We start from the raw sequence: 108,580 nt of genomic DNA, 5'->3' as shown, positions 1-108,580 counted from the left end.
CACTACATCCCAGAAGGATATATTGTACTTTTTACTTACTTTTTACTATATTTGTCTGACAGCTTTAGTGACTTTATAGACGAAAGCGTAAAACACTGGATGTGTTCGATGTTTGTGTTGAATGAACATTTCATTGTTCAGTTCATGTGTTGAGAAAATTCTAAATGAACCCCTTTAAAAGCCTCTTGGATTAGCTGGAAAATGCATCGAGACAAAGCATGCATCGAGACTTATTTAAGCAAATTTTATTCTGACAAAGTTGTAAAATATTTTACTAAGAACGTTTAGTTTTTTTTACTTTTACTACATTTTGCTGATAGTACTTGCCTACTTTTACTTAGGTAAGGCTTCGCATAACTTTTATTTGGTATGGAGTATTTTAAGTGTGGAATTAGTACTTAGTGTAAAGGAACTAAATATACTTCTTCCACCACTGATCATAGACAAATTATGCTGCAGCTACTTTAGAAGGATGAGAGGCTTCGATCACAATAAGAAGTTATTTGGGGTTTCAGTAACTAGTTGAGTTAATTCTTTCTCCTGCACCTGAAACCGATGATTCCAGTCACTTCGGTTTACAGAGGTAAACAGTAGCAGCAGCTCTGGAGGTGAGCGCTGATTCATTCCCCTGAATTTCTAAACCCCAAAAAAACTGTTATCGCAGCTTCACTTGAGATGGAACTGAAATTACGCGCAGTGGATGACTTGTTCCAAGCAGAAATAAGCAAAGAGCAGATACTGGCTCACTTTAATTATTATTTTTAAGTGTTTGTCATAAATTGTGAGTAACGAGCCCGAACGCTGACGAGCGGCTGTGCGTCTTGGAGAGGGCAGGTACTCAGGAGGCGCGCAACGGCAGCATCAACATCAGCGCAGTCTGCTTGGAGCCGCCGGTTGAGGTCCTTCCACACTGTGAGCGCTGCCGGTCTGAGCGGAGAGTGGCACAGCGACGACACCCCGCCTCCCCGAAATCACCCCCCCAAACAAACGATGGCCACCCGCCTCGCAGCACGCAAGAGCCACGAGAGCTGCGGATGAGTGGAGCCGAGGATGCTGCGCACCACGGCCAAAATCCCGGAGCTCCTCTGAACAGGACTGTGGGTGTGTGCGCGCGTCGGGCTCGCTGCTACCTCCGGACTGCACTCGCCAACTTCCCCCGCTCTCCATCAAGTCATGTCTGAAACCGAGCGATGGGCAAGTTTGACGACAACGAGAGGATAATCCTCAACGTCGGGGGCACCAGGCACGAGACCTACAAGACCACCCTGAAGACCCTGCCGGGGACGCGACTGGCGCTGCTCGCCTCCGACTCGGACCTCGACTCCGTGCTGGACCAGCTGCAACAAGTCCCCGGCTTCATCGAGTACAACGCGCGGACCAACGAGTACTTCTTCGACCGCCACCCGGGCGTGTTCGCCTACGTGCTCAACTACTACCGCACCGGGAAGCTCCACTGCCCGGCGGATGTGTGCGGACCGCTGTTCGAGGAGGAGCTCTCCTTCTGGGGCATCGATGAGACGGACGTGGAGCCCTGCTGCTGGATGACTTACCGGCAGCACCGGGACGCGGAGGAGGCGCTGGACGTGTTCGAGCTCAACTGTGACAACGGGGACGAGGACGACGATATAGGGAAGAGGCTCGGCATTGACGAGTTGGATGCCGACGGTAACGTCAACCTGTGGAGGAAGTGGCAGCCGGTGATCTGGAATCTATTCGAGGATCCCTACTCCTCCAGGGCGGCGAGGGTAAGGGCGCACCGCCGCGTCTGGGGCTCACCAACCCAACACAGTAACCCTCCAAGTTCACGCGTCCTCCTTTGAGTGCACAGAAACACCACAGCTCACACTTTACACACATATGTTCAGTTCAACAAGTTATTTACCCCAAATCCTCCATGAAGTGACCAGAAAGTCACTCCAAGTTAAGTCTTGAATTGAGAGGTCTTGAGGTGAGAGGTCCTTGCAGTGGTGTGACATCACTTCTTTTCATTTAGTTTGAATTATATTGACTCCTGGTGAAATAATCTGCCCTAATCTGACTCATTAAAGTCACTTTTTAAGATTTTAGAACAATGTCTTCACTACAAAAATCCTCTTGTTCTTTTGTTCTACAAGCAAACAAGGTGTTAACACTGCAAGGCTGGATATTCATAGCAGAGTTGCATTGTAGGTGTGTGGTCTGTGCCAAAACGGAAGCTACAGCCTACATTTGTTGCAGTCTGATTTATTTTATTTTAACCGTGCTGTCTTCCAGCAGTTTCCCACTCACAGACACTTTGTTTATTGGGTTACAGCCCTGGAAATGTCATTTGCCTCTCAGCTCTGTACTGCAGCGCTCAAGGTCTGATGAACCTTAAAAGAAATGTGTGCGGCTTTATTCTTCTCCTGAATTGGAGCATCACCCTGTGGCATCTGTCGTCTGTTTTTGAACATCTCTGTGTTGTTTATTTCCGGTTGGTTTGCAATTAAAAAAAGCATGCATGATGAGATGTGACATCCCACTTACTTTAGTTTGAGTCTTAAACAACATGATGTTAAAAACATGGGAGAACCAGCAGATGTTCTAAATCCATACTATTTGTTCATCAGAAGGTTTTTTTATGAATAGTTATAATTGTTGAATGACCAGTTAATCAAAGAAAGGAACCGATTGATCACCTTTGGATTCCCCAACTGCCACTTATTAAGGACAGGGGCTCCGCTATACTCGCCTCAGGCTGCTGGGGAGTTCTAGGTTATGGACAGGAAATCATTACCTCATCGGCATGGCTGTCATATTAGAGGAGTGAATGATGTCGTGTTGTTTTAATTTAAAAGGAATGTAAAACAGCTACTTAAACGCCCTCATCATGTCACAGGTAGTGCGTCATGACAACAGCTGATGCCACCACAAATGTTGGAGCTAAAATGTTGATATTTACATCAGGTTTGACTGATGAGAGGTCAATTTAACACCAAGTCCCAAAAGGAAGAAAACGGTAATGGAACTATTAACTATACCACAAAAGAATCAGTAAGAATTTGACATTTGACTTGCGTTTGTACAGGCATATATTTATATATTTAGGTCATGTATCTTAGGTTAATTATTTGATTTTGATTCCCTCAGATTTATTTATATTATTTCCCGTCAAGTAAAAAAGCCTTAAGAGCCTGACAGAACACTGAAACACTTCACTCAAGGTCAGACTGATTATATGACGCGTTTTCAGCACTGACCATGACACTGCTGCTGAAAGGCATGAGCACGGAAGGCTTCAGCAAACAGACACAGGGTGGCGTGACCGAAAAGTTTGGCCCCGGATTAAAATGTTCTACAATACATACCAGTGTTACCTGGCAACGCAATGTGTTAAGTAAGCACACGTATCAGTTAGAATACCTTCCAGTTTGCTCCTTAAGCCTGCAAGCATGTAGGTGAAGGAGAAAAATCCTTGCTGCTTTGGTGAACTTTACAAATTTTAGTCTTGATTAGTTCTTAATATAGTGCCCCATTGATAAATAATAATCATCATTTCCTAGTTTTTCAATAATCAAACCAAACTCTGTGTCGTAGGTGTTAAATAGAGGAGGTTTCAACCAGTTAGGAGATGAAAAGAGAGAAACAGAGCCCGGATTGTTTTTTATTTGTACTGTGATTATATTAGTCTTCCTCCTCATTCCGTCTCCAAGTGATTGTTTGATCGCGATTGCCTCCTTTTAAAATGAGTTTAAAGAAAGGCAGCAGTATCTGTGATTTAATTTAACCCTAAATCCATATAACTGAACTCCAAAGCATAAATAACGATGACCTGCCCTTTAATTGTCCTGTGAACATTCCCCCAATAATTGCTCACTGAAGAAGGCAGAGCTTCAACACCTGTTTTCTTCCACCATGCTCACGTGTTACAACGATATAAATGTAGATATCTAATTAATCACAGTGTGAAAACCCAATAATTATATGTATAATACACACACCAGTTTCCAACAAGATTTTTACCTCTGGTTAAAAGAACCCGATCCCATCAGATACTTTTTAAATATTGTGACATAAGACAAACACATATTTAATAGTAGGATTTATTTCTTGAAGACGTAAGAGTTACCTCATTAAAAAATGTACAGTACATGTATCTCCCCACACCAACTTTCACTCAGACACTGAACCCTTCAAACCTCTGTATGTGAACCTTAGGTCTTACGCTGGTGTCCTCCTTGCCGCCTATTTCCTCTTTTAATAAAGGCTAGCTGGCTTTTAATTTACCTTTCAATACTCAAACCACAGATGGAGAAAGGCTCAGCGAGTAAACGAAACAAAGAAGTTATGGCGTGCGGGTGTGTCTGAAAAGCAGACCCTTGAGGGAACTAATCTGCCCCTGACAAGGCGTCAGGAGGGAATAATGTGGAATTATCCCCCGTGGAAATGAAAGGTGTGATTTCATCGCGTCGGCCCGTTGCTGCAGAAATTGTAGCCCTCGCACTCACCCTTGACCCTGACATCAACGGGCCGACGGCATTAGCTGTTAAGTGCTCTTTAACTGCAGAAATGACATTACCCTTAGTGGTGAATTATAAAGATGGCTGGAGGGATCAGACACAACTCTAAATACTGATCATTATATGAAAATCAATCAGCTTATGCAGAAAGGCTCTAAATCATTATACCACATACATGTGTACTAAAGCATGTGCTGAAGACACCGGGTTGGTTGTGTGAGTCTGATATAAAGTAGCCAACTACTACTACTTGGCTGACTGTATTTGTATAATCAGTTTCATCTTTTTCATCATCAGGTTCCATTAAGATGTGCAATACTTTCAGATACTTTCAAAGTGTAGGTTGCCCTTGCTAGCACGAATTCCAACCCTATCTTTAAACATACAGTGCACTTCAAGTTGGACAAGCAAATACTTCCTCTTTGCAGCATTGCTAACAGGATTCATGGGAAATGTGTACTTGTATCACTCAGATCAGCGTGACAGCGCCGGAGCACCAGTCTTCTCCATCACGGTCTCCTGTGTTCACAGCAATTAAATAACAAACTCATTTGATTATTCTCCACATAGGAGCCTCCTAAACAGCACTGTAATTGACATGAGCTCATTACTCTCTGTCAGCTCAGCTGTCTGAGGCTGTCAGGGAGCTGAAACCCCCAAAGTCTGATCGGTCCCTTTAACCAACTCATCCACGAGTGCTCATGTGCCAGCAGTCAGCGTTAGCAGGCGTGTTTCTCCGGGCTCCCCACGCTATTTCTATTGTTGTAGCCATCCTGTTCTCTCCTCTCTCTCAATGCTGCCTCTCTAATCTGCATGCAGAGTGTTTTTAAAAGCAGCGGAGGGTGTGCTCGTGTGTCTGAGCGAAATAGAACGAGTGAGAATTCCTGATCGACTTTCCTCCGTTTGTGTTTATGTTTCTGAAAAGGAAAAAGTGTGTGTGTGTGTGTGTGTGTGTGTGTGTGTGTGTAGGTTTTTTACTCTGTGTTAATCTGTTTGTTTGTCCCTCTCATGTCTCTGTAGTTGGCCATTGCTGGATTTGGAGGGTAATAAAAAGAAGAGAAGAAATAACACCCACCACCTTCTTTTCATTTCCCATGTCTGTGCTCTGAGGCAGGGGTTTTGACTGATGCCCAACTTTATAACCCCCCCACACCCCACCACCACACCTCACCTTCATCCAATCACCCACGCACCCCCCCCTTCCTCCCATGAACCCATATGAGACTGCAGCTTGCTTTCTGCCACTTAAGAGGTTAAAAACCCAAACCGTCTGGGTGCCGCCTGCCGCACGCCTGAAGATACCAAAGCCAGGCTGCCTGTTGTCATGGCAACATCATCGCTCATCACCACGGCCTGTTTTCATTGAGATCCGTCCGGTCCGTGAAACTGATTGATTTCGAAAAACCTGCTCGACCATGATCCCGTATTGCTCAGTAACCCCTTGTGTGCCAGCTTGTTAGTCTTGAAGCAGCGATGCAAAAAAAAAAAAAAGAAGGGTGTTGGAGCATCACTAACACAACCGATCCACGTGTGCATGTCTCTTTAACTGCTTTCTTACAGCTGTCAGAGGGGATACACGGAGATGTGCTCGAGCATCCTCACTTTTTGTTCCTGTTAGACCGGAGCTACAGGTGCACGAGGGCCTGCCCAGCTCATCAGAGATCACATCGCGCACTGTGGCGTTGCAGGAGGCCAGGAAGTGTGGCAGGTTAGCTGCAAATAGAGGCCAAAGCCATGCTGAGTAGAATAGAGTCTGATGTGTAAACAGCGGCAAACCTGACGCTGGGTAGATGAGCAGGGCAAATGGTTGCCCGAATGTTGGTGGTGACACATTTACCTGCCGCTGTGGTAATTAAGCGAGAGGCTCGTATGGGCAAGTGAGTGCAATATGACCTTTTTCAACATTTGGTGATGTACTGATTGCTTAGCGTTCATCACTGTGATGCTCCTATATCTGCAGTTGTGCTTATCACTTGTCTGTTGTGCAGAGCGGTGACTGACATCTTACTTGGAAGTGCACTTTGATCTCTATGGTTAGTTTCTTAGACAGATAAGATTTAGAAAAATGCACCCTCTGGATGTCTGAGGGGAGTTGGTGGAGTTTCCATTTAGGTTCTCTTATGCATAAATTTAGCTTCAAACTCAGCCTCCAGCCTTCAAGGTACTGAAGGGGGGGTATAGGGAAAAGGGTAAATAAGCAGTGGACACTTCATGCTGACTGATGAGATTTAGACATAAGTTATAAAAGTAACCACTATGATCATAATTGTAGTTCCAGTCATTTCTAGGCAGCAATTAGTTTCCAATTTAAAGATGAACTAAAAAGATCTTCCTCTTAAAAATGATCAGTTGAATTCACAAGCAACATTTTTCAAGTGTTTTAAAATATGATCAACGTGTGCATGCCACATAAAGAGAGTGTTTATGCTTATCATATTTTTTTACATATTTAAGCCATCATTTTCACGTCAGTGATTTTATGCTGCGCTTAAATTGGCAGTACTTAATATAGTCTGTTTAATACGAACATGATAAAATACTCTTTCATCACCTTTCTGTCCTTTAATGGTGGTGACTGAGATGTGGGTGTTTTAAAGGCGTTTCTACATGTTTTTTATGGCTATCTGTGAGAGTGGAAATGAGACTTGTGCTTATTGGCCCTGGCCACAGTCAATGAGATTCATAAAACAGAACCACGCGCATATGTGGCTTTATAAAGCATATATACCTAAAATAATGCATTTACTCTGCATGTGTGCTTTGTGCATACACAGTTTTATTCAATAGTCTAGTTTTATGCATCTGGATCCAGGAAACATGTGGATTCTTTCTTGCTAAATGTCCTGAAGAGAATGTACATTTGCAGTCACTTGATTATTACAAGACACTCACCTATAAAGTTGCTCTTTTCAATGGAATAACAACTTAAAGGATCATTTCCCTTTTTCTAAAACATTTAGTTACGTTGATAGTTTTTGCCTTGATTCAGGAATAAAAATCTCCAAATACAGCAGCAGTACTAAAAATAAGTTACATGTGCTAACCTATTTACCCCAGAAAATCCCACCAGATATTACAAAGTTTAGAAGAATGTCAAAAAATGTATATATATGAAAACTTTTTGTGAATGGGGAAATAAAACCACTTTGTCAGGATTGTATTCTATGAATTGGTGGCATAGATTGGGACAGATAGTAATTCATATGATGATGCAGCTAACATCCAGCACCAACAAAAGCTGATAAAGTGCAGGAAGGTTTTATCGTGTGCATCCGGAGAATCAGAGAGGCCTGTTGGATAGATAATGAAGGAGACTCTCTCAGTATGCATGGTTGGACCTCTTGCCTTGCAGTTGCTTGCTATATACACAATCCCATCAGGCCTTGCTCTCTCTGTCTGTCTGTTGGTCTCACTCTTTCACTCACACACACACACACGCTCACACACACTCACGCACTCCACTGAAATGAAGCACATGCTCACTCTCTCTCTCTCTTGCAGAGGGACTTTTAAATTATTACAGAGTAGATTAAAGTTGCCAGATTTGGCGTACATGATGAGGGTGTTGCTCTGAGACCTTAAACTGGGTCTTGATGGCTGATGTCATTCTTTTGTGTGGCCTCTTAAAGTCTGTGCAATATATAGTTGCAGAATATTCTCAGCATATCTATAAAAAGTGGTCAATCGTTCTCAATTGTTCTACTTTGAAGTGTTTATCTTTCACACAAATTGTCATAGAGGAGGGATAATATAGTGACAATGGATTGCCGGTTATCATATATATGGAGATCTGCTCATTGTTGATGAAAAAGCAAGCAAACGAAGACCAAGAGCAGCTCGGTTTCTTTTTTAAAACACTCAGCAACTCTGAACACCAGTTGGCATGACGTGCATTTGATTATGAATGAAGCATTTTGAAGCATGAGACACAAAGTGCATGTCTAACCTTCCATGGTGGCAGCGCCCCTCTTTGTCCTGTTAACGGTTTCTGCAGGTGTTGATTCAACAGAGCATCTGACAAGAGTGATACATTTATTAACCCACTCCCACCCACCGTCTCTCCACAACAACCTGGCGGGGCTTACCGGTGCACATCTGAAAAAGTTACGGTTAGTCATCATAGCGTGTTAGGTGTTAACATGTATTTGTGTGTGTTTTAGAAATGAGAGCGTTTTTTCTAGGCGTGACAGTCACCTCAAAATGGTGGGTGTTTTTTTCACAAAATGCATGTGACTTAATGTCAGCCAAACTGGAAGAGGTGCACTCCTCACTTTGCAAACAGTGACTGATGTCACCGTGAGCGGAGACGGTGAGGGCTGCCGAAACCGGGACGAATCGAAGAGAAGAAGCCGGATGTCCGTCTCAGCAGCAGAGCACAGAAAGATACTGGATTACAATGGTTAAGCTTCACAGTGAGAATTGCTCTCAGGAGCGGGAGAGATAAGGGTTATGTGTCATGCATTTATAAATGTGACGGCTTGCATGCCAAAGGTGTGCTCCTCCCGTCTTCCCTGCACTTCCTGTCGACCAACAGGAGGAATCCTGGTGTGGCCCATGAGTTCTGGGAGCTGTAACGGATGGGCCATTAGTTTGGGCTGAATGCTGAATAATTAATGCTTCATCCATCCACTCTAAAAGATTGAGCGCTTCCAATTCCAAGGACAATGGATTTACTGAAAGTTCTTTGAGCTGACACTATTTGCACAAGCCCAAGGCTCATGCATTAAAAGGTAATTAATAAATCAGTCTTTGAAGCTGATTTGTGTTTCTTGACTCTCTGCCCCTGTCAGCTGAGTCGCTGTGTTACAGAGTGTGAGGGATGGGAATCAACAATCGGTTCTTAATTGTGAGCCTCATCGGAGTTGCCCCTTTGTCCTAATCAACTGGAAGTTGGGGTCAAATGTCAGGTCAGATATAAATACGCTTTTATTTAATCGCTGAATAGAAGTTCTTGATCTAAATAAGAACTTCATCTTTGTTAAAACAACATTTACTATGTTTGAGCTTTAGTCTTTTTCCATAAAACCCGTTATACATTTTTTGGGTGAACACTAAGATGTTTTCCCCTGATACAGTTGATATAACTAACCCGTTAGCAAACAGTTGTTTCAGATCCATCAAATAAAGGGCAACATTATCATGATTTGAAGTCATGTCAAGTGATCTTGAAGTTCTCTTTTTGGCTCCACCAGCTACTGGCTGACTTTGTAAGTCTGCTGTTTGGTGCTGGCCACCTAGTGTATGATTTATTTTCCCTTTTTGTAGAAAACAGCTGCCTGCTCCTGTCGGGAAATTAAATTGATTGTCCGGGTAAACAAACATTCAAAGTCAAGAAGTTCTTTTTTAAACGAAAAAAAAATAAATCCAGCATATACATTTTTTATCAGCCTTTGTATATGGTTTCATAATGGTCACTAAGCAACTGAATGCTGTTTCAGTCAAATAAGCTTCACAGCCTTCAGACCTTTTGTCCTTTAAGCAGTATTGAAGAAGCACTTTCCCACTGCTTAGATTAACTTGTATTTGGTAGGAACGTATCCTCAGAGCCTGCCAGACTTTAAAGGCTGCGATCAGGCCACGTTTTCATATTATTGTTGTATTATTTATCTGGCAACAGTAACATTTATAGCACAGCGGGCTCTTGGGTGACAGCAGACAGCTCTGCCACCCTCGCAGCTTTGATTTGAAAACCTGATCCCAAATAAACACGGTGAGAAACTATGCTGCCAGACACGGAAGAGGATCCGGCTGCAAAGTGAAAATGTCACATCAGCAAAGAGATGACAGGGGCGTGATGTGCACAGTAGGAGTTGTCATCTTGTAATAATGGTGACTAGCTGCGACCTGACCCTCTGCGACAGCTTTGGCAGCGAAAAATGTGTATTTGTTTTATTTTTTTTCCCTCTCCCTACACAGCGAGGCATAGATATGGACTGGATGTTGCCTTTTTCATGGTATGATGGTTTGATGCTAATTGCGTATTTGTTACTCTGCCGGGTCAACCCCTGCTCTTTCCGCTGACCATTTACTCTGGTTCAAAGAGCGAATCTTAGAAGAAGATCCACTGTTTAATGCAGCCACATCTGAGTGAGCTGGGTTCAATTAGAGGACACGCCGAGCCAATTGAAGAGACCAAGACACAAAGGTGGACAGCTGGAGGGACTAAAAGTGGAAAGGGGGTAAATTCAGTTCAACAAAACTCACTGATGGTCACTATATGATAGTTCAACCACTGTGTCACACAGGAGCATCATAGCAGTGGTTTGATGGGTATTAAGCAGTGCTCTACACACTTTAACATAGTGCTGCTCAATTGGGAAAAAACGAAACAATGCACAAGATACTTAAAGCGCTAACAAATTTGGAACTCCAGAGTAAAATCCTCATCTTTCAAGGTGAACCTGTTGGTTGCTAAGTTATCACACAGGCATTAGATTGGTTTGAATTTTTAGTTTGTCGGAGCTGATTTTGCTGGTAACGGAGTATATCATTTTTAACACCTTCTCACCCCCATAAAAAAATCTTGGTTGTGGTCTGAAATAATGTCGTCTGGGGTGCAGTCATAAACAATGTTTAGGGTGGTTGATTGGCTGAAATTGTTATTATAGTCATGTAGTTGTTTGCTCATTTTAAGCACATTAACACATTGGACTAATGAATGAGCTGATCGGAGATGGCTTGTCAAAGGTGAAGGTCACTGACCTCACAAAACACTAATTAGCTATTTATAGCAAAATTAGCAAACCATCTTATAGGTGAAAATGATAAAGTGCTGCCGAATCATTACTCATGTTCAAATAATGCATTTTGTGTTACAGAGCCCCATTGTTTCCCCAAAAATATTTGCAAGTGATAACCATGATCATCGTTTGGTGACACATTGAGTTTATTTTGACTTAATCCCCAAATTCACTGCTACTGTTTACTTGATCACCAAATATATGGATCAATAAACTATGCAAAATAGTTCTCAACAAATGTATTGTTTTTCCTACTATTCCAGTTTGGGTAACATAAAATCTAACAATCTACATCGACCAGTTGTTTAAAAAAGTAATTGGGCCCATTTTTATTATATGTAAAGATACTGTAACCCTATCATATTGTCTACAAACATATCTATTACACCATCTGATGACATTTAAGTAGGATTGCAGCAACATATATGGCACTACAGGTCTATAACAGTAACTAAGGAAGAACTATCGTTGTCTTTTGGCATAATGTTATATCAGTGCATTTTTGCCGGTGTTGATATTTGAGCATGAGTGACTTTTGTGTTGCACTACGATAACCAACTGTGAGATAACAGGATATTGATCATATCCTCGAGTACAAAGTTACTACATTTCTTTGTTCTCAATTGTTTTTTATACTTGACTTGAGCCAATAACTGCAAGTAGCAGACAGTGGGGATCAGAGAGAAACAACACAACAAACTCAAAGCTCTTTAAATCACCTCAGAGACCAGACTCAAGTACTACAGCGTATTTTCTGTGGAACTGTAATTGTAAATCCCGTTAATGTAACTTCTTTCAGAACTGTCAGGGGTCTTTCTGGATGATGATGATGACATATGGTAATGCAGACTCTGCCAGCATGATATCGACTGCAGCCAGTAACAGAAACCTCCCAGGAGATCGTCTCTTTGAGGAAAAAAAAAAACAGTACTGTAAGAGTCAGTGCATTGCTTCTGCCCTCTGGCAGGAAAACAAAGTCAGCCAGGAAATGGAGCTCTGGACATTGTTTCTGTTTCATTTTAAAATCTTTTTATTAAAGTTTTCAGCTAGAGTTGCCAGATTAGGGCAGATACAGTATATACAGCATTATAAATGATATACCAATGCAGCATCGTTTAAAACAATAAAATGTAGAAGGGCCTCCAAATGCCAAGACTACAATCGTTAGAAGCCCAGTAATAGGGAGCGACACTGGTATAGTTGGAAATAAATAAGTTAAGGTGTGGAATTAGTGCTTTCAAACGATTAAAATATTTAATCGCGATTAATCGCATTTATGTCATAGTTAACTCAAAATTAATCGCGATTAATCGCAAATTTGTATCTATTCTTAATGTCCCTTCATAAATTTTTCTCCATAATTTTTTTGCGCTATCTGGAACCACACACACACACACAGACACACACACACTCGCCCGCTCCTTGTACTTCATGACGGCCTGATACGATGATGTTTTAAAAAATTATTGTGACTTAGTCAACCACCAACATGCAAAAGCGTGTGTCTCACGGCGAAAGCGTGAGAGTTGGCAGCTGCGTTAATCTCGCGATAAAAAAATTTACAGCGTTGAAATGGGTTTGCGTTAACGCCGTTAATAACGTGTTAAACTGACAGCACTAAGTGGAATATGTCAGTAGGCTCAGGTTAAATGCATCATTGTCAATTAGGAAGAATACACTTTTAGGCACCTTTACTGGCAGAGTAGAGAGAATGCTGAACAAATAATCATCTGCAAATGATCCATACAGACCATCTTAATACTGACAGTTAATTCTGTGCTTTTGCAACAGATCAAGAAGAAACTAGTACAGTCATAGAGAAAAGGTCCTGCAGGGAGTGTGTGCTGTGCATACATATAAGCAATACATATCAGATTTATTTGGAATACAAGCGTGACATGCATTCTCTATCCCTAAGAGCCTTCGGAACCTGAGCAGTGGTGCAGGGCTGATTCACAACTGTTTCCTTGGTTTCAACTGGAAGTGAGGACATTTTTTTAGGGAGGACGTCCAATGGACAGAAACAAAACAATGCATTTCTTGTTGAACTTTTGAGCTATTACCCTACCTCTAATGTTAGCTTAAAGGGTCTTAAGTGTTGATTCCACTACAAAACTGTCTAAATATTATTCTAAATAAAAGCGTTCATATTAGCAGACAAGGAATCATATTTCTTAAGAAAAAACAATTAATGTCCTGTTCTCTTGAAATCACTTCATGGATCGACTGACGTGAAAGCTAGCTGACCCCATCCCTCAGTGCAGCGCCGGAGTCTTTGTCTGTCTGAGTCTTCTTCTATGGTTCACTGATACCGACCTGGCAGAACCCATCCTATTAGTAATTCTCTGCTGGATTCAGGCTCATGGGGACCCAGAGGAGCCCTCCACTCTTGCAGCTTCCTCCTCTTCACTGGGCTATAGCAGACAGGAGAGAATATTCATGTCTGGGTGCATTTGCTCTTCTGTAAAAACCACCAGGGGTTTGCTTGTACAAAGAAGGAAGAGGTTAAAGGCCCAACGCCTGAGGAGATTTCTCTCTTCTCACTGCATGCCTGCTTGCAACTCTCAACTTGAGGCAGACAGACATTTTACCTCACGTTTGTATCCACAGTGGTTGATGGCAAAGCTTCATAGAACATGATGTATCATGTCTCCAACCATTTGCATCAGAGAATTTTCAACTCTCACAAACCAAGGATCCAAAATTCATGTGTACACTTCACATCGGTGAGGTGTAAAGTTGAGACCTGGATAAAACCTTGTTCTCTGTAAATAACTGCAGATTTCTCATGATTGATCATAACTTCCCGATTCTATGAGGAGCTAAGAAATGTTTCCTTGAAAATAATATAGGATTTATTTATTGCCATTGTATGTTCAACAAGTTTTCAATCTATCATATAAAGACAAACTGTATGCAGGTCCTGTTGCTCATACTGAGAATTGTTGTGATGCCAACTCCTCGGCTGCACGAGCGGTTGTGTTTTCATGAAATTGAGGGGGAAATCAAAATAGAGCTGTTAGGTGGACAAATATTCTTTTCCATTTTGGTTTGTATTGAATGATTTTACGATGCCTTCAGTGTAAGAGGAGAGTTCCATATTGTTACACATTTTTTGATCAATCTCACATACTGTGCATAAATTCACGGTAGTTCATGCAAATCAGCCAATTATTTTTTCATCCAGTCCCTAAGCAGGCTCCAAATTAGACATCTAATGTGAATCATTTTTGATCATTTGGCTGCAGGTGTCCTCACTGCGTTTAAAAAAATGATGATGTTTCCACAGGACAAGTCAGGTCGAGGAGGATCTAAGACATTATTGTAATGAGCCCTTGATAAAATGACAGCTACAGTTTTGTTTTTATTGCAAATAAAGGATTGCAACTGAAATTTCAAGTCTATACAGCATGGATTTGAATGTTTCCTCGAATCAGGTAATACAAGGTCTCATACTGCACTTCTCAGTGCAGGGATGGAATGGGTCAGACATTAAAAGCCTATGTGCATGTTGAGGGTTTAATCAAGTGGTGTTTTCTTTTTTCTAAAATAAACTATAAATATTGAAGTTGAAAATCAATTCACAAAAATGTGGTAAGATATTTACGATTAGTATGAAAGTGTTTTCAGACAACAATCCTCAGTCTTTCTCCTTTTCCTCTTTTTTCTGTATCTTAATGAAGAAGAGTCTTGACACCCCGGGACTGGCTCAGATAAATGTTAATGTTTCAACATATGGTTGTCTTGGCATCAATGTGTGCCCATAAAAAAGATCCTAAAGGTTTCCTGTGCAAACAGCTTAGTATGATCCATAGTTACGTTTTATTGTTAGGTGGCCTCTAGAGGCTGTAGCTATGACAGGAGCAAAGGAGGAAGTCAGGTGATGTGCTATAGAGAGACAAAGTCTGCATGTGGCGGAGGTTGGGATGGACAAAAGCAAACATGGGAATGTCACACAGGAAACGGCTATTCATTTATCGTGCAAAACTATTAGTCACCCGTTCAGGCACTTATTTTAACCAGGATCTTTACAACCTACCAAATTAGATTTTGGGCCTAAAGTTGGTATTTCCTCTTGCAACAGGAATGATTAACCTTCGTTTCATACATACAGCTTTAAAGGTTATTTACGTTTTGCAGTATAACATTTTTACAGTATAACATGTCTCTTGCTCCCTCAGATTTCTCTTTAGAGCTCTCTTCACCATCACCATTATTAAAAATGGAAAATGAAGGTTAAAACCATATAAAATGGCCCCATATTTTAATGAACCTAAATTAACCTTTAACATTCATTAAAAATACATGTGGCAATGTTCTTTCTACCTCTGATTGTTTTTTGATATATACATTCCATGTGAGTCCTTGTCCACTGTAAGCTAGTGCTGCATGTAGCTACATAATATCTACAATGTCTGTTTGTCTCACATAGCTCACAAACCATTCATCTTATCGGCTTCACACTTCACACTGTATTGTTTTGTGCCCAGGGAGGTGCGGTGTTGCATTTGGTGTGATACGTGACTCAATATCAAAACACTTGAATTAACAGGTGGAGGCTTGGCTTAGCAGTCAGTCAGTGCTCCAAGTTTAACGTCCTTGGAAACCTAGAGCAGTGTTTGGCAGTTGGCAGCCAGGCAGCCATTAGATAATTTTGAGATGTTGTTTATTTTAAGTTCACAATCGGACTGACAACAGACATTCACCGTTGTTGCATGTGCTGATCTCTGCCAACATGAGATGCATGAAAAAAAAATACCAGTCAAGTAAATCATTTGAAATTGTATATAAGTTACACACGTGAACATAAACAATTAAAGTGACAGCATATTAGAACTATAGAACTATTTGAGGAGGACTCGCTAATGACAAGGAATAATTCTGGAGCATAACCACAGGCCAAGTAAAAAGGCATGTTTATAACGGGCACTGCAATTGTAATACTAATTCAACTTTATAATGATGTGAGAGCATTGGGTAGTTTTATTATTTCATTATTATCTTAGTGAATAATGCGTGGAAAATGTGGAGGGACCACTCGGACATCTTTTGCCGCTCACATATTTTACCTATCACATCTGCCCTGGTAATGCACAGAATCTTTTAAATTAATATCATCCTGAATATCATAACATATCATCAGTAAAGTGATCATTTCAAAACATGAGTGGGAGAAACGCAAAGACTGATCTACTTTACTTTATGAGAACTGCTCTCTGAGTGTACCAGTGTCAGCGTAAATATTTTGCAAATTAGATGAGAAGTAGAGAAGAGGTTTTTTCGCATTTGTCAAAGTACAATGCTGATTCACTCCCACACAGGCAATTTTGTCATTGACTCGCAAATCTTCAGTGTTGCCAGAGAGCTGGGATGAGAACATTACCTCAGGCGCTCACTTTAAACGACTCTAAAATTAATCTAATCCGTTTAATGACAATACTGTAAAAGTAATTTAACATAGAAGCCTTCGTCTAACCCAGTGACACCCGACCATCCGGACTGCTGCAGGTTGTTTCACGGCTGATTTGTCTGTCCTGTCTGAAGGTTTTGCTAGAGAAAATATCTGACTGCAGAGAAGTGTTTATTTGTAAATGTATAATTTCTCCCTCTTAATAGAAGTTGTATTGTACCTGCCCGAAGTGGAAGTGAAGATATGATTTGGCTTGTCCACTTATCCACATTTGTCAGGGTATCCTGTAGCATTCTCCCACACATTTCATACTTTTTTTTAGTTTTTTACCACTGCGAGTATCTATATCAACATTTTTTTTTAACTCTTTAAATACACTTACTGCAAAGTCTAAGGTCTAGAGTTATTTTCAACTTCTTGTATTTTCCCAAACAAATATATACTGGGAAGGTCTCCAGCCCCCATCCTCACAACACAGAACATGTTGCTTGTTTTAAATTGAAATAAAAAGGAGTTGAAGATTTATAAAGCTGCATTTTGTTGTTACTTTGCGCAAGAAGGTTATTTAAACACTTAAAATGTGAATGCAAACACATCATAGGTCGTCACACATCGACATGAGGCTCACTTCCAGTCTGAGCTAAACCACCTGTTCCGTGAATATTGTACTGAGACAGTTAACCTGAATACTGTGGGAATGAGATCGGCTCGGTGTAGAGGGTAACTATAAGCATCTGCTCCCACAGGCTGAGGAGCCATTTTAAAAGCTTGAGTTCAGCGCTGCTCAAGCGGGAGGAATGCAGCCTCTCGGTCGAATGCCCGCTGTTATCCGAGAACAACTGTGTTCCTCTAATGCTCCGGAAACTCGTGCATGCGTGAGTCTTCATCTGAGCAGATGCATGCCACTGTCTGCCAGCTACCCCCCCTGTCATGCAGAGGTGTAAAGTAACGAATTACATTTACTCACGTTACTGTAATTGAGTAGTTTTTTTGTGTACTTAGTAATTTTTTGAGTAGTTTTTGAAATGGGTAATTTTACTTTTACTTAAGTAGATTTTGACTGAAGTATTGTAGGCTGGCTGAAGAGCTGCGGGTTCCGACACCTGGCTCCGGAGAAAGAGCGATTTGTTTACTGCTCCGTCGTTAAAGAGATGCGGACATCAAAACATTAGTTCGGCTATAATATTAGTTCCGCCTCGCAATTTCCCCTCCCGGTCGCGCGCCCCACCTGTTATGACTCCGCACCACACAGTTTGAGAATCACTGCGCTACACAGGGCCGGACCTAGCACATTTGGCGCTCTATGCAAGCTTCAACCCCCCCCCCCCCCCCAAACGATTTTCCAGAAAAACGGAACTGCAACATACAGATGGTATTTTCCCCTGTAAGACTGCATTTCTTTAAAAAAAAAAACACAACAAAGATAGCAACGACATGGTGCAAGCATTCGATTAGACACTGTCTCTCCTCAGGAGAAGGAAAACATTCCGTAACGTTTTAGCTAGACCTCAGATAATATGAACGTGTTCACCGTTCAAATTCATTATTTGTCATTAAGTTGCGTTCAATTCAATTTTCTCATAAAAATGAACGTGTTCAATGAACGTGTTCTTTTGAACGTGTTCTTTTGAACTCGTTCATGCACAACACTGCCTGAAACTCAATACTGGCCTACCTGCCTTGGCCGCCTGCAAGCGACTCTTCAGCTGTGCTTGATTGCTGTTGACTGCAAAGCGAGCCCGGATGAGCTCTTCTCACCTTGAAAATCAGCTGCTGCTCAAACTCAACAAGAAGTTTGAAGACTAGTGCTCTAAAGGTGGACCAAAGTATAACCAAAAGTTTAAATATACAGTGGGACAGCGGCATTTTAACTTTTTATTTTAGCTGTCATGGGGTTGATGTCTTGACATGTCCTCCCAAAAGTTCTAAAATGTTGTGTTGACATGTTAAATGTTTAATGTTTGACATGTTTAATGTCATTGTACTTATATTTTTAAAGATTCTCCTTAATTAAAAATAACTGTTTTTGGATTGGATTTATGACCCCTTGTCCTTTCTTGCACTGTATAGGAGCGGACCCCATCAATTTGTTCGAAGTAACTAAGTAACTTTTACTTAAAGTACATTTTAAATTAACTACTTTTTACTTTTACTTGAGTAGATTTTTAGATGGGTACTTTAACTTGTACTTAAGTAAAATTTCATCAAAGTAATTGTACTTTTACTTGAGTACAATATTTCAGTACTTTTTACACCTCTGCTGTCATGTGATATATATTAAATTACCCCTGCTGCTCACTGTCAGAGCGGGGAAGAAGCCGTTTAATCCACCACCCAACTTCAACAACTCAATTCAGCTCAGGATGACTGGCACACCATGTTGCACAGCTGCGGAAGAGTTTCTTGTGGTATAGACTCAATTCAAATTAGAGTAAAGCAACAAATGTAGCAAAAGACCAGTTTGCTACAACATGATATTGTGCAAGTTCTAAATATAAAGTGTGTTCATGTGAAGCTGTATGACAATAGTACGACAGAGTAGGGCCATGTTGAAGAAGACAAATTCAGAGATGAAGTCATAATTTTACTAGAATAAAGTTGTAATTTAACCAGAGTAAAGTCATAATTTTGATGATACGTGTGATTTTACAAGGGATATATTAAAAGTCCCTCCTGTCGCCTACGTTAAAATCTGTTAATATTTTTGGCCCATATGCCTCACGTTATCAGGACTGTGAAAAGTTGTGTAAGATCTATAATGCCAGGAAAGAACCACACCGACCGGGTGGAAATTGCCTTTTTTTGTGTGATATTCAAAGGGGTTTCATAGTTTCACAATAAGATTGATTTAAGATGTGGGATACAGAAAGAGTGAAATTCAAGCAAGCACTGGGACTTCTTACTCCTTATTGTAAAATTACCATTTTCTTCTCATAAAATTACTGCATAAACTTTGGCTGCATCCACATGTTTGGACACACATGCACTTGGCAGCATCTCACTTGTCAAGAATCTTCAGTTTGAGGGCATGGTTGGAGCGTGGAATTTAAGCAATTGAATTTAATCTCTTCTGGCTGAACCATTGCTTTCGTTGACGAATTTGCTGCCGGCTATTTATTTATCATTTTTTTTCACAAGCTCCTCTCTTGAATGCCCCGGTAACTCATTAGAGACAACAAATCAGCTTTTCCTCCATATGATGAAATATGATCTTCCATTTTTCAGAAACCACTGTGGCAACAACATAAATGGAAAAACAACTTCATAACATCAATGAATCAAGCCCTAACAGATTTGACAACAAATTATATGATAAATATAAAAATGCTAGCAGCATTAATTCCAGTTGAAACAATCTTATATAGATATAAAGCAATACTAGCAGCATTCATCCTTCATTACATCGTAAACATTATTGATATCACAAATGAGCATTTTAGTTATAGTCTGTGTGAGAATGATTGATAAAGTTTTAACCTTGATGCAGATATCTGTGTTATCGCAGATCCTCTCTATGGCTGCTGAGCTGATCCATCACCCAGAGGTTTATTCAGAACATATTTCATGAGCTAAGAGGCAATCCAGAGCAGAGGTAGTTTTCAAAAGCACCTCCTTAAAATAACTCTCAATCTGAGAAAGGAAAGGAAGAAAGAGGGAGGGGGTGGAACAGACTGATAGCAGGAAGATGAGCTGATATATAAAGCAAAACAAGCAAAGTCACAGTGAGTCTAGAGTTTTATCTAAATGAACTTGGATATAACATTCACCCAGATGCTACACTGGGTCTGATTTTGAGGTCAACAGTTTGACTTTGGAAGGATTACCTTTAGAGCCTGTGGCAGCAAGAAGCCAGAACTCTAGAAAGAATAAGCCGTGCTTAAGTGTCAGTCACTGAGACTAGTTGTCACGGCTGTTCACATGCTTGCTGCTCAGGGCCAAAACTGTTTTATGTGGACAGAGACGTTTTAGTTTGTAAATACCGTTTTCAAACTAAAACGTTGTTGAATGCATTCAGCCAGAGACCACGGCCTCCATCCTCAATGTGATACTGAATGTGATCACTTAATTCTGTGAAAGGAAATATAAACTACAGTGACACCATAGATGCTACGGGTGACTTTCCATTTAAAAAAAACTTTTTAGATGTATTTGCAGCTGTCAAAGTTTTTTTGTATACTGGCGTCCACCCAGTAAACAAGGTTTAAGATAAAACTTAGCAAACTATGGAAACTACCTGGGAAATGGAGGCAGTTAGCCGAGCTTGCTAACATTAGCACTGATCTCCTTTGTGTTTGTTTAATTCTAACACCTGCTCCTACACGCTCTCTGTGTTTGTTACACATTATGCAAAGAAGCTAATGTTAGCTGTCTCTCTTTAATAATGTTGCAAAATACCAGACGGTCAACACAGCGATGAGTGGTTCTGTAACCTCACACATTTTGCATCTTACCCGTGATCCGAATCACGCCACATTCATACAGAGAAATATAAAGAGGTCTCTTATGATAACAAATGGTAATACGCAAAGCAACTTTAAACAACAGTGGCACTGAGGCAGCTTAAGTCCATTTGAAGTGATAATTTAGATTGTTTTGTGTTTTTAGAGTCAAAGCAAACAACATCAGTTAGAACCTAAAGCCACTGCCTCCTCGAGAACACCAACGTGCAGTTATAGTTGTTTATTTCAAATTTTCTTTTTCTATTTATTATAAGCATACCCAGAATTTGTCTATCAATCTTAATAAAAAAAGATATTCAATTTATTTCATGATGACATCAGATCTCCCTCAGTTAGTCACTGTGAATATTCCACTCCCCAGTCTTCGAACCCTATTCATATTGTAAATGAGTGACAGGTGGCTCCTCCTGTTTTCCTTCTTTCTAATGCGTTAACACCACATGCGAGCGCATGCCACTCAGCACATTTTCTCTCCACTATTTATGCAGCAAGCGTTTATGGAAGTGAAAACAATCAGGCGACGCGTGAGATCTGCGGGTTAAGCGCCGGCTGCTGTGTCAAATTTTAAATGCCGTGGCGTGTCTGCTGGTTCTCACATCCCAGCATGTAAATATAACCTTCTCCTCTGTAGCACCCTCGTACTCCCACCCTCCTCAGACACGGGCAATTATGCTTTTCACTCTCTGCCTAGCTCTGCCTCAAACCATGACTCTCTTCCCATTAGAAGTCACTTAAGCAGCGAGCTGGAGGAGGCCAGTAGAGCCGTGGAGAGGGTCTCGCACACGCAGAGATACACACTTATAGTACTGTGTGTAATTGGCTTTCCAAATGCTGAGGAATCTTAATGCAATCTTCATATCTTGTATCACTCAGCTCCATCCACTTCAGCTTTCAGCACCTGGTAGGATTGCACTCGGGGAAGTGTCAGACCCGTCTGCTTCCTCCAGCTCCTTCCTTTGGTGACCATGTTTTCATTTAATTTAATTTGTTCACATAATTATACACCAGTGCATTTAATGTACACACAGCAAAAGCCCCAGGCCCGACATTCATGAAGGCACATTGGCACGGTGCTTCCCTGTGCTTCACTGATCTAAAAAGGTTGGAATTGGCTACCACAAACATTAGCATCATCTGTAGATAAAGTATTTATTCATTCTGCACTGTCAACGACCAGATCCACCTTGAAAGAGACTGCCTGTCTGCCCTTGAAGAGGCAGACGGACACTGAAGGTGCACCACTGGTGTTGTGTGACTGGCTGCCGCCCGCCTGGAGGACGTTACGTATCGGCGTGTGGTCACCACGGTCCGCAGCACGTCCAGAGGCAGTGTCTGGAGCACTTGGAATTAGCCACCACCAATATTATCGATGGGACAACTCAATACTGGCCTCTTGGTTCTGTAAAACAGCAAAAGTAAAAACTAATGTTGACAAGTAGAAACAAAGCAACCTCTTCTTCCCATGTTTGCCCTTTCAACTCCCGGGGGTCCCTCCACCATTGAACATTACAAAATAATCGTAGTGACCTCAGTTGCTGCTACCATTACCTATTGGAAAAACAGTTTGTCACTCAAGTGCAAGGACTCATTGGGATATTTGGGCCGGGAAGAAGCCACCTTGATGAGGGTCAAGGTTGATAATCCTTATTCTACATAATTCCTCCAAATATGCCTGTTTCTGCATCAGATTGTTAATTCATACTGTGTATTGCCTTTTTTGCCCTTGATATCGAAGACGATCCTAAATCCTGAATGTGTGTCTGAGTTCAGCCGTCGTCTCCATCAAGTGTAGCGCCTAGCTACCCTTTGATCTTCTGCTCCGTGTCCGTGAGCGCAGGCGGCAGGAGGGCTGTGACACTGGAGGAGCCCTGCCTTGACACCATCTGTGCAGCTCTGGCTCCCCGCGCTCGGCCATCACATGACGGCACGAGCGTCACAGTACCGCAACGGCAACAGACAGGCGTGCATATACAGTACACACACAGGCATTTACAGTATATAAAAAGCACATTTATTTCAGATGCCTGTACAAGCCAACACCCTGTTTAAATGTAGACACTGTAGGCATTTCATTACAGAAAAGGTATGGCAAGATTATCTCAGATAAACCTCAACAAAACAAATGCACCTACATAGATGTATTATTCTCCACAACTAGCTGCCAGCTCAACTCAGAATATGCTCCTGAAGACAATGTGATATTGATCAGTTATTTTTAGTTCTGGGAAAACTGCTGGAATCTATCTACTAATTCCAGAAATCTCTTTCTGTCCGTTCATCCTAATCAGCTTCACGCTCATCATGTGTAGCCTCAAGGGCCCAAGGTGTTCTCAAACTTGGTGAGATTTGGACATGTGCTATGATCAGTGTTAATTAACTCTGAATAAACACGTGCCCATCACTATTTAGCAGTCGCGTCTGGGACTCATCAGTGTCAGTGACATTGTCAATCAGGACAACAGCAACTGATTTTCTAGTTGTGCTGCTTATTGAGTCGAGCTTCACAGACCTATGAATAAACAGGTGAGCAGCTCTTTGTGCAGCCGTAGCTCATTTATACAAGGTCACTTTTACAATTCCAGAGAGAAAGCTGCAACCTCTTCATCGGGTCTCTTTTCCTTTTGAAAACGTATTGACCACTCTCAGGTTCAGGCTTTTAGTGGCTCTATTCACAAAGGATTTGAGGACAAGACTTCCCTGAAAGTTTTATTCTAACTGTAGTGAAAATGCTTTTCCATTTTTGACAACAATAAAACTCTGTAGGGAAAACTAACATGAATAAGGCTTTGAGCATCATCAATGAGTTGATGCCCTCTTTGCTCTAGGTATTAGTCCAATCTGCCGTCTGATCTCAGCTCACTTTGCATGACTTTCCAACTGTGACAAACTGTAGGCTGCCACATGTAAACATCTCTCTCCTTGAACCCATAAACCTAGGCATTAGAGGCATTCCTCTGCTTATTCCTGGTACATTGACTCTGGTAAACAAAGATCAACAAGTGGTAGGAATAGATCCAGATCTACATTTAACTAGTGATGTATTTCCCAAAAAATGTCAAATCAGATCGCCACTAATAAAGAGATACATCTACATCTCTTAACCTCTGTCTTCTGAACTGACTGAGTTCACTGTGCTTCTTCAATTACATGAAAAAATGATTTTGTCCGAATAGTGTTTTAAAATACCTAGCCAGTTATCAGTTGGCTGAGAACATTTTCCTTTATGAGCCTTTCACAGACCCTTAATTAAAGTTCTATATTTTTTTTTTCTCTCTCTCTCTCTCTTTCTCTCTCTTTCTCTCTCTCTCTCTCTCTCTCTCTCTCTCTCTCTCTCTCTCTCTATATATATAGTTATTTATAAGGTTAGTGGTTTAACAGCAAAATATCTTGCGTCATTTGCACTTCTTTGTCTTAAGGGTTTGATAACAACATCTTCTCTGCAGTATCGTTAAAAAAGTTGACCATTAATTATTAAACTCTGATCCTGTTGGATGTTGAGATTCCATAAATGTTTTCCATCTGAGATGTGTGAGGCTTCAACTGATGCTCCAAAAAGGACACGGAATTCATCAAAGAAGTCTCATTTCACACTTTCCAGCCCTGCTTCACTCAATTAACCAAAACAGTAGTGTTTAAATTAAGGTCACATTCCCGCACTTGCAAAAGGAACACCAGAATCTAAGTGAGACTTCAGTTGAATTCATCTTTGCATACATATTACTCCTTTTTCCTCCAAGAAACCATGCCATGTACTGTCACACCGGCCATTCAGTTTCTGTTCAAGCTGTCAGTCATAGTGACTGATGGGTGTGCAGTCGTCCGGAGCTGACTTCTAATTTAACACACAACATAACAGGTCATAGCAACCGTTTGTGTGTGTGTGTGTGTGTGTGTGTGTTTGTGTGTGTGTTTGTGAGCTGCAAAACATGTGATGGAAGTTTTCTTCCTCAGGGCATAACGTCCTTCAGACAGTGCAGTAGATGAATGTGTGTTTGATCACAGCGGTGTGTGTGAGTGTGTGCTCGCGTGCGTGTGTTGCTGAGCTGTAAATATAGAACCTATTCTGGGTGTATATCTAAAAGGTGATGGTAAAGTAGTGCGAGAGGAGAACGCTGCTGGGACGAGCGGGAACATCTCTCTAATGTCAGAAAATAGGACCCAAAGACCCAGTTAGGCCTGAGTAGAGGACTCAAGGCAACAGGATCTCCACTTCATCCTCAACTCGTTTTCATCGTTTTGGGGTGCTGAAAGTTCACTAACATTTCAGCACAAAGTGAACAGTGCTTTTGAATGTCAATTTTACATTTCCTCTTCTTCTGTAGCATTTCTCTTTCAAAGGTTTGCAATTTTGCATGAGTGCACAGCTTGTTGAGCAATAGAGCACTAATGCAATTTGATTCAAAAATCGCACCCCATAGACCAAGAGATAAATAGGCTCAAAGGTTCAAACCAACTAAAACGGAAATGTATTGATTTAAGAGCTGACCGTTAATGATAACCTTTTGCATTTTATATTTATACACAAATACAAGATGTAGGTGCATGTGGTCTACAAATGCTAAGTGCAAAGCTTACTGAAGCACATAGTGACGCTAATCAATGTCTAGCCCTCTCAATCCTTCTTGATCCTCCTGATTGTCACTAGGACCATTTGCCGGGACATATTGCCCTTCATCTGTCCTCCCTCCTTTTTCCCACCTCGCTTTGCTAGTCTGTAGTAATGTGTGTAAATAGTCCCTGAATGCAACAATGGTGTCAGAAGGGGCTTGTAAAACTGTCATGTCTGGAATGGAAGGTGCTTGGCCCCGAGGGCAGCGATTAGAGCCCTGGGGAAGGTCATGTTTTATGGGCCCTTCTTTTAACCCCTCCAAATAGAGGTGATTATGGAGAGGGGCGCAAATCCAGTGACCTACTGTCCTACCAAACTGCCTCCTGTTCCCTCTCAGCCTGATGCTCCCATAATGACAGTCACGCAGTCTATACTGCGACGACAGTCAAGGCTTTCACTATGTACCCTCAGTTGAAATGTTGTGCGCTTTAATACGACAGCCCTACAAAAACTCCTTCCTACATGAGGAGTATAATCAGTTTCGGTTAGAGCCTGATCAATTGATCAATTGGCTGATAATATGGGCTGATATGATTCTGCAGACTTATATTTATTTGAATAATTCAAGTTCTATATATTTGGCTGCATTTGTGTATTATTTGTATTATATTTGTATTTATATCTATTTATAATAAAGTTTTGTCGAGAAACTATTTTTTTTTCCGTATTTCTTTGTCATAAGGGTTTAATATTGATAATCATTGCCCATTCTTAAAATATAGATATTGGCAGATATATCAGTATCAGACATATTTTCCTCTATTGCATTGGCATCAGTCCACAAAATCCATATTGATTTAGTTTTTTTCATGAAATTGTTTTAGAGGGAGTTGTTGATTCAAATTCATGTTTTTTTTTAAGTTGGCAGTTTTTGGTGCATTTGAATTGTGTTGTGTTATCTTCAATCATCTGTATAAATACAGATAATTGTTTCAAGGTTGATCAACATCTATTGAAAACAACTCCTTCATTACAGGACTGTTGTATTGGACTGCTTTACCTTTAGTTCGATGACGAGACGTCTGGTGATCAGAGTAACAGTTGACCCAACCTGTTTTTTTTTCATCAGGGATGGGTGGAGGCAGGAACTCAGTGACCATGTGTCTTAGGTGCAGTGCAATGAGTCTGGCATGTCTGTCAGCAAGCAGTGAATATGTTTCCCATCTCTGCAGGAAATTTTAATCTACCATGTTGTTTTTGATTGTCAGCAAATTGGGAGTTAAATCTTGAATATTAGAAAAATTTGCCCTTGTAGAAGAAACAGTTTATGAAAATAAAAATGTTTTTATTTCTACTTTTACTGGACTTATTTATACTTCTGATCATAGTATTTCACCTAGACTTGTAGGATGATATATTTTGACCTTAAGCCGACCCTCTGATCCAATTTAATTAATAATATTCCTTTTAATATCTTCTACCCACTAATTTAAGATTAATTTATTAGTCCCAAACACATGCACAGACATGCAAAGGCACACTCATGCAGGTAGGGAAATTTAATCTCTGCTTTTGACCCATCTGGTGCAGGACACACAGAGCAGTGAGCAACCATGTACGGCGCTCGGGGAGAGCAGATGTTGGGGGAGTAAGGTGCCTTGCTCAGGGGCACTAGACAGGGTAGGGAGACTCTTGGATTTTTGAACAGATCAATCAAGGTTCGTCTTTGTGTTGTCTCTCCGTGGAGTCGAACCAGAGACGAACCAGGGACCTTCTCTGGCCATAGTCCAAGTTTCTGCAACAAGACCACCGCCTCTCCTCAATTTGTTTGGATACCCTACTAATTCCTCAGGTATCAGTTTGTTTCAGTATGTTTCACTTTGAAACCCAACTCCTCTCTCACTGAGAGTTATCTCGAGAGGTCAATTCAGTTCGATTTTCTATTTCCAGGAGGGTAGAGGGGATAACTTTGGAGTTTAAGCCTGTGAAGGGCTGGAGTACAGGAGGTTTCTGTCACTGGGACAGAAAAAGATAGCCACAGGGCTCGGATCTGAACCACATCTGAGCCACTGTTCGATTTGTGCCAAGTACATAGTGCTACCACAAAATAACACTTCTTTCTTCACCCTTATCCCAGGCCTGGAATCCTAGTCTGTCGGCACCTTCTCAATTTGCCCAATGACCTTTCCATTTCTCTCAGGGTCATTTTTATCTTTAATCCCAATCATTGGCAGCATTTACCAATAGTACTTTGTTGGTACTGCAGACACCTCTTTGCCATAGATCAAACAACAGAGGCAATTTAAAATGCTGTTAGGCAATCAATGGTAAATGTATTGGCCTATGTTAACAACTAGAGGTATGGGGGCTTTTTAGATTTTACAATTAGAGGGTTGAACATTGACAAGATGATCCCCCCCCACCCATGATGCTGTGACAGGACAGATGCATTTGTGTCACATTTAGAAGGCTAAGATGCATCCTGATAATTCCAAGGTGTCAACTTCTTGTTTGTGTGTTTTGAAACTGAAGGCTCATCTCATGAAGTCATCTCTGTTTTTGTCCAGTAGATGTTGAGTATCAGCAACACATATAACATGAATTACTCCCATTTGCATTGGTTAATATTAACAAACCTGTCCATCTTTCCAATCGAGCACTCTATGTTATCAGTTTGCAATGATCACAGTTACCACAGAAAGAAAATAGTTATAAGCAGCTAAATTTAGAGAATACAAACATCCTCTAATCCATTTCTGGATTAGATCTGACCAGATCGCTCTACTCATAGACTGCGTCTTCCCTGAATTTGGACACAGGGAAAGTCTTAGTATCATCTTACTACAACCCGATGCATATCTTTTAAGCATAATGATAATAATTTTTTTGTTATTTGTTATTATTGTCAAGCTTTTTATGCTAAGCTATGGTTGGACACTCACAGTTTTGTTAATAGTAAACTGCTGTCAATCTACTTTAGTTCAGTAAGAATCACCTTGCTTGAAACATTTGATCACATACATGCTTTTTGTCTTGATTGTGTTCCGTCATAATTTTTTTTTTTTATTGTTAACTGGTATTTGAACTGAGATCAGTGCCTTTCTGGAGGGTAGACAATCTCTCTCTTAACTTCTGAAGTCTTTTGGAAACCGGATTGCACTGGTGGAAATAAAACCGGTTCTCAAGTTAATGGACTTAAACCTGTAAAACCACCAGCTCAATCTTATAATCTGTACAGACATTAAAAGAGGAAGTTAAAGCAAGTTGTAAATAAATTATAGCAAGCAAGTAAGGCATTAGTACCTCTGTCGCCCAGTGATTTGTCAGAGCTCATCAGGACGAAGGAAGACGGTGGGGCATTAAAGTTCAGGGAGTAAAATGGTTCAAGAGAGGACTCTTCTCCCTCTGGAAGTGTCCCATATCCTTTAGTTCTACTAGTTTGTCATTGTAGGAGTTCTCTTCCTCAGAACTCACTTTACTCCGCAGGTCTGCTGTTGACATGTATTCCCAGTTCAGGTTTTCATGAGAGAAGCAGAAGGCAGTGGTACTTATGGAGCAGACAGTGCTGATCTTATGGAGCAGACAGTGCTGATCAGTGATGACGCAACATGTTGTTTTAACTTCATAGTTGCAGAAGAAGCGACGCCTCGTTTATTCAGAAACATAAATATGAATTCAGCATGTTTTCATAGAAATTATGAGGATCAAAGGGCATCTATTTAATTTAACACTTTTGGTCAATGCATCAGTATATTGCCTTATATGTACTATTTTCATTTAAATAAATGTATTATACTATGCATTTAGTTAAAAGGGTGTGTTTACATTTTGTAGGACAACCGGGCCTTCATCATTTGTGGGTACACATGGTCTGAGGGAGTTAAAAATGGATTTAGGTACGAACATATTGATGAATCTCAGATTTGTGTGTCAAATGTTTGTATAAGGTCTAAGGATTTGGTTTAACCACAGATTTTTTTTTTGGGTGAATGAGGCCCAACGTTAACTTCATCAAAACCTAATTTCAATGAACTTGTCTTTTGGGAAACATGTACACGTTCACTTTATTGGTGCTATCTCCTCTGTCCTTCCTTCTTTCCTCATTACTGTTTCGCCGTGTTCTTTATCCACATATAATCCCCACTGAAATGGGGCATATCCCCTCACCACGTCGGGTAAGTCGAGATAGGTGGCCACATCCCTCCATGTCTGCCTGGCATTGATCCTGCTGGCAGAGTCTGTTCTTTAGTCTACTTTGAAGGATAAGCTTTTGCACACTTTTTTAACGAGACAGCGTGGCTCTGCTTCCCTCCCTGGCCACGCAGACACATGAAACACCAAAGATCCCTGTGAGAACGCCTGTTTGGCTCTGTTTTCCTGTAGCACACAGCAGGAGCCCTGGATGTATATCCAGAAATCCTCTCTTTTTTTCAGGTGTTTGTTGTGCAGTTAAGCTCTTTTGCTCACGTGAATTGTCTGTATTCACACCATCACACCCCTGGAGGTGGTCTGTTGTTCGAATGTGGGTATTTTTGGAACACTAATGAATTCAGTTAAGGTGTAAAATGGCTGCCACAGGAGGTCAGATGCTGGGCATTTGTCATCAAGATGAGTTAAGTGTGCCTGAAAGACGGAAATAGCTTTGTTTGGAGTGCCAAGTCATTTAAAGACAATCTACTGGAACCAGAGGGCCCAGTGTTTTTTCAGGCTCTCCATCTCTTCCAGGGTCTCCTTCATCATTCGCTGTCATGTGTGGCCCTTAGGCATTGTCCGCCAAATGCAATGACATAAATATCCTCCATCAGAAGAACATGCTTCTCCAACTGTCTAATAGTGCCTGTGAGCATTGCACAGTAAAGTGTATATAAAGTACCATCAGTCCCACGGTGCTCAAGGAGCCTCCGGCAAAACATGTTCCCCTTGATGTCCTACTGTCTGCAGGTATTCCACCAGCTCTCTTTTCCTTCCCATAACCTTTAATTCCAGTTTAACTGAAATCTTTAAAGTCCTGTTGAGGACAAAAATTTGGTTAACCTAAAGGTTAGCTTCGCCCAAATTACAAAAATTCAAATCCTCTCTCTTATTTTTCTCTGACGGTTTTTCAGATTGATTTCTCTGAGATTTCTGTATTCATCAAAGCACAGTGGTAGTTAACGCTATTTGTCTTTGAAAATTCAAAAACATTACCTCTCTTTAAAAATGTTCCCCCGTTAGTCAGATGCATGATACATAATTATGTGTACAAATTCTATAAACTGAGCATTGATAGAGGTCTACGGCAGCCAGCTAATTAAACTTCCCTCTGAGGGGCTGACCTGGCTCACTGCATATTTCCCCTGTTAATTTTTAACTCACTGTACCTGACTCAGGGCAAATAACTTACTCCATTGTGTCTATTCTCATCTACACCAATGCAAATATGTTGACTGAGATACACAATATTTGATAAGTTAAACAGGAAGTAAGCCTTAGACACAACTTAGCTATACCTACTTTGTTTCAATGCTCTCCTACTTCATGATTGCTGTTGTCGACCCACAGAACTGTGACGGAAACAAGCATTGTTGTGTCACAAGCATTTGGTTACCTGTTGAAGATTTGTCTATTGCTTGTGTTTATTACATGTTTGTGCAAGTGAGAAAAACAATTGTGTGTCTATTTTATTCATGTGAATGTAGAAATATTCTGCTACAGATTTTAATTGTGACATTTTTCAGTCCAGAAATGTTCGTAAGCATAAACCAAAGATGGACAACCTGTCTCCACTTCCTCCCATTTGAGGAAGCGGGATTTAAGACCTATACTGCATCCAGCCATCAGATGGCAATCAAGACGCTTTGGCTTCACTTTAGATACAGTCAATGGTTGTTGGTATTAATGTGCAGCTAGGTGCATTAACGTGAGCTGAGCGTTATGACAACTCAATTCAAAAAGATCTGCATGCATGCCAGGTGGAGCACTTCTCGGCGGGATGAAATACAGCTTCCCTCACTGACATTTAAGTGCGTCCAAAATGTCTATTACAACGCTTGAACTTTGGTGACAGCTGTCATAGCTTGTGGATGCTATGGTTATCTGACTAATTCTAGGTGACACATGGTCAAATGTCAAAGGGAAGCATAAGAATCTGAGTAATTTAAGAGTCTTACTCTCAAGTGAGAAGTCTTCCTCTTTTGTTTGCCTGCCACTGGGGCAACAAATTGGGAAACTCTCTCTTTGCTCTTAACAACTGAGTGAGAAGGGCAGGTGGAGGTGGAGGGGGTGGTGGTGTGTGAGTTGTTTGGAACTGCAGGTGCACCGCTCCACACTGACCGACAGCCCCATTGGTCTCCACCTACACACAAGAAGGTCCGTTGATCACTGGTGTTTTATCTTGTTGTAAAGTGAAATATGACGGACCTGCCACTTCCTACTCATTACTTCAATTACTGCACTTACTTCTTACTGTCTCCTCAAGTAGTACTTTGATACCCCTACCCCCCCACACACACACACACCTCTGCTCTCCCTCTCTCCTCCAAGAATAGCACTGACCTTGGGCAGAGAATTTGGAAATCTCAAACCTGTTGGAGAGTCGAGGGAGAGATGGATGTCGATGGTTTCTTTGCCAGATCCCAGGCCCTGTTTAGGAATTGGGAGCGAGAACTGGGAGGTGTGTGTTTTCATTACAGAAGGTGATAACCAGGCCCAGTGGCATGAGAGAGTCAGACAGACGGAGGGAGGAAGATGAGAGGGGAGAGAGTCAAAGGCATAAACAACGCTTCAGGAGCCCAGGCGGAGGCTGGGTAATCGGAGAATATTTTGGTTGTTTTGCCATTCTCTTTCTGAATCTCTTTCACTTTTTATTTTTCTAAATTTCTCTTCTTTTTCTTATTAGTGCAGCAGTGATACACAGTCTCCAAGATACTTACAATTAGTACGCATTCATGTAATACACTGTGTACTGTCTGGTGTAGAGTTTTCATCGTGGACTGTAAATAAAAATGAATCATGTGTCCCAACTTCCTCCTGCTGTAGAAAAATAAAACCAAATATCTCAGGTGTGGGCACTGCCATCTGGCACTGGTGATGTCATTTGAAGCCAGACAGTTTTTAAGTCAACACCACATCTGGCATTCTATTGGTTGGACGCACACAAAGGCAGCATTAGTGAGGGAGAAAAGCTTAAGCCTGAGCCCAGGAAATCTGATTGCAAGCGCATTGTTTGAATATGAGCACAGGGTTGAGTGAGTGAAGGCATTATAAAATCTGAACGTGAAATCAGTAAGTTCTCTGCTCTCAAACTGAAATACAATACTCTTGAATAAAGATATGGGGGAAAAAAATCAACCCAGTCTCATCAGAAAACGTTCAGTGGCAACGTTGGTCCACTTGGAACGACGTTACCATCTCACAATCTGGCCTCTCAGAGTGTGAGATGGTAACATTTTGTCAGCCCATTGTTTTGCATTGGCGTGTTCTCACGTCACGTGACTCACAAGCTCCCGTCTGCGGAGAGGAAAACATGGCGGATATTCCTTGTTCTCTCAGATAAAAATATAGTTTTGTAACTTAGTTTGGGCATAAAAATACATTCTGACACCATTTCTAGCGAGAAATGTGCTCTTTGCTTCCACAGTCTTCAGCCAGTTCGTGCTTATGATAAATATTTTAATAGTTATCGCGAATGTTTTTATCGTTGCTATGAGGGTTGCTATGACGCTGCCATGCCAGCACGGCGCAGCGTGCTGTTAAAATCACCGTCCCTGCGTGGTGTCCCTCAGTGATCGTGAATGTTATTCACGTTATATAATATTAATATTTGAGGCTAGATTACACCTCTAATGCGAAGGATCCTGCGAGACCGTTCATCCCGAAGGGGGACCGACTGCGCCACGGACGGACCAGGCGAGCGGAACTGACGTGTGGCTTTTAGTAAACATCCGGTTCTTTAACTCGGGGCTGCGTAGTAACCACCGAGCGCTGGGAAGACAAACGATGTCATCTTCCTTCTGTCAGGTGAGTAGTTTATTGTTTTTAAAGATCGTTACGATCTAGGTTTACAGTCCGAGTGCTGAGACAGCGGTTGCGGAGTCCGTTGATACACACAATGCTAATCTTCAGCTAATACGCCATTGTTAGCCACATGCTACGGCCCACCGTAGCCTGTGCTACCTGGGAGGTGAATACATGGTTGTTGAAACCAGTTCAAGACGCTTAGCTCATCATTGAGGGACGCTACAATATAAATATAAACATGAATTTGATATATGAATGCTTTAGATTAATAAGGAGTGTATTTCTCTACCATTACTCCAAAATATCAGATCAATTTGGTTTAATGTATAGTATGCAATATGACAATAATGTTTCCATGTTATGGAGTTGCAATTCATTTTATAAAACAATTCCTATGTTCTGTTTTTTAATCAAGGACGATCCAAGTGAAGGTACAGGAGTTTCATTAACGTCAATAACTTGGACCGAACACTTTGTTTTGCTTGATGAAGAGCAGGAAGGGCAGCCTGGAGAGAAAGAGAAGCCGGGTTGAGCCCACTACCATCATCCACGTACCACGAGGAAGATGCGGGAGAGAAATGATCCTACCATTAAAGAGGTACTTTTAAGTTACATACCAGAAACACCATTTTATATAATATGCCAAATATACATTTTTATAAAATCCCCAAAGTACGCTTGCTGACATACAAGTTAATATCACACTGAAAGAATTTTGATCAATCATGCTTCCCTGCTGTGATTGTTTAACTGGGAAAACAACTTTTTCCACAGGAAGGCAAGTCAATTTAAGGAATACATGTTCAAAGTTTTCCTCTGTTATGTATAATGATGACCCCCATCAAACATAGTGTTAGCAATCTTTACACCTTTTAATTTATTCTGATTATTTCTGTCTACATGTGTGAATTTGCCTTCATTAGTTTCAGAAAAGAGCGATGATGTATCGGTCACGGGGCGGCAGCACGAGACTCCGCAAACTAGTCTGTAAGCAAAGTAGACAAAGGCATCAAGGTTGCGGCCTGCCATCATTGTTATTTTGCTTAAGGGACTGAATATGTATCATGTAGAAATATTAGCATTTCCCTTATATCTACCAAAACTGCTTGTTTCACAGACTGCAGTTTTGTTTTGGTCCGATGTGGTGTGCAAATACAACCGTATCGGCAATGGGTTGTGGGGCATTAACATTTGTAACTCTAATTTTGTTTTGACAGACTGTGAAAAGAGCGTTGCGAACATCACCAATCTACAGGAAGACACAGTCCAGTAATGGGTGTCAGAAGTTCAGTAGTGAATGACAGGTACTGTGGAAAATGTGTGTCATCGTTGTACAATGTCCTTTGACTCTGTTTACACAAGGTTAACACAAAAAGGTTTGATTGTAAACTGATATTGGTATGAATTCATGTTATTCTCCTCTTCACAAGAAACAAACAATCCAAATTACCTGCAGAACGCCCTTGATGGACGCTTCAGATGCATCGTCAGACTTGCGAGACAGCAAGATGCCAACTTTAATGGCAATTTATTTGTGTAACATTCTGTGACCAAATGTATAGATAACTTTTTGTAGATTGTAAAAAAAGATAACCCATTTATTAAAAAAAAACTACACTAGAATTACCGCACTGCGTTGTATGACTCCGCTAATCATCGCAGTGTCCGTCTACATATTTCTACATATTTTCTCTCGTATAAATGACACTGTGTCTCTTGACAACTGAAACCATAAGATGAGGTCACTGTGGCCTTGACCTTTTGACTTTAACACAAATACACAGTTAGACAATCCGAAAACATACAGTTATGCCAAGATATCTTTGGTTTCACATACTAGATGGCATAAGCAGAGACATCAACTCAGGGAAAATATTTCTGTAGAAAAGAAAGCCCTGTACATGTGAATGTATACATCAATCATGCTTCCCTGGAAGCATACGTGTGTATGTATACATACACACGTACAAACGCACTATTGAGACGTTTTGTTTTTTATCATATATTCTCAGGAAGGACTGATGCATGTACTGAGACGGGACGTGAGGGCCTACTCTGCGTGCTCAGAGTTCAAGCCCAGCAGGGTGCAGCGGGCCTGACATATTCCGGAACAGCAGCACAGTCTTTGGATGACTCCTCTGAAGATGAAAACATGGCGAGGTACTTCTCCACTGATGAAGAACTGTGAGGGCTGTGATTAGCTACACTCTCTTGCTACAAGGCTACTCTTGCTACTCCCTGGCAGCCTTAGGAAGGCATTAGCTTGCTGTTGGGTAGCTGTTAGCTTCAGCATTTTCAGATTTAGCGGCCAGTCTGACGTTTATGTTTAAAAAAAAAAAATCGGAGGAAACCATCTTCATAATTTAACACTATGGTTTGTTTGTGTGTCCTTCAGTTCTTCTCAAGAGAAGCAGTACAGGTGTGCCTCAGCTCCACGGTCCCTCCTGCAGCCTCCGCTCCTGATGCTAACCTCATGTCTCCATCACACCAAGCAGCAGACCTGGAGTGACAGACCTTTCTCCAGAGCTGCTCCCTCCCTCTGAAACCCCCCTCTCCAAAACACTATTTGTGGCGTTTTTAAAGTCTTATTTGCATGAGAATTGTTGATCATAACATTTCCAGCAGATGCCTTAATGTAATGTTTTTGAACAATAAATGACATTTATCATAACATATTGGTATTTCCTTGCACTTCTACACCATGATATTGTCAGATAACATTACATTAAAGCAGTGAATGCTCTGCTTTAAGCAACATAAACACACAATGATTCAATGGATCTGAAGTAGAATGGGCACATAACATTCTGTAGAGAATGCCTCAGTAATTGAAGTCAGAAAATAAATTTCTTTATCTGAGGTTCCAGTCATTTATAGTCACAGGAAAGCACACAGGTCTGGTTGTCTAGGGACAACCCATATCATATTGTTTAAGATGTGTAACATCAAGTTTGTGTATCAGTGCAAAATACATACCGTCATTAGTCAAGAGTTCACTCTTGTTTACACAAAATTTAGGTGACCCAGATGTTTCACAATGCATCTGATAAGGTCTTATGAGAAACATTCTTAACATTAAAGAAATGAACACAGAGGATAACAATATATGTTTGACTCAAATCAGTAGCTGGTAATCAGCAGCCTGACTTATTCAAACACATTAATACTACAATGAATGAGGCAGGGGTTATCTATCAGAAATCAACTATATCGTCACATTAGGTTTCTCTTGAGCTCATTGAAATGACCTTCACATTCAACTCACTGTCACCTGAACCATACTGTTGTTTCTGTATCTACAGTGACTTTTAGGAAAACATGTATAAAGCAATGTATAAACAATAATACATCTTATTTATATAGAGCTTTTCAAGAAGTGCAAGTACTTCACTGAGGGACAGCTCATACAAACAATATATATGTCATAAATCCATGTGATGGGACAGCCTCACACTTGAATGTAAACCAATTGTAAAACACATTTGCTTATACTGGAGATCTTTTAAATGAATGTCCCAGAAATGATTTCTGATAGAAAACCCCTGCCTCATTCATTGTAGTATTAATGTGTTTGAATAAGTCAGGCTGCTGATTACCAGCTACTGATTTGAGTCAAACATATATTGTTATCCTCTGTGTTCATTTCTTTAATGTTAAGAATGTTTCTCATAAGACCTTATCAGATGCATTGTGAAACATCTGGGTCACCTAAATTTTGTGTAAACAAGAGTGAACTCTTGACTAATGACGGTATGTATTTTGCACTGATACACAAACTTGATGTTACACATCTTAAACAATATGATATGGGTTGTCCCTAGACAACCAGACCTGTGTGCTTTCCTGTGACTATAAATGACTGGAACCTCAGATAAAGAAATTTATTTTCTGACTTCAATTACTGAGGCATTCTCTACAGAATGTTATGTGCCCATTCTACTTCAGATCCATTGAATCATTGTGTGTTTATGTTGCTTAAAGCAGAGCATTCACTGCTTTAATGTAATGTTATCTGACAATATCATGGTGTAGAAGTGCAAGGAAATACCAATATGTTATGATAAATGTCATTTATTGTTCAAAAACATTACATTAAGGCATCTGCTGGAAATGTTATGATCAACAATTCTCATGCAAATAAGACTTTAAAAACGCCACAAATAGTGTTTTGGAGAGGGGGGTTTCAGAGGGAGGGAGCAGCTCTGGAGAAAGGTCTGTCACTCCAGGTCTGCTGCTTGGTGTGATGGAGACATGAGGTTAGCATCAGGAGCGGAGGCTGCAGGAGGGACCGTGGAGCTGAGGCACACCTGTACTGCTTCTCTTGAGAAGAACTGAAGGACACACAAACAAACCATAGTGTTAAATTATGAAGATGGTTTCCTCCGATTTTTTTTTTTTAAACATAAACGTCAGACTGGCCGCTAAATCTGAAAATGCTGAAGCTAACAGCTACCCAACAGCAAGCTAATGCCTTCCTAAGGCTGCCAGGGAGTAGCAAGAGTAGCCTTGTAGCAAGAGAGTGTAGCTAATCACAGCCCTCACAGTTCTTCATCAGTGGAGAAGTACCTCGCCATGTTTTCATCTTCAGAGGAGTCATCCAAAGACTGTGCTGCTGTTCCGGAATATGTCAGGCCCGCTGCACCCTGCTGGGCTTGAACTCTGAGCACGCAGAGTAGGCCCTCACGTCCCGTCTCAGTACATGCATCAGTCCTTCCTGAGAATATATGATAAAAAACAAAACGTCTCAATAGTGCGTTTGTACGTGTGTATGTATACATACACACGTATGCTTCCAGGGAAGCATGATTGATGTATACATTCACATGTACAGGGCTTTCTTTTCTACAGAAATATTTTCCCTGAGTTGATGTCTCTGCTTATGCCATCTAGTATGTGAAACCAAAGATATCTTGGCATAACTGTATGTTTTCGGATTGTCTAACTGTGTATTTGTGTTAAAGTCAAAAGGTCAAGGCCACAGTGACCTCATCTTATGGTTTCAGTTGTCAAGAGACACAGTGTCATTTATACGAGAGAAAATATGTAGAAATATGTAGACGGACACTGCGATGATTAGCGGAGTCATACAACGCAGTGCGGTAATTCTAGTGTAGTTTTTTTTTAATAAATGGGTTATCTTTTTTTACAATCTACAAAAAGTTATCTATACATTTGGTCACAGAATGTTACACAAATAAATTGCCATTAAAGTTGGCATCTTGCTGTCTCGCAAGTCTGACGATGCATCTGAAGCGTCCATCAAGGGCGTTCTGCAGGTAATTTGGATTGTTTGTTTCTTGTGAAGAGGAGAATAACATGAATTCATACCAATATCAGTTTACAATCAAACCTTTTTGTGTTAACCTTGTGTAAACAGAGTCAAAGGACATTGTACAACGATGACACACATTTTCCACAGTACCTGTCATTCACTACTGAACTTCTGACACCCATTACTGGACTGTGTCTTCCTGTAGATTGGTGATGTTCGCAACGCTCTTTTCACAGTCTGTCAAAACAAAATTAGAGTTACAAATGTTAATGCCCCACAACCCATTGCCGATACGGTTGTATTTGCACACCACATCGGACCAAAACAAAACTGCAGTCTGTGAAACAAGCAGTTTTGGTAGATATAAGGGAAATGCTAATATTTCTACATGATACATATTCAGTCCCTTAAGCAAAATAACAATGATGGCAGGCCGCAACCTTGATGCCTTTGTCTACTTTGCTTACAGACTAGTTTGCGGAGTCTCGTGCTGCCGCCCCGTGACCGATACATCATCGCTCTTTTCTGAAACTAATGAAGGCAAATTCACACATGTAGACAGAAATAATCAGAATAAATTAAAAGGTGTAAAGATTGCTAACACTATGTTTGATGGGGGTCATCATTATACATAACAGAGGAAAACTTTGAACATGTATTCCTTAAATTGACTTGCCTTCCTGTGGAAAAAGTTGTTTTCCCAGTTAAACAATCACAGCAGGGAAGCATGATTGATCAAAATTCTTTCAGTGTGATATTAACTTGTATGTCAGCAAGCGTACTTTGGGGATTTTATAAAAATGTATATTTGGCATATTATATAAAATGGTGTTTCTGGTATGTAACTTAAAAGTACCTCTTTAATGGTAGGATCATTTCTCTCCCGCATCTTCCTCGTGGTACGTGGATGATGGTAGTGGGCTCAACCCGGCTTCTCTTTCTCTCCAGGCTGCCCTTCCTGCTCTTCATCAAGCAAAACAAAGTGTTCGGTCCAAGTTATTGACGTTAATGAAACTCCTGTACCTTCACTTGGATCGTCCTTGATTAAAAAACAGAACATAGGAATTGTTTTATAAAATGAATTGCAACTCCATAACATGGAAACATTATTGTCATATTGCATACTATACATTAAACCAAATTGATCTGATATTTTGGAGTAATGGTAGAGAAATACACTCCTTATTAATCTAAAGCATTCATATATCAAATTCATGTTTATATTTATATTGTAGCGTCCCTCAATGATGAGCTAAGCGTCTTGAACTGGTTTCAACAACCATGTATTCACCTCCCAGGTAGCACAGGCTACGGTGGGCCGTAGCATGTGGCTAACAATGGCGTATTAGCTGAAGATTAGCATTGTGTGTATCAACGGACTCCGCAACCGCTGTCTCAGCACTCGGACTGTAAACCTAGATCGTAACGATCTTTAAAAACAATAAACTACTCACCTGACAGAAGGAAGATGACATCGTTTGTCTTCCCAGCGCTCGGTGGTTACTACGCAGCCCCGAGTTAAAGAACCGGATGTTTACTAAAAGCCACACGTCAGTTCCGCTCGCCTGGTCCGTCCGTGGCGCAGTCGGTCCCCCTTCGGGATGAACGGTCTCGCAGGATCCTTCGCATTAGAGGTGTAATCTAGCCTCAAATATTAATATTATATAACGTGAATAACATTCACGATCACTGAGGGACACCACGCAGGGACGGTGATTTTAACAGCACGCTGCGCCGTGCTGGCATGGCAGCGTCATAGCAACCCTCATAGCAACGATAAAAACATTCGCGATAACTATTAAAATATTTATCATAAGCACGAACTGGCTGAAGACTGTGGAAGCAAAGAGCACATTTCTCGCTAGAAATGGTGTCAGAATGTATTTTTATGCCCAAACTAAGTTACAAAACTATATTTTTATCTGAGAGAACAAGGAATATCCGCCATGTTTTCCTCTCCGCAGACGGGAGCTTGTGAGTCACGTGACGTGAGAACACGCCAATGCAAAACAATGGGCTGACAAAATGTTACCATCTCACACTCTGAGAGGCCAGATTGTGAGATGGTAACGTCGTTCCAAGTGGACCAACGTTGCCACTGAACGTTTTCTGATGAGACTGGGTTGAAAAAAATATATCCCTGCCCCACCAACTAACATCCAGGAGGCAGGGTTAATGACAGATTGTGCAGCCAGCCACCGTTGTGATTTTTGCTTCACGTTTAATGATTTGTCAACCAGCCTTATATACAATTTTGACAGTGTGTTATTATCTCAAGTCAGACTTGAATGCAAATACTGGAAATTACATGAATTGTATTGAATTGAAAATAATGAATTGTAAATGTCTTTACACTGTCAATGACCTCAAAATAGCTAGTGGGAGTATATAGAAGTATGCAAGCTGAGACACAGCCACAGCCTAATGCTACTGTTAAACCATAAGATGACAGCATGCCACTCATACTGCGAGCTTTTCATTCATGAACAACATGTACCCAAAGACGCGCACACATACAGATGCTGACACACACACCCACAACCTCCATCTCTGCTTGATCTCTTATCTTATCCCAGAACACTATAGAGTTTCCCTCCCCCTGGCAATTCATTTCATGTTAACACAACATCAATCTGCAGGCCTGGCCTCTCACTACACCCATCCGCCCATCGCTGCACTGCTTTATCTCAGTCACCTTCAGCGAAAAACAAATGATGTTTCTGTCCACTCTGTCTCGCCACTTACAGTTGCAATCAGAAATATTCAACCCCCTCACCTCAATAGACATTATAGTGATGTGGATGACAGATAATGACAATAAATGACAAAAAAACCTCATCAAAAAACAAAAGATATTTATTGATGCGTATTTTAGTTATTTGACAACAGAAGTTGACTTAACTTTGAAATTCAAATGAAAAATGTAACTCTTTCAACACATGTGCATGTGCAGTATTATTCAACCCCCCAGCTTCAGTACTTTGTGGCGCATCCTCTAGCTTTTATAACTTCTAAAAAATGTTTTCGGTAAGTGCGGACAAGCTTCTTACACCTCTCGTTTGGAATCTTTGCCCATTTTCAAGTGCAAAAGCCTCTAGATCAGTGATGTTTGATGACTTCCATGCTGCAACTGCCTTCTTTAAATCCCGCCAAAGATTTTCAATCAAATTTGAATCTGGTGACTGTGAATGCAACTCCAGGACGTTCCAGGATCTTTTTCTCAACCAAGCTTTGGTGGACTTGGAGATTTTGCTTTTGATCATTGTCTTGCTGGAAAGTCCAATGATCACCAAAGTTTAATTTGTCAACAGAAGGAATCACATTCCTCTTTAAAATGGCCTGGTATTTCTGTGAATCCATTATGCTATGTACACAATAAAGATTGCTAGTTCCTGCCGCAGAAAAACAGCCCAACATCATCTTTGAACAACCTCCATGTTGGACTATGGGGATGGTATTCTTCTGGTCATAAGCCTGTCCTTTCACACGCCAGACATACCGCTGGTCCATACGTCCAAACAGTTCCAGTTTGGTTTCATCAGTCCATAGAACTGTCACCCAAAACTCTGTAGGCTTATCCAAATTCCTCCTGGCATATTCTAGTCGACTTTTGATGTTGCTTGTGGTCAAGAGCTGAGTGCGTCTTGGAGCCGGCCATTAAGTCCTTTATTATTCAGTGCACGTCTTATAGTTGCCACTGCAGCACTTGTACCAGCCTTCATCAGGTCATCCTGTAGGTGTCTTGCAGTCACACAGGGATTTATCTGAGTTGTTCTGACTAAGTTGCTGAGGGTCCTTGAGGAAATGCTGGGCTTTCTTCCACGGCCAGGCATGTTTGAAGCTGCTCCATCAGTTGTAAACTTCCTTATAATGTTCCCAATTGTGTCTCTTGGAATATAATTTTTTGGGGAATTCTTCTTCTACCCAAGGCCTTTCAGGTGTGATGAAATAATCTCCTCTCTCAGCTTTTGTGTAAGCGCCTTTGTCTTTCCCATGATTGCAACTCACCTTGAATACCTTCATGGGTGGGGTTTATATATGCATCACAGCTGAAGCAAATGAAGGATCAGTATAGAGTTCTCAAAGGCTTAATAATGTTTCAGCTCAACTTTAGGACAAAAAAAACTGTCAGACAGCTTTAAAAACAACAATATTATATAGGGGTTGAATAATTGTGACATGGCTATCTTAACAAAATATACTGCTACACACAAATACTACATCATGCATTTTCCGTGTTGATTTTCTTTATCACTCAACTCATAAAGAAGGCATCCGAAGCAGAATCTTGATCAAAGAACAAGATTCTGTCTACTTTAATTGATAAATCCTTAAAATCTTTGGGGGGTTGAATATTTCTGATTGCAACTGTAGATCACGTCCACCTCACTGTGTTTGTGGAGCCCTGCACGCCGCAGTGACCCGGGGTCGGTTCTGGCTCCAGCACAGTGTGGGCACGAGCTGTCTCCTGCTGGAGGCCTGTTGAGAAAGACACTTTCTGGTGGACTGTCTGGTAGTTTAACATGAAGTCAATTTGAATATATTCACATATACAACTGAAATTTAGAGTTACCACAGACATTCTGAGAAAGCTATGGTAAACAAATCAAACTTTTGGCATTTCCTGGTTACTGTATCTACTTTCTGGGTAATGTCTCCTGTTAAATTTGATGCATGTCTCTCAAAAGCCATACATATATAAGGGTGCAAGGACTTTATGACCAAAAACCCTTTGGAAAATGAAATGCTACCACCATTTGCTATCTGACTGGCAGCCTTCTTCATTAATCATGATTCAAGATTCACGATTTTTATTGTCATATATACGGATAACAGTGCAAACATCATAACCAGTTACGAAATCTTTTCTCTCAGAGCAAACTCAACTCTTTAGTAAATTACAGTTGGCAGGCATATGTTACAGGGGTAATTCACATGTTTTTTATATAAATATTAACTTTTCATATCAAAACATGTCAAAACATAAAACGTTTGACACAACATAAAACCTATCAAATTACAACGTGATACTGTAAAATCAACAGCAATGTTACTGTATAGAGATGCTTTGCGACATTTAATACATACATTAACTCTGATTGTATGAGTCAGCTAATTAACCAATATGAAAATCTTTTCCTGTTTCACAAAACACAAGCTTTGTCGGCCAACAGCGGTTGCTGAACTTCAATAACTAACCAAATAATTTTAGGTTCCAATATCATCATACGATCATTCAAATCAAGCATCAACACATCCTTCTCCGAAATGAGAAAATACTCAAGTCTCATATTCAAACATGTTTCCATTTTATTTCATCCGCCTGCTCCCTTTAAAGGCTGAAAACACCAGGTCTTTAAATCCACCAACCCCATCAAGCCCATCAAATAAAGTGTCTGTATTGAAGCCAGGGATGTTAACACCCTCAGACCACTTAGAAAGCACATCAAGGAAAAGACCGCTGGGTGCTCAGTGGATCCTACACTGCTGACTTTGGTCAGTGCATTTGGAGCTTAAGCTTTTCATCGTGAGTGAAGTGAAATCTCTCTGGTTCTTTAGATCAGGAAAGGTAACGTGATCTGGTTGAATAGCTGCTACATTCGAAGTAAGCAACTGCAAGATAAAAATAGACGTTCACTCTCGCTGTATATGTTACAGAGTGTTTACAGTTTTTTTTCAGCTCAGAAGATCGGCATTTGTATTTGTGGGAGTGTGTCACTGTTCTAATTCCTGCTTCAGGGCGTCTTCAGTGCGCCGGGTGCTGCGGATGGCTCCTCTTACTCCCCACCGGCTAATTGGCCCCTAACTCGATCTAAAATGCCAGATAGATCCACCCATAATGCCTAGCGTTGATATCTATCCACTGGGGGCTGCTCTTCAGTGTTTCCGCAAAAATGGCTCGCTGCCTTTTTGTGTGTGTGTGAGAGAGCGATAGACGTAGACAGAGTGTGTGTTTGGGAAGTGAGGGGGTAAGTGCGGGTGACAGTGGGATGAGTGTTGTCCTGTGTACTGTGTGTGTGCGTGCTTAGTGTTTCTGATGTCCTGTGTGTGTGTGTGTGTCTACAGTTGCGTGCCAGACTGTCTGCATGGTACAGTGCTAATACACTGAATGCCGGCTGCTCCCAAATGTCAGTCTGCGCTTTGCAGGTTGCCTGGCAGCACGTCGAGGTTGAGCGAACACGCTAATTTGATGAAGAAACCCCATTGTAGTTAAACTGATGAAGATTGGCTCACTCTTTATCCAGATTATCATAATTCCAATACCTCATTATGAAAACTTGATATTGGTAACAATACATTCTATTATGTTAATTGCTGTAGTGTGAGGGCTGTTTAGCATGAAAAGGTTTTTGTCAAGAAAGGTTTCTTTTAGATTATCAGGGGGACTTCTGTGATAGTACAGTGACCCTTCACCTGTTTGAATTGTGCTTAACTTTGCTTTTACTGTTTTTTAGTGTGTTGTAAATTAAAGGTAATTGTGTACATTTTGCCCATCAGTATATATTAAATAATCCTGTGGTGGGATAAGTACATTTACGTAGTTGCTGTACTTATTTCAGCAGATATCTGTACTTTCTACCTCAGTATATCTGTGTGTTATGTTCACATTATATTTATAAACATAACAAGAGGGCCATTGGTCCACTAATCCAATCAGAGGGGGCAGGTAACATTAGACTCCACCTCCTGCAGCAGCAGCAGCATCCCTGAAATGGATTTTTGCATAGTAGCGGCTAGACGATGAGTGCATTTACATTTTTCGTTCAACTATCCCTTTAAGTGATGCAATGCATTACTGCTCTGTTGGACTCAAAGTCAAACACCTCGAAGGTTTCTGCCAAATCTTTTACACCATCAGCAGGAACTTCTTCATGTTGAGTTGAATAGCTCCCATCTTTGGAATTTTGAATGACATTGCATTTGCTGCATAGCACTGACTTTTGACCTTTAAAGCACCGGTGGTGGCCGCTGCCATGTCTTTGTTTGGACGGCACAACGGAAAAACAGATTAAAGGTCAAATATCTGATCGAGACCACGACCTCCATGTACAGAGCCTCAGCCTTGTTTCCTCTAATAAAAGGCAGAACTTCAGAACTGCTACAGTGACCCTTGTTTCATCCGTCTCCTCCCCACATCTTGCTCACAGTTTCTCTGTAAATTGGTGTGACGGTAATGGGAGCTGTTTCATGAATCATTAAGCACATTTTTTTTTCCTGCAATAGAGTGCGATTTGGCTAAATGGATGTGGAAGATGAGAGCTTTTCCATCTTATCTGTATTATTTAACGAGGAATGGTTCGGGATGGATGGTCAGGATCATAGCGCTAGAGCCGCAGCGAGCAGCCACATTCATTATCACCGCTCCCTGTCTTTTTCTTTCTCTTCGGCTCTTCCTTCATAATTTCTGTTGTCTTGTTTTTTCCCCATTCTTCCATCTTTATGCCTCTGTTTTCGGAACCACTATTATTCCTTCCTCCATCTCTTTGTCTCCGTCTTACTCCGCCTCTTTCTCCCAGAGGGTTTTTATCTAATCAGCTTTCTGACAGAAATGTAATTATTGTGCTAATGGTATATTTTATTCCTGAGAGCTTTTGGGCACACTGCCATGACACCTAGGCTTAAGAAGGTTGTAACCATGGAGTGTAATTCCCAATTTAGGTCCATTTAAAAAGTCTAAAGCCTCAAAATTGGACATTTAGTCCTTAAGACAGAAGTAACGTGAAGGCTACACTGAAAAGGGTTAATCGTCTGTAACCTGTAACCTGCCCAATAGTGCCAAATAAAAAACTTAAATAATCTGTTGGTAGAAATAAGTAATAGACAAAATTGTTTTTGAATCCTGATCAAACAGAAGAAAAAGGTGTTTATATAACAACTGTTAAGAGGCAGTTTAAAACCGTAAAAGAAAAACTTTGTGTTGTATGTTGTGTCTACAGATTGCATCTACTCAGATGTCATGTGTTACAGTCTGGATGTTGTAGAAACGGCAGACTCTGAAGTAGTTGGGTTTATATTAGACTGCATGCCCAGGCAGATGTGTTACTCATGTCATGCCTATATCAACAGACTGCAAAGAGAGTATGCACCGCACAGAGCAGCGCACTGGAGACCACTTATAACAATGAGTATGTGTGTGTTCACCTTTAAACTTCCATTTCAAAATGATGTCCCAAATTGAAGGTTAGGATCCCACTGATGTGTGAAGTAATCAGTTTGATTGCTAAAAACATATACACTGCGGTGACACTTGTGCTTAATGCTGCATGGTGGATGCACTGGCACCGATATTGGATTATGTGGATAGAAGGATGAGGAGGAAATGAGAGTTCAGTGATGATTTCCTGTCCCATGATAATGACTGAATCATCAGCTGATACAGATTCTGTAGAGCTGTGATCTTGGATCTGGGTGCTGTCTGAGTCAAGTCTTACATAGGCTCACTGGAGTTCAGGAACTGAAGAAGTTTATGTACAGTAGATGGCCCCTGTCCGGGGGGAATTTCAAATCTCTCACCAAGTCTAATAAATTGTTTTACTGGGTCTCCAAGACTCCCTGCGAAAACAAAAAATACAAGTAGAGGCGTAGGGAAGATTTATGTAGATGGTAACAAACAATTCCACTTAAAATGAGACAATGAAATATTAAAGGATGAATAAATCAAACTGCCATTTGAAGGTAAAAGTGCTAGATTATAACTTTTGACATTTAAATGATGAATTTCCAATGATAATTTGATCTTAACTGAACAATGAGGTTGCGTAAGACTTTTAAAAATAAATTCTGAAATACACCTTTACACCTTAACAGTTCAGGAAGAGTTTCAATACGACATTGTTTCCTGAGTGATCAGTCAGGACCAGAATACACTTCTGATATGAATAATTCAGCAGGCAAGCCACAAATAGATTTACTGTAGCGGCAACAGACATGAGGCTTTGATCCTTGTTGGAGAATAAACGTCTTCAAACAGCTCCTGGTTGTTGCATCAGACATCCGACAGCGTTACAGATAAGCCCCACTGTCGAGAGCAGGTCACCTCACCAGGGTAAGCTGATGTGATTTGTGACACTCGTGATAAGTGTTTTCATCACTTTGTTATTTAACTATCCTATTGTATTGAAATTACTGCTTTCTCAACACAAACGTATATATTCAGTCATTTGTTTACTTTGCAACTGTGTGACTTGCCCAAGACGCTGCACTTGAACGGACAAGGTGGTAAACTGGTGAATACTGATGGAACACACAGGCGTACTGATGTTAAAATAATTATATGAACAGTCAGTACATGGCCTTTAGACACCAAGGCAGATACATAATTCATCTCTAGGCCAATTATTTTGCACACAGCTCCCATGGGCGGAGACAAACTGAACGCTATATTTCCCTGTGACACTAGCAATGAGGTGTGTCACATTGAACAGAAGGTGTTTCACATTTAGCCGGGGGGCGCTCATAAGTCACAAGGCCCAGATAGCAGAGCAGCATGGGCTAGATGAAAAACAAAAAAAAACTCACTGCCGTAATCTTCCCCTGCATTAACATTCCAGTTTCCTGTCTGTCCCTTGGCCTGGTGGAGGTGAGATGGTAGTGAGTCATATATATGTATACATTGTTTCGGTTGTCGAGCCCAGGGGACTTGTAGAATAAGCCCAGGTCGTCTCCATTTGGCCAAGACATCAAATTCCAATTTGGAGAAACACAGGATCCATGTCATGGTGATTGACGATCCAAATTTAGATTGTATTACTGGCTTTGTGGTTATAACTACTACATCTGCTTTTAAGCACGGACCTTTAAGCCCTCTGAAAGAAGACCTTTATCACATTAGACACTAACATAGTGGAGTCATTTGATTATGCAAGTTGGTTGAAAGGTAGATATCAGGGTCAGAGGTCAGAAGTCAGAAGAGGCAGCTGGTTTTGTGCAAAGCTGGAGGGTCCATGAATTTCGCCATGACAACAGGATTCCTCATGTTGTTTTCTCTAATGCAGCGACACAAAATGTGTTCTGTCAATGACAGTATATCACACTATATACAGATCTCTGTAATTGACAAGGCTCAAAGAAAATTGACGGTGGGGGGGGGGCTTGTTATGTATGTACAGTACAAACACAAGAAAGTGTGTGCACATTGCTTGTCAAATAGCCGAGGTACAAAAATCATCTTTAAAAAAGTGACAGTTGTGCACTAGCATCTAATCATGAAAATGTGTGTGTTGGTTATTCTGGCTTGTGAGTGGCGTTCTAATTCTGTCATGTAACTGTGTGTGGCACAGGGAGTCACATCAGAAACACACACAGACACTCACACACAAATGTTGGAAGTGGCTCAGAGCAGACCACTGTTTTCTCCCAGGCATCAATATTGAAACTCAAACCCAACATGATACTGTATAGCCTGCATCACATTCTCTGTGACCTTTAGTGGGTCAACAGTAAATCCCACGAATGGTTATATCACTTGGCAGACTACTCTATATGGCACGGTGCTATACTCACTATTTGCCCGTGGGCGCCCTTCTTTTTGAGCTTAACAGCAAAGTGGGACCTGCAATTTCAAGTTGCCTGAGGGGAAGGAGAGGGTTACACACCAGCGAGCTATGACTGTAGAGGACGCCTCTCAGCTGTCCAGCTGGGGACAAATACATTAGGGATGAAGACATGTGATAGATTAGTTCAAAGATATGAGATATATGAAGTCATAAGCTAACTCTTTAGAGTAACCACCACTGGCGATCAGTGTCAAATACCCAGTTCAGACCAAATGGACAGTTAACTGCTCGAGGGGCGTTACTTTATCACAGCACAGGAACCTTAGGGGTGGGGCTTGCAAGCCTGATTGGCAGAGAACTCTAGAATGTTATTTTCGCCAATCAATCTTCTCAATAGCATCATAAATCAGTTTCCTTACTTTTAGTCTGGCTTTGAACCAGTGTTACATTTAGTCATTTTTATCCTTCTTAGTTTTAGTCTAGTTTTAGTCGACTAAAACAATTACATTTTAGTCTAGTTTTATTCGACGAAAACTTATTCCATTTTAGTCTAGTTTTAGTCACATTTAGTCATTTTTAGCCTTCTTAGTTTTAGTCTAGTTTTAGTCACATTTAATAGCCACATTAAACTCCTTTTCTATAAAAACATATAGCTGCAACCTAATAGCTTAAAAATATATATTTAGTTTTAAATGTGAAAACAAAAAGGGAGAGCAGGTCAGACTGGAGCCGGACACAGAAACTGAACATCGGTACAAACCAACTGCAGCTTCTGCTCTGATCAAGAAGCTGCAGCGCTGATCTCTGAGCAGCTGAGACCAGAGAAACTCTGTGTTTTCACTGTTTCCATAGTTAAGAAGCAGTCAGTCACTGAGAGGCTGCTCATAGAGAACGAGCTCTGCTTTCACTGAGTGCGCGGGGCGGTGGGCGGAGCTACGGACCGGAGCGCTATCTGGGGCGCACACACACACAGACACACACAGACACACTCACTCGCCCGCTCCTGATACTTCATGACGGCCTGATACGATGATGTTTTAAAAATTATTGTGACTTAGTCATCCACCAACATTTTCGTCTCGTCTCGTCTCGTCAACGAAAATTAAAATAGATTTCGTCATAGTTTTTATTTTCAAAGATTCGTTTTCGTTACGTCTTCGTCTCGTCTTCGTCATGGAAAAAGGGTCGTTAACGAATATATTTCGTCATGGTCTTCGTCAACGAAATTAACACTGCTTTGAACACACATTGTGACCAGTGCTCTTTTGTGATCAGCAGCAGTAGGATCTGTATTGCCCCCAAGTTTACTATTGTTTTGGTGTTGCTCGATTTAGATGGTATCATGGTTGCTGTAAAGTCTTTTTCATCACCGCCGCCTGGTGGACTGGGTTTGGGTTTGAAGTGCCTAAGGACGTTGATGTTGATACTTCAGCTAATTTGTCAAAGCTCCCCTGGTGTTTAAACTGTGGTGGAAACACAGGCAAACAAAGGTCTACAGAAACCTTTTAGTTGTTTAAAAAGAGCTCCTGAGAATAAGAACTGCAAGAACTAATGATGAAGATATTTAAATCCTTTCTTTTAGTATTTTCATGGTGAAAAATAGTCACTATGGAGACATTCACTATGTAGACATTAGCCTGATATTATGGGCAACCCAAGATAAGATGAGATGAGATAAAATATACTTTACTGATCCCACGGCAGGGAAATTCACTTGTTATAGCAGCAGAGAGTCAGAGAGTCTTTTTCTATGATTTCAATTTTAAGGTATAGTGTTATGTTGCCTTAAAACAAGAAGTCAGGAGTAGACTGAACATGTCTGGCTTTATGAACTGGAGTCTCCAGTACCAGTCAATGAGGATTCTTTTGACCCAACATCTCTCCCAACTTTATATATATAAATATCAAGTAAAGTTGTGATATAGAGGCAGAAGAAAACTTTTTTCTTTACATTTACCTGCAAAGTGATTTTCGCCCCTTTTAGTATTAGGGCGGATGCACATTATGATGGTGTCCTTACACCCTGCCGTCTGATCTCCCCCACACTCCCCCGCTGAACCGCACTCTCTATGCATTAACAATAAGCACAATTACTTATCTGAAGTTGTTAGGACCTGCACAGTACCGAAGTTTTAACTTTTGTTTGTTCGATTCACTCGAGAGTTAATGAGACATGACTTTTAATCAAATAAAACTTACTCTCCATCCTCATCCTTAAAGGCATGAAGAAGCCACAGCAAATAGTGGAATACAAGCTGGGCACAGGCTGAATCTGATTTTTGTTTGACTGAATGTTTGGAATTCATCAAGTGAGCTTAATATTTTCACAATATGTGATGCCGGTATAAAAACTGTCAGAATGTCACGGAATTTCACAGCGGGGAAGGCGGTGGCCTGCAGTTATCCTGACTTATTCAGTGTCTAAATGTCTAAATACTTTCTGTATGTATTACCGCCGCGGCACGCAATCACAGTGAAAAAGTCTCAGGTACGAGTCTGCTGTTGAAAGTCGGCCCGAGATCGTCGTGTTGTCATAACACATCAGCATTCAGCTCGAGGCCGATCCGTCTTTTGTCACAGCGCTTCTCCGTCGCCACCTTCACGTTCCTCATCACCATAGCAACAGTGGCTTTCCCTACCCCGTCTCGCGGTGAGAGCCACGGCCCTGGAGATGGAGAATAACGCTGATCTGCGGTGGGAATTAAAGAAAGGAGCAGCCACAGTGTGACGAGTTTGTCTTGCACACCGAGAGCTCCGCCATTCAAACATAAGAATGTATGAATATGTATTCATCAGAATTTGTTTTAATGATTGGTGGAATGTGATTCAAGTCTATTGTGGTGAAGCTGATGACACATACGTAGATTACACTTCGGGGATGCAAGATGATTAAACTTCACATTGAGAATTAACACGGTAGCTCAGCAGCCTCATGATCACCCAAGGGGGAAAAGTTTTGAACACGTGTAAATCCTGAAACAATGATGCACTAGTAACACTGTAACTTACATTCTCCACCAAGCTGCCTCTCCAGCACCTGACCTCCATCACCACCCTCCTCATCACCTTGCTCTGTTTCTCAGTCAAACTACTCCCTGTTTTCAAGTCTCGCCCCCTGCATGTATAATTTTGCGGACATGGGCAGTGAAAGTTATTTAACTATGTGCTTTCTTTCAATAAAATTCACGAGTCCAAAATACGCCCATGTTCCAGCTCAATCGGCTTTGACCTTGAATCCGTGTGCCAGACATCACACCCCATGCTTTATTTATCAGAGCCTAGAGGTAAACAATACCTTCTCTCTGGACTCGGTTGGCGCCCAACTATGATAATTCATATCCACAGCTCACATTGGGTTGGAATTCCAATAGTCCGTACTACATGGACCGTGACGAGGGCGATCGTTTTACCCAGACTGCTCTTCTTCTCTAAACCCTGTCTACCCGGATTTTTGTGTGTGACCCACTTCACTGCAGCTCTCGGCTAAATTAAGTCGGTGAAATGTGGAAGAGGAAGCTCATCAGAACAAAAATAGTATCACAGGTAGCAGGTTCATTTATTGGTGAAGGCACACATTGTTTTTGTCAGGTTGTGATGGAAGGGGAGGGCTGCAGATCTCACCGGGATAAAGTGTTTGTGTGTGTGTGTGTGTGTGGACTGGATCACACACAAAGCTATAGCTGCTGGACTAGGCTTGTTTCTTTCTTTTCTTCCTACTCTCCATATAATTGCATGTTTGTTTCTTTTAAATGACAATAATGTATTCATGAATTCAGGAAATCTTGGGCGGGCTGAGCAAACGCCTGCCAACTAGGCTTTTAATCACAACAGAAAAAAAAACAGTTACTGACATCAATTTTTACACTCAAGTACAGAGGCATATACGCAAGGGCACACACACACCCACATATACACACACGCACAAAACATATGTTCTTCTCTACTAATCTACAAATAGATGACAGAAGGAGTTCTCTAGTCTGTATTTAACCAGGCTGAATACACAACCTGGCGGTGTTGTTTCCAAGAGACCATTAAATAGACCACGGACTCACAACATGTTGTTGAATAGGCACAAAGTCTTTGCGTGATAGGGTCCAAATCAAGCACACTGTTTTAATCTGTGAGTGCTGCTGTCATTGGTCGAAGTTGTCTGATGTTACTGTTGCTTGTCTTCTACCAGTTCAAGTCACACTTAAATCAAGTCAGTCAAAGTTTGAGTCCAAACCTGGCTGGAAATGTCACGACTTTCAAGAGTTTCGAGAAGACTTTCAACTTCCAACCTGGCTTATACCCATGTCTCTAGTTGCTGGTGCGACTGAGCTGTATAGTGGAATACATTGTCCACGATAGTTGCTCATTCATTTGCTACATTTTATCCAGGCCTCCTTTGAATTTCTTGTTCCTCATGAACTCTTGAGAAATTTGCTGTGATTTCTCAGTGCAGGTTTTGTTTGACTCGCTGGTACTAGGTCGTCAAAATAGTGAGAAATGGGATTTTTTTGCCAAACAATCCCCTTGAATCGACTGTATAGTCTGAGCCGTGTGTTAATATTTTTCTGACAGAAACCGTCAGCGTTGAATCGACTCGAGAATAATGGACATGAGACCATATGAAAACGAACTAAACCAGTCTGCTTCACACATTTACCTTGCTTACATGCTTACCTCACTCCGCCTCGACCAACGCGACAACTCTTGATCCTGTTGTCTACTCAGGCCAAGAGACAGCGCGGCCCTGAGCACTTTGTGCCACACCAGATCAAACGCATTGCGAGCCACTGAAATACCGAGGCTGTTAAGTCAAATGAAGCGACTCTTCATCCACTTGACCCTTGTCTTTCTGATCCTCCTCCGTTTGAAATTATCGTGTCGTACTCTCAGATGTTACCCAGCCTTGAAATGTGATTAATGTCACATTTAGTCTCTGCGGATTTAGGAGCAGGCTGTGAGTGAAGAAACAAAGGAGGGCGTCTTTTATTGGGAAAATTGGTAGTCAGTGTCCTCAGTGGGGAACGGGAGTATGTAATGAAGTCTTGTAGGGCTATTAAGATTAGTGATGATTTGCATGGCGCTAGTAACTTTTTTTGGGAAGATTGGGGTGGTTTGGGGACAGGGGCTAGATGCAACAATCCCTGTGGGACATTTAGGAAAGAAGGGTGAACTATTTAATGTTCGCTCCCATAAAAATGTCTCGACAATATCTTTTTGTTTAATTTAAAGTTACATAACTTTTTCCTATTTTATTAGATCTTTGCTCATATTAACAAATTATTTAGTTAGTTTTCGTCCCTACTTACATTATCTCTATGCATAAATAATGAGATGGGCTGGTCCATGAAAATTCAGATCATGAAAATGAATTATTCTTTAGAAATTTAAACTTTGTGGATAATATATACCACTGCGGTTGACACAAATACATTGTATAGTGACTCCAGTCACCAGTCAGATGAGCGACTGTCGGGCGGTGTTGAGCTGTGGTACTTTAGTGGAAATGTTCTATGGTGATTCAAGTTTTGCGGTTGTGCAGGCGTGGTTTTTACATGCACAATTTTAAACTAAGTCAATTCTGTAGTTCCCTCTTTAATGCAAGACACTTTCCTTCACTCTTTACTCTGTGTACTTGTCACTTTGAGTCTGTTGCGCATGAGAGCTACCTTCATGCACATGCACCCACGCTGCTGCCATAGACTGAATTCATTTTGTGGGAAATGCTGCGAAAGAAGTGAAAAAAATAAACTGGATTGGCCCTTTTATTTAGATTTGGTACAAGATTTTTTGGGTTCTTCAATGTCCCCCCCTTCACAAAACTCATTGGTTTAGTAGTTTTTGCATAATGATGCTAACAAACAAACAAACAAACAATTGACAACATAACCTACTTGGCGAAGGTAATAAAGCCATCTCAATACATGCCTTAACGACATTGGAATTGTGGAAAGAAAATATTGTTAGCAAAGAAAAATGTGCGATGTGCGACCTAAAAGTGGGATAATAACAAAAGTTTAAAAAACGAAATGTTCCTGCAAGAGAGTAAATGAATACAACAAATTAACCTGCAAATGAATAGAGGCTCAACTCAACTTTAGTAATGGATATATTTAGATATATGTAACATTTTGTCAGTTTTACACAATAGTCCTGCTCTTTACAGTCTGAACACAGTCTTGTCCCGGTGATTATGAATAGAGCCTCAATGAATACAGCACCTCAGTCATTGCTAATATTTATGCTCCTATACCACAGACGTGCTTTCATAAACAGTGGCTTTCATGAGTCGACAGCATGTCTGAGATATGGGCAAAGTGTTGCGATATTGATGGGTAGATGAACGGATGACAGAGAGAGGCAGTGAGGGGGAAGCGTGCTGGTTATATTTAGTATCCCAGTCTCCCTGGGACCTTCAAGTCGCACTATTCTTGTCTGACTGGAGAAGATGAATAGAGCCTTTGTTTTTATTTTGAGTGACGTTACAATAAGATTTAATCGTAAATTCTTTCTTTTCCATCAGGCAGTTCTTGGAACAGCTTTTGACAGCTGCGGAGTATTTGAGATACTTAAACCAATTTTCTGGATCTTTATTCGAGTATTGCTCATCTGTGTGGCCCAGTTCACAGCTCACAGCAGGGATGTTCACAGTTGTTTTAAGGGAAGTGACTTAAATTTGAGCTTCCCCAATCCACATCCTTACTTTGGCTTTCACTATCAATGCAGCATGAAGCGGTGTGTCAAATTTTTTAGACTTGCCGTTGGATTTCTTTTTGGAAACGCAACTGTTACTTTTTTACTCCAGATTGCCAAACCTAAAATCAGGTGTTCTGCTCAGAAAGTTCCAAAGCGTTGAGGATCTAGTTTTTTGCCAAGTAACTAATTTCTGTCAGTTTAAGATATAGGGCCACTTAGATGGATGAGACACCTGTTCTCAAGAAATCCTCATGAAGCTGAAACAATTGTCTTTTAATAAATATTATAGTCCAAGCTTCAATTAAAGTATTTTCAATATTTTCTGTACAACCCTGTCTGCCCCTGTCTGCCACATAATATACATTCAGAAAGAAATTAACCCAGTTCAAATGTTTTACTTTTTGATTTTATTAGTATGACAAGAAATGTATTCTTCCTGCAATAGCCCAAAAGGATGTTAAAGGGTATTCTGTTTGCTGCATTCTTTAACCTAACCACTAGATGCCACTTAATCCTACTCACTAAAACTAAAATAATTAAAACATTTTCCTCTTGATTAGATGTTTATAAAAGACTGAGTCAAGGCGTTAGTGTGTTTACAACTAAACGTTTGCTCGATGTGATGTCGAAAAAGCCAATCAGCATTCAGAATCAAACCCATGGGAGACCGATCCTGGCATCAACCTGAGCTAGCAGGTCATCGAACTGCCCACTGGTCAGCATCGGTCTGTGATGGAAATGGCAGCTCTTGGGGTACAACACGATGGCGCTGGAGTTTTCTACAACAGGTATACCAGCAATTGTAATCACTTCAGCCAGTAGTCCCCCACTCCTCTTTTCGGGAAGAGAACCTGCAAATATACGTGGATTGCGTTTACTCACATTGCTTGTGTGAGCACAGGGAGTGCAAATGATCAGTTTGAGGAGGAGATAGATTTGGATGGATGTGTTTAAAAAAACAGAAATACATTACGTCATACCAAATCTTTGTTGCTGCTTTTATCAGTGACTGAACCACATTTTATTGCAGCCATGACAACAATCATCATCAATCATGTGACGTGATTTTAAGGTTTCTTCTAACTACATTGAAATTTGTCCACAAACGCCATAATAAACACTATGTGAAGCCCCATTTTAACTCATTACTTTCCAATAGGTGTTCTGAAAATGAAAAACATAGATGGGTTGTAGAATATCATATCCTATACCAATAGTGGAGCATTTCATTATGTAGCAGATGAATGTAAATGGAGATGGCTGTGGCTGGCACGGATTAGTCTGTCTGTACCTCAGCAGCCCTCCCTCCCCTCCCCTCCAGCGCTGGCTCGGCTGACTTAACGAGACAATGAACTGTTCAAATTGGAACGCCTGGAAAGTTTTGATAGGCTATTTATAGCCCCAGCATCTGGTTGGCTGCCAGAAGCTATGGGTTTAGACGGGTTCCCCCGAGTGAGCTGGCTGCCATGTCACAATGAGCGAGTGTATAATGAGGATGGGTAGGAAGTGTGTGAGTGTGTGTGTGTGTGTGTGTGTGTGAGTGAGTGAGTGAGCGGGGGAAGCAGTGACGGACAGAACAAGGAGAACAGCAGATCCTCCTGTCATTTGGAAACCTTTCAGTGTTTTTTGTTCTTGCTTTGTTTAGGAGTCGGGGATATGTTTTCAGGGATGCCCACTCATACGCGGGTACAGTCACTTGTAGATTTAAAATTCAAATAATTTATCGAAACCCATTCCTTTAGTTGAGTGAGTGGCAGAGCGTCCTGCTCATGTTTTGTGAATCTGAAATCTGAAATCGACAGAAGGAGCCGTCGTTTTATCACGTCTGGGGAAAGGGAGACAGGGAGCGAGGGGAAACCCTTTTTCCTGCCAAGGAGCACCACCATTCATCCTCCTTTCCGCCGCCTCCTCCGCCTCCCACTTTTCCTCCCTCCTCTCTCTCCGCCTCTCTCTCTCTCTCTCTTCACACGTGCGATTTACCATCTTGCGCTGTCAGAAAAAGGGAAAAGGTGTCGTTTCCATGGCGGCAGCTGATCAAGGGGAAAATGAAAGTGCAGCCCTGTGTCTGACGAAAACATAGTATTGTGCGGAGACTTCATTGTAATGTAGGGCAATTCATTAGCAGCCTCCTATTCTTCCTTGTCTCTGATATTCCCTGGGACTCATCACTGTCCTCCCAGGCACTCGCTTTATTTTTATCCCACTTTATTTAATAAAAGAAATATCATCCAGCCTTGTCTCTATAGAATAAGGCTGAGATGGAAATCAATTACTCGGTGGTTTAATTATGTATGCTCTACGATGGTCTTTAAATGAGCCATTCAGCTAACTACACTGCATAATGTTGATTTAACCGCTGTTTAATTTTGGGATGGGGACCTTGATGTGACAGAACTTGCAAATGCAGACATCATGTCTGTTTCCCAGCATGCACTCTCCTTCTCCTCCTACAGGCTGGCTCAGTTATCACACAACATGTCGAATATCCACATATACTGGATGTGTATGAAGCTAAAGGACTGGACTCTCAGGAAGACAGTTTAGAGACATGATCTATAATCCCTCCTGACGTGTTGGGAGGTTCTATCATTTCAAACACATGTATGTTTAAATTCCAGGCTGGATTTCAAGATTTAAAAAAAACCCACCATAAGCCGAAGCTCAAGATCCTTAGAATTTTCTAAACTCTTCCAGTCAATAGCCCGGGACTTGATTTTGCATGGTACATATTTAGCAGACTGTTCTATCGGGAGTGAATTACAATGAGAGCAGCAGTGGCAGACAGCATAAATAAACATAAGGAGACGTCAGGCTCTTTCTCCTTCATTCACACTTAAAAGGTCAAAGAAGTGAATAAGATCTATGCCCATGGATGGCGCACATGAAAAATAAAAGAGGTGCCATCACTGACGTCTGTGTCGTGACTCTCCTTGGTTATTTTTAACATGTCAGGAGGGTGAATTATTGAAAAGGCGGGGTTTGGTTCTTTCCTGTGTCACTGTTGAATAATGGTGTTAATGTGTGGCTGACATCGAGAGCCGATGTTTACACGGTGTGTAGAGACTGTATGGTGGTTTGTTTCTCCTGCAACACAAAACCATATTTAGAATTTCAAATAAATTACATTTATATTGGATTTCTTGGAGACAAAGTTGTCAAATTACACTGTTTAATCATTTGTTAACCGGCCGCTTGTAGAGAAGGAGGGAGGAGGAAAATGATGGATATATATATATTTATAGAGAGAGTGAAAAATAAACACTTCTCATTAAGCAGGTGATCAGTGTTGTTGTTGCTGCTTTGAAGTGACACAACACCACTGAGTGACAGACACAGAGCAACAGACGGAGGGATATCTCTGCCCGGTGGTCTCCGCTTCCAGCTGGAGCTGAGCTCTGTGTGCGAGAGAAACACAAACACACTCACAGGGAGAGTGAGAGAGTGAGAGAGAGGCCATGCTGTAATTTAAAAGATGGGTAAACAGTGATCTATAGCTATCCAGTATTCCCCGCTAATATGCAGACTAAAGTTTAACAATACTGACTTCAAGAGTATCACAATAAGATTTGTATCACTTTCTAGTAAGACACCTTTTTAAAGGGAGTTTAAGTTTCAGCTGTAACTAATGTATTTATTCTGAATTCATTTATTTTTTTGGTTGCTTGGGACCGACCTTTCCTGAAAATTTTATATGACATATTACAAACAATTATCTTCTTTTAAACCAGATCAGGTATACACAGGTTTTTTTAATATGCAGGTAAACTTGCAAAAATAAAAGGCGATTTACCTCTTCCTCATTTCTCACAGCTGTTTGCCTTGTGTCTTTTCTCCCGGTGAGTCATGTTCGACATCACAAAAGTGCCGGAAGCCCAGAAGCTATCTCACATCACTATCTTGCCAGTGTTGAACGTTATTAAAAAAATCTTTGTTGCACGTTGTTCCCCCGATGTAAAAAAACAATATGAAAATATAATACGTTGGTTATTTACGTGCCAACGCCTGTACGTTCAATAAACATTGTAATGTGCAGAAAAAGTTAAGCGTCAGTGTCTAGACTGCCAATATACAGAAGAAGAAGAAATTAGTGCGTCATATTTCCATCTGTGCCAATTGTACCTGGAGCTGATAAACACCTGTCGACTGCAGAGTCATTCGACTCGGGAGTTTAATGACGATTGTATCTATTTCCACTGCTGACTAAAGTCGATGAAAAGACTCTGATAAGTGAAGCTTTATTTAAATTCTTAATCCTTTATAGATCAGTTTTCTTGAAATTGAGTAGAACATCAGTTTGTGTGAAACTTTTTTTCTGCACTTTAATTATCCCTCCGTTTTGTAGTTACAAATGTTGAAAGTTCAGGCTTTTTACATTTTACATATCAATAAGAAAACTGTCCATTACGTGTGTAGTGATTGTGATTCAGAGATTCTATCAAACATTTTAACAAGGTCAGCATTCAAATGGTTTGTGTGTTTGTCCTAAAGCTTAAGACAAAAGCAAATTAAATGTCCCAAGGATGAATTTACACAGGATTTTTTCACAACCTGACCAACTTAAAACTTATTGATGACCATAATTGATCTATAAAGCGTTATGAAAGTATTTATTGATAATAAAGCATTTAGTTACAAGTTCATTTCTCTTACTGATGATATCTTGAGTTCCATATTTGCCTAAAATGAGACGCAAACTGACTCCTCACAGTCTGTCATGTGTGCAGCTTTACTGAACAGTGATGGCTTTACTCATGTGGACGTGGGGTTTAACACTTCCGCAGACTTCATGAGTGTACACAGTTGAAAAGCCCTAAATCCAGATTGAAATTATAACTGAGCAATCGAGTAGAAACAGAAGGGAAGACAGATACGAGCGCAAACCCCCAAACCCCACAGGTTCAATTAAGTTGGTGTGTGGATGTGGGCGTGTGTGTTTGAGATCCTCTTGGACCGTTCTAGCACCTCCAGGTTCACCTCAGCCCGATGATGTCACGGCGTCTTACAGAGGGCCGAAGCAGCATGGCGCTGGATGGTGGTCTCAGATCGGTGCGCACAGCTTCCAATCATCGTGTCAAACAGATGGTGGCAGTCCCAAGGAGGTGGGGGCAGCGAGCACTCTGATTGGATGAGCCAGCAGGGCGGTTTCAGAAACAGAGCCTGAGCAGGGCACTGTGTGTGTGTGTGTGTGTGTGTGTGTGTCACTGTGTGTGTGTGTGTGTGTGTGTGTGTGTGTGTGTGTGTGTGTGTGTGTGTGTGTGTGTGTGTGTGTGTGTGTGTGGGAGGCCTGGGGGGTCAGTTGGAAGATGCCAAGGTTCGTCCATCCAACATGCATGACGTTGTGCCAACAGATGAAGTGATGTATAGAAATATGTGTGACCCATGAGGGTCATTCTGTTTTTAGCCCTCTAAGTGAGTGTTGGTGCTACTATGATTTACCAAAAAATAAGTCAGATATTGGCAGGGTAAAAATTGACATTAATTCTGACAAATAACATTATGATTTACCAACAGTCGACCCTTTTTTTAATATTATATATTACCTTAATACTTAAATAATGCAAGGCCTTTATACCCAAATTGTGTTTTACTAAGTAAAGCCTTAAACACACTGTATCCGTAATATGCATATTATTACAGTTACAGCTACTCAGAAATCAAGTACTTTACGCTAATATCTAACCCTAACCCTAACCCTAACCCATTGACCACTTTTACATTAACCAATCACAATTCAAACTCCAATTAACTGAATCAGCATGTTGACAAAACCAGTGTAGACCACCATGCTAACATCATAAGCTACACACGTGAGCCCAAAGTAACTTTCTATTCATTCTGCGACCTAAACTCACTGAACCAGCATTGTTCAATACTTGTACTGTTGTTCTATGTGTTGGGAACAACAGTACAAGTGTACATGTGTTGTTCTATTCACTTGACTGTGTTATATGTTATATTTTACAATGTTATGTTATATGTTATGTGACATAGTATGTTATTTTTTTGTCATTTTGTAAAGTCGCCTACTGCGTAGATGTTTGCCTGCCATGTCATAAGAATTTCAATGCTCCGATGACGCTGTCATTGGTGCATGTGACAATAAACTTCGATTAGATTTGATTTGATTTGATTTTGGGAGTCGCTCATTGACTGGAAGGTGTTGCTAAGGTGCAAATCCTGTGCAGAAGTTACAGGTCAGTCACAGTTGATTTATCACTGACTGTTGACAGGCAAGTTCCGTCACTCTAACCTACAGACCACCAAGGTTTTCCTTTCCATTAGCTTTGTAGTGTGACGATCATGCCGGTGTATCAGTTACACTTTACAGCCTGAGGCTGCATAGCTCCAGTGTCAGCGTTCTGGCTTGCCGTCACTGCCGGCTCCAGGCCAAGTGGCAGATGTAATGCACCAGGAAACTCGTGATCGGAGCTGTTTGATCTGCCATTTTCCTCATGTCTTTTCTCCTGGACATGAAGAGGAAGAGTTCCAGGGCGGGGCAGACAAGTAATTTAATAAAAGATGTGATTATGAGGAAGGGCCTCCCTGATTCAGGACTGTGACAGCCATCACATCCCATCAGTTTATGTGGTGGTGACAGTGCTGCAGACTGATTCTGTCTGGCCCTAATAAATCACTGTTTGTATAGTACATACTTAGATACACTGAGCTTTGGAATTAGGTATTTAAAGAATTTTGCTGTCATTTTGAGTTCATTATACAATCTACTTTACATTTCCCTGTAATTTTTTAATCAGTGTCATGTGCTATTATTCTGTCTCACTTCTCCTGTGTAATGAGGAGTAAGACAGTGCAGGAGAAATAATAAAGTAGGAACCACTCTTTCTTAAAGGAGGCTTTCCCTAGGTGTCGAACAAGTGATACAAATCTAAGATTAATGGTCCCATTTTTTACACTAAGTAGAGCTTTAATGGAGGTTTTTGATATTTTTAGTTTTAAGTGCCAAAAATATCTCTAATGGTTCTCTCTGGAGCTTTAACAGGAACAGAGCTTTTGTGAGCCACGGGTAACGAATTGTAGACGACAACAGCAGCTTGCTAAAGCTCACTGGTAAATGCAAATGGTGATGATCAATCAAATATGGTTCTTCCAGACTAAATTTCTCCATCTGGATGTGCTGTGGTGAGGACCCAGGCATCTGGCAGGACACAGTCCACACTCCGCAATAATGCAGTGTCCAGGTCCAATGCAGAAGTGGAGACCTGCTGCCTGTGCTTTCAGTTCATGTCTTGGCTGCTAGACCTCCGGGCCGACTGGTACAGTGACAAGACCAGGCAGGGGTCCATAAGGGAGGTGGGTGATTGGACAGCAGGGTCGGCAAGACTGAAAGAATGGAAGACTGCATATCCATATATGATCTATATGCTTTGCCGGGGCAGTGGCTGGAGACAAGGCCATCAAATAGCTTATCCTTTTTATGTAACTCTGTCTCTAGGCAGTGGAATTCATTGCTTAACTCTGTGAGCAAGTCTCTAGTCAACACACAGCCATGGTAACAGTTAGTTTTCAGCCCATGTAATTAATGAAATGGCACAATCAATAAAATGGTAAACACAAAACTGAAAGGTAGACTTTAAGAATCATTTGTGAGGGTGAAGGAAAGTTATTAAAGTTATTAAAGTCCAGATGGCTCGATTAAAGCACAGCATTTCCCTATTTGTTAAACCTTGTGTTTAATTTAGACCATTGGTGCAAGGTGCAACATCCTGTGTCCTTAACCCTCAACAATACACACAGGTAAAACTATGAAAAAAACAAATGAATAAAACCTCACAGGATGAACAGAAGTGCAATAGACAAAATAACAATATTTACAACATTCAAAAGGCAGTGTCTAGCAACTATGGAAAAGATTATCGATGATAAAAGTAACTATACAAAAGACGATGCATGACAGAGATGAAGTGAGCAGTAATGGCAATTGAAATGACAGAGGTATTGCCACTTATAGTTGTGTATGTGAGCAGGCATATTTTATATCTAAGCAATCGAGTTGTAATCACAAGCCACAATCAGCTGCCACCATGATTCATGGTCACGATCCATGATGTAGCTGTAGCCGCTGTCCTGAATTTGTAACAGTAAAAGCAGTAGGACTCTGGGGTCCAGTTAGTTACATTTATGGATGAGGCGTTAATGTGATGGAAAGGGAGATGAGGGAAGAGAAGAACAACCTTGGGCTGTATCAGGATAATCAAGAGCTGGTCCAAGACAAACCTGCACCAGCCCTTACGGTTCAGGGTTCGGGGAGATGAACCACCTAAACATTTATAACCTTAGATTTTACACGAGGACATGAAACACTGACCCACCAGCACACCCACAGTCCATGTCACTCTTCTTCATGGGGAAATAACTGATTGTCGTGCCTCTTTCTTCCTGTGAACATGAGCATGCCTTAATCCGCCAGATCAATGATTGTTTACAATGAAGTCTCGTGGCATTTCATTGGCGTTCAGGTATGAAGGTCACAGCTTTTAGCTCTACGGCTCTTATCAATGAGCGAGAATTTAAAAAAGCCATACAGATAATTGAAGAGATGGCTGGAAAACCGAGCTTGTCCTCTGGGTGTATAAGATCTGCGTTGTTCAGTGGTGGACTGTCTGTGCCTTGTCTGCCTTTCTGTGCCGTCTTCAAAGAGCAATTTTATACAAGTGCAGGACTTACTTAACATGCAGAGGGAGGGGGGGGGGTGTTTATTTGTGTGTATGAGAAAAGGGTATCAGTGTGTGCACCTACATGTAAGTGTACTGTTAATGCATGTGCTTTCAGTGTCTGGCTGGTTAAATGTCACATGATTCAGCTGTTGCAAGATGGTGTGCACTGGGGAGATGGTGTATCCTCACTCGGCAGACACGAGCGCCAGAAAATTCCAGCCCAGCACGAGGCGGCAGTATTCATTAGTCGGCACAGCATCTGAGCAGCCAAAGGAAACAGCTCGGCGAGTCCTGCTGTTGGTTCTAGCCAATGGGAAATGGAGATAAATACATTCAGAATTGAGCAGTAGGAGCAGAGTTCTTGTATTTTGAGTTTTCAGTTTCTAAGGGAATTATCCACAATATAACACCTCTGATACTTTTTGGGGTGCATTTTCTTTTTTTTCTTTGTGGTGTATGATTTTCACATTAAATGGGATTGGTACTAGGGCCTTGGTTCATATTATAATAACTGATTGCTCAAATTGAGACGTTTATCTTTACCTGGTGTATTCATGAGTTACCACACACCCTCGGGTGGGTAACCGCCATTGTTGACAGGATTTCTGTGCATCAAGAATCGTTTTAAACATAAATAGGAGGTCACAAATATGACAACAGATGAGAGCAATTTTGCTCGTTTTGTTTCAATGTTTTCAATCAAGAGAATGCACAGATGATCCAGTAGAGGCACCGGTACAAACACTTGGCATCAAAGGCCGATCCAGAGACAGGCCTGAAATCTTACAGGCCCAAAGTGCCCCTGTCCTGTCAGTAGTATTTTCTTAAATAAACAAAGACAGTTTGTGAAACCTGTTCAAAGCTTATTTGAAGTACACAATGTGCTGGAACAAGCAACCCTTTCCAAAATATATTCAGTGATGTATGTCTTTGCTCAAAGCTGTAGACCTGAAAGTATACAAGGAATGACTTAAATTTTCACCACTGATACAGGATCAGTGGTGAAAATGATCAGCCTTGATCAGCCACAGCTTTGCATATAAACAAATGATTTCTAAATAGGCGATTAAAGAGACTTGAGAACTGTCAGACACTTAAGTGATCAAAGTGTGACTTCAGAGTAGAAATAGTATATGTTTATTAAACAACTCAAAAAAGGTGTCATTTTATAACTAATGGTGCATGAAGACAGGTGCACCATTAAGAGTGTGCAAGCCAACAGCAGCAGAGTGAAAGCACGCACACGGTTCAGAAGCAGGGTGACCCAAATAGTGGCAATATTTTGAGTGTGTGAGTCATGCAATCTAAAACGGGGGCAGGGTGTAAAACGACTTGTTTAAAGCTCAATAGGCAGAGCGCTCCAGTGGATGGATTGTGGGAGGAAGGTAGAGAAACAGCATAGTAGGCTGCTTGTTTGGAAATCAGCTGCGTTTACCTCTCAAAAAAAAAAAGAAAAGAAGCCAAGGATGTTGGCAAATTCAGCCTGAGCTTCTTCCAGAGAAGAGGAATATATGCCTGTCAGCTCTGCGTCTGACAGGTGGTTTGATATGCACTTTGCAGACGATGGCCAAAACAAAACAAGATTTGTTGGATAGCAAATAAAATGTGCTTGTGACTCATCATTTAATCTAGTTGCCACACAGATTCAGATACTTTCATTTTGCCAGCCAAAGACCGAAGTTATCCTGAGGCGATCCATGATTGGCGTCACCAGCTCGTCCCGCCCTTAATGTTGCTGCCTAGCAACATAGCTGAAGTTGGACATGACGAGAACATTTGAATGCCCCTTGTTTTTTTAACATGTGAAGCTTGATACTTAAGCATTGGACGTCTCATCAATTGCCCGCGACTTTTCATCTCTTTAAAAAAGGCAATGTATCCTGGGATAGGTTGGGTCGGCAAGGATCCATCGGTTGGAACCTTTGTTTATTGGGGATGAAATTTTGTATTTGTTGGCCGCATCCGAAAGAGCCTTCGAAATGGGACAGTCTAGCCGCTATACTGTGTCGCAATGTGTCTTCAAATGCAGTCTCCCAAGGATACAGCCCCTCAATTGAGACACGGCTTGTATAATATGTAATCAGTGTGGCTGAATAGAATAAACCTTGGAGTCAAAATGTATATCTTTGAAATGTGTACCTTGCCTAAAACTGCTCAATATATATAGAGGCCCAATGAAAAGTCTGTATTTCTTTGTATGTTTTCATGTTGGCAGCAGATATGAAGGAGCCACAAAATGTCTCTCAAAAGGACTATTTAGGTGTCCCTATCTCTGCAGGGGCACGACCAAGAAAAGATGGCTTTCATTTTTAGCCAATTGAACTTTGCAATACCTGTGTTTTGTTCTAAACTGAGAGACAAATAAGTGATTACAGAAAGTGATAAAGGTGATGGAAATTTTGATTGTTATGACAAAAACCTCCTCCACCTCACAGATGTGCATTAGCAGGTACATCTAGAATATTTATAAGGATTCACTGCCACAAATTTCTAACCAAAGCATGAAAGTTCATTCTTGACCTTAGAAAACATTTAGCTTGTTTGGGCTTTAAATGGCATCAAATGATCTTCATCAGCCAATGGTTATCTCAATTGTCATGCACAAACTAGAATCAACATTTATTACTGCAGAATTACTGACAGCTCAGTGTTTTACTTCTTTATTGTTAAATCCCTTTGTACCTGTATCTGTTTTCGTTGCATAGCCTAGGGATTTTGAATGCAACATGGAATTTTTTAACAAACTACCGTCATTGCCTATTTTTTTGTTTATAATGTTTACATCTTTTGTTAATTAAATTACACTTCTCAAAGAGGAAAAATTTCCATTTGTTGACCTGGTCACAAATATGCAACCTGTGATGAGGAATTTTTAGTAGAAATTGGGTGAATGGTTTTCGTAAATTATAAGCAAAGCAACTACTTAGCAATGTAGTATGACATAAAGATGCACACATTTTACTTTACAAAATGCACAAAACATACTTTTTCTTTACTATAGATCAATTCTAAACTAAATCTGACTTCTCCTGTATTCCCATGCCACATTTCCAGCAGGATCACATGGCAGTGTGTGTTTATTTGTTGCTCTTGCTAATAGATTGCTCTTCTCTCTGGAGTCCGTTCAAATTGATGCAAGTTAATTAAACCTGTCTCAATTTACTCCCCCTCTCAAGAGTAAATTAACCAATGTGCTGTATATGCCATCTAAAAAAAACAACCATGTTTGACAAGAACCTGAAATGTCAGTAGTGTTATCATCTAAAATCCTCTTTTCTTATTTTCTCCTCTTGCAGTTTATTGCCTTTGCATCTTTGTTCTTCATCCTGGTCTCCATCACCACGTTCTGCCTGGAGACGCATGAAGCTTTCAACACCATAATCAACAAAACGGATCTGATGCGGAACAGCAGTGGGCCGGACTTGGGCCCTCAGTACGAGATTGAAACGGATCCGGCACTCACCTACGTGGAGGGTGTTTGCGTCTTTTGGTTCACGATTGAGTTTCTGGTGCGTGTGACATTCTGCCCCGTCAAGTTGGAGTTTGTTAAAAGCGTCCTCAACATCATTGACTTTGTGGCCATCCTGCCTTTCTACCTAGAGGTAGGGCTAAGTGGCCTTTCTTCAAAGGCCGCCAAGGATGTGTTGGGTTTCCTCAGGGTGGTGCGCTTTGTTCGTATCCTGCGCATCTTCAAGCTCACACGTCATTTTGTGGGGCTAAGGGTGTTGGGCCACACTTTACGTGCCAGCACCAATGAATTCTTGCTGCTCATCATCTTCCTGGCATTGGGAGTGTTAATTTTTGCCACCATGATTTACTATGCCGAACGAATCGGCGCCAAGCCCAACGACCCCACTGCTAGCTGCCACACCAAGTTCAAGAACATCCCCATTGGCTTCTGGTGGGCCGTGGTGACTATGACTACACTGGGATATGGCGACATGTATCCAGAGACCTGGTCAGGCATGGTGGTGGGGGCATTATGTGCTTTGGCTGGCGTGCTGACGATAGCCATGCCTGTGCCGGTTATCGTCAATAACTTTGGGATGTACTACTCTTTGGCCATGGCCAAGCAGAAGCTCCCGAAAAAGAGGAAGAAACACATCCCTCAGGCAGTGCAGGGGGGGTCCCCCAGCTACTGCAAAGCTGATCTCAACACCACCTGCAACAGCACTCAAGGTGACCTGGGCCACGTCAAAGGGAGCAGGGTACTAGAACCCTCAGGTAAGACCATTTGGGCTGACACAGGCCATGCTAGGCCGAAAACTATGATTAACAACACCTTGGTAAAGTTCACTTACACCGAAGTGCATTATTTGTGAATTGACAGTGAGGGGAATCCATAGGGGAACTCATCTCATGTAGAGAGCTTTGGCCATTTGACAGAGTCACAGAGACAAAGTACTACCGCAGCTTCCTCACAGAAGTCCTGTTTCCGAACAGCCTTCATCCCTGGATGCCACACTGATAAGGAATGTAACACAAAAGGCAATGAGGAGATGGTTGTGTCAAACAGCTCATGCTGATAAGAATTCACTGTTGTTGTGTCCAAGCTTATCTTCCAGTCGTTGTGCGTTTGCTGTAAAGACCGTAGGCGGCTGTTTTTCCCTCTCGGCCGATGTCGGTAATTTACTCTGACACATCTGATATTGATGGAAATTAGTGTCGACCTCTGTATATACTGGCTTTCTTTGAATTCTAGTGCAGACGTTCCTGAGGGTGGATGCACACTCTGGGCTCCTCGCAGTCTACTTGTTTATTAGGTCTCAGAACCTTACATTTAATAAGCATAGAATAATTCATGCCTCAACTGAATACACAAACAGAGTCAACCTGCTTCTAGTGGCCTATGTGATTTCCTTGGAGGTCATTTGAAATACACAGTGTGCAAGGTTACCGTCAGTGGTAGAGAACCTCATGCTTCATATTGCAACGTGAATGGTTCCATGTTACATAAACGTTGTGTTCATTTTAGTCATACATGACAGGACAAAGATAATAGGTCATTTACGACTAATTTTAAACCTATGAATTAATAACCTTCTTTAGTATCTTAAAGAAATTAACGTTAACATACCACTGAATCTTATTAATTAAAGCGTGACTAGTATGACTTTCTGGTTATTACTGTATTAGTAATTATGGTTCTTATTTTTATACTTTGTCTCCTGATAATAATCGACCATTTGCTGAAATTAAATTGTAAGTACATTTCATTTACCTTATCATACTTGAAGTAGCGCAATACAGCATTAAAAAAACTGTTTACATGGATCATAAACTAATGAGGAGGTTGAGTATCGAGAACACACGGTTTCATCTTTAGTCTTTTAGCACGAAGTAATGTCTGTGGCCATCAAGGCCTTATAAATACATACACAATCCCTACAACTGTCATCTGCACAAAACTATTGGACGTCACAAGCTGCTGTCAACCTGCACTTTTAAAATCCACCAAGTGATTGTTAATCAGCCACAGTCACCACTGTAATCTGCATGTGTTCCTCATGAGATCGGAAAGCTTGACAGGCAAAGCAACTGTACAGAAGAAGAGCCTGAGAAATGGTTCATTTACACTTCTTAAAAGAAGATTCTCACATGTTAGGAAAAAAAAAAAGGCATCCAAAAAAATATAAAAGAGCCACAGTGATGTAATTCATGACACGCTCCAAAACACTATCATAATAAGGGACACTTGTTATTGTGAAACTGTATTTTGAATCAAAGGCCAGTTATGCCATTATTCAGAATGCTTGGGCATAAAGTTCACATGCTGAGAATAGTCTTTTAAATTTAAAATCAAACTGAAGCCAGACTCAACAAAAACAACACAATATGCCAATCCTGTAGTCTTCACTACAGGATTGGCTGCGGACAGCTGCGGATAATGTTTAAGCCTTCCGTAGAAATGTAGCCTTGTTGTGTCTAAGTGACTGTGGCTACTTTCATACCGTTTTTTCAGAGCGATGCTTTAGGTCTTGCACCCCCGTCTTTTTTATTTTGAATTATTTATTTGCCGGAGTTCCACTGAAACCTGTCAGCTTCATCTCACTGGAATTATCTAAAATTTGGCGCACAAGTTCACTTGGACTCACTGATTAACTGATTCGATTTCAATGGTCAAGGTTGCCTCAAAAATCATGTTTCTGTCCTCTTGAATGTGATACATCATGACTTTTGATTATTTGGACTCAAAATAGGAAGTGATTCGATTTCAGTGGTCAAACTCCGTGACCTTAATGAATCTGGGGGGGGAAATGTTGTAGTAATATGTGCATTGTAACTGCACTGGCTGGTGGAGTCATATGACCGCAGCGATGTAATTCTAGTTTGTTGTTGTAAAACTGTGTTGTTGCTCATAAGAAAACAATCTGGCTCTCTCATCCACTGGAGCTCCAAACACTCTCTGCCCTTTGACCTCTGCTGTGCTACTTGGTGGTGCCTGTGACATTTGGAGCAGGTGTTTAATGAACGAGGGTGTTTGTTATTTGCTGCATTCCCTCTACCCCAAAACTTCATTATTCCTTGATGCTTTCTGTGCATAGACCAATGTGAAGATCCTTTCCCACTTATTGTTCCCAAGAATCAATAGCCTGGTGTTGGTAGATTTAATGTGATCCGTTAGAATGGGAGGAGAAAATTTGTGATCTGGAAATAATTAAATAATACATTTTAGTATTTAAAAGTATTAATGATTTATTCAACAAATTAGCCTTATATTACCCTTTATCTTTTGGACGTGCTTATAAGCATTGGTTTAGCACAATGTAGTGATAATATCACATATTATTATATAGTATTTATTTTAACCAAACAGTAAGAATTAACAACAGAAATCAAATTTCAAATAATTTGGATAACACTGTATCAACAAAACCGTTCATTACAGTCATCTAGTCAAGTCACATACCCTTTATATTGCTCCAAATCCCAATAACTAAATGTTAGGCTAACCTGTATTTCTTTGTAAAATATGATATTTAGGGCAAATATAGCTGTTGATACCACAGAAATGCTACCTACTTTATGATGTATTAGGTTAAAAGCCAGACTGGAATGAAGAAGAGAATGAAATGATTAAAATGATATACAAGCCTATCTAGTATAGAATGTATTTATTTACTAACTTTGCTAAAAATAATTTAAAGCTTTATGGCAAGGTTTAATCCATATTGCTTTTTCTTGCTGTTGAGAAACATAGCCTTTTTGTCTTATGAAATTACTTAAATTCAACACTTAAAACTTAAAAGCACTACTTACTGTGTGACCCATCGTGTTTCCTTCCTCACAGTTCTGTCGGCAGACTACAGCAGTGACCTGACCATGTCTCCAGAGGAGAGTGTCCCCATGCGAAGGTCGAGCACCAGGGAACAGGACCATCGGGGCGGGGGAACTTGCTTCCTGCTCTCTGCTAGTGACTACACCTGCCCTGCAGACGGAGCGATGAGAAAAACAGGTAACTGGATGGAGAAATTTAACGGTTTTACAATCTAGTTTTAATATTAAAAAGTAAAAAGATATTCAGAGCAGTTGATATTAAATATGTATTACATTTAAAATTAGCTGGTAAATTACATTTCAATAAAATCCTTCAACAAGAAACCATAGTGAAAAATCCTCATCAGCTGATCCGTGTCCTTAGTTACTCGGACACCTGGAAGGGGAAAGGCTGTTTGTTCAGGCCTAGTCAGAGAAGGTGATGTACCCTGTGGACGAGCTGCTGCAGCACTCAGAACAACTTCTGTGGCAGTTCTGAAGGACAACAGTGTCCTATAGCCGACTCAGAACTGTTGCTTTCTCCACACATTATTCATTTTCTTTCTTAGAAAATCTCTATAGCTATCTATAGCTCCCAAATAAATTGGGTATCATCACTATCTGCCTCTCAGGTGATGATCCACCAGCATCAGTTTTTTTAGGTTTTTAGCCATAAAGAATAAAGACAAAGAAAACATGTCTCACACACAGATGTAGAAAGCATAGTTATGTTCAGAAGTCAGAGCTTTACAAAGAGCTGAAAATCAATCTATCTTCATTGTTTATACAGTGTATTTTCAGCAGCCTCAAGCAAACACCAATTCCAGTTTCCTACTTGCAGCTACAGTTTCCATCAACATCCAAGTCTTAATTATGACTGGGAATCAGCAGAGACCTTTTTCTTTTTTTTTTAAAGCATCAACATGTCTAGCTTGGCACATAATTACACAAAAGGGCCTGAGAACAAACAAATATGGATGCTATACATCATGCATACTTCGATATAATTAGACTCACATTTTATGGAGTTAAAGAGGTTTTAAGCTTCAAAAGAATCAACTGGAGCGGATGTCATACCAGCCTCCAAGCAGAAAGAGTGTGAGTTCGGAAAGAGAATAATAAGAATGTTAACTCTTGGCCTTGGAAATAAATCTGGGTTAGGTTCTCTTTCAGGTAACCTGTCAACCAGGTATGCTGATGTTAGTAGAGTACACTCAATTAGACAAACAAATAGGTTGATCTACTCCTTTACCTTCTTGTATTTTTGGTCTTAAAAACTTGGTTAAAGCAGCACAATGCTCTTCACTCTGATACTTAGTGTCACACTCAATAAGGTCTGAGGCTACATCCACATGACTACATTTTTAATCTATAATCCCCATTCATACTACCAGGCCTGAAAACGTATAATACGCGACCACTCACTCACACTGGGCATGCACGTGCCGGGTTACATGCGTGAATAATAACTTATCTCCTACACATGTAAGCAGTTGTATCATTGTAAAGTGCACAACAGGAACAGAAACTCTTGAGATAGTTGAGTCTAAAGCCTGTTGTTTTATTTCCGGAATGGGGACATGTTACAGGAGCCTGATGAATCAGCGAAGGCTATACTGACCAAAAAGGCCCAATCAGCATGTCATTGTTTCCAAAAATCTCTGTTTCTGCTCGTCCACACTAAATATGTTTTCAAGCTAAAACAGGCCTGGCAGCGTTCTCTGTTTTTTAGCAGCTCCAAAACTCTGGAGTAATATGGACTCCAGGCGTATCTGTAGTGGAATTAATGCGTTTTCAGACCAAAATCTAGTGATGTGGATGTAGCTCGAATATCACTCTCAATAGAGCATTATGAACTGACACCAGGTGCCTACCAGACCTGCTGTACCCCCTCATATCGCTACGTTATGACTGATATACGATTGCTGCTTGGAGGAAGGTCCAGGTAACAATCAATTCCAAGCCCTTTAACAATGTTGTCAGTGTGAACTTTCATAAAGAAGTAAATTTGCCCAGATTAGGAGTTGACCATGGCTCTGGTCGTACCACCAGGATTACCTGATTATGGTCTCTGATTGGACATGATTGAAACTTTGCCCGCAGGGTTTAATACCCATAAATCCTATCAGTTTACATTGTTTCTATTTAGAAATATCACTGATAATATGTCTTCAGAATCTGCCTTTAGATTTTCTGTTATCACCTTCAGTCGTGGGCTGATCCCTCAGTGGAAAGGTCTTGCTCAGATGGGACCTGACCTTCCAAACACTTTGACCCAAGCTAAAGGTCATTGTGAAGTTCATATCTGCTGAATATCCAGAAAGCCTTGTTGCTGTCCCATGGGATTTCAAAAGCAGAAAAGGTCATGAATTAAAATGTATACATTGACCACTTCACTCAGTAGAAATTGAGTCACGCTGCAGAGGATTTAACAGGTTTTCCACATGTGACTAAATGCACACAAAAAAACATGAAGAAAAAGCACGTTTGTTAAATTCAATCCTCCATTTTATATGCAGCATCTTGTGGCATCAGTGTTGTGTTAATCTGCACTAAAATGTGTAAGTGTTAAGCCTCAGCTAATTGCCTTGCATCCGAAGTTAACTGCCTCTCCAGGAGGCTAACTAAATGTCGTGTTTTTAATGTTACTGCTCTGTAGCCTCACAGTGATGCTGTACTCACTCTACAGCAGGCAAATCAATACCATTACACCATTAGAGGGCCACTTTTTTGTTCATTTGAATTTCAGCTCCCATTTCAGTAAAACTCCCGGTTACCACATCGAGGCGTATTCTAAAGTGGAGTCCAGAATAAAGTTAGGTGACTTGTTGATGCGTTTTGATTTAATCTAGCAGGTTAAACTGCTGTACAGCTGGTGATCTATCACAGCAGGGCCCCTCCTTGGACTTGTTTTGTTGAGCGTAGGCAGCGAAACAGCTGTGCCTTGGTCTCTGCTGCTCCAGTCAGCGGCTTCAGTTGCCACCGCACCGACGATAATGCATTAAACATCAGGTCTTTCCTCGTTGCTGCTATCTGTCGGCACAGACCAGGGCTGTCCTTTACCCTGCCTGCTCTGCTGGTTCTGAAACAGACCTGTTTTAATTAGCACCCTTCCTCCTGGTGAAAGGATGAGTGCCGTGTGCAGTATGGTAATTAGGCCACATTTCCATTAGTTGTCCTCATCAGTGTTTACGCCAGTTGATTGGCATGCTCCATTAATGATCTGGCTGCTTTGGCTTGCTTGTTTTTCTTATGGAGCGGATTCGCCAGCATGTTTTAAATGCTGCATTTATCGAAGTTTGAGCGGTTGTAAAATGTGACTCTGTGCAGACAATTGAAGCATTAATAATTTCCAATCATCATCATCAGTATGTAGAGGCTGCACCTCTTTTTTTCAAGCTATTTTCAAAAGTGTGGTCTTTTGTTTTGAAAAAAGGATGTATTGATTGTTGTTAATGCCCTCACTCAACCCTTCGCTCGCACTCAGATACACCCGGCTTGTGTTGAGATTTCCTGCGCTCCAGCTTCAGCTTTCCTCCTCATGCTCGTGCTGCTTCTGTGCACACATTACCCCTAGGATTTTCCCTGGATTTGTTTCCCCAACCAATGTAATGCCAGGTGTGGTTATAACAAATAAAGAAATGGGGCAGAGTAGATATTGTTTTATAGTGATGAGCATAGTGTTCTCATAACGTAAAGAACTTGAGGTCCATGATTTTGCCGCTCCGTGCTGACCAGTGCTGGCTCCTTGGTGTAAGTCGTGAACACAGTAAATGTTACCACCACCAATACAAGATTCTCAAAGCCATACAGCTAACACTCCTGCAGGCATTTTATTGGTTGGAGAATTTTATCAGGGACAAGGAAGAGAAAAATCTGAGATCAGACATTTCTCCCACACACAGAAGCAGCGTGAGCACGTGGAGAGGAGCTGAAGCTGGAGCGCAAGCAGGGTATATCTGAGTGGAAGCCATAGACATAATCAGCACAGGGTTTTAATCGAGAGCATTAGAACATCTGACTGTGAAATCAATTAGTCCTGGTCTCAAACCGAAAAACCATAACTCTTGAATAAAGAAAAGAAAAAAATTGACATCCAACCTTGATTTTTAAACATACAAACACAACACATATTTGATCCACTATTTGCATGTTGATAGTCTGAAGGTGTACACTTAATATGGCTGTTATATATTTAAAGTATGTAAATGTAATGTCTTTTGCAATTTAGGATTTGTGGATTCTGAACAAGTTCAAGATGAGAAAATACTAATGATGATGCATGAGATGAATAACTGCTAATGTGTTATTGTATTGTCCAGCCCTGCGAGTTTGAGAATAACACTGATTAGATGACTAATATGTTTGCAGCGTTAACTCAGCCCGACTGGAATTTAAATGGCATAGTATCTCTGAGAGGCGGAGCTGCTGTGTGGGTTAAAGCTGATTGGTTGAGTGAAGGGGTGGAGCCAGAAATACAATAATTGTTAGCTACGTGGCAACTGCAATCTTAACAAAGAAATCTGTGAAACCTGACAAAAATTTAAGTAATTTAAAAGTTTCATGTTGGAGCATCATTACATTCGTTATTTTGGAACATTAGCACATTAGCTCACTAAGGCTATCTTAGTTTCAAGTATGTTTATTGGGAAACCAATGTGTTATTGGGAAACCAATCACATAGCAGAGAAATGGAGTGCATCCAACCAGGGACTCAATCAGATTCTCTTTCGAGATGAGAGACCAAAGGTTGCCAGATCTTATCAAAATCCCTCAACTTGTCTTTCAGAATAAATCGAATTCTCTCCAAATGCAAGGTGTCTTTCAAATCAGTCAACCAATGTTTAAATGATGGGACCTCTCTCTTCTTCCAGTTAAGTAGGATCAGTTTTATTGCTGTTATAAGGCCATATGTCAGAAGGTGCTTTTGTGCACTATTTAGCTTCCTTAGCCCCTCAGATGTTCCCAGAATTATTAAGATAAGATCTGGATTGATGGTAAGGCTATCTTGTACCTCTTTTAGACCAAGACTAGCAAGGGTACTTTTTTTTTTCAGCCAATTAGTTTTTTTCTCAGCAGCTCTGGCAAGGATTGTAGCCAAGATTTACTGGCACTGTGAGGAAAAGTGCTGTGCATGCACTCACCATACAGTGTGTTACTGTTGCTCTGTCTCACTCCTGTCTCCTGTCTCGGTTCACTCGGTTGGCTCGGATTCGGATCGTTGCCTGCCTGCCTGTGTGTGTTCATGTCCTGTTCCTGCACAACCACAACCACCTCCACCACCACCACCACAACCTCTCTATCGCACCCTCATCTGAAGGCTATGAGAAATCCCGGAGTTTAAACAACATATCGGGCATGACTGGCATGGCTGGTAACACCCTGAGGTTGTCTCCCGTGACCTCGCCCTACGGATCGCCCTGCCCTCTGCGCCGCTCTCGCTCCCCTATCCCCTCCATCCTGTGAGACCTCCAGCCCTGGGGGCCTCTTCAGCCTAAACCACCCGTCCTAACCCCTAACAAACCACCTCCCTTTGGTTTATATCTGAACTCTTCTAGATATTGTGGCTAGTGGATAAGTGCTTAACCTTGTAGCTAAGACTATTGTTAGTGGCTTGGGCAACCTGAGCAACTCCTCACTTCTCCCCCTTGTCCTTGAAGGTACATGTGCTTAGCTAAAATCCTTAGGTTACTTCTCAGTTCTCCTGTGTCACTCGGAGTTCCCTTTTTAGATATAGTCATACTTTGAGACTTCAGACTTGCAATAAAAGAACTTGACTGGTGGCTCCAGAAGTAGCAGCCATAACATTTAATAAAGGACATTAATAATCAGGGATATTAGATGTTGCTATATTTAGATACCATGAAAAAGACGTGCTTCCAAGAAGAAAAGAAAGAGAGATGTCATTTCATATTAACCTCATCCAACTGTGACTTTGTCTTTGTTTTGCTACTTTATATTTTTTTGGAGGGGCGGGGGGATTGAGACCAGAGGGCTAGCTGTCGGGACGGACGATTTGTCTTTCAGGACTGTTTTGACTCGCACAAGCACACGTCCAGTCTGTCACTCTTCACCTGCTGCTGGGCCTGCCCATATTTCTTGCATGGATCATCCTGTAGCCATCGTCTGCAAACCGTGTAGTGAGGGGAAGAGGGACCAGAGGTGACACTAAGGCTATAAAAGAAGTACTCCTTCATATATGTTTATGTATCAAGGTGTATTTTTTATTGTATATTGTTTTTGTGCTGGGGTTTGGGGCGCTTTCAATTTGCATTGTATCCACCAAGGAGCAAAACCACAGAGCATCAGCCGGGTGTTTGTTTCTCTCTGCATGTGGGATCTTGCTTGTTTACTGTTATTTCCGATTAACTCTTTCCCCCATCTAATTTCTGTTCTTGTCTTTTCTTTGAGTGCCACCAAAGCTTTTTGTGTTTCTGGTTGTTTACTCACAGATAACTGCAAAGAGGTTGTCTTTACTGGTTTCACAAAAGCAGAGAGCAGCGTTCTATCTTAATGGCGTTGGGGGAAGGCGCCACCATGGCGGAAAGGTAACCTTCTAAACTGGTGGGGGGGTCAGAATTTAGTGCAGAGCCCTCTCACCCTCTTGGTCATGAATCATAATTTGTGTTATTGTGTGTGAGATAAAAACTGGGGTTATTCAATAATCCTGAGTAACACTTGTATGTGGTTGACATATACAACAACCGCACACTCTTAATGGTACCATTGTACCTACTGCATCAGTCAATCATTACCACATTAATATGAAAACATAATTACTGTAAAACCAAATTAATTCATCATTGAGGACTGAAGCTACACCTTGAAATATGTGCTACTAAATTCACATGTAAATTATTTACAGCCCTAAAATAGATTTGTTCTGCAAGTGATCCATAACTTTTTCTGCAGTTTCACTTCCTGTCAGCCATCTTCAAGGGCTATAAGCTGCTCTCAAATCCCCAAACCGAAAAGACTAACCTGAAGTCCCTCGGAACAGAGTCAGTAAACCTCCCATTTAACTGAAGCCACCTTTTTTTTGCTTTGCTGAAAGGCTTTCTCATTTATTATTTATGAGATTTTTTTCATGGCAGGCATAAATTGTCTCCACGCACCAACAGGTGTGGGAAAGCAGAAATAACCATGCAGCAATGTGCCTCACCCATCCCTACAGTATGTCTATACCAGTCGAAGAGGGTTGCTTAGCAACTGGCTCACAGCTAGATGCATCTTACACGTAGCTCAACAAAAAGTCCAACAATTAAAAAATAAACATTAAACATTTATTTTTGTCTGTCGACCAAATTATTGAATCACCCCTTTTTAAACCACGGCAAAACACAATAGAGCTTTTATAATTCTGCATATTCACTGACAGAGCACTGTTGATTTGTACTATGTTCTCGTTTCTGTGAAGATATTTAAAGTAGCCAGTGTGTGCATGGCAAGGTCTTCTGAAATGATGCTCAACAGAGACAGATGATGCATTTCTGATATTTAGAGATGTGTTTATATTTTATTTAGACAATTCATTTCCTATTTGAATGACGGTGGGATAAGACTGTCATCGGTACGAGGACCTATTGCAGCGGGAGGACCTCATTAGGAGCCATCAGGCCACTGCTCCAGGACAATACGGACGAGGACGCGCTTAAAAACCACAGACTGACGGCCGCCTTGTTCACGGCTCAGCGAGCAGGGACGCAAATGAAGACTTTGATAAAGCATTTACCTTTTCCTGCTTTCCTGTTTCAAGACTCTGGAGAAAAAGAAAAGGAAAGCAAACTGGACACGTCCTTAAAAGGGACAACGTACTGCATAGATACTTCTCCTGTAAATATAAAAACAACAGAACAGCACATCTGGGCCACGCGGTTCCGTCCACACATCTGTCTTTTGATGGTGAGTCAGGTTACAAGGCTGTTGGTTGCAGAGTTGCACCACGAACACTCAATGTCAGTCACTTTTCTTGCTGTGGTATCCCTCCTCGCAATAAGTGTAATAAGATGTATCAGTTGAGGCACTTTGTGTTCTGAAAATGGAGTGTATTCATATATGAAATCCTACATACAGTATATACAGTATAGAGAGACAAACGTACTTAGTTGAATAAATGTGACATCATGGTCATCTTTGCTTTTGTTTCCCCTCTGTAATTGTCAGTAGGTTATTACTCTGCTGTGTGTCAATGTGTGTGTATGTGTGTGTCTGTGTGTGTGTGCATACTAAATCTCCAGGGTAAGATCGGGTCAGCAGAGACCAGTGAGTGAACGTGATGTCGTCACTCTTCCTGTTAGTTTTTCAGCACAAACCCGAACGAGAGAGAGTCCCCCTGTGATGCAGTCACCATTCTAGAAGTCCCCCCGTCCCCCCGTCCTGCATTCAACATGCAGATATACCCTGCATCAGTGCTGCAAGTTAAAAGCGGGACTTCTAGAATGGCTCCATCTGCACTGTAGCAATCCCCTGAACCCAAACCATCAGATCGGATTTGCAATAAGCACCCAAATAAAAAAACAAAAAGCGCCGATCCACACTGTGATTTCAGCAGCCTGTTACGCCCAGAGGGAGAAAGGCAGAGTGTGAATGCTGCTCTGAAAGCCGAGAGAAACGAGTGGCACAACTCGTGTGTCACTTTGGTTGTGACCTGCACGGCTGTACGTCGCCCTGTACCCACAATCCTCCTTGTGTAGTACACACGCTGCTTTACTCTTTGAGTTGACAAAGGGGTACCTACCGTTCTCTGTGTATCTCTAACGTGACTTGAAGAAAAAAAGAAAGTGTTTATTTTTTTTAAATCCAGAACATGTATTTTTGTGTCTTACTGTTGCTCTTACTTGTGAAAGTCATGGTAGTCGGATGCTGTGCTTCTCCATCGTGTCCTCAAACTGTCAGGCTTTTGATCCCAGTTCATGTTTTGTATGTTTTATTGTGAGGAAAATTCTAGTTTGAAGTCTGTATTCGTGGAGCCTTTTGTTGGCATTCTAAAATGCATGCTGAAAAGAAAAAAAACATTATGTCAACTTGTTAAAAAAAGAAAAGAAAAGACATACTGTATATCACAGTCAAGACGATGTGTATAAAGGTTAATGCTATGTGAGAGATTCACATAAACTATTTATCTTTTAACTGGCTCTTCCTCTCTTTGCTTCATTCCACCTTTTTTCTTCCTCATTGGGGTTTTAGCTCTAAATGAAAATATGGTTTCACATTCAAAGTCCTGATGATTTAAAACATCTCTGCCTGTGTTCGGTCGACAAGCTGTTAGCATCAAGAAGGATCTACCTGTTGGAGACTCGTTCGTCCAGGGATGGAAAGATCATTTGTAGGTGCCTTCGAAAAAGAACAGTCTAGTGGCGCTACTGTGATACAAGCCTCTGAAGGAAGCCGTCCATTAATTGAGACACGACTATAGTTCATAGAAAATAAGGTATTTTAATAGATAACCTTAAATTTCATCTCATCAATTTAAAGGGCTTTGGAAGGAAATTGAACCCGACTCCCCAAACCCCAATACCCAGACAGGATGGTCATGGATCTTATGTGTTAATACTTTACATTTTTTGGGAAAACAGAGACAAAGCTCTCTTCACCGTTTTATTAATTAGTTCCTAAAGAAATCACTCAATTAATTAATTAAATAATTAAATATGACCTACAGACCGTATTTTTATTTGAAAGCAGTTCTTTAGAAAGATTCTGCCTTCTCATCCTCCAGGTAAAACAAGACACATGGAGGCATCTCTGAAATGTGTTGACTTCGAGTCAAGTGCTGGGTGTGTTAAACAGTTATGGATGGTGTCTTTACCCACAGCAGCATCAAACAAACCAGATGCTGGAACATCGGGTTTGTGGTACGTGGAAATCAACAACTTGTGCTGCACCTCATTAATCAGTGAGGTAAATGTTGTAGCTTGACTTTCTTACTAAAGTCCAGTAGCATCAGGTACAGATGGCACATGCCACATCCCAATGAGAGTGAAAGGGTAAACAAAGCGCTGGCTGCATCCGTCCGGCGTCCAGCGCTGATTTCTCCCTCAGGTTCCAGGAACACCGGTGCCCTGCTTCTCCCACTTCCTGTGTGCCTGTTCTCATCCTTCAACTCAGGTCCAGCAATCAGCACCTCTCGGCATCTCTGAGACATCCCAGCTATCTTTACTCCCATCGCCATGGAAACAGCCTCAGACGTGCCAACGAGATGTAAACAGCCCGACCACCCCCCAGCCTTCTCCACCCACCCTCCAACTCGCTGGCCGGGGAGGGGGCAGGGTATACGGTGCCAGCTGCTGAATTCCAAAATACCAAATCGTGACATGAATATTACATCAGAGACTTTTTTGGGGTTCTCACTTGGTGAAACATCAGGTAACTCACAGTTGACCCAGACTGAACTTACAGCTGTGTGAATGTAAATATAGATTCAAGGGATTAGATAGGTTGTCAGGTCAAGTTGAACAAAGTGCTGTACAATAAAAACACAGAGTAAAGTGATAAAATAATAGAATACACAACGTGAAATACGAGACAATAAATCAAATTAAATGATTTCAATAGTGTGGATAAAAATGTCTTAAGGACGCTCAAAAGAACGCAAGAATATGAGAGTCTACAGTCTCGTCTTAAATATGTTGACGGACAGGGAGCTCTTGTTTATGAATGGTGACTGTTCCAAAGCTTTGGGGCAGCAACAGCAAAAAGTATTGTCACCCTCACTTGTTCCTCGACCAAGAAACAGCCAGGAGCCACTGATCAGAGTCTATGGTGGAGAGTGAAGTTAGAAATCTTTGTGTTCATCCTACCTGGTTTATCGTCAGCGAAGAAATGTATTATATTTTATTATTTCGTTATTGTTCGCTTGTGTCGATAATACTATTGTTATCTGACACAATCTTCAGACCCAGGTTCACAATTTTCGAAAAATAAAATCTCTGTGACTCAGCTTGACATAAAGCATTAGAGCAAAAACAGATATATAGAGAGACGTGTGTGGAAATAGTTGACGCATTGTACCATAATATACCTGAACCTTTGCCTTTATATAAAACTCCTCAAAGTGACAAACAGAAATTGACACAACATCGAAAAAACTAAATTCCCAAAAAGAATTAGAGTAATTTGATCGTGAATCAGCGAGGATCCGTCAAGTCACACCTGTCGTGACACCTGGTGATTCTACATGGCGTGGGAAATGAGAACAAGCTGCCGGGCCCTGAAGCTGTCACCGGTTCAATCCTGATAAGTGCCAGGTAATGGGACTGGCGTCGTTGACAAGGGCACGGTGAGTGGGGGCTCCGTTTACAGGCTTTGTTCCAGGTGCTGCACTCATAAAGCCATGGGGACGCTCCAAATTACTCACACGCCGACACGGAGCCCCCTATTGACGACCCGAGGGCTGAGTGGTGAGAACACACGAGAGCTCTTTGTGCCAGCGTCAGCTCATGCGAGACGACACAGAGATAATATCAATAATAACAATCAAACAACAAACAAACAATAATAACGCAGGCGTTAGACGAGGACTGTACTGGAACTGCAACTGCAGCAGGAAGTGAGTCCACACGGGAGGCCGGCCCTTCAGCCATCACGTCCACCACTTCACTGCTGTAAGTATGTGGGATACTGATGTGTCCTCCTCCATACTTCTGACTTGTCAGCCTTTATTTAGCTGCGGATTGAGGGAGGCACTGCCATGGGAATGTTCTCTTCAGATACAATAAAAATGTTTCATAATATCTACATACATTGTTTACTCTGTTATGAAGCTTTGATAAGAGTTTTATCATTTCTGATGACAGTTGTTTGGGCAGCAGTGTTTTCCCCAGCGTCATGAGTACCGACATTGGAATCAATCCCTAATCATCCCAATCAAATATCATTTTGTCATTATGCTTCAACTCTGTCAGAAAACAGTAAAAAAAAGTGTGTGTACTGTGTTGTCAGCTTTATAAAGATTATGTAAGTCACTCTTGATTATTATGCACAACATTGATTTATCTAATTTACAAACTTTTCAGCATAATGCCAAGAAAAGACTGACTCTAAAAGCAGAAGGACAGGGAACTGCAGCAAGCAGCTCAGGGTAGCAGCTCTATTATGTTGGATCAGGCCATCAACAAGTAAAACAAATGGGGAGAATCAGTAAGTTTTTATTTATTATTATTTTTAATTTAAATAACTTTGGCGATGGGTACCCTTTTTTGGGGGTTTGAGCACCTGCCCCCCAAAATGTCTGTGCACGTGCTTGTGTTACATAGTCTAAGTTCTTAGGCATCAGGAAGTTAGATCAAAAGGAGAGTAAAGGTCCTGATCAAAGGAAAGAAATCAATATTTAAAGGGAGTTGGCTTTTGTTTCACAGACAATAAACCAAATAAAGAAGAACAATTATATTGTGTGAGTTTGGAATTGAGTCAATCAGAAATTCAACTACCAGTGACGCAATAATGGAGATACCTTCAGACAAAGTACACTCCAAGCAGTCTTCTGACAAATATGCCATTTGGAAGAGGGATAAGATAAAATCCAAACAGGATGAATTAAATGATTGGTGGAAAGAGAGAGATAATGACAAAGCCAAGGTTATAGACACGCTTGAGGGAGAAATTGAGGATCTCCAGAAGAAGCTGGAAGATGGCAGACGAAGGGAGGAGGACCTGGAGAAGAGCCTGAAGGAAAGCCAAAATGAGATCCAAAAAAGTGAGCAGGACAAAGCTGAATTCAGAGAAACATCATACCAAAAGAGCTTAATACATGCAGTGACCAGACAAATGTTAGCTGACACCCATATTCAATACGGAGCGGCACTAGCTGAGGTTGAAAGAAAGAGGGATTCAGTGGTCGCACACATGCAAAGAACGATGGATGCATGCAGGACGATGGCTATCCAAACACAAAATACATTCACGGACATGAAAGAACAGGCAAAACGACTGGAGCATGTGGTGTTAAACCTCAAAAAGGAGCTCGTTCAGTTGGAGGAGGGGAAGCAGAGGGTCGTTGAGAACCTCAAAGACGAACTGTCCCAAAAGGACAAAGTTATTGAGAACGAGAAACAGGGGAGGGAGACTGATGAAAAGGAAGCTGTCTTCGATAAAATGGAGCAGGATAAAATAATAACTGAGCAGGGTGAGCGGATCACAGACTTGGAGAAGGACAAAGTGTCATTGAACCTTCTACTGATCTCTACCTCCAAGAAATGTTCGGTTCTCTCCAACAAAGTTGAGGAGATAGATGTTGTAAAACAGGGAATGAGAGCAGTGGGGTCTGAAATGAACACTGTACAGGAAACCAACTTTCTTCTTAAGTCCGGAATGAATGCAATGAGGAGAAAGATCAAGCAACTGGAGGAGGAAAGACAGACAGAAAAAGAGAAATTTAAGGAAATGCGAGAAAATCTGACTGAGACCAAGCAACAAAATTTCACACTGACTGAAAATAAGAGACTTTTAATCAGTAAATTAAAGATGAGCGAGAAGGAATTGAACAAGAAGCAGGAGGAGACCAGAATCCTAGGGACACGTATGCTGCGTCTCAACGCGGATGTAGAGTCTTGTGCCCGTGTTATCCATGACCCCAAGAAAGTAAAAATCGGGGTACAGAAAATGAAAGAACAATGCCCAAGTTATGATGAAGTGAGGGTGGGTGAGGAAACCAAAGAAGACTACCAGCATCGCATCTACTTTCTGAATAAAAAGTTGCATCTCAGTGAAACGCGCCATGAGAGTTCTATAAAGGAGGTGAAACGTTTGCAACATCAGCTGACGGAAGCACAGGAGCACGTGCACATGGTGAGGGTTCATTTCATTGGATTACTCAAGGAGAAAAAGTTGGAGGTAGAAAATTTGAACAAAGAACTGAAGAACAAAGCAAAACGTCCTCCAGTGACAAAGAGGTCCCCCAACCTGCCCGGTCGGGCCCAAATGCAGCAGACGAGTGCATAGGCTGCCAATCGTCCAGAGAAGCAGAGGTCGTCCCCCTGCTCGGAGGACAAGTGGACAAGCAAGAGTCTGCAGTCGTCCACAGACGCTCCGCAGTTATACATCAGGTCCATGATCGCTTGAGGATCAAGCCACCAAATGGTTGTTGATGTAGACCAGGGGTTCTCAAACGTTTGCATGCTGGGCCCCCCCAAAGCTGGTTAGGGGTAGTTGGGGTCATTTGCCAGCACCTCGGTTCACAAAACACACTGAGGACGCTGCTCAGTCGTGCCAGTGAAGGTGAAACCAAACTGCAAATGTCTCTCGTCATATTTGCGAAGCTTTGGCTTCTTCGCAACTGCTGCATCGGTTGCCTGACTGTTATGAATCAGAAACTTGTCCACAGTTGTGTTTGTTTGCTGATACAATGTGTGTGATGTTATTAAAGTTTTTAATTGCAACGTTGTGGTCTTGTGAGTGTGTTGTAATATGTGTGGCTGTGAGCGACTTGCACTGGAATAATGAATAAAGCTGTGCTAGGCAATGGTTCCAAACAAAATGAACAGTACACAATGTAGACAGGGACAGCACAGAATAGTTTTCAAGTGCTGGTGTTTTATTTGTTGCAAACACTCTGGATGATTGAAGATGTAAAGGTAGGTGTTAAGGAGAAAAGGGCTAGCTGCAGTTGGAAGAAGTTAGCTAGCAAGAAGGCTAGCTCTTGGGGCTATGAGCTTTCTAAAAAAGACTGTGGAGCAAATTACTTCTTAGATTAGGCTACGAATAGGCCTTCTGCAAGTGCAGTAAGGTATTACTAAGGAAGAAGTGAGTCTTTAAAAATACTGTTTATAAAGCAATGAAAATCTGAATTATAGAGGAAACAAGAGCAATCGCACAAACTCTGCAGGGTGTCGTCTCAGTGAGGGTGAGCGCTGACCATGCGCTGACCAGTTACTTTTCGACTCGAAGCGTACGTTCAAATGATAACACTCACCTTTCGATTCGTGGAACAGGAACGAAACAGTATTTGATATGTTGTGTCAGTCCAGCCCCTAGCATTTCGCCCTTGAGGGAGCTCTGGAGAGTCTTTTTCAATAAATAGTCCATCACTTAGATGCATAGAAGCACAGTGTTTTGTGTTTGTGTTTGTGTGTGTGTGTGTGTGTGTGTGTGTGTGTGTGTGTGTGTGTGTGTGTCTGGTGTTTGTGTATGTGTATGTGTATGTGTGTGTGTGTGTGTGTGTGTATGTGTATGTGTATGTGTATGTGTGTGTGTGTGTGTGTGTGTGTGTGTGTGTGTGTGTGTGTGTGTGTGTGTGTGTGTGTGGTAGGGTGCTCATTAAGACCAGAAAAGTGCTACCTCGATTGAACATTCTGTGTTTATTTGCTGTATCTGTTTCCTTGAGCTTGTTGCTTTCCGCAGTTCTGAGATCCGAGATCAGTCTAACCGCTCCCAACAGAATAGCCGGGCCCTGTTTGGACCCTGAGTTTTAAATGGATGGCTGATCATGTAACTGTCGAGGAGGGTCTGCATCCAGACAGCACCTTCATTTTCTTAATGACCACTGTGCAACACTATGAGTCACATCTGAGCATGAAAGCAACATCGTCAGAGAGAAAGGTTGAAGGCACTAAGGTCGATGACCTCTCACAGCCGTGCTAGGGTTGGCTCAGAGCTGATTTAACCTGTGAACCTTTTAAAAACTAGGTAACTTTTCCACAGGCTAGAGCCATGTCATTACATCACTGTATATGTCACTTGATAGGTGTCTGATTTCTCAGCAGCACGAGTGCTAACTCCAAGTACAACAACTGCAATGGTGGAACATAGAATCTCTTTTCATGTGTTTCTCCAGGCTTTGCAAGTGAACACTAACTAGCATCCGAACACGACCAGAGTAACAAATACAAAAAATATGGAATCTTCAGAATACAGAATACAGATGGCATGAGCACTGTTCTCTTTTTATGATGGTCACATTATTTTGGTTTGTCTTGTTGGCCTGGTAGATACGACATTTCCATCCCCAGCCCCTGACTTGCGCAGTCTTCCCTTGAGATCAGCGAGATGCCGGTGGCAGAGTGGAACCAGTTTTTCTGCTTGAGGGTCAGTGTGTTGGCGTCAAAAAACAAAGAACTTGTTCAAGAATAGGCGTTGCCTCAGAACTGGCCCTGGAACAGCCTTGGTGGCTCAGTCTACCTTCTAAGTCACAGGATTAAAAATATCAGATGTGCATACTGTATTTTAAGAGAAAAGGTGGACTTTTGTGCATTAGCTTACAATTTCTGTGTCTTCATATGTACAAAATGTGTGTGAGTGTGTGTGCGTGTGGGTGCAAGCATGCAGTTGCTGTATTTGACATGCTGTTGTGTATTTTTCCAGAGAGTGTGGATGAAACTCTACAAACATTAATTAGTTTGGTTGAAGTGTGTTTGTACAGGTTTACTTTAGTCGTGGCGGAGCCGCCTGCCAGGCTCGGACCAACGTGTCCCTGTGAATATAAACACACGTGAGAAGTAAACAGACGGAGACAGAATGAGAACGTTATGATCAGTTAATATCTGTTTAATGAAGATGGCTGTGTCGGCTGACAGTGGATTACCTCGTTCAAAGCACCTCTCACTTGCAATTTACTCTGAAGCAAACAGTGCGGCTGCCAGAATCGCTGCTAAACGCCTCTTACTAAACATCAGGTGAGCTCGTTGGCCGACCAAAGGGGAAGGATTACAGCACATGGAGTAAAACGCCTGGACGCTTTCCAATATCTTTGGCTGCCCACAGCTTCACCGTGCACTGCTGCGGTGAAGAACCTCTGCACGCTGAGCCATAAAGTCCTGACGATAAGCAGACAGAGAGGGGAGCGTTAAATATTTTTACGTCAGACGTTTCCATTGATCAGCCGAAGCCTCTTATCCGGCTCAGCTGCCTCCGTGTCATTACACAGAGCGAGATCACACACCGCCTGGCACCCAGCGGCGTGCTAATGAGCCAGCCAAGCCAAGGTAAGCCTGTGCACACCGTTGCATCAGGCCTCGCGAGCGGCACTCGTGTAAGCAAACTAAATTTAGCACAGTGGGATTTCTGATCTCTGTTGATGAGCATCCCCCCCCCCCCCCATGTCACAATTAAGCCCCGACACAGCCGCTTGCAAACCTGGGAGCTCTCTGGAGCTGTACACTGTCTGGTATTTCATGATGTTCACAGAGGCTGGAATATCTCCGGTTTGAATACGGAATAGCTTTTATGCACTTTTCTGAGCATGTCCAGAGATCTTGCTAGATCAGGGGCCGTAAAGGGGCCACCATTTACACAGAGGGGCCAATTATATGTCCAACATCCATTCACAATTCCTGAATCAGTATGGAATCAGTAAGCAGTGTGTAATTCATTCCTTGTGTACCGTTAGATCTATAGCTTTGAACAAAGCCGCAAATCAATGCATACATTTGTGTACAAAAAATATATGCTCTTTACACATTGACATATTTATGGTTCGAGTTGTTAGTAAGTCAAATACATTTTTATTTGTATAGCTCATATTCACAGTTTGTCCAATGGGGATTCAAAAGATGCGACATCCCCGTGAAGAGTAAGATGTAGAAACCTCAGAGAGAGCCACATGTGAGGGATCTCTCTGCCAGGATGGACAAAAGCATGGAACTGAACAAATATTTAAACCCTGATGAGGTCTAACATAGATGAAGATGTGTATCGAGGTTTAAAGTATTTTGTTCATAAGAAAAGGATTTCAGCTGGGGCCAGTTCCCCCCTGGCTCCAGCCCTGGATCTGCCCCTGAAGCGTGTTACTTTGTAGATGGCGTTCAGCCCATAACAAGTTTAAAAACAATTACAGAATTGCATACATACAACATACTACTACTAAGATCACATACAAATAGAGTAACTGGGTAAAGCACTTTTCAGAATGAATACATTTTCCCATCAAGAAATAAACACATCTGCTTCCTTGAATGTAAAATGGGCACATTAAAGACCCATTGTGAGTATGTGTATTTTGATGAGTCAAGACAACACGAACTTCATCGTGCATATTTTAGGAAATAAATGCGACCCGATCCAAACTGGAGCTGCAGCTGCTTCGACTGAGACGTCTTCAGCGATTATCACAGCATAGAAGCTGAAAGTCTGCTCCCTAATTCCTCTGCATTGTTTGTGTTGACAGGAAGTCAGCCTGACATCTGCACACAGCTGGAGAGCTGGAGCGATACAGCAGCAGAGACAGACACTGTTCCCTCTCCTCGCCTGGCTTCACACCTCATTGAGAGAAAACGTCTCTTTAATAAACACAAACTGCCAACGACTCTAACAGCCCTGCTCTCAGTTTACTGGCAGATCGAAAATAGATTTAAAGTGCATGTATACTTCCATCTGCTGCACCTGTTCAATACGTGTTTTACTCCAGGAGGTGGAATTACAAGCGCACAAACATTTGAATAAAAAAGCGAAAACGGTTTTATCTAATAAACATAGCTCAGCCATTGTCAGGGAACAGTAGGGTCAACATCAGCAGAGAAATGGTTTCATACAGGAACTTTTTGATTATTTGAGCTGTCACTGAGCATTATCTGATTGACAGATATAGCTCCTCTGCCTTTGAATACAAACTGTCACATATCACTAGAAACCATTCATCTTATCGGCTTCTCTCTCTTGTTATTGTTTGCCCTCGTAAGTGTAGCGTTGAATCTGGTGAGATTGGACACAAGATACGATCTATATTAATAAAATTTCAATAAACAGGCAACCTGCGCTCTGTAGCATCTGCAGCTGGGACTCATCTATGTTGTCAGTTGTCGATCTTCACAGAACTTAGAATAAACAGGTGTGAAGCTTCAGTGTTCTGAGGCCTGAGTCCTGTTTACAATGGCCACTGCACAAAAACTAAAATGCTCAAACTCAAACTTTGCCAGTCAAATGCACGGTCATACTGAACAATGAAATTGTAGGAGGCTTCTCTCTATCCAGTCTACAGCAGGGCTGTTGAGGCCTGCTGGAGTTAGCAGGAATAGTCAGGTAAGTTTGGGTAAAAATATATTAGCATGCTAATTGAGGATTGTTCATCTGTCCATTTAGCCTCTTTCTATTCATTTATCCATCAATTGTAAAATATTTTTAAAGACGATTCCAATTGTTTGGCCAACTATTTATATCTCTGGCAGTGTTTTTTTACAAGCTTTTTTCTCATCTTATTCTACAGAACAATTGAATGTGCACTATCTCATGTGTGGAGACATTTCACCGCAGCCAATTTAGAAGGAAAGGCTGTGTACATTTGCAAAGACCTATGTTAAGAATGACACAGATCCAGAAGCATATAGTCAAGTGCCCAAAGTTTCCTCAGGGCTCAAATCAGCCTATTACAAAACAAATGTTTATATTTATGTCTGTATTTGACAAGGTAAATACAGTAAGTATAAATTAGCCACACAATTCCCGTATATTCCCGTATATTCCCGTATATTCCCATGGAAAGTTTCCAACTTTGAATATTCCCGAAATTTTGCAACCCTAATCCAGTCATTATAAACATATAAAACTGGAAAATAATAGACAATATAAGAAAAATTCCAGGATAAGGCTTATCAACGTTTTTAAGAATATTGCAGAATGGTACAATAATTCTCTTCATCTGTTGTTTTGCATTTGCTAAGTCTACAAGATGCATTAATCTTCATTCGATCTCAAGCTCTTAAAAATGCTTCAAAGGGAACAAACCTTTTTTGAATCGTTTAAAACAAAAATCCTTTTCATCACACAGTTGTAAAAATGTATCAGTCTCTGTTGTAGTGCAGTTTAAGTAAATTCCTGATGTATCCAGACATCCCTGTAATGGATTTGGACTGAAACATCAAACCCTCTCAGGGTCTTGTTGTTTATTTCTGCTGTGGAGCATTCAGGCAGCAAATTACAGAGAAAACACTGGAGGTGTTTGATAGCATCGATTCTCAGTTTATCTCTGTGCAGTCACTGACTCTCAGCTGATGAGTAATTAACATAAAACATTTAAAATACTCTGCACTTGAAAGAAATGAGAATGTAAATAACTCAAACGGCTTGTGCCTCATTCGCAATGAATAAAATGGCTACTCCAGTCTTCATCTGGATCCAGAGCAGCTGAGCATGGAAATAAATAAAATAAGTAATTATAGAGTATCACGTTGTTTTCCTGCTGTGCATAAAACACTGGAAGGATTGAATTACTTTTAAATTGCAAGACTACTTCCCTGCAATTCCAGCCGTGTCATTTATGACGTGCAGCATTTTTGGAGTCCGTGAAGGAGCAGGCAATTTAGATGTCAGCCATCACCGGGGCTCCTGTAATGGACCCCACATGAACGTGACTCTATAAGCTCTCCCCATCCCAAGCTTGACAACTGTAATTGAGTGTGTGATGAATTTAGTTTCAATCAGTAGCACGCGGGTTGTATTCATCGAGTCCACAGGCGCTGAGGGAATTAGTTTTACCATGTGTGTCATTTATGTTTGATGCTTTCGCTGAGGTTTCCAAAGAGTGGTATTTTCTCTGCCTGACTGGATTTGTGTTGGCTGACCCGACACAACAGGTAGGGACCAGAGTCTGTGCAGAGTCAGAGATTGTTGGTTCAAATCTCCTTCTCTCTACAGGACATTATATGGAAATGAATAAAACACACAAAATGAAGAGCATCTGAGCAGCAGTGCATACAGTGTGTGCACCCTGTATATGCCCCATCAGGAAAGGCTGTTTCATATTGTAATAATGCAATTTCATACTTAAGTAATGATGACTTCATTACAACGTTATGATAATAAGTAATTGTTCAATTGATATAAGCTTTAGGTTTTGTCTGTGTAGGATGCGAAGGATGTAACATTTCGGAACAATGAATGATATTGTTTTCTGACTTCCTCATGATGTCATTATTAATTACTCACAAACACACACACACACACACACACACACACACACACACACACACACACACACAACTTGTATTCAAGAGTTTGTGTGGTTCTTTCTTCATTATAGACATGATCCTTATTGCACAATCTATTGTGCAATAAATATTTTTGTATTTGTTCTTGTCATGTTATTATTTTATTGAGATGTTGCCCAGTAATTTGACACGAAATTATCAGAGTGTATCGCTGGGGATCCAAAGGAAATGCAATTGGTTCATTAAGTTTAAAAAAAACGTATTGATTAAACGAGCAATATTCTTGTTACAATATCTTTGTTTTGAATAACCATGGTAGGACGGCATCTCTCCATTTAAAACGTGTGTAATTGTTTGTAACCAGATGAGATCCGACCTGCAGCTTCTAAAAAGCAATGTCCCATTTTTCATGTTAAAAATAGGAGCAATATCAGGGTTGTTTTCAATGAACCATCCCTGTGCCTGGAGCTAATGATCTTTAACCTTTTATAAATATTAATAGTTTCCATCAGTATAACATGATTACTATTTCTCCTGATGAATTAGATGAAGTACACCATTAGTGTAGGAGTCATAGCTGCATTGGTCGACTGGCTCTCTCAGTTCTCAGTATGTTTTATAATGAAGATGATCGTCTGTGTACACCATAATCATTCAAGTGGACATCACGGCTACTCGTGTTCAGTTTGGACGTAACATGGTAAAACGTTTTATTAATATAAAGTATTTAAAGTAATCAATGGTTTGTTGAACGCCCAGTTGTAAAACATATGTTGAGAAGGCAATTCTGGGTTTTCTTGTGGAAGAAATGTCAGTGGTAAATGACATGGGTTTAAATGTGTGTTTATGTTGACTGAGCACTTTATTAGAAACCCCTGTACACCTTTTGTTTATGCAATTATCCATCAACCAATCATGAGGCAGCAGTGCAGGCCATAAAAGCATGCAGATATGATAGGATATGATATGAAAATCAGTGGAGTATTCTTTTAACATCTCTTTTTAAATACCCAAAAAGTCATGTGCCTATGGCAGCAGTTACAGAATCTCACTATTCTTTTTAATGTGAAGGGGCAGTTGTGGCTCAGGACGTAGAGCGGGTCGAGCCTTAACCAGAATGTCAGCAGTTCGATCCCAGTCCCCCCCCATTCTGCATGTTTTTGGGCAAGATTCTGAACCCCAAATCTCCCGACGACTCTCTCTCTGTCCGCTGGTGTGCGATTAATGCGAGACAGAGAAAATGCTGCAGTACCTGAATTAGTGTGTGAATGTGTGAAAGGTACAACTGTACTGTCAAGAGCTCTGAGTGGCCGTCAAGACCAGACGAGCACCATATAAACACAGACTTAGCATTTGTGTCATTCTGTCGCTCACGGCTTCAGAGGTGTCTCTCTCTGAGCTAACTGGAAAAGGACATTGAGCACTTAACACAAATCAAAGTTTCACAGCAGCCCTTCAGCAACTTGTTGTAGACCTGACAGATGGCGCAGTCACGTCGCCCCACGCGTTCTGCTATATTCATGAATTAAAAACAGTTTGCACTGAAACAGGCGACATCCATTAGCGGAGCAATGGCAATGCATGTGCCATATAGAATGAAAGGTGAGAGAGCTGTAATTCACAGGAGGCATTTTTAGTGCTCTCAATGATCTGAAGGATTACTGCCAGAAGGCGTCTCAGAGATAAATTCTAATGTGGTCGATGGTGGTTGGAGTCTTGTGCTGCGTTTAACAACAGGCCTAATTACCACAGATCAGAACGCCCCCCCCCCCCCCCCCCCGACCCTTGGAAGAGTGAATAATTCAGATGGCTTAACAACCATAAACTTGGAAGCTTGCTCATGTGACTGACTTACAGAATATGGCTTGTATATTATAGCTTGTGCAGTGGGGGACAAACCTATGTGTTTAGAATAAGCTGTTCTCTTGACCTGTGCTAATGCTAAGGAGCTACTTCAGAATTATTCGTTACTCCGCGAATAGTTCTACAACATACTGTGCCTTTTCTCTGTGTAGTGGACGTTATGCACAGAACTTCTTATAAACAGTCTATGGAGCAGAGTGAAGGTATGAAACGTTCTGTTCATCCAAGTGAAGATGATGTAATCACTGTTTGTCATAAAATGAACCAGAATTTCCCTTATCACTGTTTAAGTGTGTGGTTTATATATACATGCTTATATATAAGTTTATATAAGTTTGAATGATTGTTGACATGTCGGCTATTTGAGAGGTCTGTTTCACAACTTTTCAAAATAAAAGCTCTTTAATTCACCTCGATGTAAAACATTGCAGCAACAAATAAACATGCTTTTACTTTGTAGACAAATTGCTGAGGAGGAAGGGATTCAATGAATGTTGTTGCAATGGCGGAGATCAGTACCATTGAATGTCAGTGCTATATGGTGAAATAAAAATGTATCCAAATGATCTGGTGACCATTTCGACCTGTGGTTTAACCCAAACATGGACCACTGCGGTAGTTGATTCCGAGGAAGTAGATATGATTATTCATATTTAAAATGTCCAAATGTCACCCATTACATATTTTTTCACCTTACATCTATACTGTTGATATACTTTTATGGGTAGTTTTAGTCACTTAAAGTCAGGTTTTGTTGGAGCTACAAGAACAGATTTCTTGAAACGTATTGATGTATTCTACACATGTTTTCCCCACTGGGTGCTGATGCTGGTATTACATACAGCTGACATCAGTGCAAACAGAATGAGATGTAACAACAGAGGGTAAACAAACGCTGAGTCACCGTGGCCCTTTGCACCAACGCTGCCTCCATCCACATGCAAAACACATTCATGCCTGCAGCGCCTGATGACAATACAACAGACACACAGGAGTCACAAATGAAATCAGTGCATGAGTAATGCAAATGAAAGGAGATGACGAATACACATGAATAACAGCAAAGAGTAAACAATAATCCTCGCTCCTCATAAGAGAGTAAGCTCCTTCATAATCAAATAGCCGGATGTGAAAGTAACGCAGCTTAATGGTGTGTGTGTGTTTGTGTGTGTGTGTGTGTGTGTGTGTGTTTGTGCTTGTGCTTGTGTTTGTGTGTGAGACAAGAGTGAGTGACTGTGGGGGGGAGGTGGGGTTATCGATCTTTAGGCGCCAGGAAACCCTGTTCTCCCATTTCCACTGTAATGAAACATAATCGCCTTATGAGTGGAAACTTTGCCTCAGAGATAATCTGGGCCTTTTCCAGTTGGCACTGAGTCAGGCTTTGTGTGTGTGTGTGTGTGTGTGTGTGTATACATTATGTTCAAAGTTTCAATGAAAAGACACTTAAAAGCAGACTGCAATATATTTTTTTTATCTCTGCCAAAGAAGTAACTATTTTTCCCCTTGCTGTTTGTTTATTATTATGTTGGTTTGTTTGTGTGTTTTCAATCACCTTAATTGTACGAATTATTGTTTTCTTTATCCTAAAAACGCCCTTCATATTTAAATACATTATATTTACACTGGGAGTGGGTCCTCTCTACGGAGGCCGCCATGTTTTTCAGAGTAGCCCAAACTGTACAAAATAAATATCTTTTGAGTTTTTATGACAACTGACAGTTACCAATAAGTTTTCCTTCCTGATTGGAAGTGGAAGATGAGGTGTATTCAGCTGCAACATTCAACTTCACCACCAGATGTCACTAAATCCTACACACTGAAACTTCAATAGCCAGGTAAACTCGCATCTTGGTAAATTGCTATTCTAACTGTGCATTCACCTGCTCCTCTGAAGGTCCTATTTCCTGAGGTAAATTTCCCAGATCTTTTTTTACTGCTTCAAGATAGTAATGTGTAAACGCACTCAAGCGGTCTGAAACTAGCAAAAACACAATCTTCTCTGTAATTTGTATTTCAAAGACATCTGATCCATCCTGAATTGACGATATTTCGGTGAGTTACAAGAGAAACTGGAACAGATGCAGTTGCATATTAAACACAAAGAGATCAATTGAAGGCAAACAAATCTCATCTGTCTTTGAAAAGAAACTCTGATTGCCTGAAGTCTGCTGCATCTTCAGTTTGATTTTCATCCAGTGCTTATTCTGAATCTTCCATTTGTGCCCAAAAATACCTTTAAAGTTCTGCAATAATCAGATAGATAGTCATATTCCAATTCAATATAGGGTCTTGAAAAAGACTCCTGTCACAGTAGTTAAAGATACCCTCTGATTTTGTTATTGCAACCTGAAAGTTGGAATATATATATATATATATATATATATTTATATAGCTATAAAACATCTGAATGATTGCTGTTTCGAACATCCTTTGCTTCCTGCCTCTCAAATTAGATTACCCTGATTCTTCTCAGATTCAATTGCAAACGGAATATTTTGTGCTTTTTGAGGGGAGTATGTGCATTCACAGACAATTGTTGATGATTACAAGACAAATCGTGTGATCGATTACTCGTAAAGAAAATAGTCTGCAGTGACGGAAATAACTGTTGGTTGCAGCCCAAACATAGAGTGTTAATAATTATATTTAATTGTCAAGTTAAAGTTTTAGGCTTCAACTCCAGTACTGAAATAATACTTATTTTGTCTTTGTATATAAACAGTTTGTGATATTAACATGTTTCTTGTATAGAACCTTTTTATCCCCTTTTTCTAGAGAGAGGCGGCGGAACGGTGTGAAAGGCAAACTCTGGATAAACTCTGAGGCCAATTCTCCGGATTTTACCCCCAGCAGGTCATGTCTGAGAACAGCTCCAGCAAGCACTAGCTGCCAAACTGGAGTTGTCATTTTTAGTCTTTTCTACGGATGCTAAGCAGCAATAAGGTGTTGAGGTATAAGACTCAGCCATATTCAATACTTGAAGGTAGAATTGATAGATAACTCAGCTTTTTATTTCCCTAAACTTTCCCTTTTTGTATAAAAAGCTCAGCTTGAGAGCTTGAACGCACGGTGAGAGAGAAGGAGAAATGTGCAAACAAAGATTTAAAGTTTGAGAGCAAGGGAGACTTTTTTTTTTAACGTATTAGCCCAACTGGCATTTACTCTGCCTGTCAGCAGCTGTCTGAGCAAACAGGAAGGAGACAGAGACACAGCTAGAGGAGCGACCCCAGCTGTCAGGTAGAGCTGTGTGTCACAAACATTTACACCCCTTTTTATAGAAAAGAACAGAGGAGCACGGCAGCAATCACTGAGCTATTTGTCAGAGTTTCAGCCATGTATTGTGAGCAGAGCACGGGCGAGGGACAAACGCCTGGCTTATTATCTGATACAATGTTTACGCAACAATTACTGTATTCCTCTTCCTCTTATTTAAGTAGAGCGAGATGGGTTTTTTGTATGCTGATAATGACAGATACATTTAATACCCATTTAGAAGCAGGGTCTCATGTTCCCGAAAACGCTGTGGCTCTTTGTTTCATGCTCGAGCACAAAGCAAAGCCGGAGTCATTAGAAACTTTGAGAACAGGCGCCCAAAGGCTGCGAGGAGCCTTACATCACTGCTGTTGCTAGGCAACACAAAGTTCAACAACAAGTTACACAGGCTACATGTTAATTAGTGCTCCGCCAGCTAACCAAGAGTAAAGATGGAGATGGTAGAGATAAAGTGTGGGTTTCAAATGTGCGGTTCTCCCAAAACAAACATTTCATAGGCGGCACAAAGTCAGTGCCAGTGGATAGCTTGTGTGTGCATATACAATATTGCGATGAACTAAGGTGTATTGATTCAGCACCAGCAGGAACATGCTATTATTGCACATTTTAGATCCAACCAGATCAGATTCTCCTCCTCTTGTTCAAGTCATCAAATGCTTCGCTATGGTTTCAGTCTTAGAGTGCCTTGAGATAATATTGTGTTTTGGCACTGAACAAATAAAACTGAATTGAGTAAGCAGCAGCACTTCACCTTGGCAGAAGGTTATTCCGGCTACATTTTAGATTTTTAGAGGCATCCACCATGCCAGTCAGTGCTGGAGTGGTAAAGAAAAAAGGTGCCAATAATCACCGTGCAGCTCTCTCATGCTGTTTTACAAAAAGGTGGATAAACTTCAGTCATTGCATACATAACATGTTAAGAGACAACAGTAAAATCCTGTTTTTGCATGAATGCAGGTGTAATATTAACACATAGTTAAAGACAGTGTAAGGCAACTAAATATATAGTTAGCACATGTTTCAGCAATCACTTACTGACGATTGATGTAGAGCGTGTAGAAAAAATTTATGAATTTGGTTTACATAGTCTTTAATGTCCAGCCAGCATCATTGGAAATTAGGTTTGAAATGAAATTGCTATGATTCAGATAGCTTGCCCAGATCAATGCAGCTAAGAACTTCTTACAACTTAAGCCTGGTTGAGTTCATCAAACATCACACAGGCATGTTATTAATCCTACTAACACATAAACAAACAACCACCGTTTACCATTTGCAGGCCTATAATTATGACTGTGGTTTATTTGCTGGATGTTTGGAAAACTGACGGAGGTCCATCCCTGTCGCTGTGTGTTTAAATCTTTGCACTAAATCTTAAGGTAATCACTGGCGCAAAAAGCTCTGGGCCTATGTGCTCAACAGTTCGATTGTTGGATTATTCTCTGTAACTCCAGGGGGCGTACACGCAGGTTGCTCTAAACACACAACCTGTGTTTAGCATCGAGTCAGAGACCAACCTGGGCACACTGATCTCTCTCTCCCCATCTCTCCTCTTCGGGTTTCATGAGCTGCTGCATCTCATCGACCTGTTCATGCAGCGAGAGAGGACCCACAGCAGCTCGGTCAGTTTACAAGAGAGACTGGACTTTGAGAGTCTGCAGACGGCGAGGGCTGAACGATCAGGAGGAGGGGTCAGGTGCCAGGCAACGGTAACAAGGGCCGGGGGGGTGAGGGAACACTGTGCTCTGAGATCATGTAATGCTCAGTAAACAACAATGTTGAATTTGACTCAAACTTTTAAAAATAGGACAATAAAAAGTGAGTAAACAACCATAAAAAGATGCGTAAATGCTATTTTGTATTTAAAAAAGGTTTGTTAATCAGAATCAGAATCAGAATCAGAAGTATTTTATTGCCAAGTAGGTTTACACCTACAAGGAATTTACTCTGGTTATTGGTGCATACAATGAACATAGAAACATAAAACGCAATAAATAAAACATACATAGGAAAAGCAATAAAAAATAGAAAACCAGTATATATTTACTCACTGTTTACTTCTTATTTACTCACTTTTTTTCCAATATTTATACAAAGTAGCATTTATTTTGACATAAACATTTCTGAATAAAAATATATGAAAGATAAAAGATATAAAAAGTGAAATGCAAAATGCAAAACAGTAAACAGTGTCGATTGCAAATGCTGTTTAAGTGCATTTGCCCCATGTTTACTGTGAAAAAAGCAGCAGGTCCTTCTTAGTCCTTATGTTGTACGTTAAACCTAATTTATCTATACTGTAATTTTCTGAATGATTGCTGACAGCCATATCAAAACGACCCCGCTATGGTTTCCAGCTTGCTACTCACAACTCTAACTTTTCTAATCTCCATCTCAATCCCTCCACACGTCGCATAACCATCAGTTTCATTCTCCTCCGCCCACTTCGCTGTAGACATGGGCCGTTGGCGCAGCAGAGAGCCGAGGGCTTTTAGGGCACGCTGCAGCCAAAGAGTAACCAATCTGTCCTTTTATCAACATCCATTCGCGCTGGTAATTTCCCTCTGCAGCAAAGTTTTGCCCACCATCCATGACACGAGACTGCCGAGGCGCGCTCCATCACGTTTTGTGTCATAAGCCGGCGTGAGGCAGTTTGCATGGCTAGTGATGCTTCACAGCTGCTCTGCTCCTCTGCTGACAGGAGTTGTTCAACAAAGTTATGAAATAGATAAGCTTATAGGGAGTGATGAGTGGCAGTATCTTTCCTTTTGAATTTGAGTGCTGGAATTATTGAAATTATTATTGATTATGGATATGTTTTTAACAACTTAACCCATAAATACCTAAGGCGCAGAATGGAAATAACCTCAGAGAGTTGTTTGAAAATGGTAAATGGCTTTGTATTTATATAGCACTTTTCTAGTCTTGATGACCACTCAAAGCAATTTACAGTACAGTTTTACATTCACCCATTCACACACATATATTCATACAGTGCATCTAATCGCAGCACTTTGTTATTCTATCGGGGGCCATTCAGTGTTCAGCATCTCGCCCAAAGACACTTCGGCATGCAGATGGGACAGACTGGGGATCGAACCGCCGACCTTCAGGTTGGAGGACGACCGTTCTACCCCTCAGCCACAGCCGCCTTAAGAAAACAAGCAGCTAAAACCTGAGGGTTCTCTGAAGAGCTGACATAATGACCAATGTGTTTTTAAAAAACTCCTTTAACGTTTGGCTTTCATTGTAAATCATCTACAAGGCTGCCAAACTCGCCCAGAAACTTCCCCCTCCTCAAGATTCTTGATATTTTGAATCAGGTTCCTGAGAGAAGTACTTTTATACCATATGATTTCCTACTAGATTTGCTTCCACACTGACTAGGACCTATTATGTAATCACAGCAGATTCTGAGTACACTCAGGTTCATTCGGGTGCAGTTTTATAAGATCAGAGATCTGTGGCAGTAAAACAAGACTCTCGCAGATTCAAGGAGTTTCAGCACAGTTTGGTCTGGTCGGAGTTAAACCCGTAAATCAGAGGATTTGTTGCCAATGTGAAGGCGTCTGTGCAGGGAACCTGCTTCTCTACATCTACCGTAGAAATGCTCTTGTGCATTATGTGGATTCTGGAAGACTTGGTTGATTTATAGCATGTGACTGTGAATTAACCTTTTAATAATAGAGTATGAAGAAACTCATGATTTCTGATTAGGGACCCTGTGCCTTTCCATCCATTTAGATGAATCAGCTGATGTCAAAGGTGTTAAGCTGTCACTTATTTGTATCTTTCAAGTCTCAGTCGACCCGCAGCGGGAAAAGAAAGAATCCCCTGAAGTCCTCGTGTTGGCGCTCGGTGCTGCTACGTCCATACGTCTCAATTATAGTCGGGCTAAGGACAGTGAAGGGCATTACTTCTGAAGGTAAATGTATCAAGTCTTAGTCTGTAGAGGGACAGCACACACATGTAGTGGTCTTTGTTGTGGTGGTGACAACGTTATAAACCCTGCCACCCAGTTAAAGAGACCCTCTAAAGGCTTGGTATAGATCAAAAATGAGGGGAGGTCAAATAAATGTTGGCGACCCATTTGGCCAATACTTCATCTGAATGTATAATTTTTTTGTTTCTCTGGTTACTTGTACCCAGGCGAGGTCAGCATTGAAGAAAAAACCTTGTCAAATTTACACCCCCATCCAGCGCTTCGTTAAGTTCCTACTTAGTGATGCAGTTTATGTGTCAGGGGAATAATGTTTTACAAATGACAAATTTCATTTCCAGTCGTCCAAGTGGGTTTTATCCCTGAATTAGGACTGGCGTGCCCTCCGACGGACAGTTCAGCCAAGGTAATTACTTCCATTAGCCCCGTGTCACCTACTGCGATAGTCAAGATTCATTAAATTTATCAGATTATTAATCCACATGTAATTAAGCGCTGGGGACCTCCAGGGCCCTGCTTGACAAATAGAATATCACCTGTCGGGCCATCAGCGGGGGACATTCATCCAGCGTGACTCTATATTGTGACTGACTTCAGAGAGCAGTCAGAAAGGTTCGCCACCCTCAGTCGCCCAAATTAGTCCCAAGTCAGTGAAAAGTTTCTCTTGTGTAACCAAAGTTAATTAAAATATCTCCTAAGTTTGGTTTAATTAAGAAAAGGAAAATTCATGGGTCAGTTGTTTGACTTTTTATGTCCTGCAATTGACATCAAAATCAAGTAGGCAGGAAGAGGTGTTACTGATGCGACCCTCACGTCCTTGTTTAACCATCCTCCTCTGAAGATAAAATGGAAGATACAGGGAACACACATTTTCTCAAATGCAGTAAGTCATTAAGAAACAAAACAAAAGTGACGGTTTCTCCAGGATGTCGAATGAAGGTGGATGCAGACTCTATTGTGTATCTCCGGCTGATGATCTTCAGATCTGCAGGGCAGTGGGGTTTTATTTCCTTCCCTCACATCAGCACCTGATTGTGACTGATTGAGCCGCTCGTCTCTATTCTCTCCATAATTCCCACTGTAACCATGATTGGTGGAAGGAACGGGTTCCTTCCCTCCTTGGCTTCCGACTGCAAATAACTGGCCCGCTCTTATCTCTTTTCTGCCCTGATTGGTCTATCCTCTCGGGGGTTACTCGTACACGCAGCCCTGCACTGCTCCACAGGAGGTGCATACTGTTTTTTTACATTTGAATCCACCTTACAGCAGCGTTACAACATGGCTGTCCCTAATGGAAGCCGAAACCACAGACCATCCCAACATCATTCCCTCACTCTGTGTCCTCGGCTACACAGCGTCACTAATCTGTGTGTGGCTGAAGTCGGTGATAGTCTATCACCTGGACTCTTCACATCTCACGGTTGTCGGCTGGTGGTAATCCGGTTAACGGGTTTTTCGCTGTTGATGGTTTTCAAGCTTCAAAGCTCTTACTGGATTTGTCACATTGGTTTCTGAGGAAAGTTCGAAGTGTTTCAGACAGCACCCTCTGCTCTCTGCCTCCACGACATGAAGAATGATTTATACAGACACAGTTTACAACATCCTTGTGATTTTATGGTATTTTTCATCATTATAGTATATATTACATTACATTATTACATTACATGTCATTTAGCTGCTGTTTTGTCCAAAGCGACTTACATTTTTAGAACACTCAGCATTTATGAGGGGCCATTGAGGGGTTCAGTATCTTGCCAAGGACACTTAGGCATGCAGATGGGAAAGAGTGGGATTCGAACTGGCAACCTTCTTGTTGCAGAACACCCGCTTTATCCCCTAGGCCACGCTCTACCACGTTATACACCGTTTTAAAGCAGATGAAGAGAACTTTGCAAAGAGCCATAAATATCCTGGGGACGATATACCATATCCAGTATACTATTTAAAACGTACACCAAAGGCCTATGGTCAAAGCAGCATAAAAAAAAGGTTGAAATAAAGCTTTAAAGTGATGTGAACTTATAAATAACACAATCATCTTCTTCTGAATAAAACACGGAATCTGAATGGTAAGAGATGCACCCTTGCACCATTCAATACACTCAGGGGATTTGGTTGTGACTTACACTTGGTGTGACATGATCAGTAACTTCTGTTGACTCGTATGTAGATTAGAGTGTGGCTCAAGCCGCAATTTTCTGTACATTAAAGAGTAGATTTAGTTATTTCACTTTTCATGATAACAAAAAAGTGATGTAACAAGTGCAGACAAGGAGGGTAAAGTCTTAAGCATTATGCTGTAATACAATTTTAGTTAAAGATAGTGAAGGCCATACTATTGGTTCAGCAGATCCAAAAGTCTTTCCAAGTCCGCTGGTTGCCACAATTCCAGTACTGCTCATGGCTGCAGGGCCACTGCCTGTTCAAAGTGCCATGAAGTGATTGTTTGTGTTATCAGTCGAAGTGGGCCGGAGCTGGGCCGGAGGCGCTGCAGGCCTCTTTGTTTCATTAGCATCATTTGATTGCCGGGGTCTGAGTGCTGAGTATCTCTGGCATCACGCTCACAAATAAAAGGCGTCTGCCTGGGTGTGAGTGGGATGATAGTGGTAGGACTGTGACTCAGAAATATGTCGGGGCACACTTCACAACCGGTCGGTGTCGGAGAGAAAACTCCAATCTGCCAAATGCCAACCGCGCTGTGTGTTAATCGTTTGACCCAGAGAAGAGGACGGCTGGAGTGCAGAGGTCGTCAACTTTGCAATAGCAGAATTTTGAAAGCCAAATGAAGCCATGGCAATTGCTTCAACCAGAGTTAAACAGATGTGACCCAACAGCGACATCACACAGTTGTAGAGAACATTCAAATTCAGGCCTGCATGAATGTGCACTTATACGCTCTTACTTTTTTAGTAGTCATTTCTGTAAGACAGTCATTACCCTCACCAGACGGATACACTACTTCTTCTACTGCACTAACTCGTAACTCTTATGCGCCAGCAGGTTTTTGCTCATGAACAAGATCCCAGGAAAACTGAAATTACTTTCACTTTATTGTGTATTAGATTTAATTCCAAATGGACATTCAACACCAGAAGCCATTTATTTTACTCCGGAAAAGGATCATTTGATTGGAACTTGAGAATACGAGGTAAAAAATGTGATGACCCATCAAATCCTATTAGAAAGGGAAATAATATGCAGAAGTTTCAGTTTCAGAGGCTCAAAAAATGCACTGTGGTATCCAAAAATATGATTTTTGTCATTTTTATTCAATCTTTAATTTATCGGTCACTCATTAATATTTCCGATCTCTATTTTTAGAGAGACATGAGAATAGGAGACATTCGCAATCAGCAAATAAATACAACACAACAAAGAGTTAATAATTAAAAGTAACAAAACAAAGACTTAGGACAGATTACAGCTTTTTCCATTCAAAAGGTACATAACCCGGTTCTGACACATCCGTGCTAGTGCAAGAGATGTCTACTGTAATGTAGTCACTGTGTCACAGTTTTAAATGAGAGATGATAATATAAGTAGTTTGGAAGTTTAATCAGTTGTGGTTCATAAATGAATTGTCTTTATTGCATTTTAAACTACTCTGTGAGTTAATTATTGAGTGATGACTGAAAAGTAATCAAAGGTTGACTGAAGACAGGTAAAGGCATGGGTAAGAGTGGAACCTGAGGAATATTACTTTGGCTCCTAATAACAGCAAAAAATGTACTACTAATACCAGATGTGGTTGCTAGGGGAAAGCCGCTTTAAACTTAATAGAATAAATAAAATAAGTTTTTAAAAAAATTCAGGGAGTGAGGGAAAATGATGATGAGTAGGGAGTTCCAATTGCTGGACCATTAAAAACATTAAAGAGATCAAATAATATTAACACTGAATAGGTTTTTCACATTTGTCAAGCTCCCATAAAGTTTTAATCAGGCCCTTCCTTTAGTATTTATTTAGTATGTATTTATAATGTAATTAGGCCAATGAAATAGTTGGGATTCTAAATAACACACATGCATGGTGCAGTTTTGTGAAAATTGAACCGAGACAAAACCGAATGAGAAGAAAAGAGAAAACGACAAGGTGTACGTGCATGTGTGTGTGTGTGTGTGTGTGGTTGTTTGTTTGTGTTTAATTGACTAAAACCTAACCCCTCCTCAGGCACAGTGCACAGGGAGCGTGTCCATCCTTTCCAGCAGAATGTTCAAGTAGACACAGTTGCCCTGTGCTACATCCATCAAGCTGCCAGGGAGGGAAGTACAGCAGCTACGCACGCAGCTCGCAGGCAGCCTGTGTTTTACACACAGAAGCTGTGCTGGGCCAACAAGTGACTCCACAGCAGGGAGATGTCACCACGATACGTAATCACACAGAGGGAGAGAGAATGTGTTTGCAGGGATCTGGAGAAAAAAAGTGAGCTTGTAGAAGTAGGGCTGGGTAATTGACTGAAAATGTATCGAAACAGAGATTTATAATATTTCCTCCCTCCTCACTTCTCCGCTGACCTGTGCTCACTTAAAATAATAATTAAATAATTTCTCATTAACTGTACTCAAGGTAAATTTAACAAATAATCGTGATATTGATTTGAAGTCATATCGTCATAAAACACAGCGTCCAGCTTCATCAAATACTTAACTTCTCTCCATCAAAGTCTCTTCATATACAGAGTAAAAAAACAACATAGAAAAATGACAATAGATAACATACAGTGTTATTGTATAATTTTCTAAAAAGTTGTGGTTAGGTTAAACAATTATTTGTTAAAAGGTTTGGAATGAGTATTGGTGTCACAAATCCAGTATTGGTGGAGGTTCTAGTTTATAATGCAAACTAAAAGACAAATTAAATTGTTCCGCTTCTAGAGAGTTTAGGTGCTGTGGTGTGGGGGGGCAGGGGTAATTTGGTCCTGATGACCCACCACTCTGTTGTTCTTTCCCGAAATGTTGTTGTGGAGTTGTGTCGTAGTGTAATAAAGTACAATAGAGTTTAAAGAACATTAAGTATCTAATAATACAAATTACCAATCATCTACATTATAAAATAACTCCAGCTTATTTTATTTGCTGTTTTTACGACTTATGCACGTCTGAAGCTGGGCGTGTTACACTGAGTGTGCATGACATGGGAACCCAAGGTGCACGGTGCAGAACAACATGGAAACACCACGGCAGCTCCTGCATTCACTCCACATCCCCAAAGTGTCAGGAGTTGCCTGGCAACAGACACAGAGGTGAATCGCAGTGCTAAAATGGTGGCATCTCAAAAAGCAGAAAAACCAAACACTCTGCTCGCAGTGATGACTCTGCTCTGAAGGATTTAAAAACCAGTAGCACAGAGCAGCTGCAAAGTGCAGAAGTAGTTTCGCTCTCAGTGCTGCACAGATTGCTCCGACTTATCGGAGAGAATGAAAAAAGTCATGCATTTGGGTTGGGGTGCAGATTTCTTGGTGGAGGCTCTGCATGTATTTATGAGCACAGCTCGGAATATAATAACCGAGCCAAAGCTTTCGAAACATGAAACAATTATTCAGAGGTTGCGTGAAGCCATTGCCTCAAGTGTTGGAAGAGAAGTCCAATGTAAAGTCCTTAACGTTAAGTGAGTAATGAGTTAATGTACTTGTGGTCAAATATAAGGCCCACTTGAATATGGATGATAACATGATGCAGATCATATATTTCTTTGTGTTCTGTTTGAACACGACTTTATACAATTAGTAACCCTTCCGGTATGGAGTCACATATTCTGACTGCTTTGTATTGACTCGCTTTGAAAGAATTAAAATAGTCTCATTACAAAACATCAAATACAAGGTTTCTGAATTATACTCTCCTCATTCTGAAAATCTGCCAGGGTGAAAGGATGCTTGAAAAAATATGCTGCAGCCAAAGCGAAGCCACTCTATGACTTAAAAAAAAAAAAAAAATGTCTTAACTTGCATTCATGGAGACCGTGACATATTGGTTTTGAGCTGTTAACCTTTACTTGAAGGTGCTGAGTCTGAATCTTTGTGTTGTGAGTTTCTCTCACAACACAAAGATTCGTCCTTGGAGCCTTCGGCAGAACGTCATCCATAGAAAATGACGTCTTTTCATCTGGTCTCCATTGAGCTGAATGGAAGGCCTTCTTGCCAACCTTCCATGCAAACATACTCTCAGTGTAAAACAGACATTTTGTGGTAAAAATCGACAAAAACACACGGTGAATAACAGGTGTGGGTTTTTTCTTGTATTTCTGTATTTGGTGTCATTTATTACATGCATTCTAATTGTTTTTGGTGAATATCAGATCATGGAAATATCAGGTATAACAATGAAATAACAGAATCCTGGGTGTAGACATCTAAATATACAATATCCATCTCTTCAGTGGGTTTCAGATCTGAATTCCTTTGCTGAGAGATCTCTAGTGGTTGTTCTGTGTGTTAACATATCTCCCATCTGCTCACCTGATGAGAGTCACTATCATGGACTGACATATGTGTAAGCTATGCGTCAGGAGGAAACCCTTTGGCATAATGCTTTCTGGCAAGACCTCATGTTTACTGCACATGAGATGTATTTTATATCCTGGGAAATAGCTTTATATCCTGGGAAATAGCTTTATATCCTGGGAAACGCC

The 108,580-nt window shown here is 41.1% G+C and overlaps 1 protein-coding gene and 2 long non-coding RNA genes across 5 annotated transcripts; 2 read left to right on the top strand and 1 right to left on the bottom strand.

Annotated features, from left to right (window-relative positions):
- The first annotated feature begins 907 nt into the window (after positions 1-907).
- kcnc2 (potassium voltage-gated channel, Shaw-related subfamily, member 2) lies at positions 908-81,117 on the top strand. 3 transcript variants are annotated; one of them, XM_062382775.1, is made up of 5 exons: positions 908-1,745; positions 68,062-68,989; positions 72,057-72,221; positions 78,475-78,570; positions 79,547-81,117. In XM_062382775.1, exons 1-4 carry the CDS (start codon positions 1,191-1,193, stop codon positions 78,534-78,536), a joined length of 1,710 nt encoding a protein of 569 aa, XP_062238759.1. In that variant the 5' UTR covers positions 908-1,190; the 3' UTR covers positions 78,537-78,570; positions 79,547-81,117. The 3 variants fall into 3 exon arrangements, with proteins under 3 accessions (XP_062238759.1, XP_062238761.1, XP_062238760.1); XM_062382777.1 differs by lacking the exons at positions 78,475-78,570; positions 79,547-81,117 and adding exons at positions 73,503-73,507; positions 77,343-77,902 and having other exon boundaries at positions 72,057-72,228; XM_062382776.1 differs by lacking the exon at positions 78,475-78,570.
- On the top strand, positions 32,978-36,306 carry LOC133948775 (uncharacterized). Its single transcript, XR_009920094.1, has 5 exons — positions 32,978-33,635; positions 34,051-34,233; positions 34,853-34,939; positions 35,648-35,795; positions 36,031-36,306. It is a non-coding gene; the product is annotated as an uncharacterized LOC133948775 (long non-coding RNA).
- On the bottom strand, positions 37,691-41,023 carry LOC133948776 (uncharacterized). Its single transcript, XR_009920095.1, has 5 exons — positions 40,362-41,023; positions 39,764-39,946; positions 39,058-39,144; positions 38,202-38,349; positions 37,691-37,966 (listed from the first exon to the last, which is right to left on the bottom strand). It is a non-coding gene; the product is annotated as an uncharacterized LOC133948776 (long non-coding RNA).
- Positions 81,118-108,580: the final 27,463 nt, after the last annotated feature.

Source organism: Platichthys flesus, chromosome 23 (genome assembly GCF_949316205.1).
Source record: "Platichthys flesus chromosome 23, fPlaFle2.1, whole genome shotgun sequence".
NCBI lineage: Eukaryota > Metazoa > Chordata > Actinopteri > Pleuronectiformes > Pleuronectidae > Platichthys > Platichthys flesus.
The sequence above is the reverse complement of the archived record's forward strand: the minus strand, read 5'-3'. Positions and strand labels throughout refer to the sequence as shown.

Bases quoted from the DNA above. Each gene is read 5' to 3' on its own strand.
- kcnc2 (XM_062382777.1), top strand. From the start codon at position 1,191: ATGGGCAAGTTTGACGACAACGAGAGGATAATCCTCAACGTCGGGGGC. The intron at 1,746-68,061 runs GTAAGGGCGCAC...CTCCTCTTGCAG, and splicing joins ACTCCTCCAGGGCGGCGAGG to TTTATTGCCTTTGCATCTTT. The intron at 68,990-72,056 runs GTAAGACCATTT...CCTTCCTCACAG, and splicing joins CAGGGTACTAGAACCCTCAG to TTCTGTCGGCAGACTACAGC.